Below are 121,896 nucleotides of genomic sequence, written 5' to 3'. Positions count from 1 at the left end.
TCCATAACTCTTTCTCTATCTCTTGTCGCAAATTTCTAATTAACTAAAATATATTATATATTTAATTATATTTTTAATTAAAAAAATTCAATTATAGTAAAACATTTTAGAATATAAATTTGAAACTAAATACTAGTTATCGAGATTATAGATCTATTCTCAATATCTATTCGTCCTTAATCCATTTTAGCAATATATTCCCGGTCTCTCTTTTCGCTTAGCTAATCAATATAAATATATATATATATATATATATATATATATATATTTAATTTATCATCTGTTTAAGCTTTCGAGTTGAATTAGTTTATAACATTATACATGCTAATGCAGAGTTATTTTTGTCATGGATTGCAAAATCTATGGCTAGATTGACAATCAAGGTTCTTATCTGTTACCACCTTAAAAGGTATTTAAAATCTTTGTCTTGTATTGCTAATGGTTGATGATCTAGTGATATATATTGGGTTTGATCTACACTCTAATAAATTTAAGATTCAGAACAAACTAAAATATTGAGTTACAAGGTCAATTTTTGAATTTAATTATATCAAATATAATATATCTTAGTTCTAAAATAAAGATAAATATTTATAAGATAGCTCGAAAAAGAAAAACCATTTTAGCTACCAAAGGTATAAGCTACATGGAAGACTGCTATGATCCAATCCATGGAGGACGAGTAAGAGTGAAGTGATGTGATATATTACTGTCTAAAATACACGCAACTGGCTTTATTCATCGTTCCAAGGAACACAAGGCCATACATATTATGAACATGGGCATCATCATGGTCACAGAACAAGTGCTTCTAGCTCGCATTGCACTCAGGAGGCAGTCCCTGTGGAAACCTCTTCGGATCAGTGCAGTAGTTATAGATCATGTAGTTCTTCTGAACCCACTTCAACCTGTTCATGGCATTCGAGTCCAGCTCCTGCCACATCCACGAGTTGCTGCCCATGGCGCAGGAGGAGGCCCCGGAGTTCCAGACACAACCATTGGCGGTGTAGTTCCTGTAGGACGCGGTGAATGGCGCCTTGGACCAGTCCGTCTTCACCAGCCCACCTCTGGTGGCCCAGTCGTCGGCGTCCCACAGGCTCGCGTAGGCCCTCATCGCTTGGCTCTTCGGGTACGGCACGCCGGCGGACTCTCTGTTCCTGAACTCTCTTATGGGTGTTCCGTCCACAGAGAAGCTGAAGCGTTGGAAGCAACAGAAACGTCATAGAAGATGAAGAGACGACGCAAGAAACTAAAGAAACGTTCTTGTCGGTGCAGCTTCACTCACACAATATGCCTAGGATTCCATAGGACAGAGTAGGTGTGGAAGTCCATGGTGGGATCGAACCAGAGGTAGAACTGCTGCTCTCTGTCCCCCTTCCCCTGGGTATACAAATTGGTGTGGACAACGTAAGGGTCTCCACTGAGGTTCCCCAGGAACTCAAAGTCGATCTCGTCGTGTGTGTTTCCTTGCGAAGATAACTGCAACACGAGGCTAAGGATTCAGTGCGTGGAAATATAGAATTGAACTCAAGTACAAGTTCAGGTTCTTGACATACGTAAAAGGTGGCCACCGTTCCGGCGGAGTCGCCGGGGACGAGCTTGAGCTGCATATCGAACTTGCCGTAGAGGTATTGATTCCTGGACTGGAATCCAGAGCCAGAATACTTGTCGAGGGAGAGCATGAGGAGCTGCCCGTCGTCGAGGATCTTGGCGCGGCCATCACCCCAAGTGATGTCTACGTCCTGATAGAAGTTACCAGCTAAAGCGATACTAGATAAACAGAGCGCCAAGAAGAAGCAAGCCGCAGTAGAAGCTCGAGAGGAGGCCATGGCTAAAGAGATCAGGCGATCGAGTACAATTCTTGGAGAAAGTTGGCTGCCTTGTCCCTATATGTAGGGAGGAGAAAACGAGGGACAAGGAAGATTCCCTGTGGGCCGGGGTTGTTCGTGACTAGATTGAGATGTCGTCTCCAGGAGTCAGCACGCCATGGAAACTTGCTTTCGTTTGACTTCAGGAGAAAGGAGAAGGGTGGTGTCGAGTGCACCGACGGCCAACACCACAAACACCATGGGATAGTTTTCGATCACCAACCCCGACCCACTATTGGGTTGTGGTCGGTGATGTGTCGTCTCCTGCGCCTCAAAAGGGATTTCGATGATGATGGTGATCATGATGATATCAAGCAATGAGAAGGAAAGTGGATTACGTCTCCATCTGCAGCTTAGTGCAGAAGCAACTATGCGGTCAAGGATAGCAACGGGCGGATCCATTCCATTGTTATCGGATGTAGATTGGTGTTGTCAGTGCATGTAAAGTACGAAACTTCCATTCAGCATTATGTGTATCTTTCGGTGTACGTGTCCAGTAGAATACATTGCTTACTGAAGCTTACACTCCGGAGGCAAGGCAGCCCCTCAGGGAACCTCTGGAGATCAGCACAGTAGTCGTATACCATATACTTCCTCTGCACCCATCTCAATCTCCAGAGTCATCCACACCCGCTGCTTGCTTGAAAAAATGAAAATGCTTTGATTTTTCTTAACAGAATAAAGAGATATTTCCTTATATAGTTGGGAAAATCTTATCTTCTATCGTGCCCCCGCAAAATGATACTCCTGATAAAGATATAAATCTTCGGTCACTGGCCGAAGACAAGTGCGAACGCATTTCTCACTGATACCATGAAGAAAAGAATAGAAGATAAAGAACATGTTCCCTCTCCTATTTATACAAATTAGGAGAAAGGATTTCCAAAATAGAGGATTTTACTCGTATAGTTAGGGAAATCTTATCTCCTATCAGACAAAACCGACGAACACATCCACTCGCAAGCGTTGGCTTTGAAGTTTCGGAAGGACGCAGTGAACGGCGCCTGAGTCCAGTTCGTCTTCACCAGCCCGCCCCTTGTGGCCCAGTCGTCGGCGTTCCATAGACTGGATGGAGTACAGCCTCATCGGTTGGTTCTTAGGGAACCCTACCCCTTTAGATTCGAGATTCTTGAAGTCTCTTATAGGAGTCCCGTCGACCGCGAGTCTGTCATGTATATCTGAGATTAAGTCATCGATTGCGTCGAAGTAGATTTATGTCAGAGCAAAGAAGGAGGTCTGCTGGGACTCACATTACGTGACGTGGATTCCATATGATGGAGTAGGTGTGGAAGTCCTTGGAGGGGTCAAACCATAGGTAGAACTGCTGCTCTCTGTTACCCTTTCCTTGCGTGAACACATTGGTGTGGACTATGTAGGGGTCGCCGGAGAGGTTGCCGAGGAACTCGAAGTCGATCTCATCGTGTGTCGGCCCTTGCGAAGCACTTATTGGTGAATCAGGCGCCTCCACTTAGATGGGTAAGGCTCTATGTGTGTATCAGCATATCTCTATGCCTGGTGAATCTCAAAGTTTTCATGTTAAAGAAACTAAATTCCTATCTATACATACTTTCACGAGTTTCATAGTGCTTTCTTTGATTGCTTTTCCTTTTAATCGCTAAAGAGTTCCAAGATAGAATCCATCAAGTTACCCAGTCCACAACTCAAACTTCTCATTGCAAGCCGAAACGAAAAGAGTTGCAGCATCAAATCATGAGAATAAGCTCGGTACAAGATTCAAGAGATACAAACTATTCAACGAGCCTCATGTTAAATTGTTCTGCTGCTTCAGATCCTATCAAAGGCTGTAAACAGTATGAGATCTTCTAAGCCCAACTAAAATAGTAGAAATGCCAAAACAAACACTGTTGATACCTTTAACTGATCTGCTACTTCAAATCCTATCGAAGGTCGTAAACAGTTTGTGAGCTTCTGCACCCCCCAAACTCAAAACAGTAGAAATGTCAAAACAAACACTGGAAATGGACACTGTTGATAAATTAATAAATGCAAGTTCCCATTATGATAGTATTAAACCACAAGAAACCTGAAAGACGCTTGTGAGCATGAGATTCATAGCTGTCATAACACTGTTTGTGTTGCAGAATGATGGTAATGGGAAATAGTGCATGCAGAATTAATCTGCACTGCAGAAGAAAACAGAAGAGATTCTTAAGCTCAGAGTCGTTTCTTGTTATAATGGGTAGATCCACTTCTAGTGCTCTTCGTTCCCTGATATCTTCTACGGTCTGGTGGCTTTTTTACCTTTCAGCACTGTTTCTTGCATCCAATTCGAAAGAACTACGTCTTGACCTCCTATCAATTGCCTTCTCGCTTGCCTCGGGTATAAAAATAATTTACAGAAACATACGTGCTGTGACACAGAGAAAGCACACCGGATATTATCAGTGGAACTAAGAAAACAGAGAACCTATGCTATCCACATTTGCAAACTACAGAAAAAGTACACTTCTTACAGAACACTCCAGAAATTGAACAACAGATATCTGGTGTCATCTATTCTGATATTGTGCTAGTCATCGATGTTCTTCATATACTCCTTTGAGAGTCTGGAATTTGTAATCAAGTGCTGTTCCTTGACGAGAGAATGCCCTGATTCAAGCAATGCCTCGACTGATTGCTGTGTCCAACGACAATACCAGTTGAACTTTTAAGTGAGCACACATATATTTATACCAAATGGAGTGCTCCAATAAAATAAAAGCAATGCAGAGACATGGTTCAAGATTTACATTAAATAAAGCAGTCTGCATGTACTTACAAAATTCAAGGAAATTGAACCCACATCTAAAAATGGTTTTAGTTAGTTTGGTTACTACGTGGTATTTTATTATCTTACCCATGGAACTGATGGACCCAAGATAGGAATCCCTGTCCCATGGAGTTACACAGCCTGACACCACTGGCAAATTAAATTCCTTGTCACCATCTTGACTCATATACCCACCTTCTTTTTGTTACACAATCTTAATCTCAGCCATGAACCTTAAGCAAGAACAAGAAGAGTCCTCACAGGGTTGGTGGAACCAGCTTGGGTAGGAAAACATGATGGATGTTGATGAATTCACAAAGAGACCAATGGAACTTCCTATTGATTAACTGGATGGAGTGGCCGAGAATCTCATAAGGGGGGTTGCTAAGATCATCTTCTACCACCATACATTGCAGCACGATGTAACTCAGGGTTTGATGGCTGTCAATGAAAAATGATACAGAGAAGGGATATGAGAAGCTAGGATTGGGAAGCAAATGATATTTGCTATATGGAAAGATCTGAAAAGTGGATTCAGACCACCCCTGATTCGGGGCACAAGGTGATCTGGAAATTATGAGGGTTGATGCGGTTTATTATGGGATACGAGATTAACACATGGCATATGGAGGATCAATCAAATACTATTACCAACACACCATGAACATTTCAATGAAATCCAACCCCTTGCTTCTCTGTTACCGTAGAGTCCCTACAAAATCTATCAAACCCAACTTAAAAATTAGCAAGGTGACAATCCTTACAACATCAATTAATTTCAATAAAATCTGACCCCTCGCCTACCTATGACTGTAGAGGCCCTACTAAATCGATTAAACCAGCTGTAATATCAGTTGGGCGATGAGCACTCTGGCCCTACAACATAAATTTGATTTCTTCAAAAGCTTAGTTCAGTCGTCTTTTTTTAATAACATCCATCAAAACTATTCTTATTATCATTATCATCAAAACTATTTTAATAACATCCATCCATAAAGTCGAGTCCGGTTCCGGATTCAATACTATTCTTATTATCATTATCATTTTCCTTCATCAGCAATATGCTCCATCTTTTCTCCACCTACTTCTATTCACTGAGGATAAGATATGTCAAAATCAACATATACCATCTATTCAAAAAGTGTTTATAATCATGCATCTTAAATCAGCTCATTCTATTTGTCCGATGACATGTCTATTATTTGCAGGTTACAAACTACAATAATATGCCAAAAGGAAGGAACAAAACAAAAAAGACATGGCATCTTCGATATTGCACAAGTATGGCCCCTACTTATCTCACCTCAGTAGTTGGATATTTGATTTTTTTTTAAATTTTGAATACACTCTTTCTTTATACCTCATATGAGCATGACTTGAACTAATATAAAACAAGAAGGGGGGATGAAATAAATTTTATATCAAAAAATTGCATTTATCAATTATCTTTTCTTAGATATCACTAAAGAAACATTTTATAATAGTATATTACATATTAAATATCATATAATCAAACATATTAAATAGCATAATTATATGATACAAATTCTGCTATAACAACAGGAAACATATATTAGGACTTTTTAAAAAAAAATGCAGAGGCATTAAGAATCTGGTAAAAAATTAACTATAACATATGCAATCAAGCTTAGATTCAAATCTTTGCCAATTTATATACTGTAACACATGCAATTGTAACACTATCATCTATCATCAAGTTCTAACCATATCCAAGTTTAACAAAAGCTACATTTATGATGGACCATCGTAAGCTTCCAACTTCAAAAAAAGGGAGGGGTGGGGGAGAGAGGGAGAGAGAGAGAGAGGGGAGCAGGAAAAAAAAATAAGACAATGAGAAAAAAAAGCTAAACAAGTCATCAACATTCATCGAGAGTTTAAAAACAGAAGAAAACAAAAAAGGTGGCGTCGTACCAATAACAAATGGTGCAGTTCAACATCAGTTACTTTATTGGGTGCTATGCTCAGTATTGAATAGAACGAGCAAAATAGCCAGGTCAGCATCACAATTGACCATCAAACTGTTCGTATAGATAAGTACAATAAGTTTAAAAAACTTGCCCTAAACCAATCTTATTTTACTGATGAATACACTATTATAACCAAGGTTCGTTGTACCGTACCGTATCAGCGTTTCGACCCAGACTCGGTATGGTACGGTACCAGTGTACCGGGTGGTATATCAGGGCATACCGAGCGGTACACCCTGGTGTACCGGATATTTTTTTATTTTTTTTCATATTGTAGCAGTGCTACAGTATAGTACTGTAGCACTGTAGCGGTACTGGGCGGTCCACGTACCGGTAACCTGTCGGACCGGTACGTATCGCCCGGTACGGGCGGTATGCTTCGGTACGACAGACCTTGATTATAACCAACGTTTTCATCCATATTGAACCATGCAATTAAACTAGATCAATCAGAAACTAGTTCTTTATTAGCAACCAGCAAAAGTAAAAACCATTGTTGATCTTGTGAAGTGGGGTTTGAACCTGTATTCTATCTAATCACTTTTACCCTGGTTAACAAAAAAAAATCAATTATATCTTAAATAAATAAATCGGATGAAAGCCTCTCACCCTAAGTAATAAACCCAAATAGTATTTACTATTTAGAAATAGAGATTATTTCCCAATGTCTTCTACCTGACAATTGTCTATAAAGCCATTTTCTCATAATAATTGGCCTAATGTACTCTTGCCATGGCAGGCATTGTAGCTTTTCAAAAAGGAGAGATATAGCCTTGTTGGCTTTCTCTATTTGGGTGCACAAGATGATGAATCTATATGTGAAGGGTTAATTTAATATAATGGGAGCTTGGCTTGATAAATAAATATAAATACACACACACACACACACACACATATATATATATATATATATATAGAGAGAGAGAGAGAGAGAGAGAGAGCAAAAAGATACTAAAATCTGAAAAGAAAATTCTGTTTTTGTCAATATGTTTAGTTGTCGACTAGAAGTAACTACTAACTTCTGTTGTACCAAATGAATTAAGCTACCAAGAAATTGGAATGATAATAGGTAACTAGGTAGTTCAAACACTAACCTTAGGAGGAACAAAAGTAGAAAGCTGCCCATCCTTCTTTCCTTTGAGAAGCTTTTCACCAAGTTTTTCATATCCACCGGTATCATTTACCCACTGTAATTTAATAGGAAATAGTAAAATGTATGCATTTTAGTAATGCAGAGATTACAAACAGTAAAGAATGGTAACAAATCAGACTCAAAAATGAGGAAAAAAATAGAAGATATTTAATCAGATTAATGTGGTAACCACATATTTAGTGGTTTTAGAAAGTATTGAATAAAAAATTAACTGATGCTAAAAAAACAGGCAATCACTTAGTTAATTACAGAAAAGCTTATCTGAAAACATGAAGCCTACTTTTTGCGTTATTTGATTCCATATTGAAGCAAAATGACCTTTACTAAATTAGTCAATACTGATATCCAGTTTTAACTTAGGACTTCCATAACAAATGCAATCTTGGAAACTAGAGAATCGATGAAAGAGCACCAGTGGTGGACCTTAGCAACTATGAATTTTCCTTTCACAATTTGTAATCAAGATGAATTTGAAACATGACCTTGCTCTAGGCGATTAGTTTTAGTATAAGCTCGAGAAACTTGAAAAAGAGTACATGAGAAAAAGCTTGATGTTAGGTTACAAAAGCATGACAAGTTTTTCTCTTTCCTTTTGCCTTTTAAGTTGGTAGGGCCCCTGATGCTGGGAACATGTGCATAACATAAGATGATGTTCCAAAGAATATTTTAACTTAAATTGGTCAAATTTATGGCTAGTGATGTGCGATGTTGCAAACTTAAATTAGTCAAATTTTAAAGTTCTTTCTGGTTAATTCTTTTAAGAATAACTGTAGCCAAGATTGAAGAAAGTTTGTGTTCGCATTTGCACCCCAGAACTCTCCAAACATTAAAAAAAAACAACATTTTAAATATGCGAGCAGTTCTTATTTTCTAAAGCAAAAGAAAATGATAGTGTCACAAATCATACTTTAATCTAGAATCCTAAATATTATCCACCCATGTTAATGCATCTGCCCATGCAATTGCTTACTCATTTATATATTGCTTAAATTACATTAAACTATGATATGACAATTCCACAATACACTTTCTATAAAGTGTAATTATACATGAATAGCTTTATAACATTTTAATTATCTTATAAAAATGTGGTTTATAGTAGGTAGGCAATACCGAATGATACCGCTTGGTACGGGCGGTATGTACCGGTCCGACGGCATACCGGTACGCGGACCGCCCGCTACCAGACGGAACAAAAAAAATAATAAAATAATATATATATACATATATTTATATTTATATATAAATATTTTAGAAAAAGACGACATTCAACGACGTCGCCGAGGCGACGCGACGTTGCCTTTTTCAGTTTATATATATATAAACGAGGCGACGTCGCCCCGCGTGGGGAAGGGAAAGGCGACATCGCCGAGGCGATGCGATGTCGCCTTTTAAATTAATTAATTATATATATATATATATATAAACGAGGCGACGTCACTTCGACGACGTCGCCGAGTTATATATATATATATATATATATATATATATATATATATATATATATATATATATATATATATATATATATATATATATATATATATATACCGCTCGGTATACAGTTTCGTACCGTACCAAGCGAACGTCGAAACTCAGGTACGGTACGAAATTGCAGACCGTCGGTTATGGTAGAAAATAATTGTAGATTCTCTCTACAATTATTGTAGATTCTCTCTCTTTTCTGAATCATTAAAAAAAATTCAAAGAACCTCACCAGCTGGGCACCTTCTATATTCCAGTCATATTGCCATCAATTGTTCATGCCTATCTTGATTAAGTTTGCCTCAAGTATACCTGCCTTCACATCAAAATTTTGTCTGTTGCTTATATGGTATGTTAGACATTAGTGTTGGTAGATACAATATTGTGACTGTATGCAACATACATGTATGACATGATAAGTCCTACTAAAAATTCATGCAAGATTGAGGTTTGCCCAAGGGTGTTTGTCCGGTTCCTCCAGCTCTGCAATCCTAATTCACTTTGCTTTTAGTTTTTTTGAGGATAGGATAGTTTACCCATCAAAACTGTCATTTTGTAATGTGTTTGTGCTGCAACAGTGGTCAGTCCATGTAAACTAGAACAACGTTCTACAAATCTGTGACCCTTGAAATCTATACAAACTGTTTCTATGTTCTAACCATTTCAAATGATCCTACGCTAAAAAGTTGCATCAGCAACCAAAACTAGAATTTGTATCACTTTTTCCTAGTTTACTAAATAAACATATCCTGTTGCAGAAGTTTGCATTCCTGCACATTTACGATGGATTGACACAAATCTTGATTTGATATGGGAGTTTACAGGGAAAAGAAACACAATGTTGTCAAATGTCCTGACTTAAAACACTGAAAAGTCTAATCTGTAACTATGTAAGAGGTAAATTTTGAAATTCCTCATCATTGAAAAGCTTGGTACATGACCCTGAGACAACACAAAATGTCGAGAACAAAACTTAGTTGGCTTCTTTATTTAGCTCATTTTGCTTTCAGTAATATATCTTCCAATTCTTACCTTAAAATGTTGATCTTACCAAAGTCAGTAACAAGCCAACAAGTGCAGGATTTCAACAGCAATATTTAAACATACTTAGGTCTATGATTTTATGCTAAAAATGTAACTAAAAGAGTTATATTGGCATCTAGTAAAGGAAAACAATAGAACTTTATTATAAACAAAGAACACCTGCAAGATTGACTGATCATAAGTCTTTGACCTAAGTGCCCCATAAAAATCCAATGCTGCAAAAGGAACAAAATGATTTGATTAACACACTTACTTTAGAAAACTAGAAGTAGATAAACATAAACAAAAAAAAAACCACAAAATGCAGAGCAAGTATTAGCTCAAAGCCAATTATGTATCTGAAGGACTCCTAAGTGCCAGGATTCTTTTGACGCAAATTGTGAAGATAAGATAATATTTCAACTTTTCAAACAAGTTTGGATCAATGCCCTGCAAAAGCTCAGACTGCATCATATATCATCCAAAATATTAGATTTTTCATATCTGCCCATTCAGAACTATACAAGCAATTATTGAACATTTGAAGAAATATGTCTCTGTATTTCTTTACACAAACAGAGACACACAGATACATACCCATATTTGACTTAAACCTTAAATGTGCATCATTTAAGTTTAAGCTCCTGCAATATTTAATATGTTAAAGCCCCATATATTTAAACAAATGCCAGTGTATAGCATGCCAAATAGAAACCTTTTCCAGAGACCATGGTGGTGGCAATAGTCTACTGGTATGCACTGAAGGATAAAAATAATAATGATCTTTAAAAAAAAAGAAATTATGAATCATATGAATCTTTCTTGACTAAAAAATGAATTCCGATATTTTTAAGGTACCTTTTATTCTAAGATTTCTTATAAGGACTATAGAAAAAGTAAAGGCAACTTAGAAATTAATAGCTAGAAAATTGACAGTGCCCCTCGTGCTTCAGAAATGCACTCATGCACTCACTTCCCACCACTTATGCTTGCATGACTCTAACACTGCTTATTGAGATATCTATGATTGGCTAGATATGGAAAGACATAATTATCCCGAAATAAACAGAAATAACCAGAGGAAATGATTGACAAACCCCAAATATGAAATTAGGATATAATGAATTTTTGTTCAAGGTTGATGTTCTTGCTGTTATAACCTTGCACTCATCACAACTAAGGAGGATCTAGATGTAGATACATCTTTGTTTAAAGCAGCAAGACAAGTCAAAGATATCCAAGTCTTAAGCACCATGCTTTCATTCAATCAAGTTAAGAACATCAAATTTCTGCCCTAGAGATGTAAAAAGTGTTTCTATCAAAGCTAGTCATTTCCCTTCATCCAGATTCTGCACAAGATGGGGAAATTCAAATTATAATTCCTAGCTGCATCAGATAATATAGCAATCAGCTATCCTTTTAGCTTCTAGGTTAATATCTCTTTAGCCTAATTTTTTCTTGGCCAGGTATTTACCAATTTTATACAATTGACATGAGATTGATAGACGCTTCAGGAGTTTATCCCATGAATTCTTCTACATTTCAAATTTTGCTTTATGGCAAATGATTAACTGAAAGTCAGTAGCCAAATGGATCATTTGAATTGATTTTCTCATACATATGTCATTTATAAAAACCAGTCTCAACTCTTGATGATGTATACCATGGATATATACTGAAGATAAAACATATAATGGATAATTCTGTAAATGTGTCTCAGTATTGTTGCTAGGTAAATGTAGTATGAACTCTATTTTGCCACAACTTCGACAAGAAAGATATTAAGAAAAATCAGAATAAAAATATGATGCTAACCTCTAAAACAAGCATAATAAGTAGAAATTGCTGTCACAAACTTCATAGGGAGATTCAGACAGTAATACTCTAGCACTAAGCAAATGCCTCAGGAAATCATGGTGCAATTATGCCAACGAAAATAAAGATGCAAGAAAGAAAGAGCATTACTAAAAAGAATTAAAGTGAGAAACAAAGAACATTGAGTCCCCACCTCTTCCAACCCAAAGAAAGAATAACAAAAAGATAAGACACATTTTTGCATTTCAGTGAAAATAGTTTCTGAGTGATAAATAAATGCAGAAACTCAGTGTCAAAGTGTTATCCTTGTTTTCTTTATTTTTTATTTTTAAGGTTGGTGAGCAACTACAGATACAAGTGGAGAAGTACCTTGGTTTGGAAATGTGTCTACAACTCTTATAACTTCATCACGGGTTATTCCATCCTTAGCATACATCTGGTGAACAATGTTAATTATATCTTCATGGTCTGGCTGCCTGTTTCAGCAGAATATATTCTGTATTGACATGTAACTAAAAGGCGCATAAAATATTCATATTGAATAGTATTTAGACAAAAGCAGTGATCCCAAAAGAGGTCCTAAGACTAGCAAGGAGGAGGAAACTGAATGAGCATCATATCTACAATGTTGGTACTTGGTAGCAAAAATTTGACTGTTTCCATAACTAAACAAACATAATAAGAGTTTAATCAGTTTATAATTTCAATAGAGAAAGCATCACAATGTGTATGGCCTATAAAGTACATGAGCTATGTCTGATAATCATAGCTAGCAGGTCTCAGGGGCTTTAAGATGCCTTTGGCATATAGCATTGTTCAAGAAACCAGGCAGACCAGTATATACCAGGCAACCAATACATGCCACCTGGTATATACCAGTCCACCCGTGGACCAGGACACAGATCGCCTGAAAAAGAGCAATCCAGTCCCCCCAACCCACCGGCATGGGTTGGATTTGGTACCTGAACCTGAAAACCTTGGTATATAGAAGATGCCTAGATGATTTCTTTATAGTTTCAATAAAGTTACAAAATTGTGATGGTGCATCCTAGCAAGTAATCAATATTTCCCTTGCGAAACCTTCCAAAACATTTTCCAGAGAATTTGCTGGCCATAACTCAACAAAGCATGTGCCACACACTGCAATTTGCCAGGAAACATACTGGGTACGTGTTATACTCGAATGCTAGTTCACGCAGTTGGAGCTAGTAGCCTAGTACATGCCTATACATACTTGCAGCATGGAGCAAATATTCAAGCATGTGCCAGGCCACACACAGCAAATACTTGCAGCATGCAGCCTATACATCCTTGGCGCTGTAAACAACAAACCTTTTTTTGGGATAAAGCAGCAGGGCTGCAATCTTATTTCATAAGAAAAGTGAAATAAAGTACAGGAAAAGAGAAAAGAAAAGATAAACAAGAAAATATGAAATAAAAATAATTATGAAAGGAAAACCATAAAAAGGTTGCCATAAATTCATCAATAATAATAATGATAATAATAATAATAATAATAAATCCCTTAGCACAGAGAGCCCTTAAAAAGCTGGCAAACCATAAAAGGTTATGCTTGATGTTGCAGGAGAGACCATCTGGGGCACCCTTGAACATTCTGTTATTCCTTTCCTTCCAAATAGCCTAGCATATCAAACATTAGCAGTATAAGACCATATCCAAAATGTCTCCAATTGGAAAGAAGGTAGAATGTCTCCATGAATTCCAGAATTAGAAATGGCGGAAGACATCCCAGATAGAAGAAGCCAAAGAGCAGCATAAAGAAGATGTGGTTGGTGGAATCCACCAAAGCATTAAAAGTTAATAGGAAGGGTGTTGGATCCATCTCTTCTTGCAAAGGAATTCTTCGTATCTTATCTTTTTCATAAGAGCCATGCAGAAAGTATTTGGCTTTTGGTGTACAAGTGGAGTTCCCAGAGAAATAATTTAACATCTCCCAAGTTGAAAAATCTATAAAAGGATATGACCTCGAATTTGAAGACCATCTCTTAGCGGTAGAATCCCATGTGAAATAATTTTCTCCTATCCCAAGAAAAGCTGGAGAGGGCTGAGGGCAAAGAGATAAGATTATAGTAGGTCTTGATGTTATAGGTTTCATGGAAGGCAAATCTCAAGATTACGGAAAAGATAGGTGAAGCAGGGAAAAGCAAGCTCCAATTGAAAATAGATGATGAGTTGCAGAAACATTTAGTGGCCATGATACCCTTGTAAATGAGAGCAAAGGACTCCTGAAATGATGGTCGCCTCAATGAGGCAGCCATCATCTGATGTTTTCAGGGCATAAGCACTTTTCAAAGAGGGATGACATCAAGTAAGGGATTTCCACCACTATTTTCCAAGAAGGGACTTGTAAAAGTCTGAAAGATCAATAACCCTTAAGAAGTAGCATATTACATAATCAAACCAAAATCATAGTAGTAGGAATGCTTGCTGACTCTAAATCAATATAAAACCCTAAAGCAGCTTCAAGTTGCTAACTTCTAATGAAACATGTTCCTTTAATGCAAGAAGAATATCTTAAAATGCAACAGAAATATTAACATCTCTTGTACACTTCTGTATCGTAGAAAGGTAGAAGAAATTAAAAGATAAATTTCATATGAGAGGAGGCACTTACCAGTAGAACTTCTCCATCCTTCCATCACGAATCAAAGGAGCATAGAGTGTAGAAAAATCATTGCCAGTTACAATAATAGGAACTCTATGCACAACATCTGATTCTCTCCACTTCTGTCCAATGCTTACTCTGGTAGGATTATCTGACAAGTTCATCAGGGTTCCAACAACTATTTGGTTGTTGACGGTCATTTGTGTGTTTCCTAGGTAGAAAGAAACAATAATGTCATTTAAGTGTTGTTAAACAATAGAATACAAGTAACGATACAAGTAATGATACAAGTAATGCCATTTCTATAAGCAAGCTGTAAGCTGACAGTTTATTATAAATTAAAACCTTTTGGACAAGCAGGTCACTCTGAAAACAAGAACCTCAGTTAGAACAACACATTTTGCACATCATAGCTAATAAATAAGATACCTTAATCTAATTTTATGTTATGAACTGACCAAATTCACAAACAAAAACAGATAAATGACTGACCAAATCTCCCCAGCCCAGCATCAATGTCATTAATCATCAAACAGCTCATTTTTCCCTGTTTATGTAAGAAACAAATCATTAAACAAGTATAATGAATTCTCTTGAAAGTTACAAACATCTCTCAGATAGAAAAATATGGAAATAGAAGATAGCAAAATATGATTCGCCTTACCAGTCGGTACCGACGTACCGACCAGCTGTCGGTACGGTATATACCAAAATGTGCTGAGTCATACCGAGCATACCGACACATAGCACATGGGGACGTACCAATATACCACCCATACCGGTCCCCTATCGGATCGGTATGTACCACCCGCACTAAGCGGTACGGCAAACCTTGAGTAAAATAAAGCAATTTCAACTAGACATTGTGAATACATGATATGAAACAGAAATTTCTACATTTAATATTAGTCAGTAGACAGTTCAAATTCTGTTCTATACCTGTAATATAAATATCCAGACTGTACATACAAGCTTCAGAAAAAAATCGATGGCTTTTGAGCATTTTATGGTAATAATTTAATTACCTAGCATAACTTAGTTCACTAAAGGGACCTCAACCATAATATAAGGGATGCACCAAATAGAGGGTGACAGTAAGGAAGAAATCAATTCAGCTTCTTTGTCCAGTATTCTACTGAAAGCCTAGGGTAATTTTGAATGAGATTAATCTCTGGATATGGTATATGTAAAAATTCCTAAACTGCAAAAATGAGTGAGAAACTAGAAAATATTACGTAAATGAAACAAAAACATAGAAGCAGTAAAAGTTTATAATGACTCTGACTTGGTTTTGAATCACTTGAGAAGCTGTTCTGTATCGGTCACGTATGAGCCTGCCTGGTTCTCCTGCAAAGAAAATGAACATCATTTATGGAAAAGCAATCATACATTTTTATAATAAAGACAAGTTTTAAACCTCAGATCCATTAAAAAATAAGTTATTTCTCAGTTCAAAAATTCTTATTTCAGAGAACTAATTTCAAAATAGCATACAATTAGGGCATATTGTTAGACTTATCTATTGGAACTTGAAACATATCTGGCCTACATTTTTAGATGGCATACACAAAAAAGAAAAGGACAAATCCAATCTACTGACTTCATATAACCACTTGGTTAGGAAAGGCATCATATAACATAATTATAATATAGAAATGATAATTAACATATGAAAAGGCTGCTTCACATAAGAAAAAGGGCAAATCCAGGCTACTGACTTCATATAACCATTTGATTAGGAAAGGCATCGTATAACAGAATTATAATACAGAAATGATAATTAACATATGAAAAGGCTGCTTACTGAGTTTGCATGAAGAAAAATATACTGCTTAGAATAAATTAAGAGAACAGTGATGCATGGTCACCTGCCCTCTCTGATTCTAGCTCACCAGCAGACATAATGACTGGTTCAATACCCATTGCACGAAAAATAAGTTCGGTTTGAAATGTTTTCCCTTGACCTTTTCCACCCCATATACCTAGAAAATTAAATGTTTGTATCAGAATTAACAAAGACAATAGCAGTAGCTGGCTAGCTGCATGTTCTCAACACAAGCAATTGATACCTTATGAGACAATAGAAAGGAACTTGTGACTTTGTGGTGTTAAACTTAAATAATCAACATCATAAAGTTAAGGATGGTCCACTACGTGAGGCTTCCACCATTATGGGATTAGAAAAAAAAGAGAAATAATGCATCTGGTTGCAACTGAACTGGAACAAAAGCCAAAGAAATATCATTGAAGTATGTTGACATGAAAATTCTTAGTAAAATAGAAGTATATGTTATTCAGAAATATTCAAGTAAATCCTGCAACAAAAAGATTTAAGAAAGAAGAATAAGATGAAGGTATGCAAAAATCCTTTATCGGATACTTGGGCTGCATTGACTTTGATAAGCTCTGAACATAATTATCAACTTTCAAATATTCAGATTTCCTAAATGAAATTTTAGACAGCAGAGGCATAAGACTAGCCCTCAAAGGCTTACTGGCGATTAAGATATACCATTTGATAAAGCTTTGTAAGCTCATAAACCAAGAGCTAAACACAACACACAATCTTATACAACTCCAGAGAAAATGTAAAAGAAGGGTTAATTTTATAATCTTAAATTTTAATTACACTTGGATGACAACTAAAACCAGATCATCCAAATGAAAGTCAAAACCCAGAAAAAGGCATACTGGCATAACACTACAAATAGAAAACAATACATTAGAATCGATACTTGCTATCCATGATTTCTCTTAGAACATACATTAATTCAAAGAGCAAAATGTAGTCTCATGCTGCTGAGTTATATTTCGGGTCAATACGAACTCTTTCAATGATGTCAACGATATACGCAACCAAAATTCAGAGGTGATGTGTTGAACACGATCAAAATCTAGATCCAAATCTAGCTTGCAAAAGTTGCAAGCTTGTGCAGATTTTCTCCTTTCTGTTTCTAATATAAGAATAGTCACAATCCACGGAACTTGCCTTGATGCTTATTCTAACATATTAAATAAGACACCTAGATCACCAACCCAGATAAACAAGCAGGCATCTTGTCACTATGAAATCTAAATTGTGTTTTAACAAATTACAAGTTAGGAAGTGGGTTTTGTCTAAGAAAATTTTAATTATTTTTGCACATGAAAGTTTTGTGAATATAAAATTTAATCAGTTTCCACACATGAAATTATACAACACAAAAAAAAGCTTTAACTTTTACCTAGTATTAAAGGAACCTTAACATTGAGTAGATGGGCAATGTAGTTCTTCACAATGTGGCAAGCTGCAAAAGATGAAAGACATTCATGAAAGACAAACTTAAAACCGGAACTGGTTATTTTGATGACAAAGTACCAAATACATCTGATAAAGGCAACAAATATAGAAAGTCTAATTATTTTTTAATTCAGGCTTATGTATTGAAATAATTAAATCCATGAATAACTCAACATTTAGTCAAATGAGAATACCAGAATTAATCATGAACCATTACGTGAATCACCCAAAAACTCAGTCACTGGAAAGATATCGAGAAACTAAGATCTTTTAAATGTCGATCACTAATATAATATACTTACCACAGCCATAACTTACTAGCATTATTTAACCCAAATGAGTAGGTAGGTTTCTGCAACTATCCTTGGATGGATCTGAAACATATGTCCCATCTTTTATATTCTTATTATGAGTTCTATAAAAGGAGACTATTAAAATACTCGAAATTGTTAGACTTAGATCATTATTAGCTTTCAACTAACTCTTTCCTACATAGCAGCTAAAAGACTGGCCACCATAAATAAAGAATTCTTTAGGCTTTTGAGTGCACATTGGTGTGTCCTTGTTCATTACACATGAAAGTTTCAGTTCTTGTGTCTTTTACAGAAAATAGCTTTTCGTTTGCTCCAATAAGATATATTTTCAAATGAAAGACTTTGCAAACCAAAAGAAGTCCTTATCATTTGTGCCTGGTCCACCAAGAGAAAAATGAGAACTTAGAAGTCAACAATTCTAAAAAGGTATACATGAAACTATCTATTTCCATTCTATACTAAAGGAATCCAACATACTCTGTCAGCATATGGCACATTGTCCATTCTATAAGAAAAGAATCCAACACACTCTGTCATCATTCTTCTTTGTTCGTTAATGTGCAGTATTGAAGCTTGAAAGCTTCTTTATTAATGTGATTGATGACTATACATCATCGCTTATCTATGTGCTACATTTTCTGTCATAAAGTGCAAGGACTTCACTAACAAAAATATTGAAACATAATCATTGATCTTGCTCATGGATAGCTGGAGTATCAACACATGTTCTTTTCCCCCAAAATCAGGCATTAAAAAATTCGTGATAGCAGTTAAATTCAAGATCTTAACAACAATGTCACAGCCCTTTGCATCTTTTACCAATATGGACATACAGCAAGCTGATAATTATAATAGGTGGCTTGCCTTTTGTTTCTTTAGATTTAATATGTTCAAAATAAGAATACAATTCATTTACTTCAATTGAGCTAACAGTTTGCTTTCTGGTTTCCAGAATAATACCTTGAATTGACAATGAAGTTGAGCAATCTTACAGGCTAATTTTATTCCTAGAGTCCTATGAAATTTTGTTTGTTCTGATTGCAAGAAATTGCAGTGATTATTTACAAGCGAATTGTACTAGTATTCTTAATACAGTGGCTGTAGTCAGTTGCTATTGAACAAGAAGGGAAAATGCCAGTAAATTTTCCAACACCCAAATGGAGACCATGAACTTTCAAAAAGAGAAAACTAGAAAAACCTTTTTTTCTTTCTCTTTTTTTTCTCCTCTTTCGACAAACATCCAGATAGTACTTTTCTTTCACTTCCAAACTAGAAGGCTAATACCACAATGACATATAGTACAGCATCCAATGAAAATTCCATCTCAATGTCTATTTTCATGAATTTATTCCAATTGCATTCTTTAACTCCAGCTGAAAAATAAATTGATTATGTCCTGAATAGTTTTCAAATCATCGCTACGTACTTAATTTGTTACAATTTTAAGAAGACAATTTAGTCATCTATGTAGTTGAACATAGAGACAAGTCAAAAGCATAGTTAAAATAGATAGAAAAATTCCTTAAAAGATAATAGTTCATATAAGTTTCTTGATTATAGCAAGATCATTAAAGTGGAGAGCTAGATATGTATAATCAGATCCTTTAGATCAAAAGGGAAAATTATCCAATACAGATGCAATGCTCTCTATATTTACAAATCTGAACATTGTGCAGTTAGAAAACAGCAATACAAAAAGTTAATGTTGCAAAAAAGAGTATACTAAGATGGATTTATGAGGTTACTAAAAGAATTAAGTAAGAAATTTACATACATGACTAACTGAGGCAGTTCTAACTTTCAATCAAGAATAAAAAGAAAGCAAACTATTTAAGATTGTCTTAATATGTTCAAAATGCATCGGAGTGAAGTGAGTCTATTCCAAATAGTGATGCATGGAGTACAAAAAAAGATAATACTTTAACTGGCACTATTATTGCGAGCATAACTCAATAACAAGAGAACATCTACGTAGATGACCCTAATATCAATAGGAACCAGAGTTCAGAAGTAGCACCAGTTTATAGTCATATCAATGGGAACCACTCGAGTTGTCTTGGTTTCAGTCATATCAATAGGAACTAGAGTTCAGAAGTAGTACTAGTTTATTGCCAAGACAACAATAGCCTCTTCTAAGGTTCCAAAAAATGGTCGAACCTAAAAAAAAGGCTATTGCCAATGCAGGTCGTCTTGGGGGGGTTAATTGACATAGCATTACCCATAAAAGCAAAGAGATGCCTTACCCCTAAAAGCAAAGAGATTATTTCCATGACTTGACCTTAGTCACCCAAAAAGTTGTAAAGGAGCAACCTTACCATCATACCAAGGCTTGTTGTCAACTTTCTATAATTTACCTAAATGATTTTAATTTCTGATCTAATCCTTAGAAGCTCAAAGTATAAGCACCCACCAAATATCAATTTTATTTACCAAGTATACATAATAAGCAGTGATTGCAAAAGGCGCTCGAGCGCTCGCCTAGGCGCTCGGGCGCTCGCCTAGGCGCTCGGGCGAGGCGAGGCGAGGCCCGAGCGCCTCGCTAATGTCCCAGGCGGCGCGCTTCAAACAGGCGCCGCCTGGGCGCTCGCCCGAGCCCAGGCGCTGGGCGCTTCGGGAGAGCGCTTGGGTAAACCAAGGCGACCGAACCAAAATTTTAGGTCTGGTTCGGTCCTGGTTCGGTTGTTAGTTGGTTCAATCGAACCAACTAAACCGATATAACTCCAACCCTAACCCTAACCCTAACCCAACACTAACCTGCTGCCGCTGCCGCTCTCGATCCTGATCCCGATCCCGATCGCGATCTCGTCGCTCGCTGCCGCTGCTCGCCGCTGTCGCTGCTCGCGCCTCCCGCGAGCCTTCCCGCTGCTCGCGCCTCCCGCGAGCCCTCTCGTTGCTCGCGCCTCTTGCGAGCCCTCCCGCTGCTCGTGCCTCCCGCGAGCCCTCTCGCTGCTCGCGTCTCCTGCGAGCCCTCCCGCGAGTCTTCCCGCTGCTCGCGCCTCCCTCGAGCCCTCCCGCTGCTCGCGCCTCCCGCGAGCCCTCTCGCCTCCTGCGAGCCCTCCCGCGAGCCTTCCCGCTGCTCGCGCCTCCCTCGAGGCCTCCCGCTGCTCGCGCCTTCCGCTCCCTTTCTCTTTCCCGCTGCCGCTGCCGCTGCCACCGCTCGCCGCTGCTGCTGCTGTCGCTGCCGTCGCTCGCCGCCGCCGCTCGCCGCTGCTGCCGTCGCCGCTCGCCGCTGCTTCCTCGTTTCTCCGTCAGCAGGTTTATACTATTAATGTGATTATATTTATTAATTATATTATATATTTTTATATTTTTATTTAAAATTTTAAATAATTATATTTATTAATTATATTTTATATTTTTATATTTTAGCGCCTCGCTTCGCTCGGGCGAGCGCCTGGGCAAGCGCCTAGCGCCTCGGGCGTTTTTGGACCTTGGCGCCTTTTGGCGCCTAGCGCTTTTTAAATCACTGATAATAAGACCTTGGTTTTCTAGTGCAATACTAACCATATTTCTGCAAACCAACTCCTTTACTATCAAGCAATAGAAGGAAAAGATGAACCACTTGAAAAAAAGTTCAATTTACCAAAATAATGGGAAATAAGATAAGATGCATTCTTACTTTCATATCCTACTGAACTAGAAGTGTCATTCTAAAACAGAAAGGAACAAAGCATCAATCAAATAGGCAAAAATGCTTAAAGGCAATATTTTTTTCATGAAAAGTAAACAAAAAAAAACTTCTTCTTGTATTTTAATTCAAAAAAAAATTGCAAGTGTCTAGAAGTACATGATACAAGGAAATAGTCCAACTGCTCCTTTTTTTTTCCGCAGAGTGACGCCTCATTAAATTTCAAGAAAGGCAAAGTCATGGCAAAGTTTCATAGAGCTTACCAACTTTGTCCTGTAGAATAGGACAACGCACTGTCAAGTGTAGTGTTCAAATTTTAAAAATTGAAAGAAATATCAAAAATGACATTATTGGTAAGAGATATGCCATACTAAAATTGTGCAAAGAAAATGAAAAGCAAGAGCAAACTTTAAGTATTTCAAGAAATAAATGGCACAAGTATGCTTAACTTTTCAATTCAACATAACAGCATTAAAGAAAGCAACAGCATAGACATAGATTCCTTGATATGTGCAAGCTTAAGAGTGACTTAGCTTGATAGCTTGTATACTAGATAAAAGTGACAAAATTATAGGCTCATACTGCCACACATGCTAGATAACTTTTACATGATACCGCTGACAATATATTCGAATTTGATTTTATATGTCATGGATCTTTAGTTGTGACAACATCTACTTTTTTTTTTTTTTATGTTTATACCGTATCAAACAACCTAGTGCAACGAAATTAAAGAACAGGTACGGAGTCAGAAATGGAGACCAACCAAGAAGGCAGGTGCTATGTAGTAATCGCCCTGGAGGTACTCGAACGACCTCGTTGCCTTCTGCCTGTAATCAAAGACGATATCCGCTGCGAAAACCAATCAAGCAAGTAACATCGAATCAGTAGAAACAATCTGAAACCAAATCCAAAAGAAAGAGAAGGAACAAAGACGGCGATCATCGGACAGAGGGACGCACAGTCCTTTCCAAGGAAGTTCCCCACGAAGAGGTCGTCGATCACGCCCTGCCGAGCGCCGACGGCGATGTTCATATTGTCGGCCTCCTGGCCGAGGCGGTAGAGGTAGTCTTTCCCCTCCGAATCCTTGGACTCCCAGGACGACTGCTCCGAGATCCTCTTCGCCTCATCGGGGCGGGAGGAGCATTGGAGGCGGGTGGAGTAAGACGTCCACCGCCGCCTCTTCTCGCAGTTCACGGGGTTAAGGATAGGAATAGGGATCGAAGGCGAGGAGAAGGGGAGGAGGGCAGAGTGGAAGCTGCTGACGACCGCCATACGATATGGATGGAGGAGAAGGCCGTCCCTTTTTATTTATAACCCTCGAAAAATATACACGAAAACGGATTTCTTTCCCCCTTTTTTTTTGCTCCAATTATTTGATTTCATTCGACCGTTGGAATCGGTTTCCGGTTCGCCTTAGGTGCACGTGCAAGATTGTTCTGATTGCGTTTTGCATTTTGTAGCAGTTGTTGGCACGGGTAAAACACGTGGAGGAATGGCGGGTTTGTCTTCGACGGTTGGAATGGCGGGTATGATGTCATTATAACAGATTAATTAAGAGGGTAAATAAGAGCAGACAGTGATCATTATTGCTCGAATAATATTTACAATAAAAAGTAAAATGATATGATTTATGTCTTAAAAACATCAAATTTATCTTCGAAAGTCTTTCACATGCAGACCAATCAATTATTATTTGCTCACAAGTGCCAAAAACACAAAACTGGGGAAAAAACAATGCACATAAGTGAACAACCACAACAACAACAACAACAAGACAACAGTAGCAAAACATACTCTTCTCTCTTCTTGCTCTATGAGATCATCCACAACGAACTTTGTCCTGTCTATCTATGCATAAGACTCATGGAGGCTGGTGGAAACATTTCGGCTTTGTCTTGTTGGAAGCATAAATCAACCAACTGTTTCACGAATACTTCGGACTTTCTTTCACGTCAAGCGGCGGTCATGTTCAGAGCTTTTGGTTTTGCAAATATCAGCACATAGACCCTTCATGGACAACTGTAACCTTCGTTTCTGGATTCATTCAGCAAGCAAAATGCCGGTCAGACAACTTCCGAAGATTAGAACACTACAAAGATATGTTGGAGGAGTCATCAACGGGGAAGAAAGACGATATATGTTGCTAACAGCTACTACATATATCTGATATAAATGCAAGAAACAAGTCTTGCGAAAACAGAATAAAATGCCTCTAATGCTAGGGATGAAATCAATCATCCTTCAAGCTTTTTGATCAGGTTAGATACAACCAGAAAGAATTTCATATGAAGGACCAAGCATTCCAGAACACATTAAAAGAATAGATTGATATATCTGTACAAACTCCGAGTACTTAAGATGATGGCAATTGAAGCTGAGGACCAAGGTTAATAATTAACAAAAAAATATTGTTGTACTACACCTAGAGCTATGCATGGCAGAAGTATCTTAGATTAATAGATAACGACACTACCAAAACTAAAATAAAGTTCAAAATTCAAGCTAGCTTTATGAACTTTTCAATGTCCATCTCTACATCTGATGCTTCGATTTCTACATCTTGGAGGACCCCTCACCCAAAACACAACTGGTGGGCATTACTTGAGTTCCATTTTGCTAATATCTGAACCGCCAAAAATATTGCTAATCATCTTAGTATCACCATCTTCTTGGCATGAGAAAAGACCATCTATTTTGCTACTATTTTCATGCTTCATTTGCCTCTTGTCAATATTGAAAAGCACATTTAGACATATCTGGACAACATTCATAGCTGAAGTGGAACACAATGAGCATGTTTTGAATAATTTTTTTCTTGTGCAAACAATGAGAAACACAATGTCTAAGGCTATGATGTTCAGATAATCTTGCCTTACCAGCAGAGTATACTATACTTATCAAAATTATGCATATTCAGTATAGATCATAGACATGATGCTTAAATTTGTTCCATTTTCCCCTTATTTTCTAACCTCTTTTTTCAGTTTACAGGTCTTTCTGATGGTTTCTAATTTGTTTTCTACCGGCACAATCTTCCAATATATGTCCAGGTTGAACCAATCTACTAGCAGGACATCCTATTTTCCAATCACGATCAAAATCTCATTGAATTTAGGAGAATCACTAACAATGCAACCATTAAATAGCATGCTAAGAGATTTGTAGGTTTCTATTAAACATTCATGCTCAATTACAAGGTCACCCTGATTAAATTAGTGTAACTTTACTGTTTCTGAGAAAATAATAAGCATCTTAAACATGATTTAATCTCAAGAATCAACTTCTTTTGCAGCTAGGTGGCAACAGTATGCCATGCTTATGGTCTAGGAATGACATATGCCAGCCTTTGCAGATTTTGTAATTTAATTAAGTTGCTGCACCTGAGTCTGAGACTCTCAGCTACTCATTCTTATCTGAAAACTCTTACTGATGTTCTAGAAGTTGCTAAAGAAGTCAAATTCAGTTTGTTCTTAGTGTCAAAGAGTCTATAAGCTCTCAAAACCCTTTAAGAATCTTATGTTGCATGTTACAAGAAGTTGGAAACAAGCTCAAATCACCTTGCCAAAGTAAGAAGTTATCATTCAACAAACAGATCTTGTTGTTTAAAGTTTTCTCAAGGAGGGAAGTACATCAGATATAACTAAACAGACTGAACACAATATGCAATTATGTATTTAAAAACAGCAAGTACAATACAGAACCAAGATGTGTTTTATTAAACCAAAAACATGTACAATCCCGCAGGTGTTACAATACGATGTTGTGTGTCTCTCATTTCCAACTCCACATATTGAGCAGTATTTAAGACTATATTATATCTCCTGTTGCCCCAATCTCAACTCACCCATTCCCTCTGTGACGTTAAGAGGGTCATTTGACAAGCCCACAAAAGAAACATTTGACAGTTTCCCAAGTACATGAGAGAGCGTAAAATGAAACATGAAAAAGAAAAGATAATTAATGAGACTCTTGCCTGCCACACCTAAAAGATAGAATGGTATACATCATGCATCACTGGTAATGTCAAGAGAGTATATAAAACATAAACATCTATGTGACAGAAGCTTCCAATATCAATGTCTTGATAAGTCAACTATGAAGTGCATCTAGGATGTCAGTTTAATCAGTATTGGAGGCACCTGAAAACACCCTAAATATCAGAAGTGAATTAGACAGAGGCATAAATCTCTGCATCACACAATAGAACCTATTTAACACTTCTGAAGTATGATTTAAGTTTTGCAAGAACAGTCTAACTGTTTTTGAATCTAGGATGCCAGGCAGTAAGTCCAAATAGCAGGTCCACTGATAAGGTGACAGGAAAGGCAAAGGATCCATAGGATTTACATCCTACTCAAAAGGGTGCATACCACATACCTCGGTAGTAAATGAGAATAAAATTAGAAACAAAAATCCAAAAGAAGGGCAGCGAAGTGCGCTACTCATATAAAGGTACTTGTCAGACCACCACAATGGCAAACCCTACAAATAGACAAATGCATATGCTCATATACCAAAATACCATAAAGAGTTACTCGTCAGACAACAATTATGCAAGCTACATGGACAGACAAATACAAATACTCACACACCATGGTGTATACAATAACACTGAGGAAGCTAGATAACCTTGTTGGATATGACAAGGATGACCTAGCAAGATCCTCTAATTGTTGTCATTCTATGTGCACAGAGAAGCAAACTGTAAGCTAGAAATAATTCACACGTTAAGTCAGATGTTGAGGAAGGTGCCTCAGAATTTCTACCAATTGTATTGGAAAAGCTCCAAGGGAATTTACAGTATAAGATAAATGATATTATACAATAGCGCAATGGAAGAATTGTAAAGGTCTGAATTGGAAAAAGGAAAAAAAAAAAGACACTTGCTGGAGCTTCCTTAAATGCATGCCATTGGAAAAAAATTTATCCATCAAATTATTTGCTACAGGTAAATTAGTTGCTTTTTTCTGAAGTAATTTGCCACATAGTTCTTTAGACTCCACTTCATATTCCATCATTGTATCAAAATATGAAACAATTTGTTAAATTTTAAATCTAAAAGTTTTTTTAAAGTAGTAATTCAGATAATACATAGCAAATAAGAGAAATGGTCATTATGCTCACAAAATACTACAGTATAATTACACCCACCAAAGGTGACCACAAGGAATAAGTGTAATAGGAATCAGAGACACAGTTACATTGAACAATATTCCTATGGGCCACCAAACAATTAGAAGTCAAATTTATAAATAAAAAGACCCAGAAAATGATATTTCAAAATGAGCAGAAAGTTAACCGATTGATAGTACATAGATCTAAACTTGAAAACTTACAGAAGTGATTGTATAAGATACAGAAGAAATCATGCAGAATTTTCCTCAATCTCCATGATGCAAATTGCATTACAGCTTGAGACTCTGGTGGTGATACTGTGAGAAAGAGGCCACCTCCTTAAATATGCTTACATATAATAAGTGAGACAAACAGGATGGTTTCTTTCCTTTGGACAGGCTGATATAAGGATTTTTAATTGTTTGAGATGATCCTTAGCATGATCTTACAGAATCCTTCTAGGCTGATCCTGGAAGAAGCTTACAAGGGACATCTTTTAACCAAGAAGCTCAAATAGGTTTCTCACAATCCCAAATAGACTGGTGCTCAACAGCAGAGCCCATCCAAGTGCCAAAGGTTCCTGCAAACCAGCAATGGTTTCATACTTTCTACTATTCCTCAAATGAGCGAACATATATTTTCTCAAGCAGCATGGGCCAATCCTCCCCAAGTTGCTGTGGCTTTACCTCCATTGCTACCTTAAAATCTTGCATACTCAACACATGCGTGCCTTCCAAACCAACATTACCATGCATTTGGCTTCCTACACAAATACCATTCTCAGGTTGTGCAAAAGGAAGGAGATTGGAAAATGGCTGCTTTGTTGATTCATGCCTTGTTCTTACTCCTACTAGCTCAATGCATGAACCAATCAACCGCTTCAAGTACACATCCAACCCATTGTTCAGCAAGTTGGCACAGTCCATTGTCACTCCTTCCAAGCCCAGTGCTTTTGCTATTTTTTCCATTCGTTTTTTCAATACCTCAGTATGATACAGTTCACTAGAATCATAACTCCTATGAAACCTATCAATGTTAGCACTACCTGATGATAATGGCGTTCTTGCCCCGCCAACACTTGCTGAACAGAAAGGAATTCCAAGTGGAGCCTGAAGAGGACCTTTAAGGGAAGCCATTTTATTCCAGTGTTCTATGTCCTCCCTTTGGTCTACAGAAACTACTTCAGCAAGAACTGGGCTATGTACGGCACCCTGGTCGTGCACAGGTGTTTCATCTATCCTTGCTCTCTTTGTTGGCTGCTTGTGAGGCCCACACTGTTGTTGTTGTATTAATTTCTGCAAGTCACTTGAGTTCAGATCATCATGCTGACCTAAAACTGCTGTGTTATATGGTATCGATGACAGCTGAGCAGACACTTGTGCCCTCCCATTTGGTCCAAGGGGACTGGGGCAGTCTTTAACCCGGTGATTATCGGTCCTACTCCTGATCTTGTGGGGCAACCTCGGCAAGACATCACCATTCAACACAATTCCAGTTGGCATTTGGGCAAATTTGTCATGATGAACAGGTGGTGGAACTTTAGCCCTTGAGGCATTCTGAAGGATAGAACTGATGAGTTGATTGTGGAAGGGGAGATTCTCATGGCCGAGTGTCAAAATGCAGAGTTTGCTAAACTCACGCTTGCTCAGCTTCTGCGACAGCAAATCGTTCAGATAGCTGAAGTAGCGCTGTGCTCGCTCCTGGCCGAGACGCTTGGTTATCAGGGATTTAAGGTCACCAAGGTTAGTCCGGGAATGCTTCATAATTGGCGGCAGCGGCGGCTGCGGCTGCAGCATTGGCGGCTGTGGCATCTCTCAATGAATACTTGTCATCGAATCAACCACCAAATTAAGAAGATTAAACCATCCTCTGCCACTCTATGATTTAGTCATGAGTAGGGTTTGCACCTTCTTCTTGATAGAACATGAGCTATACAAAGCGGCCAACTCATCAGCAACAGCAATGCAGGCGGAAATCTCATCTTCCACAACCAAAACCCTCAATCAAAGAAAGATCGAGAAACCGCAGCCGCAGAGATGAAAACTTGAAACCGGAGTTCTTGCATAGAGAAGCCAAAAACCCTAAAGCACAGGATCAAGATCCATTTAGCAGCAGCCATCTCGGAAAGCTTTCATTGCGCACCGGAACACCAAGAAATAACCAGGCAGCGATCCGCTCCCCTGCCTGCGGTCAGAGGACCCACAACTGATCGAAGCGGATTTCAACGGGTTTCCCGCCCGGATCAAAGCGAGATAAGTAGAGAAAGAAGAAGACGAATGGAGAAAAGAAAGTAATCCGTGCGAGGACGATGACGAGGATGAGGAAAGAAAAAGAGAAGGAGAAAATTGAAGCTGACCTCTTCCCGAGCTCGGAACACTAGCGGACGTCGCCTCGATTCAGCCGGCGGCGCATGTAGCTCCGGTTCTCCTCGTCCTCCTCCTCCTCCTCCTCTCTCTCTCTCTCTCTCTCTCTCTCTCTACCCCTCTCAAGCGCTTTTGCTCGTCTTCTCTTTGCTTCGCTCTCCACGTCTTCTTCTTCTTCTTCTTCTTCTTCTTCTACTCCTTCGCTATCCTCGAGGTGAATCGGGTAGATCAAGCAGGAAAAAAAAAATCTCTTTTTTCTTTTCTTCTCTCTTCGACTCACCTCTCGCTCCCGCGGCTATTTTTCTTTTCTTTTTCGCTATTTTTTTTCCCTTTGCTCGATCGATTTTGGGACTTCGGCAAACATATGGGTGTTGTTTGGTTGCTTGGATATACAGGACATGCTCATTTGACGCCACAACTTACCGCTGTATTATTAGAGGCACCATTGGGGCCCGGAAGATGAACCGTAGGAAAGAGAAGAGCCGTGGTGAGAGTGAGGGTAGGAATGTTTTGTGGGCGGAGGTGAGATAGTTGAATGAGCATACCACCATATATGATTGATGGAGGGCGAGTTTGACCCAGTTGGTTGACCGGAGGCTAAAGCAGAGCCTTCTTGGGTTTGGTTGGGTTGGCGAGCCACCCGAGTGTGAAAAGGTCGGGCTTACAAGTCATAAGTCAAAAGTCAACGCCTCGGACTTGAGAGTCGCGATACAAATACCAATTTGAATTCCGATACAAATTAACATTTATTTCTACCTCTAATATTGATTCCTATTTAAACATTTTTAATATCTTAGCCTTATTCTTTAACCATTAAGAAATATATCTCCCATAAAATTAATAGGACGCTCCCGTACGACTCCGATCCCATCACCTCTTCTTTTACCATACCGGTTCCTCGAGCGGCACTGAATCACCCTCGGAAAGAATCATGGGTGACGTTGTCTCATACAGTCGTGACAAATCAGATCATCCATGAAATCTTCGAGGATGGTCGGTCCAGATAAGTTGTTGTATCCAGACTGATTCACCCTTGAAAAATAATCAGGGTGACGTCGTCTCCTACGTTCCTGAAACTCCACATCATCCGGAATAGGTTCCAGGGGTGGTTCGGTCCAGCTAACTTTCTCCTTCCGGGGTACGCTCGTCAATTTCAGCCCTCCGTCAGGAAATATACTTTTCGGAGTTACCTTCGGAATCCACCGACTATGATTTATGTGACCCGAAGCGGGCCCGTGCTGGCCCCATTTTTGTCTCCAATAAAAAGGTAGATAGGGCGTGGGGTACGATTGATCTGGTTAGAGAAGATGTTGCTCTTCGTGAACGGAAGGGGTCCCGCATGAGTTGGTATTCTTTAAGACGGCGGCAGGTTCTTCCTTCGGATTTGGATACCTTGCGACCTAAGGCTCTTTCCCCTTTAAATACTGTAGCTCGAGCACGAATTGGCTCTCAGAACCCGCAACGATCAAGATACCTCAGATCAACTTTTCATCGTTTCGTCGGAGCGGATCGAAGGACCTTCGGTACCTTTCCTTCCTGCTTGGGTCTTCTCGTAGTTGTCGTGGATCTGTGATTTCATGTGTACGCTGAACCTAATGAAGCCAAGATTGAGTCTTCATGGATTTCTGTGATGATGTTTCTTCTCTTCCTTTTGCTAATTTAGTATTTAGGGAAGATTTTGAGGGCTACTGATCTGTAAATTGTTGTAGGGTGAAGTTGGCCTCAAAATTTCGTGTTTTTTTTTCCCGTGTTTGAAATGTCATTAGCGTAAGTTCAGTTTATCAAATTACCCGGGAGTCGCTGATTTTGGCGGGGAGATCGGTTGATTTAGTGGAATTTATTGCGAAAGGGTTTGATTTGCTGTTTCAGTGGGAACTCCATTTATGGTAGAAGTGCTCGTTCACTTATTATTACCATCCCTTGGTGTGAAAATATATCAACAGGCGCTCCGGTACCCAATATTTTGGCGATATGTTGCAGGATGTCGTATTGTATCATTTGGATAACCTCGGGTACTAAAGAATTGGACTTGGTCGATAAAGAACTAGACTTGGTTGGTTTCAATTGATATAGCCTAATAGTTGGTCCATGAGTTGTCTACTATCTCTATCTTATAAATAGTGAGTAATTCATCGCCAATCTTCACATTCGATTTTCCTTGCAATTGGAATGGTTCAGTTGGTATGATGGCTAGTGGAAGTGTATATATGACTTCAGTCATAACAAGTATCCATCTGATCCAAGCACAAAAGTAAATTCCAAAATGTGCTGCCAGTCAAGAGAATTCTACAAGCAACTCTAGTGAATATGACAGTATATTTTCTTTAGTAAAGAAAAACTTAATGTTGCATGATGAAATCAATCCCCACTAGCACATGCAGTTTCTAGATGTATCAGTTGATAATATGATCATGCAGCATACATGGTTTTTCTGAATCAATGAAGCCTGGTTTGAGGCTGAGATTGTAAAAGAATGGGTTGATGATGAAAATAATGTTTGATTGAAATAATTTTGCTTTTCTAGATGGGACGTGTAGAACAATCAATACATGACTAATTTCATTGAAATTATATCAATCACAAATATTTCTCTTGATGTTTAGGTTCGATTGGGTTATTTTTCGTCATCTTGTTGACTCAAATGAGGATCTGACCTGGGCCTTTTCTTGTGTTCATGCATTCAATGTCTGAGGATTTGAGGTGCCAGCAGCTCTGGCCTCTTAAAATCTATGATCGCCTGGTACCAGACCCATTTCAATGATCTAGTTAGACCGGTACATACCGGATAGTATTAGTGTATCATGTGTCGGTATACCGGTACATACCAATGTTCAGGAAAGGAAGAAATCGAAGAAGAAGAAGGGTTGGTGTAGAAAGAGGAAGGAGGAAAGAGGAAGGAGGAAGGAGAAAGGAAGAAGGATGAAGAGGAGATGGTGGAGCAATAGGAGGAAGAAGTAGGAGGAAGAGGAAGGAGGAGTAAGAGGAAGAGGAAGAGGATAAGAAGCATAAGCGACTAGGGCAAAGTCAGTGCGCAGTGGTGGTGTGCAGTGAGGTCTCAACATGCGTGGGGAGCGGAGGTCGCGTTAAGGATAGGTTGTGATGTGCAACATGCGTGAGAAGCGGCCGCGGTGTGCGTTTGAAGCGATCAGGGTTAGAAAAGTTTCCTGTTTATATGAGTGTGCTGGACCGTCCGAAACAAGAGAGGTCCATGTATCATTGACTCGTGGACTGGTACATGCCACCTGTTTTGTACTGGTCCGAGCAAAACCATTCTATGCTCAAAATACTGAGAGTAAACATCTAAAATGGGCTTGGAGGGTCTCCTTTGATGCTCAAGTCAGAGTCAGATTTGGAGTCTGGGAGAGCTAAGGAGTTTGAATGCTAAGGATGTCTATTTACCTGCATTGGAGGCCCCCTTTTATAATAAAACTTCAGTGATTGATTGATTGTACAATCAGTCTGTCCCTATTATGGTGGATGACAGACTGATTGTATGAAGTAGGGCAGGAGTCTCGACTACTCTGGTTATGAAGTGGTGGCAGTCATGGGTTAGTATTAGCGTGAATGAGGGAGGTTTCTGTGAGTCTGGCGGTGGTAGTGGTGGCGGTTACAAGTAGTATGTTGGGAGAGTGGTGAGTCCTTTTCAACAACATGCCAACTACATAGCACATAAACACTAGTTAACCAAGGGGATTTTATGACAAAACCTTTCCTTATTGATGTTTTCCTATAACACTCAAATTTTGTCATTGTTCATAGCTTTGGAAGTTGCTTGTGGCACATGTATATTCTGAGCAAGGAGAGACTTAGTCAGTCTCCTATTGGTTTCAGGATGGTTGAAATGAGCGCATACAGGAGAGAATAGTATGTCTCATTCAGCAGTCGCATGAGCACCTTGTAGAGAGCACAAGCAAGCAATAAATGATACAAGAAAATTGCCAATATATATTAGTCTACGCCAATATCATTAATTAGTGCAACAGAGTCCTCTATAACCTTGATAGTTGGGCTGGTAACATTCCTGAAGTTGGATTTATTTCTCTTTCAATATAGACCATGAACAGATCATGTTGATGTGAAAGATGCTTTCTCAATCTCCTTCCATTTTGGTTGATTTCCACCCAACCATTACCAACCTCATTTGTAACCCAGGTTCTACAATCATAGTTCAGTCGGGGATTAGGTCAGGTTGAGTCATAGGCAAATAATGAGCATCCCAATTTGGGTATGAGATTCAGTAGTCCAACATAGCCTGCCTGGCTTTCATCCCTATATGCATCAAGTAAAAATGCAGGGCAAATCATGCCATGTTTGAGGCAAATAAAAGTGCAGTTTAGAATAAAGATCGTTCGTGACCTATGTTAATTAATGTCATTCGATAGCTAAACTAGCAAAACCCTTCTTTTGCTGTTTCTGAAATTCCATTATTAAGTTATGAGCATTCCATTTAGCATTTCTGCATTCAAAATATATTCTTTTGTTAAGAAGGTTACTCAACTCAGTATACCATAATATTATTATTATTTGTTTGGAGTAATTACTTTGTTCTCGAAGAAGTATATTTTAGTTAATTGTTCAATAAACTACTTTGATCTTTAAAAGAAAAAACTGCATCAAGAGTGGGTGTTGTTTACTTGATTCACTAGTACAGAGGACTGCGGCTGATTTTTTAGATTTAATTTTCTGAATGATTATGTTTAACTCACAAAACTATGCATTTGTTGTATGCATGGTGAATTGCTGTCATGGATTCTTGTGGAAAACGTGGACCTATGGTCTGCATTGAAGTACTCTTGTATCCAATTGATTTAGAATATTTTTGTTGAATGATTATCTCCAAGATTTATGTTTCTTTTTATAAATGAGGTTGTTCAAAAAGAAAGCTTTCTTACGAGATCCAGTATCGATCATTGAAAAGTAGATGCTTTCAATCAAGGATACCATCATAATCTAGACGAGAGCTCACATTTTCTTGAAGCAAAGGGAGACATACCAATGCCATCCACTTGTGTGCTTCTACTGTTAAATTTGTTGCAGTAAGAATGAGCAAAAAACTGTAGAAGAGATCAGCCACTAATTCTTGTTTGGAGACAATATGGAATACATACTAGAAGGCATTTGATGCGGTCAATTTTAGTCATTCTATTTAGTTAGATCACAAATTGACTATCCGATGTGCTAATCGCCTGAGAGCTCAATGCTCCAATCGTTAAAGTTCTAAACTGTCAAGATAATAAAATTGATCATGGGCAATGTGCTTGATGGGATCCTCCTTCAACACCCAAGTCAGAGTTTGATTTGGAGAAATAATTGAAAAATTAATCGAGGATAATCTCTTTTTCTACTGGGCCTCCTCAATGGTTGTTCAACCACTAGGAGTAGTCTGTTCTAAGATTGTGGTGGTTGTTGGAATCAAGGTTTGCAATTTCGTACTATACTGAAGTATCAACTTAGCTCTGTACGGTACAGTACGACTTTTTCTCCCCGCACGGATGAGGAGAAGTCGCCAACGACGGCGAGGCCTCGTCGCCTCAGACGAGGAGGAGACGACATCTCATTTGCGGTGTCCAGCGAGGGTGGGCGGCGACGAATCGGGATCGTTGACGGAGAGCGGCGTCGGATCTCCAAGTTCTCCTTTTTCTTCCCCCTCTTCTTCCTTCTCTCTCAACTAATATTGCCCGGTAGCGAGCGGCGACGGTCGAAATCGACCGTTACCGATCGATTTTGAGCGGTAATGGGGAGGAAACAACCCCAATCGATGGTACCATCCGGTAGCGGGCGATCCGCGTACCGGTCTACTGGCGGACCGGTACATATCGCCCTACCGGGTGGTATCATTTGAAATTAAAATCCTTGGTTGGAATCACCAATACCTGATTGATTGAGGTAAGTGACATCTATTCCTGCTATTGCATTAGTGTGTGAAATTGTCAATGATGTGTCATATGGTGTTGGTATTGGTTGGTTGGTTGGAAGTGCCCATATGCATCCCATCATCATTAATGTTTATTGCAATGGTAATGTGGCCATCAAGTTTTCACTTTGATGGGACCATTATAGCCTTTGGATCTGCATCTTCTCTAGCAAGGTGCTCATATAGTTGTAGTATCTTTGTCATAGGGATTTTGAGCTTGAGCTGGTTCATCTAGAGGTGAACTCTTTTTGTCTTTGCATGCTTTTACCATTTAATCTTTGAACTAGAATGTTTGTTTGAAACTTCATCTTGGGAGTTTTAGTTTGAACATAACAAAAGGCATTTTGGGGTATTTTGTGGGAGGGTCATAGAGAATGATGTGTTTTTCTTAGTTTCACTCGAGGTTTAAAATATTGTATGTAGGGATCGATACCAAATGATATTTACTGGCCCAGGCCTGATCCTACATACGGATCAGCTCTTATTAAGCATTTTATCAATTTATTATATATTAAGCATACCAGCCATAAAGTATGAATACTGCAAACCAACTGACTTTTTTCTTTTCATTCTTAACTAAAATGCTCTCATTTATTTCCTAAACCATCTACCCTTATTAGGAAATTTAATGAATTAGGGTTTCCTATCTTAATACCCTAAATAAGGTATTATTTATTTTTAATTAAATTAAGAACGAAAATACAAAGCCCTCCTTTTTTCCTATTTATACATGGTGACTCCTCTCCTTTTCATCCACCTTGGTTGGGGAAAGAGTTCAATCACAGGAAAGGCTTGTGAGAGTTTTTGGCTTTAGGTAGGTTCATAATTATATTTTGTTTTTCTTGATTTTATTAGATAGTATATAGGGATTTCAGATATTATGGATAATCTTTTTTATTAAAATTATTATTGATACCTACATGCTAAACCTAATGGTAGATTGTTTATGAATTTAAGTAGAATACATAATTAGAATTCCAAAGACCCATGCTTGTGTGGTTGTTAAACTTTGTGCATGTGATTTGTATTTTCTGAAATTAATATGATTTGATAGTTTATTCATCCTTGCAAATTTAATTTTAGAAAATAATATTGATGAATTGATTTAAATTTTTGTATCTATTTCATCAATTAATTATGTACAAAAAAATATTGAATTTAATCTGAATTTATTAGTAATTAATCATTATTTGTTCCTTGAAAAAAAAGAGAAAAAGATAAAAATAGGATTCAAGGTCTGATTGGACCAAATCTGCACAGCGGAGCTTGGTGTGGCCTAGCACGGTGCGGATTGTGGCTCGGTGCATTCCAGCAATTGGCCAAATCGGGCTGAACCTATATTAGACTGGTTGGGGCCTATTAAGCTCGGTTCAGTTATATTGGATTTAATTCTGGCCAGTTCAGTCTAATAGCGAACTGGTTCAAACCAATAGAGCCCTTGTTCATGGCAAATCAGATCGACTCTGATCATTTGAGCCTTGGTTCATGCAAAATCAAATTGGTTCAAACCAATTGACTCAGGTCATACCATATCTTCAAACTAATTGAGCCCCTAGGATGTGTTGAAAAATCGAAATAAACCAATTGAAAAATCCAAAAATCGATTTTTGGATAACCTGCATGAACCGACCGGGTTACATAAAATGGATCTGGTTTTATAATATAAAAAATATTTAAATATCCTTAACTTTATTATTTGTTTAAGGGGGTATTTATGTCAGTCATGAAATTAGGGTCAACGTGACAATTAAATTAGGGTTAGCCTTAAAATATCAAGATGATACTCTCAATCTTGATGACTTGGATTTTAATGATGATGAAGAAATTAAAATTGCTAATTTTATGAGGAAATAAAAATAATACACAGCTTTCATTATCAACAACTATTACAAAGAAAAGAGATGTTAAGAACAAACAAGTATCTTTGAACTATTTGCCTTTTGCTTTATCATACTTAGAGGAAGAAATATGATGAATTAAATGCTATAGTTCTCCAACTTTGTCATGCTATACTGCTTAAATGCTGTATTTATTTTCTACAGGTAAGTGAAGTCATTTAAATAGCTGTGATGGCAGCAAGAACCATTAGAAGGCGGCTCCATCATGGAGATATTGACGGGAAGAGAAATGAGTATTCAGACTCATCAGGATTTGATGCCCTAAATGAACCTTTGCTTGGGAATAACAACCATGGAGGCCACTATAACTATAAGGTAATTCTTGTAAAAAAATTTATGCCCTAAATGAACCTTTGCTTGAGAATAACCGCCATGCAGGCCACTATAACTATAAAGTAATTCTTGTAAAAATTTCTAACCTATGGTAGTGCATGAATATAAATCGGATGACAAATTCCTATTGTTAGCTTTTATGCTTAACAAGTTATTTATATTTTGAAGGGATGTGATGATGGAGGTGAACAAGATTGGGATGACAAAAAGAAGGAAATAAACCTTCACTGGACACGTCTTTTCGCCAATTTGATTGCTCAATGGTCTCAGTGGTTAGGTATTGCCTTTGATATGCCCATCAGTAGCATTTGCCTGTTTATATTAGGTCTCTAGCAAACCGATGTTTCAATTATGTTGTTTTCATGCATGATCCATGGTATATGTTTTTATTAATATAGCTGGAACTTATTTAGCATTTATTGTTTAACTAAATATTTGTCAGATTCTGTAATAAATATTTTTGTTAAATTTATGACAATTGTTTTATTTAATTTTGTCAATGTGATTGAGTCATGTATTTATCATGAGCGGTCACTAGAATGCCTTTATGGCATGCAAGAAAAGAAGATTTGAGCAGTATATGCTTCTAAATTGTATTATGAAAGAATAATTAAAAGTATCACCAGTTACCAGTGATTAAGAGGCTTGCCAAGTCAATTAGCCGTAGTGCAAAAATGATAAACAAGAGCCAACTAGGCTTTAGCAAAACGGTCAATATCCCTCCTCAGTTAGAAGAGGTTCTTAAGTGTCTTTGGAAGGCATTTCCTAGGTACATGGTATGGACAATTCTACCTGGATGAAGTCCAAATTCTTTTAAAAGAAATAAGCATGATAAAATTTTACATGTTATTCTAAAATTTTATCAACATTGAGATGTGTGTTGAACACGGAAAGAGTGGGAGGTCAAAGACCAAAATAACCCAAAAATGGAATCTTTCCATCTCTTTGCTTTGGAAACAAGGAAATGAAGTGTGGCTCCTCCATTTCTGCATTTTAATGGTCTTTGTTTTTCGGAGACTCTTTTGTCCATGTGTTAGGAATTTTAATATTCTTGAATCAGATCATTTTTTTTCTGGATAAAGATAAACTTCATGTTGTCTTTTCATATCATCTTCTTCACATAACATCTTGTGATGAAGCCTCGAGATGATATTTTTCTGCAAACACAATTACTCAAATGTTATGGAAAATATTAAACTAGAATGCTGAGTATCGGAAAAGCATGTGCATTTTTGTGGTTGAAATGCACAAACTGCAAACTACATACATCTTGCTTTGTGATGTTTGACAAAAAATTAATGAGCAAACTTTAATAATCACTTACAAGCTGGAAAGTTGTCTGTCAAATTTTGAGATATCGTCTCTGCAATGCATGTGGATCTTTTCCTCTTTTTCAAATAAGAAATCGAAGCTTCTTTATAGAGTTAATGGAATGAATACTCATGTGGACAGTCAAAAAATTGGGCTTCAGAAACTTCTATTTGATGTTATGCAAACCTGAAGCCCCTTTTACCTTAAGTATTTTGTGCTCATGGTTTTCAACCATATGTGTGTGTCCATTGTATCCAAGTTAACATATTTGACATCTATGTATGCTACCCGAAAATAATCAGCTTATATTTCATGAAGTCTTCTGGATTCTTTGGAATAGTATCTATTTTTATTTTTGTTTTCCCCATCTTAATCTTCACGTACCTAATTTGTGCAGTTTATGCCACTGGTATTTATTTTCTTGCAGCAAATATTATCCTTGGCTCTGGGTCGGTTTTAGGAAGGTTCTTACCTATCTCTTCCATCGCTTCAAATGAACAAGATGACCCAATTTGTCTTTGTCCCTTGCAGGTAAAGTGAAGACCTTTTTTTTTTGTTAATTTTGTGGAATCTTTATTAGATTAACTGGTTAATGGAGAGCATTCATTTGTCTTAGCATCATTAAAATTCATGTTAGTTGACATCTCTTATATTTTTATAGTATTTTGAAACTTAGAATCGGTTTGATGTATGTTAAACGTTGATTTGTGTTGGGTAATTTGTGTAGTTGTTTGTGCACAAGGTCCTGGACATAGTATCACTCAAGGTTTCAAATATTGGTCAGACCAGTTTATCGGTCCAATCAAGGACCTGGACCGGACCATATTTCTTGCTACCAGTCATTATTCACTTTTTAATTTTTTTCAGTGCTGCCAGTATACCTGTATCCTACCAGTCTGAGAAGGTCTCAAAACCAGTACAGGACCAACATTTTAAACCTTAATGTTACCATTGTTGTTTGAGATTGTCACTGTTGCATCATTGCCATGCATTATTCCAATCCACAAGAACCACAGTTATATCAATAAGATAAACAGTCTATACTTTGTTGGGTGGCATTGAGTTTTTTTTCCCAACTCTTATCGTGTGCAATAGCTTCAGATATTCCTTGTGCCTCGCTGTACCTGCTGCGGTCAGCATTACAGATCTTTCCCATGTCATATGCACTTGCATGACAACTTTAAGTGGTATATGTGTAATATTTTTGAATAAAAAATTAATTGATCTTTTTTCTTGAATTTTTTGCACTTCTCATTTTTAACACCGTCTCCCTATGCAAAAATTCTCCACCACATCTATAAGTTTCAAAATTTGGTGGGGGAACGAAAGAAAAGACATGCATGCAAAATGGCTCTTCTTTCCACCTCTTCTAATTTTCATATGCAAGCTCTTGTGAACCTTGGATATGGTAATGTTTTCTTCTGTATGAAGGAAAAAGTTGGCACAGCATCCATTAACTATTACGCCATACTTCCTTTGCTTTTGCCCTGCAGAAGTTAGTAATGGCTTTCTAATTCTTGTTCCCTGCATTTCTTTTGTACCCTATCCTGCAGGAAGAACGTTACAGAAATTTGCGGCTGAGGGTGGAGGTCCAGTTTGATGGTTCTCGAATGGATCATCAAGTATGTACTGCTTGCATTTGCCTGTGATTCTCTGTACTTTTGGCCATATATGGAGACCATTTTTACCTTTTTGGTGTCCTTATGATTTTCTGTATTCTTTATCAGAACTCTCATCATGGAGCAAACGTGATTTGAAATCACCGAAAGCTAACATAGAATTATGCTGCAGGATGCCCTGAAACAGCTATGGCGTCTAGCCTATCCTGATCGAGAAATTCCTCCTCTTAAATCTGAATTATGGAAGGAAATGGGTTGGCAAGGGTGTGACCCATCAACAGATTTCAGGTAGTGTGGAACCAAGTAATTGAAGTGCTTATGTTCAGATTACCTTGAGAATATAAAATTGAAGTGCTTGACAGTCATAATGCTTAAATCTTTTCTCAGGGGTGGTGGATATATATCATTGGAAAACCTCATCTTTTTTGCCAAAAACTACCCGGTAGCTAACTTTTGACTGATATTATGTTTCGAGATGTAATAGTCACTTATCTTTTGTCATATTGTCAAATCCATCCAGCATATATCTCAAACCTTTGGTTATTTGATGCAGAATTCATTCCAAACTCTGTTGCACAAAACAGAAGGTAGAAGGGCTGATTGGGAATATCCTTTTGCCGTAGCCGGTGTTAATATATCATTCATGTTGATACAGATGCTAGACTTGCAATCAGGTAACTTATGAACTATTTTCTGGGAGCAGCTAATGATTGACCTAGGTATTAACGCTGCCTGTCTATTCTTTCAGTCTTGCCATCTTCTAAAGCAGGAGTTCGGTTCCTGGAACTGCTTGGGGAAGATGAAAAAGCATTTGATAACCTCTACTGCATAGCTTTTCGCATGCTGGATGCTCAGTGGCTCGCAAAGCGTGCATCTTATATGGAGTTTAATGTAATTGCCAGTCTCTCTTTCTGTCTCTATTGGATACTGATCCACTGTGATTTTTGCCTTCTGATTCCCGTTGTCTTATTTTGCTCCAGGAGGTTTTGAAGTCTACAAGAAATCAGTTGGAGCGTGAACTTGCCTTGGAAGACATCACCTGTGTAAAGGACTTGCCGGCTTACAACATGTTGATGTGATGGTCTTTCCCTCAAATTGTTTCTCTCTTTGGGGTTATTCTCTATGGCAATGCAACATTGAACGATGACCATCCTTCTGGTAACCTCTGAAATGTATATAGCAAAGACTAATGCAAATAAGATAATGGTGCCGATTACAAGGATGAGCTCTTTTCATCTTTCGTTGTATCCAAAATGTCATCCCTTTTTAACTAAAACATGTGCACCAATGTATTCAGAAGCATCAGCAAGACTAAACTGTTTATAATGATTTCTTTGCGACATGTTCTGTTTGGGGATAAAAGTCACTACTGTGCACATGATTGTTGTCTGTAAAGCTTAACATGAATTGATTGAGAGATATCAAGTCTGGAATTACAGCATTACTAGAGGAGATTTAGACAATAAACCATGTCTCAAAGCAGTAGTTTTATTGCTTTAGGAAATACAATCAAGCAGCCAATTGGGATCAACCGTGGACTGTAACAGCATTTCCATGAAGCCATCAGCTATGCGATGCGGTGCTTCTAAACCGTGTAATGCTGTTGGATGGAGTCGATGTCAAGCCCCTTCAACTTGACCACTGATTCCACATGACCTTTGAGAGTGTGCAGCTCTCTCAGCCTGGCAAAGCAACCAAGAAGCGCAAGATCAAGATCAATTCCTCTTGTTCGTTGGCTTCTATTCACAGATATGATAGCAGCTGATGGCACATTACCTCGCGATCTCAGCTCGTCGTTTGGCCTTCTCAGCGATCTCGGAGAGCTCGCGGTAGCTGCTCTTGTCGGAGAATAGGTTTGTCGTCTCAGGAGGCTGGAGGCCGTGCAGTGTTCGCTGAGCGATTGCCCACTGAGCTTCCCTCTCCTCTCTTCCATAATCCTTCTTCGTGGTGAAGGCAGTCTGACACAGCAAACAGATTAGCAGCAATCGACGAGATGATCATAAACCTGATATAGGTGAGGGATGAGCTCTACCCTCCGCTCAAACAGGGAGTCCCAGGCCTTTCCACTTAGAATGTAGCGTATCGAGAACTTAATCCAGTCGAGTGGGATGAAGGTGATGAAGCTGTAGAGCCATATGATTCCCGCCCATCCCCACCCACAGCCTTTGATCTTTGCAAAGCCCCAGTTGGCGTAAACAGCTATCAGAGTCGCAACCTGGTGATTCAAAATGATGATGATTCTGTCATGATTCTTGATCGCCACGAAGAACTTGTCCGGAGGGAATTGGGGAGACGTACCAGTTGAGCTACCACAAAGGCACCGCACAGTAGATGTCCGGGGCGTTCGAGGAAGGACCAACTGCGAGAGCGGGTGACAAAGATGAGGGCCTGGCTGATGATGCTGACTTGCAGGTACAGAGCCGTCATCATCTCGTGGTCTCTCTCTCTCAGCGATCGAACATGGAACTTATCCTGCATCATCAACACCCATGGTGCAGTCATGGAGGAAACCTCGTTGTAACAGTCACACTGTGCCACGAATCAACATACCGAGAAGAAGTCGGTCTCTTTCATGGCCCAGAAGAAGAGGACAGTCATCAAGGCCAAGTAAGTCCCCAGCACGATGCCGGTGGCAAATATCTCTTTCAGCTTCCAACTGTCCGGCAATGGAGATGGCTTCACACGGTCTTTGGAGATCGTCATGATGGTTCCTATTTCTCAATCACGGATTCAGATTAGAAGCTATGAGTTGCAGACGTAAAAGTACATAGATTTTAGCAGGTGAGAGTGGTCACCGTCATTGAGTATGGCAATGATCAGAACCATGAAGGGGGAGAAGTCGAATTTCCATATCAGCGCAATAAGCATGAAACCAAGCTGCGGAGGTTTGAAGTGAAAGCTTTTAGCGGAATCGAAAATTCCTACTTTTGAGATCATCCAAAACACTGGTTTAGAACTTACTACGATACGAATGGTAATCGAAACAGCGTAGATCTGTCAGTGTGCAGAGAATGAGGAGGATACTATATTAGCCAGCTGAAACCGAAACACGAGTCGAAGGAATGGATGAATTGATCTTACCGTATAGTTCTTCATCCTCTGGAAGATGGCTCTGCTGGTGAGAACTGCACTGATGATGACACTGAGGCCAGGTTCAGTAAGAACGATGTCGGAAGCACTTCTTGCTGCATCCGTGGCATCAGAAACCGCGATACCTATGTCAGCCTTCTTCAGGGCCGGAGCATCGTTCACGCCGTCTCCTGTCATCCCACATATGTGCTTCCTTTCTTGCAACTTCCTCACGATTTCGTACTTGTGCTCTGTTCCAAGGAACACCCCCACATGACACTGCTACGGTGCTGCAGAGATCACTAGTAGTGGTTTGGAGTGCATGCGGCAGGAGCTAACCTGGGAAAACTCCTGCAAATCCATCAGCCTTCTCGATCAATTCGTCCACCGGAAGTGCAGCGAGCGTCTCATCATTGTGCTGCCCGAGCAGTGAAGAGGAAGGATACATGTTGGTGCCCATCCCAAGCCTTCGCCCTGTCTCCTTCGCTATCGCTAGTTGATCACCTGAAGAGCACACGAATCTTTCAGTCGAAGGTAAGCGTGGGGATCATGGTGCTTGAGAGATGGAGAGCAAACGAGTCAAAGTACCAGTGATCATCTTCACGTTGACGCCGAGGTCGAGAGCCTTCCGAATGGTCTCGGCGCTGTCATGCCTCGGGGGATCGAAGAGAGGCAGTAAGCCGACGAATTGCCATGGGCCACCATGACTCTCTCTGCTCCTCTCAGGAACTTCCTGCGACATAAGCATGATAATTGATGCAAGGAACAAGGAGAATGCGGTCGTAGCAAGAGAAGTCACAGACCTGTCTTGCCACGCCCAACGATCGAAGCCCGCGTTCTGCGAACTTGTCGATCACCGTGTGAACTCTTTTCCGGATGTCCTCCTTGCAGTTGCAGAGGTTCATGATCTGCATCGGTTGACCACACAAAGTCAGCAAACCATTCATGAACTCGGCTCGAAGTAGATTCAGGTGACAGAGTAGGACCTGCTCAGGAGCGCCTTTGCTGACACGATTCCAATTGCCGTCCTCATCAACGTAAGTCAGCGCTGTTCTCTTGTCAACAGGATTGAAGGGAAAGAAGTGCACTTCCCGGATTCCTGCTCTTGCCTGTGAAGCACCAAGAGATGAACTTGTGTTATGCGTTCAGGTGATATCCATAGTTCCAAGTAGGTGAAGAAAGCTGCTGTACCTCCTTTGGGTCTGAAAGCATGCCGACCATGGCAGCATCGATGGCGTCCTGATTCTCCGTCCTCGACGCTCTCGCGGCCAGTAAGACCACGTGATCTTTATCGACACCTTTCGCGAACACTTCGATCAGGCTTTTGTCGACGCTGAGCTTGTTGAGGGTGAGCGTGCCGGTTTTGTCGCTGCAGAGGACATCCATTCCAGCCATTTCCTCGATGGCAGTCATCCTCTTTGTGATGGCGCCTTGTTGGGACAGCTTATGCGACCCGATGGCCATGGTGACGGACAAGACGGTGGGCATGGCGATCGGAATTCCTCCGATCAGGAGGACCAACAGGTTGTCGATCCCATCCCGGTACGACCTGTGCTGGATCGGGTACATGACGATGATCTCGATGACGATGCCGATCGCGATGGAGCAGATGCAGAAGTTTCCGATGGATGTCAGGACCTTTTGGAAGTGGCCGACCTGGTTGGTGCTGTCCACCAGGTGAGCTGCCTTGCCGAAGAAGGAGTGCACGCCGGTGGCAATGACGACGGCCTCAATCTCGCCTTGCTTGCAAGTTGAACCGGAGTACACCTCGTCCCCGGGATTCTTCGTGACGGGGAGGGATTCTCCGGTGAGAGCAGACTGATCGATCTTCAACGGGTCTCCCTCGAGCAGGCGCGCGTCGGCCGGGATGATATCTCCCAGTTTGATGCTGATGATGTCTCCGGGCACCAGAATTGCGGCGTCCTGCTCGCACCAGGTGCCATCTCTGAGCACCTAAAGCCAAGAACCAGGTGCGGTGACCGTAAGAAACAGGATTCATCTTCCAAGGATCTCAATCTCGAGGCTTCTTCAGCCACCTCTGACCTTTGTTTTCGGAGCCAGACGAGCCATGAGAGCAGCGGCGGCGTTCCCGGCGTTGTTCTCTTCGATGAAGGATATGGTGGAGTTGATGACCAGCAGAATGACAATTCCGACGAAGTCTTCCCAGTCCGGGGGCTTCCCTCCACCGTTGGCGAGGGCAATGGCCATGATGGCAGCCATCTCCATGACCCATGAGAGGGGGTTCCACATGAACCCGAGAAACTTGAGGACTTTGCTTTCCTGTTACAGCCACATCCATCGAGCACTTGGATAAGCAACGAGCAGGTAACAGAGCAAGGTGAAATCACGAGCTTTTATCTAAAAAAAGGACCTTCTTCTCTTCGAGCTTGTTTTGCCCAAAGATCTGAATCCGGTTGGCTCCCTCCTCCGACGTCAGACCCTCTTTGGTACATTGGAGCTGCTCGAACACTTCTTCTATGGGAATTCTTTCCTGTGAAAGTCACACACTAGCAGAGTCAGACACCACCGAGCTGCAACTCCTTCGAAACAATCTGCTAAGAAGCTGCTGAGTGTAGCGAAAACAGCAGAGAAAGAGCAAGAGCAGGGGACAATCACAAAGAAGACGGTATCCGTTTAAGATCCGATTTAAAAGGGCCGGAAGAGATGGAAAAAAAAGAGTACCAATGACCATTTTCTTAGACTCAGAAGCTGCTTCTAAGCTCGAATGATTACAAGAAAGTGGTTCGACCACAGTCTCTTCTTGTTTGCTCGAGGAACAAAGAACAGGACACATGTTTCTTCTTTTTCTTATAGTTTACCGCATTAGTTGCAAGCACATAAAATGAAACCTGGCGCGAGTCAACTCTGTAGCTATTACTCCGAGAAGAATCGAAGAAAGTCGGCATGGATGAAGAGGAAAGCACGAGAAAACCATGACGAAGCAGATGCAGCAACAAGAAGGAGCAAAGTTAGCAGCAGCAGTGTTCGTGGTGGTGGCGACTCAATTACCAGATCAACAGCCTCGTTCCTGAGGTCCTCCAAGCTGGAAGCTTTGTCTCCGCCCATTTCCTCACCTCACCGCTCACGACCAATCGGTTCCAACAGGAGAGAGAGAGAGAGAGAATATAGGCTGCTCGAGACCTTTCCAAGCCACCATTTGTGTCGAGCACCGCCTCTTATACCCGAAAACGCAGCCTCGCCTCGGCCACCAGCGAAAAGATTGATCTCGCCTCGCCTCGCCTCGAGTCTGTTGTGTAAACCGGGGTCGACGCAGCCGGCCTCAGATATCCTTTGCGCACCTGTAGATCGCACGCGGGGACGTTACGCCTGTTGGTTTTGGTAATAGATAAAAGACTTGTGTAAGAGGACGACCGCGCAATCGCAAACTCGTATCACGTGCGGGTCCCTTTGTTTGACGAGTTTTAATACTCTTCTTGCTTGTGGAGACAGTGCTGACTTGTCGTCTCCTGACAAGGCGGGTAGGATATATATGATCACAATATGTGACTTAATTGTCTTATTTGAAGGAAAAAAAATTGTATATATTTGACTTTTTCAAAGATGGGCCCCCCACATCTTGTGTTTTTTATTGATATAAATTATTTCAAATAGTGAATTATTGTTGATGTATGTCCCATGATCTTTAAATTTATATCTTTTTATTCTAAGCTTCGACGGGCCTACTTTGACGAGCATGTATTATCTTAGATCTTGCGACAACAACATATTTAAGGTCATTATATTCATTTGACAAGTCATCATTTGTCGTTATTGATGGATGGTTGATAAAAAATTTATAATTAATTATTAGTTTTGATGGGTCCATATAATTTTATCCATTACGATGGTGACTCGTTCTTGTAACATCTTGATTCTTTTACTTTTCGATCAATGTGAAACTATATATATTTAATATAAAACTAATCTTATTTATCTTTTATTTAAATAAATTTAATTAGTTTATGAGTTATCTTGCATATCATAAGTTGTCATATGACAACATATTGAATATTCTGATTTAGTTTCCTAATTTACTTTGGAAGAAAAATTTAAAATAAAATTTAAAAAATTTAAATTATGATTGTGATTGAAGGCTTCAAAACCTAGTGGAAGATTTTATCAAGATTTATCTTTACAAGGATGAAAGCATATCAATCAAGAATATTATTATCTTCTTCTTCTTCGAAGAGAAAATCAAATTATATATTTAATTTAATATAATTATAAAATATTCACATTTATATATTTTTTTCTTAACTTGTACTTACCCTACATAAAGGGACTTAGAACACTAGAGATGAATCATTGAATTTTTATTTTTCTCTCTTTCTATCTTTTTATTATGAGAAAGAAATCTGTTGATGCATAATCAATATTATCCATCTCTTAATTAAATAATTTTGATTAGTTTAGGAGTTATTTTGTATATTATAAATTACCACATTATAATATACTGTATAATTCTAATATAGTTTCTAAGTTTAAGAAGAAAATATAAAAAGAACTTAAGAAAAATCAAACTATGATTGTGATCGACGAAGATTCTAAATCCTCATGAAAGATTTTATGAAAATTGATCTTAACAAGCATATTAATTGAGAATATTATCTTTTTGAAAGAAAGATCAAATCATATATTTGATTTGATATAATTATAATTTTTTTACTTTTTATATTTCCTTATACTTAGCTTATAAAAAGGGGTTTGAATATTGTAATAATTAAAGATGAATCAATCAATCATGTTCTTTTTGAGTTGTGGGAGGTCAATAGTTACTTTTTCCATTATTGATAGAAGATAAGATTTTTTCGAGAAAATCTCTCTAATCTGTTGAGAAAAATCATCCTTCCTAATCTGTATAAATAAAAGAGATACATATTAATGTATTCAAACTAAAGTTTCTTCAATAAAACTTTTCAATAATTGTTCTTATCTTTTATTCTTTCCATCAATTATATCATCCATGTGTGAAATGTGCAAAATTATAAGACCTTATACGAATTCGTTCCTTGAGCTAAAATGAGTTTGATAATTATATCAATTTTTAATTATCTTATAGTTATTATCCTTTTTTTTCTCTTTTTTTATCTGTCATAAAAAAAGCTCAAGTGTCTTTAATGACAAATAAAAGAACAAAAATATTTCCATCTTTTTTAAGATACAAACAATATCGACCCAATGGAGAGTTAACTATTTAATTTTAATATGACCGATCTATCTGTTGACCAAGAAGATAGAGGTTGAAGAACATGTTGACTTTTCCTCTTACCCACAGTCTGTGGCATTATAGTAACGGAGGAGAGGTTCAAGCAAAATAAAACCAAATCACTGTCTTGAGATGATCTGACAGTGAGATGGGTGAGATTTCTGTTGACTCTAAAGCATCGACACAATCAAATCCAGCTGATGATGTCTGAGGAGATCAATGAAAAAGGCTTTTCTATTGTTTAAGTGTTTTTTTTTTTCTTTTTTTTGCTTTTATTTTCTCAGAAAAAAATCGTATAAAAAAATAACGCTAGATTAAAAGGATGTTTTCGCAAGCAAATCGTATGAACTGGATATATATTGTTTGTTTAATTGATGAAAGTGAAAGAGAAGTTTATGTCTCCATGATTGAATCTGAAATCTGTGAGTAAAAAATGTTAGTGCACATGATAAGGTTCACAATGTAATCTTTAGTCCCCGAAGAATTTGAATCTTGGCAATCAATTACGATAGAGTGACAAATTAATGTTGCCTTCATATATATAAATTGCTCTTCCACATATAAAATTGTGTATGATTGGAGACTTATAATCTTGTGGCTAATTGGTGCAGGTCCAACCGGACTTCCTATATGTGGTCATGGAAAGATTTGGACAAGGTTATAAGCCAAAGTCAAAAAAGAAAACAGAGAGAGAGAGAGAGAGAGAGAGAGTGCAATAATAACAACTGTACTCATTGTCATCAAATGCTGTTTCTTGCATTCATGCAAACATTGTTAGCAGAAGATTTATCATTGTAATGAATGGTCATCCACTATGCTATGCTTTCTCTTTCATGCCACCACTAATTTCAAATTAAAAAAATAATATGAGAAGGTTTATCTGACACAAATTCTGATGCCAAATGTAAATAGTCAACAGAGGAGTTGAGGATCAACAACTAATCCTGTAAATTTATATATTATAATCAAGAAGATAGTAGCGTAGATGAAGCGTAATTACATTTTGATTTGTTGACTTCGATTGGACTTGAAATGTTTATAAGGGATGATAGATTGATCTAAGTCAACGCATGACCTCAAGTTCTTTTCTAGTGCAGCTAATATACACCAGATAAATCAAAGCACGAGTTAGCTGACATGACCTCAAGTTCCTTCGTCTTTTTCTCTCTATGGATCGCGCAGATTCCACCAAGTTTCCATTCACTAGTTGTAGATAGATAGGTTTGTGAAGTTGGGAACACTATCGAAAATGATATTTAGCAAATCCACAGTGTGGTGGTTGACAACGTACCAAAGAGTGAACCAAAGTCTAACGCTATCCCTTATCTTTCATACATACTCGGAAAAACCCTAGCAACATTTACTTTGTTGAATGCGTGGGGCAGTCAACGCAAGAGAGAAGTTGGTCTTACTTGGTGTCCCAATTACTTGTTGAAAGGCATGGGTGCCTTTGTATTCTGAGAGTGTGTCATGTTGCAGATACAGAATAAAAAGAAAACCTCTTGTTTTTTTTCCTTTAATCAAATTATAAATATCAGTTGTTAAGAATACATCCTACGATGATCTGGGAAAACAGATGACGACCATATTTAAGGGTTCATCAATTCTTCTGATGAAGAACAAAATAAGAAAAAAAAATTAGGTCAAACATGTCCTCAAACCTAGAAAATGCTTTTGCTCTTGCAAATGACATGCATCCATGCTACATTTATCGGTTTCCAGGTCATGGAGTTGAATCCAGAGGTCCTCCAAGTCTGCAAGGCAAACAAGTCTCCTGGCGTCGGCAGTGGCAGTGGCCATCATGGCCTGTAGATATGATTTCTCCCATGTAATGTAATGTAATGTAATGTAATGAATCAGGACTTCTCTTTGTTCTTATCCACCCACCAAACCCTACATCGTTGGAGGACATCAAGATGTTCTACTGCAGAAGACTGCATACATAGAATGACTAATTATTAATGCTGCCAGGCAGCAAAACAAGGTCTTGGTTTGCGAGATCAACCTGCTGCAACCTCCACATAAATACCAGCCAATCTGTCGGCTCTTTCTTATTGGAGCTCCCATGAAGCACTGGTGGATTCCTCTCTGAGAGAACAATATATTTAGCATCAATCATTAATCCACTTGTCTCTCAGAATATTTTAAGCATGCATACTTACAATTCATTTACATCATGGTAGATGCTGAAGAAGATTTTTTTGCTTTCATGATATCATACGCTTACTGCATTTTGGTCGAATTTACACACAGAAGTCAACACATTCTATAGTTTCTTTTTCCACAAAGAATATGAAGTATCTCATCTGGCACTGTATTATAGGAGATTGATTAAGATTGGGCAGCCACTAGATTTTGTGGGTTATGGCTTTCACAAGTCGTCAGACCATAAAAAATATGTTTGACACGTTGTCGCATGCATGCATGCTTCGTTCAGGAAAAGGATGCTCGATCACTGTCGACACATATGCACCAATTACCCCTTAGAGAGAGAGAGAGATAGAGCATCGAATCTGACATGGGAGGCGGACTAATATCTTCAGGTGATCAGCTAAAATATCAATGCACTTTCTTCTCATTTTTCATGTTTTGGACAAATAACAGCACATATTCAAGAATATCTTAAAGACAATACCACTTGTGCACTTCATTCTAGAATCAGCAGGACAAGACAAATTATAGGAGAAGTAGGTAAACTACATTAGATTCATCTCAAGATAGAGTGGCATCAGTAGAACACCCAGCCTGCTTCTTTCATTGAGTTTGGCCTTTCATGTCAGAGGATTAGCACCACTTCGTACTCCATCAATCCACCTTCGAATAGATATTTCCATGACGGTAGCCATCGACAAGCTCTATCTTGACCGCTGACATGCCGTTTGGATTCGGGTAGAACGATGTGCAGATGATGCCAACACTATCCGTGGATTTCTGCATCGATTACATTTGACTGTTTGTGCCACAAGTTCTCTATACTTTCTTCGTCGCTATAATTTATATTGACATCTGCATCATCCATGAAATGCAACATGTATTTTTTCTTGCTTTTCGAGTCATTCCCTAGACTTTATGCATTCATTATTTTGGAATCATTCGATTTACTCCAAAAGACAAACATGGATTTCTCCAAGTTTTAGCATGGAAAATAGCAAATTTTGTCCAAGTATCCAAGAACAAAGTTACCCAAATTGTCACTAATATTAATATTCAGACAACACTATTTAACATGATAACATCACGATGATACCTTTCTCTTTTATATTTATATATATAGTTTTTAAGGTTACGTATGTGAGCTACAAATGAGTCATGTATAGTCGAGAAAATTACCTAACCACATCTGGAAACATTTTTATTACTCTTGATTCGAAAGCAAGGGATGATTATATATTGACATGACGCGCGACTATTCATAAAATTAATATGGATTAAACGAGTATCATTGTCAGATGCGAGTTTTCGCCAGCTAATGCATCTTCCTTGTAATATAGATTAGAAATGTTTACCAAATACCAATAGATTAACATGACCAATGCATCGAGCCAGCACAGTGGCAGGTGATGTAGAACATGCACTGGCCTCTCGCTTGAGTAATGTCGATGGGCATGTTTGTGACAGATGGTCAAGTCAGGCAGGTTAATTCCATTGTAAGAACCCTAATCCCAAAGTGAACAAGTTAGATTTATTTTTGAGAAGAAATAGAGGTAATCGAAACGAATTGACAAGAGATATGCTTCTGCTCGTCTGCTCTGATTGACCTTTCCACCACTCCTGCGGATTACAATGAGCTCAACAAGAAAAAGGTAGTATTTGATGTAGATTAAAACTCCCTGACATCGGGGAAAGTTAGACATGCAGGCTTCGAAATTTAAAGAAGGATTATGATGCTATTGATTGATCACAGAGAGGCCATTTGATCATGTGAAGGGGGAAGAAATCTTGTTTTGACATGGAATTGGAAATCTTCTTCACGTTGCATTATTCCTTTGACTTCCTTTCGATCATACTAGTTAGATAAGAAACTAGCTGGAATGCACCACAACATTTCTGAAGTCAAATTATTTTGCCCAAGATGATCTCATATTTATCAGCTAAAGTGCATTGTCGAACTTCAAGTTTGAGATACGAATGGCTAAAGTCAAGTGGAAGTGTATATCTTTGGAGGCGTGGAGTCGAACAAATGAACTCCACCTTGTTCTTAGCATACATGAGCTTCACTGTGGTACACACAAATCCTTTGTTTGTCTTGGAGAACAAGTGACTCTTCTCCGGTGCACTTATAAGGAAATCACTGCATAAAAGAAATCATGCTTTTTGTAAGATTGATCATGAGGATTCACCATCCTTTATTTTGAAATATGCTAAAATATTCTTAGTTTACATCCAAAGTTATTCAAATTGAACTCTTAAATTTTATAATAAGATTGATCACTAAGCTTATGGTAAGAATTTGAATAAGGTTAGCAATAATTGTAATTTTGTTAAAAACCACACTACTCGATCTAATGGTGGATTCATTGGGCCCTCTTGACCTAAAAGAAAGAATGGCTCACCTCATCTCATCTCTCGGACAATGCCAAGGGGACATCATTCTCTGATGTATAAACCCACCCACCACTATATTGGAACGAACCTCTTAGAGAGAGCAGAACCTTATCTTGCATTGTTCTTGTACTTACACAACACAGTAGGCAGGCAGTGGTCATCATTTAGAACAGGTTGAATAAATAATAAATAAAATAATAATATATATGTACATATATTTCAAGTGAGTACTTGTAATTAATTGTTAAGTTAAATTGGATGTCAGATTTATATGCGTTATTGGATGTATTTATATTTAAAGGTCTCTTCTCGGGTCGAAGAAACAAGGAAAAAGAATAATATCTTAAAAATAGACGGTCCAGATCAAACGCCAGGCCCGATTCGTGACACGACAGGACGCACACGAGGCATCAGCTAAATTGAAATCCAACACCTCGTATCTATCTCGTATTTACCTAAAAGCCATGTGCCTAACTGACAAAGCCAACCTGCTAAGTGGTATTGTCGATATTTCATTCAATGCTAGACCTGTTATATTGTGTTAATAAGCCAGTAAATCCGCCGACCGGCCCTTCGTCGACACACGTTTTACCTGCACGTATGATCGATGCACCTTGCGGGACCCAAGTCATGTCGTTCGATGGCTAACCGAGAAACAGGTACGAAAAGTATTTTACGACAGTGGTCTCCACTTTGCGTGGCACGCAGACAGAGCATAGAAGCTTGCAAGAGGAGGGAAGGAAAGGGGGAGAGAAAGCGGAGCATCGGATGCCGTTCAGTTCAAAAGCTGGGATGCCTCTACTCCAATAATGGCGACGGCTCCAGCGTCCCTACGGGCTCCTCGTCCTCCTCGCCTGTAGCCCTAACCGTAGCCCCACAAATCTCCCTCCCATCTCCTCGCCGCCGGGCCCTCCCTCCTTCTCTCGCTCCTCTTCTTCATCCTCCACCGCGATGCCGCGAGAGGCCCCGCCGCCGCCGCCAGTGATCGGTAAGGCCGGGAGGTACACCGTGTTCATCACCCCGCCGCGCGCCCCCAAACCCTCCGATGCTCCGAGCGTGAATCCGCAGGCCGCCAGCCCTGTAAAGGTGGCTCCTTTGCCGCGGAAGGCTACCCCTTCGCCACCACCTCCGCCTCCGGTGCAGGTTCCACCCATGCAGTTCGAGAAGCCGTCGACCAAGTCATCGGGATCCGTGTTCGGGTTCCTCTGGGACGCCATCGCCAAAGTCCAAGATGGTACCTTCTCTGAGATTTTAGCTTCTTGTTTCTGAGGGTATTTGCTGGTCTTTCTTCTGAGCTTGGTGGGATCGAGGTTTGATTCCTTCGTTTCTGGTTTCTAGCGCATTCCAGCCTCGATGAGTACTTGGCGGACTGGTTCGGGTTGAACCAGTCCAAGTATCAGTGGGCGTTGAACGATTACTACGAGAACAACGGAAAGGTTGGTGACATTTTCCGATCCTTTCGGTGTTGTCGGGCTTCCTTTCTCTTTGATTACATTCTTCAGCTTGGATTAGGCTGAAATTTTTCTTCTTATACTTCTGAATTCCAGCTTGCAATTGGTTCCTTATTTGTTTAGGCTTCGATGGTTCTGTTTGCACTTGGATTTCAAGAAGAGTGGCATTTCCTTCTGAAGTGTCAAAGTTAAACGACGTTAGCTTGAAAAGATATTTGTGCAGAGCAAGAGATCGGAAAAACAAGTATATAATTTTGACTTGTCATGTTGTGTTTTGGCAAAAACTCGCAGTAGGATACTCACAAGAATCTTAGTTGTAAATAAATGGGACTTCTAGACGCATGTTTATTATATATGAACGTATTCTTTCCTTACCTTCCTTGCCTGAGTTTGACGATGATGGCAAGAAGGTTGGAGAGTGGGTGGATGGATTGGGTGGGTTGACTTTGGTTGTCTGTTTTAAGGACTGGTAAAAAACTTTGGCGCCAATTAAAGTATAGTTTTGGGTGTAATTAGCAATGTTTATTTAAGTGGAGAAAAGTGTTAGAAAAGGGCTGGTTTGAGTTGATAGGAAAATTTGAACTTTTATGGTCATATTAAGATATGTTCTGCTGACAATTGAACTGTGTATCCCTTTATTCTGCTTTAAGCTATTCTTTGATTTGTGTTGAATGAATTTGCTTTCTGCATATTAGAAATTTGAGGGTGAAAATGAAAAGCTTAGGAGACTCGTAGAGTCTTTTTGTTTGCATAGCAAACAAAGCTGCAACAAAGTGATTACTTTAGAATCAGAACTTATGACTCTTTTCATCACAAACATTGACTGATGTAGATTGATAGTGAATTGTGGTTGTTTGGTCATTAGAAAGGCTATCTGATGGCGAAATTCTCTGTTGTGAAATAAGATAACAATGTTATAAGGTGCCAAACACATCAGATGAGCATCTCCTGAGCATAAAATGGAAGCAGAATACCCACCTTTTTTAAGATCATGTTCTCAACTTTTTGATGTATTAATTGTTTTTTTATTAAAGGCATCCCATGAATTAAAATGCAAGTTGTTGTCTCCCATTGTTTAGCCCAATGGTTGTGACATGTCTCCCTTGTTGATTGTTCGTCTTTGATCCCATATATGTGCTTAGGTGTGCCATTTAAAAATAAATGCAAGTTGATTTTTCACAAATTATTAACTGCAGGAGAAGGAAAGTGGTAAAGGTGGTAAACCAAAGGATCTTGTTAGCAAAGAGCAAGCTCTCTGATAGGTTAATAAATAGGTAAGCTCATGTCTCCATTTCTTTCATTCTGTTGATTCCTTATGAATCTATTTTGTCCATCTTCATTGCAGCAACCCTTTTCCAACATTGTGTGGAGATTATGAAAACAAAGGCATATCTCATCAAATGCCTTCTGTACGTCTGAGGTTGATTTTATGCATGTCTGCTAATGACTAACGGGTGTTGCAGTATAATGTCATCAAGCTGATTATGTATATGGGAGCCAACCAAAGAGGCTTAGGTTTACAGCAAATGCATGTGCCACCAGTTCAAAATTTTCACCTGTTAAGCATGCTTGCTTTTGCTCTTTGTAAACCAGTATCGAAGTCGTCTTGTAAAAGCATTATGTTGTAAAGCATAATGCTTTACCCACGTCCTTGTAAATGTATGGAAGTTGTTCGCATGTCAAACTTACTTTATTAATGTCTATGTCGCTTTCCGTTAGTTTACTATTATCATCTGGTTCATTCTTCTGGAGTTTCAAGCATGGTGGTTCTTTCACGTAGATCAGCATTAACAATTAATCAGGAAGCAATAGGGGTTTGACTGCCAGCTACTGCTGTTTCAGTTGCATCGTTCCATTGTGAAGAATGGCTGGTGTAAAATCTTTAATGTCAAGAGGCCCATTTTTTGATCTAAGGGTATCTAACGATTCTTTCAGTTTATAGTAAGTGGCAAATTCTTCCGATAGTTCTGCATTATATTGGATATCTGCAAACTCTTTCAGCTTTGTGAACTCAGTTGTTCATGTTCTAGTGTTATGCCTTTATATGTCATTTTCTTTGAGTTTCTAGCACTGTATTGGATATGTACAAACTCTTTCAGCTTTATGAATATCCAATAAACATTAGCTAATAATTCATGTGTTCCAGCAGCTACATTGGTGATTAATAAAATCAATGAAATCAGAAGGCAGTTCTTTCGGCATGAGTTTGACAAAGAAAGAGGTGGCCAGTTTCTTGCCAATTGAAGAGCTTGGTAGTCAGTTTCTATTAGTATCTTGAGACCAAAAGTTTATGTTCAATTGTCACAGATGATATGTTCCTTAGAGAATTCACTCACAATAACATGAAATAGAAATAAATCCTGCATCTTCAATGTAAAAAGAAGAAAATGTAGACAACATTCAATGTGTAAGGGAATTTGTGTGATGAACACTCATGATGTTGCTGGTGCTACTTGTATTGTGCATGACTTTTGCTTTCAAAATGTTCTATATAAAAGTGGAGTGGACAATCTTTTAGTTGAAGATTGGTCAGTGTGATGTGTGTTCATACTTTAGTCTTCTTCTATGGTATGTACGATCTAGGAATGCTGATACAAAACTAATGCTGCCAGCTTTTGCAGGTTATGTTTGTCTTCTTGTATGCAGTTCTTTAGGGCCTTTCATGATTTCATCTGCTCTTCCTTTATTGTCTTAAAAATAAGGATATTGATTAAAATTGAAAGCCAGATAGCTTTCCTATAGCTTAAATTAGGCTTGGTTTTAGCTCATCCCAACTCTAATTTAGTTCCAACAGGAATCAGAATCGATTCGATTCCTTGAAAATTGGAATCAAAATCAGTTCAAAGAAATGCACCATTGGATCACCAGAAATCTACTGATCATTCGTTTGTTACAAATATTATTCACAAATGATGTTACTTATCCCAAAAGATTGGGAGGTAAAACCTTTCTAAGCTCACTGGTGTGTGTGAATCACATGAATTCTTGCAATACATTGGGATTCAGAGGAAAGAAGAAACAGAGTAAGGAAGAAAGCAAATCGGAACAATTAGATGAGAAGAGAACACACTACGATCTACTGCTGCCTGTGACACTTCCTCTGCTGTTTGAGCCTTCCACTGCCCCAAAACTCCATGGACTTTGGCTCGAAGCACTTGAGGAAGGCATGGCGATGATCTCTTCTTCCTCTTCCAGCATCCTTACGACACTGTTCATCGAAGGTCTGCTTTCAGGGTGGTGCTGCACACACAGCAGTGCCACTCTGCACATCGTCCTGGCCTTGTCCTGGTACTTGTACTCCACTCCAGAATCCGCAATCACGCTCTCCAGATCTCCTTGCTCATGCTTCTGCCATGCCCATCTGGGGTACCACTCCTGTCTCTCCCCTCGCCGGACGTCGAGGTTTCTCCTCCTCCCCAGGATCTCGAACAGAACCATCCCAAAGCTGTACACGTCGCACTTGTGAGTCACCGGCATTGGCATCCACAGCTCCGGGGCAGCGTATCCCGGCGTCCCCCTGGCTCCGGTCAGCGTGACGGGGATGTCGCCACGGTCGCACAGTTTGGCCAACCCGAGGTCGGAGACCCTCGGGGTGAAGTCCGCGTCGAGAAGTATGTTTCCAGGCTTGATGTCGTAGTGCACTACCGACCGCTCGTGCTCCTCGTGCAGGTATCGGATCGCCTTGGCCGCCCCAATTGCGATCTCCCGTAGCTTTCCCCACTCGATCCTGTCGTTGTGGTTGAACAGGTACTGATCCAGCGACCCCTTCTCCATGTACTCGTAGACCAATGCTTTGGTTATCTTGTCGAAGCAGAATCCGTAGAGCCTCACCAGATTGGCATGGGAAGTTCTGCAGATGGTGCCGATTTCCGCCATGAACTGCTCCTCAGTTCTCTTATCCGAGGTCGTGGTTCCATGGAGGACCTTCACCGCCACCTTCACTCCATTGGGGAACCGACCTCTGTAGACCACTCCGAAACCTCCTGAGCCAAGTTTCTCTGCGTAGTTATTGGTGAAGTGCACCAGATGATGAGGGGTAAACCTCACGGGCCTCTCCTTCTCGATGTCTTCAAGGAACTTGTAGATGGGCTCCATGTCTACGGTCACGTCCTTCCTCAAGGTAGAGCCATGGGAACTAGTTGCGCTGACGGTGGGTAGTTGCTCTTCTGCAGAGACCGACTGCTGTTTGGTTTTCTCCACACATTTTATGATTAGAATAGCTATGACAATGAGTGCTGCTCCTCCTGCGATTATGCCGGCTGCAAAATTCGAAGGCAATGTCGATAGTGCGAGAAATCAACAGTGGAAGGTTGGCATGAACTGTAGCAATTGTTGGCTTACTGGTGGCAAGAACAGTGACCGCAGGAGAGACTTTGTTGTAGGTTGATGAGTCCGAAGTCGACATCTGACCTGATCAAGTGATACCAAAGTCAAGAGAGGACAGGCACGTATGAGAAGATCTCTTAATCTTAATCTTGTTGTTTTAGTCCTTTCAAATTCTTCATGGTTTGTGACCGAATTGATCTAAGCAATGACATGAACTCATTTTGCTCATCTTTTCAGCTAAGCTATATTGATCTTCCTCTCGCTCAACCAATCTCAAACACCAAGAACCAAAACCATCATGCAGTGTGGATGCTTGACTTTAAGACCTCAATTGTTTTAGGTTCTTTAAATGAAAGTTTCAAATCAAATCCATCAACTTAGTTCCTGAATTTGGCTGATAACTAAAATTGGATGGTGTGCTGATGAACTCGAAGCATGACAAATTAGCCAGTTGGAATCTCTGTTTTTGTTGGTTGACTAGAAAGACTGCTTCACTCGGAAGAGAACAAGAAGGATTCACCGAAAGCATGGTTGAAGGGTGACTACTCTGTAGCAATATGTTCTCATAAACTGTATCTATGAGCCCTGTCAAGAAATTTCTCACATCAATGTACCAGAAAACAATTTTGGTCAACTAGATAGCCAAAAGGGCCTTGAACAGTGGTGCACTGTGATCAAGGCTCTACAAAATTTTTGTTCCATATACATTTATTTAGGAATTGATGCCCCAACAGCAGCTGTTCTAACTTTTCCTCTGGTAAATTTAGCCTATAAATTTTCTACTTGAAGAGGATTAACAATTGGAATCTAAATCCCAAATGAAAAAGGGAAAAGACCCATCATCTCTTGGATGAACAGCATGGCACAGAAACCTATTCTACAAGAAGAGGGAGAAAAGAAGATCGTACTTACCTCTTCTTTGTGCCGTCTTCTTCTTCCTCAGAGATGCGTACGCAGATGCCAGAGCTCATGGAAGAAGAAGAGGAAGCATTCAACAGGAGTCGTAGGCATTGTTTGGGATTAGTTGAGACGTGCAAACATAGACGAGACCATCTCACAGCTGGACACTACGTACGGACTTGTATGGATGGGAGGAGCACTCCGAAGTCAACCGTTCCTTTCCCGAAGCCAAAAGCTTGCATCGAAACGTACTATACGGATCGTATAGGAGTTTGCTGCCGTCCTCTTTCGTGGGACGGGCAGAACAATAGGAAGTCACGGAAGCAGTGCCTCTTGGGCGATAGAATAATAGGGTCGAAAGCTGCGAGGTATCAGCTCTCGTGGCAAATCACATGGTTTCTGACCGTCTCCACACACAGAAAATCATCGCGCACTTCATCAAACTCGTAGGCAATTTTTGTAGGTTGTGCATCCATCCTGAAAGATCAACCACATAAAAAAATGGCTCGAGGATCGGCATTTCTCCATCAGATTTGTTAGATTAATCGTGTTTTGCACGTCTTTGAGAGGAGTAATTCACCGGACGTCCTCTGAAATGGATGCCTCACCTGTTGCTTTCCCATTCCTTTTCCTTCTCTCGATGGCTCGGTGAAAGCAATTCTATTAAGATATGAACAAGTAACAGGTGGCTTTTGACTTTTCTCGCTAACGAAAGGAGTTGGGAAGAGATACACGGAACGTACGGCACTGTGCTCTTCTGACAATTAGGCCATGGATTGCGAAGATATCTGGCACGAGATCCATAGTGCAATCTCTTCTGCAACCAAACTCCATTTGACTTGTTTAGTTGTTTTCTTAACGAAAACATCTATATTGCTTCAAGGATCGAGTGCAGAAGGCTGAGCGTGCCGATCATCCGTAGCGTACAAAAAGTGGAAACTATGGGATCGATAAAAAAAAAGCAACAGCTTTGAAACCAAATTAAATTATGATGGTTCTTGAAACGATGATTGTGATAGTGATATTGGCTTCGTTGCTACAAGTGATGATGGCCCCATCCGAAAGTTGAAGACCCTGCTGTGGCTTTGCCTCTTCAGCCATGGAGTCTCATCGATGCATGGCAGGCAGCAGGCAGCGGGCTGAAAAGGTCATCACTGCACTACTCATGCTGATAGTAAAGATCATGTGCAGAGGACCACCGTGTGTCTCGGTCACGAAAGCAGCAGTGACACTTCACCAGCCCCCGGGGGAAGGAGCGTGACGACGCGCATTACGGCCGGGAGAGGACACCAGAGAGTGAGAGGCATCGCCCGATGCGTCGACGCGCGGAGGCGCTCGTCCACAGCTTTTGCCGTGCGTATCTTCAGCTCTTCCCTTCCCCGTGCTTGTGGCTGTCCCTTTACAGATAATAGTAATAGTTGCAGTGTAGCGGTAATGATGGTGACAATGATAAGGACATTGTAACGTTGGTAATATAACCAAAGTTATGCCGATGATAATAGTAGCGATGGTGTCAGTGACGGCAACATCAAAGATATAGTACTGCCAATGTCCCGATGATGAAGGGAGGGAGATTGAGGATTTTCCCTCTATCTCCCTCCCTTCATCTATTAAGATGTTCTCTCTCTCCCTTCATGTTCCCTCTCCTATTTATACAAATTAGGAGGAAGGATTTTCCTAACAGAATAGAGGATTTTCCTCAATAGAATGAGAAATTTCCTCATATAGTTAGGAAAATCTTATCTTCTATCATGCCCCCGCAAGATGGTACTCCTGACAAGGATACCAATCTTGGATCGATGCAAAGAATTGTTTACAAGCGAGAGGCTTCATGAGTAAGATAAGTGTAGATCGCTGCTGCTGCTGTGATTGCTGTTGCTGTGATGGCACAGGCGTTCCCTTCATTCTCCTTAAGTCTGCCGAATGTTGACAGATCAGCGAAGACTACCGCGACCACGGAGCCTCTTAGGAATGCAACGGCGTTGGTCGCTGGCCGAAGGGTGAAGCTTCACTTTTCTCGGCGACGTTGGTCGCTGGCCGAAGGCAAGAGCGAAGCTTCGCTTTTCTCAACGATGTTGGTCGTGGTTGTGATTACGACGGCTGCGACGATAGAGAAGAAATCTACAGTAATGTTGCAGTGATGCTACTACAGCAAAGGAGGAAACTGCAACAGAGGAGGAAGCTGTAGCAGAAGAGGAAGGAAAATAGCTACAACGAGGAAGAAAGGTGGGGCAGAGTTATTGTTCGCCTAGGAGGAAAGATTTGTCGCACCAATGATGAATTAGCAGCGAGAAGAGAGTTTGCTCTAGGCAAGATAAGAACAATAATTGAAGAAGCTTTATTGTAAAAATGAAATAGCTTTAGCTTGAATCTATTAACATGTTCCCTCTCCTATTTATACAAATAATTAGGAGGAAGGATTTCCCTAACAGAATAGAGGATTTTCCTCACCAGAATAAGAAATTTCCTCATATAGTTAGGAAAATCTTATCTTCTATCAATAGCAACGGCAGTTATGGTTTAAGTGTAATATAATTTTTAAGATGGCAAATGAATTAGACAAATAGCATATATGCGGACGACAGAAAAAAGATAGCAAAAAAAATAAATTTAAAAGTACAAAAATAAGAATATATATATATATATATATATATATATATATATATATATATATATATATATATATATATATATATATATATATATATATATATATATATATATATATAGACACACGCACACAAAGACACCAAGTACGAAGCACCAAATAGGAAGCACAATGACATGCAGGAAACAGCTTAAACATCAAACAGTAGTAGCACAATCGGAACCAGCACAGCAGCGGCTACACCACCACCAGGCTTTCTTAACACCATGCAGACTTAGTGATCGACCTCTAGCGGGGACGACGTCGGCATGATCACCATCCGATATACACCTGTGTGTGTATATCTTATGCATCACGCACCTCGAAGACGTTCCTGCACTTGACCACAATGTCGTACATGTGCACGGACGTGAACCGGGAGAAGTCCCGGGGCACGGAGATGAGGTGCACCGAGGAGCGCTTGTGGAACTGGATCAGGTCGGGAGTGCTCGGGTACCGCTCCCATCCCAGCTCCGCCAGCTCGCTCTCCAGCATCGCCAGCGAGGTCACCACCTCGTCGGTGGGGAGGTGGACCAGAACCTTACGACGGAGACCGCCGCCGGGCTCGCCGCCGCTCGGGTTCTCCACACGCCGCAGGACGCCGTTCTTGAACACCCACACACCCGACATCTGCGAGCCCTGGCTGTGCCTTGATCGCGGGAGGTGGAAGGGGGAGCGGGAATTGGGATGGAGTAGGGGGGGGTGGGAAAAGGCGGCGGGGAGGCCGAGTTCTATACTGCGGGCCTGTGTGGCTATGACCGTTCGTGGAGGAAGGATACTGTGTGGAGCCAGCTCGGAGGCGTTGCAGGCATTGCTGCCTCCATCCCTCTGTCATTAGATTCGGTGTTCCACCTTGCCACCGTGAAGTGCTACTGCTGACGCATCCACATGATCTTCCGACACGAATTATTAGGAGGGGGAAATGGACCTTTTGCAGTAGACGCGACTGGTGAGATCTCCCTCGCTGCCACCAACAGTGAGCAGCTATTCGATGGCCAGCTTATCTTATCTCATTAATAATGATGTACTTGAGTGAGAGAGAGAGAGAGAGAGAGATGGATAAGAAAACGGACCACATGCACATGCGGATGCAGGGAGCTCGTCAGGAATGGCTACAGTGCACGAGCCATGCACGTGGAAGGCATTCTGTACGTGCAATTGATTTCGTCTCTCAATACCCATCAATAATAATTTGAGCCTATCATAAAAATATTATAGATAAGGAAAGCATTAATATATATATATATTTATTTATTTATTTATTTGATTTTTATAAGAGAAGAGAAATATCTATGGAATGGGGGTGGCGGTCACAAAGTAACAAAGGCCCCAATTAGCACGTGGGAAAAAGTGGCTTTTATTTTATTGTAAGTTCTCCATCTCAGCGGAAAGCCAACGCCAGTTTCGGTGGGCCCCATGTGCCCTTTCTACACCATCACCATCGCCATCGATGGCCGGGCGGGCGGAGGAGCCCACCGGGTCGCGCTTGTGTCGCCTCGTCGCCCGGCCGTCGCGCCCCCTTCGCTAGTATTCCGATGCATCTGTGATCATCCATGCATGAGCATCAAAACGAAAGAAATTAAAAATATACGTATAGATGCGTATTCGATTCTTGATTTTACCTGTCGTGATTTGTGGAAATACGATCCAACTCACAGTTTTGTTCTGATCTACATAGTGTGTTCACTGCATAATAATATATTAGGAAGATAGAGTGGTCGGGCCTGACTTCACTTTCTCAACTGCAATTGGTGGCTGCATTGATTTCGAAACTTAAAATGATTTGATTAGCCAGAAGAGATGACAAAACATAATTATAACTATTGTAACCATAAGGACTTGTAGCATAAATCTATGGGTCATAGACACCACATTCACAACATTCTCAATAGTCTAATATGCTCGATTATGAGACGGAGTAGGCAGGAGGGGAGTCTGCTTCCCGGCATTGTTGGGGTCTGCTTCCATGAGCTTCTTGGCTGCTAAGCTTCCATTTTCATCAGAGCACAACTGTCCAAAGGATAAAAGTGGAAGATACATAGTATTGCTAACAATCCGATGGGACTGCTACTTTTTCCAGTGAAAGCAGCTGCTTGATATCATTTCTTAACATCTCTAAGAACCTCTTGGAAGCCACTTCGTTCTGCTCATCTTCATCAACATATCCGTGATCGTCCTAGTCCAAGTGACCACAATTTACCAGTTAATCTTGTAGGATGACCGTTGCTCCCTCCTCAAATCTTCATTCTGTATATAAAACCGGTCATCATCATATCCCAGGATATGGTGTTCCTTCTAGGCATGTGTACGAGAAGAGATCGAGACCTGCTTTCTCGAGCCTTCGATTCAGTTCATGACAAGATGCCATCACCTTACAGGAAGCCGCATTCCAGCCCGGCATCCTATCAAAGATAGCAGGAGCCCCGTCAACTCTCAACAAGGCGAGGTCAGGATGCTGTTCCAGGACAGCACGTTCAGCTCTGGAACAGTTCATGGGCCGGGCCCATGTACTACTCGGGCATTCGTTCGAAGAGCTCCTCGGGTTCCTCGACACCATCTCTGAACGGACGTGGCCGAAGAGCTAGGCGGTCCAGGTAACAACGCTCTTCCAGGCGACCGAGTCCTCGAGGAGCATGCCACGCTTTACGTAGCAAGAGAGCATCGCGGTCTAGAAGGTGACTTCCTTGCGGATAAGAACTTGTTGCTGCGGTGGCGAGAATAAGGTAAGCCTCCGCCTACAGTGCGAAAGAGATCGGCGAGATCAGGCGACGAGGGGATTCCCGACACGAAGTTGAGCGGATAAAGAACTTCGCGGGTAAGATTTTACTCAATTCTCTAATTATTGGAGGGTGGCCCATCCGGGACCCACTTCTGGGGCCACCAGTGTCAGTTGGCAGAATGTCGGTAGGTGAGAATGGCGAGAGGTTGATGGATATATATTTTATTCGTATAAATATCTAATCGGCCGCGGCCAATGAATGTCATGGTTTACACATGACATAGATGAATTCTTTTTCTTGATCATAGATCCTTAGCTTATTATGTTATCCGATTTTTATTATTATTATTATTATTATTATTATTATTATTATTATTATTATTATTATTATTATTATTATGAAAAAGTGAGTCGACGGATTTTAATACTAAGAGCTTATGGTTTGACCGATTGTTGTCAAAGATTGAGATCGGATGAAGTTTAGGTTAAGCAAAATGAAGTCGTCGAGAAGAAATATGAATCGACCTCTATTATTAAAAGTTGTTTTTTTTAAACATTTTATATTGGATGGATTGATATATACATACATATGATGTATTTGTTTTCGGAACTCTTGGATTCTTGATTAGGGTGAGGGTGAGGGGAAGACTTCAGCGTCGAGTGACAAGATTGAGTAGGGCCAAAATGGGTTGGTTGATGCACGATGAATCATTTTTGTGGAGTAGGAATCTTGAATCATCAGTAAAACAAAGAAAAACAAGTGATTATTCCACGTTGCAATGGATGTGCATAATATTCAAGACCATGGTGTCTCTCTCACACCCGACGTGTGTGGTGATGATATAACGAAAAGAAAAATACAAGAAACATTAATTTTGGCACACAGTAGAAGACGATCGAGTGAGAGTAAATTATCTGACGATTTAGAGAGAGAGAGATATATATATAGAGGCTTCTCGTCTATGGATAATCTCAACGGTGCTGAAGACGGTTCCCGTCCCATTCTTCTTCTTCTTCTTCTTAACATGTATTCTCTCTCCAACCCCACACCGGACGCCCCACCAAAAACAAAGAACATCGTGGTACCAATGGAATTGCCCTCTCGTGTCCATCCAACAATCTCCTCTTTTATTTTTTGTTTGTGGTACAGTCTTCTTCTCTCCACATGTCGTCGTAATTTGCTGACTTGATTGGAGTAAATCTTTGTGGACTTGTGTTGTTGCGAGTTTTCTTCCCTTTCTTTTGCTTTCTTCGGTGTTATAGTCGATGAAATAATAATGTGAGGATCATCTACTTACTACTACTGCTGATAGTTAACGATGTCTCTGTCGGAATTGTTGTATGCGCCGCCCACGGCCTCATCATCGGGGGTCCTTTTCCGACGCTCCAGAAGAAGGATGGAAGGAAAGGATGCGTGCGTGTCGTTCATAAGATGGCGTCGCAGCTGATGGGGATATAAACAGGAATAACCTTTGTATAGGAACAAATACTAGAAGACCAAAATACGCAGCGGAATAAAATGGAAACACAATCAAACAGAACACCAAGATATACGTGGAAAACCCCTTCAATGTGAAGGGTAAAAACCACGGGGCAAACTAGAGATAATCCACTATGAGAATAATGAATATACAAATCTCAATCTCTTGCCCAAAACCCAAGCAACAACCACAAGAGAATAATTGGGATACAAGGATCACGTTACTGCCCACAATATCTAAAACCTCCCAAGTAGATTTGATCTAACCTGAGATGAGAACACTGCTAGATGATTGTGAACAGTCTCTCTGCGTTGTCCTTGTCTTCTTCCCTTTCTTTCTCTTCCTCTTCTGCCTTGTTCTCCTTCTTCTCTTTGGAATCTCGTCGCTACAAAGATCTGCCTCGTTGCTGCCTTTTTATAGCTTTAATCTGCCTCTAAAACGCAGCCACCACACCCCCCTAATATTAATTAGGGTTAGGTTAAGAGGGGGTGTGAGCTGTGGGCTGATAAAGCCCACATGGGCTGAATATGGGCCATCAGCCCAACAACCTCCCCCTTCAGCCCATAAGGGAGGCTGTCCCATGACTCCTCAATGTGAAGCCATACCGACCAACTGTCGGCATATCTCCTGTCTTTCTTTTGTTAAGGTCTTCGTCAACATGTCTGCTCCGTTGTCATCTGTATGAATTTTCTGAAGCTGCAACTGCTTCTCTTCAAATACATTTCGAATCCAGTGGTATCTGACATCTATATGCTTTGACTTGGAATGAAACATTGGGTTCTTACACAAATGGATGGCACTCTGGCTGTCACAATGCACCACATAATTTTCCTGTTTCAGCCCCAATTCTTGTAAGAATTCTTTCATCCATAACATTTCTTTGCATACCTCTGTAGCAGCAATATATTCTGCTTATGTGGTGGAGAGAGCAATACACCTTTGTAACCTGGATTGCCATGACACAGCTCCCCCTGCAAAAGTAAGTACATAACCTGAAGTAGACATCCTCGTATCTATATCTCTTGCCATATCTGCATCTGTGTAACCTGTTAACGCAGGTGGTCCACCTCCAAAGCTTAAACAAACCTTAGAGCTCCCTCTGAGATATCTAAAAATCCACTTCACTGCTGCCCAGTGCTCTTTGCCTGGATTTGCAAGAAATCTGCTAGTAACACCCACTGCATATGCGATGTCCGGCCTCGTACATACCATTGCATACATTAAACTTTCAACTGCTGAAGCATAAGGAACCTTTTGCATTTTCTCCTTCTCCTCATCACTTGACGGACTCTGTTCTGAGCACAACTTGAAGTGACCTGCAAGAGGAGAACCAACTGGCTTAGCATTGCTCATACTAAATCTTTCCAATACCTTCTCGATGTATTTCTCCTGTGACAACCAAATCTTCTTGTTTTTCCTGTCACGAGAAATCTGCATGCCTAGTATTTGCTTTGCTGGCCCCATGTCCTTCATTGCAAAAGACTCACTCAGTTCCTTCTTCAACCTGTCAATTTTAGACATATCTTTTCCAAGAATAAGTATGTCATCAACATAAAGTAAGAGAATAATAAAATTCTCACCAAACCATTTGATGTACACACAATGATCTGAAGCCGTTCTTTTGTATCCATTTTCTGTCATAAATGAATCAAACTTTCTGTACCACTGTCTTGGAGCTTGCTTTAGCCCATACAAGCTCTTCTTCAACTTGCAGACAAAATTATCTTTACCTTTGACTTTGAAGCCTTCTGGTTGCTCCATATAAATTTCCTCCTCCAAATCACCATGAAGGAAAGCTGTCTTCACATCTAACTGCTCAACCTCCAAGTCCTGGCTAGCAGCAATACCAAGAGCAACACGAATAGAAGACATTTTAACAACAGGAGAAAATATATCTTCAAAGTCAATACCTTTCTTTTGACCAAAGCCTTTCACAACCAATCTAGCTTTGTACTTTGGTTGAGAACAATATTCTTGAGTCTTCAACCTAAAAACCCACTTGTTCTTCAAAGCCTTCATTCCATTTGGTAGCAGCACCAAATCATAAGTGTGGTTCTTCTGAAGAGCATCCATCTCTTCCTGCATAGCAACTAACCACTTCTCTTTCTGCTCACTCTCAACTGCTTCTTGGTAACTCTCTGGTTCACCTGCATCAGTAAGCATCACATACTCATCTGTAGAGTATCTTTTGGAAGGTTGACGTTGTCTAGAAGATCTTCTCAATTGAGGTTCTGCGGGAACTTGCTCTCATACTTCTTCTTGCTCAACATGTCCTGCAGGTAAATCAATATCAGGCTCTACACTATTTTCCTGCACATCTCCCCCATCACCCTGATATACTGGAGGAATAACTGGGTCACAATCTGCTAATCCTTCTACAGAAGTCTTGGCTGGTGCCTTCTTCTTCAAATCCTCAAAGGTTTGATCCTCAAAGAAGACCACATCTCTACTCCTGAACACCTTCTGCTTTTCTGGATCCCAAAGCCTGTAACCAAACTGATCATGTGAGTAACCAAGAAAAATACATTCTTTAGACTTACCATCTAGCTTGGACCTCTCATTATCTGGAACATGTGCAAATGCACGACAACCAAACACTCTCAAATGCATGTAGGAAACATCTTTCCCTGACCATACATGCTCTGCAACATCACCATCTAGGGCTGTACATGGTGATAAGTTGATCACATCAACTGCAGTCCTCAAAGCCTCATCCCAAAACCTTTTGGGTAGCTTGGCCTGTGAAAGCATACATCTGATCTTTTCCATGATGGTGCGGTTCATCCTCTCTGCAATTGCATTATGCTGAGGTGTACCAGGAACTGTCATCTCATGTTGGATCCCATGCGACCTGCAATAGTCATTAAACAATCCCATATACTCACCACCATTATCTGATCTTATGCATTTCAATTTCCTTTCTGTCTCCCTTTCAACCCTGGCATGAAACTCTTTGAAGACATTAATAACCTGATATTTGGTCTTCAAAGCATAAGCCCAAACTTTCCTGGAAAAATCATCTATAAAAGTGACAAAATAAAGTGCACCACTTATACCAAGAATATCAACAGATCCACCAGGAGTTTTTGTCCTCAAAGGACCACATACATCTGTATAAACACGGTCTAAGGCATGCATTTTTCTAGACAAAGCAGCACTAGCAAATGAAACTCTATGTTGTTTACCAGCCAAACAATCAATACAATGGTTCAGATGTATACCTCTGAGATCTGGTAATACCTCTCTCTTGGAAAGAGCTTGCAGCCCCTTCTCGCTCATGTGTCCCAATCGTCTATGCCACAACTCCATACTAAAGTCTTTCTCTGTAGCATTTAACTGCTCACCATAAGCTTTAGCCTGCAACCTGTACAAAGTATGACATTTCTTTCCATTAGCTATAACAAGAGAACCCTTACTGAGCTTCCATTGCCCTCTGTGAAATCTGCTTTCATACTCTTCATCATCTAGTATTCCAACTGAAATTAAATTTAGCCTCAAGTCAACCACATGCCTCACATCCTTAAGTACCAACTTACAGCCAAGGTTGGTCTTTAAATGGATATCACCCATGCCAATGATGTCTGTTGTGCCATAGTTGCCCATCTTGACAACACCAAAGTTTCCAGACCTGTATGTAGCAAAAAACTCCCTCCGTGGTGTAGCATGATAAGAAGCACCTGTGTCAATCACCCACTCAAGATCCTGACACACACAAGAAAAAATATCATCAGAAGGAGACAAAATCAAATAATCACCACCTTGCACTGTAGCTGTAGTATTATCCTTTGACTCTGTAGACTCCACTTCTTTTCCCTTTTTCTTGTTCTTCTTAGGTTGCTTACATTGGTTCTTGTAATGTCCTTTCTCACCACAGTTATAGCAAACAATATCTTTTCTTGATCTTGACTTGCTCCTACCCATACGTGAACTGCTTCTAGACTTTGACCTTCCTCTGTTCTCTGAGATAAGTGCCTGTGAATCATTCTGAGATGTTGCCGAACTTTTTCTTCTCAACTCCTCATTCAACAAACTGCTTGTTACTTGACTCATAGTGACAATACCATCTGGCGCAGAATTACTAAGGGAAACCACCAGTGTCTCCCAACTTTCTGGTAATGAACTGAGAAGTAACAATGCCTGCAACTCATCATCAAGAGACATTCTCATAGAGGATAACTGGTTAGTAATACTCTGCATTTCATTCAAATGCTCAGCAATAGAAGCACCCTCTCTATATTTTAGGTTCATAAGTTTTCTGATCAAAAAAGCTTTGTTGCCAGCTGTTTTTCTTTCATAGAGACTTTCCAATTTTTTCCAAAGAGAATATGCAGAAATTTCAGTAGAAACATGGTGAAATACACTATCATCAAGCCACTGTCTAATAAATCCAATTGTTTTTCGATCTAACCTCTTCCACTCATCATCTATCATAGTTGTAGGTTTTGCACTATCCCCTTGCAAAGGTCCATACAAATCTTTGCAATACAAGAGATCTTCCATTCTTGGTTTCCATATCATCCAATTATTTCCATTCAAACTAATCATGCGAGAAATATTACTGGCCTCCATGTTCAAATACAAAAATTAAATCACCAAAACCCCGCTCTGATACCAGTTGATGGGGATATAAACAGGAATAACTTTTGTATAGGAACAAATACTAGAAGACCAAAATACGCAGCGGAATAAAATGGAAACACAATCAAACAGAACACCAAGATATACGTGGAAAACCCCTTCAATGTGAAGGGTAAAAACCACGGGGCAAACTAGAGATAATCCACTATGAGAATAATGAATATACAAATCTCAATCTCTTGCCCAAAACCCAAGCAACAACCACAAGAGAATAACTGGGATACAAGGATCACGTTACTGCCCACAATATCTAAAACCTCCCAAGTAATCACAGCAAGAGCCTACTGTAGATTTGATCTAACCTGAGATGAGAACACTGCTAGATGATTGTGAACAGTCTCTCTGCGTTGTCCTTGTCTTCTTCCCTTTCTTTCTCTTCTGCCTTGTTCTCCTTCTTCTCTTTGGAATCTCGTCGCTACAAAGATCTGCCTCGTTGCTGCCTTTTTATAGCTTTAATCTGCCTCTAAAACGCAGCCACCATACCCCCCTAATATTAATTAGGGTTAGGTTAAGAGGGGGTGTGAGCTGTGGGCTGAATATGGGCCATCAGCCCAACAGCAGCCACAGAAAGCTGGGCCCCACTACTTCATCCACGAGCTCAATTGGCGTGGCCCTCGTCGCCCCCGACCCGAGTGGCTCTCGTGCCGCCGGAGACACTTGAGGTGACGTTGCCCAAGACATACGATGGATGTGCATGACTCCGTCCACCGAGCCATCCGAACCATACGGTGTGGGAATGATATCTGATAAGGTTAGTGCTCTACTGCAGGGATTTATACGTACCCTTCCTTTTTCATGCGAGAATCATTTAGGAAACATGTGCTGATTTGTCTTCCTTCCCGAATGAAAAGATGATAGATAGCATGTAGCTTTCGTCAAGAACCACAAAGTGATGCAGAAGCTCAAATGCGTGAGGGGTGTGAACCTTAGATTTTTGTTCCAACAGGTGGCTTTTTGTGAGGAGAAGATTTGGGCCGTGCATGCATGCTTGGATTCTGAACAGTGGATGTGATGGCACATATGTTACGTATCTATTTGGTCACATGCACTTTCTTCCAGGAGAGAGAGATGGGACGAAATGAAGGAGGGAATCGAGGGGGGACCGAGTGAAGAAGCGATAGAGGAGAAGGAGACAGCGGGAGAGAAGGCATGTCACCTTTTCCTGCACCAAATAATGGTGAAGGCCATTAGCCCACGTACCGACACGACGCGGAGCTCCGGTGCAGCCATAAATAGGGGGTGATCTCTTCTCCCACTCCCCCCATCTCCCCTTCCGCTTCCACACGTTGATCTCTTCTCTCCTGTTCCTGTCTCCTTCGCTCGATCATTTCTCTTGCCACGCCTTGTTTAATTTCCCTTTCTCCCTTTTCCTCCTCATTTCAAGCTGAGATACTTTCTGTACTCATTCATCTTAAAGGGATAACCACACACACATTTCCTTGTTCATCCGCTCCTCTCTCTCTCTCCATGGAAGTGGAATTAGAGGCCTATGATCTTAACCTGGAGCTAGCACTGCAGCCGATGTCTCCGCCTGAGCCACAACGGTTCTTCTCCTGCCACTACTGCAACAGGAAGTTCTACAGCTCACAAGCGCTGGGCGGCCACCAGAACGCTCACAAGCTGGAGAGAAGCCTTGCGAAAAGGAGAAGGGAGATGCCCACCGCAGTCGGCCCGCATGCCGGCATGAGTCTTGCGGGAGTTGGTGATGGCTCGGCCTTTGGCCGGCATAGCATGGTGGAGTTCATGAAAGAACACTACTCCCGCCATGATGTCGGTCTCGGAAAGGTGACGACCGTAGCTTGGAGGGAGACCACCGAGCAGAAATGGTGGGGGTTTTACGGACCTTTGGAGGACAAAGGCAAGACTGCGGAGGAGATAGACTTGTCGCTGAAACTATGAATCCTACTCGCAGCTTTTTCCGTCTTCTGCTTCTGCTCTAAATCGACAGGTCCACAAGAGTTCTCGAGCTGGGTTTTCTCATGTCCTTGGACGTCTACGAGTACCATAATATGCTCTCTTTCTCTCAGTAAATGGATATTCTTGCAGTGTCAATGGTTTGATAGCAATGATTAGAGTCCTTTTGCATAGACAATGTAGATTCCTAGTACCAAAACAATTCTCAAATCTTTGCTACATTACAACTTTTCATACTGTCACTAGCAGTGCAAAGAACTACATCTCCCATGATCACAACCTGCTGTAGCTTCCGATCAGCTAAACACCCCACTCCTGTTGGTTGATCTGGATAAGTGATGAAGTTGCCTGCGGAGGTATCCAACCAATTATGGGTTGTCATGTCAGTACATTTCCTCTCTCTCTCTCTCTCTCTCTTCACTCAAGATTGCAGGCGATTTACACCATTTGTGCTTCAACTCTGGCAGCATGTGTTAATTAAAACTGTGCATATTGTCTCCTGGTTTGGTTCCTTGGGTATCCAACCAATCATGGATTGTCATGTCAGGACATTTGTTAGCTCTCTGTCTCTCTCTTCAATCAAGATTGCAGGCAAAACACTCTCGTCCTACAACGATGCTGCAATAAAAAGAAAGAAAGCTTACACAAAAGTCTCTTTGCTTTTTCCAACTCTAGTCATTTGGCAACTAAAGCAGGCAAATACCAAAACATCAGGCACATCCAATAGTGTAGGCTGTCCTAGCACAAAAAAGAAATGGCAGGTCAATTTGGACGAAGGTTCTTTGCATATGATGAGAGTACATTAAATTGACTAGGCAAAGCTCAAACTGAAATCAAAGAGCAAATTAAATTCATTCTCTATCAGTCAGTGGTTTATTTCATCCATAACATACCTACAATGGCTGGAGCATGAATTCTTCCTCCTCTAATTGGGATGACATCAACAATTAATGGGAGTGTGCATCCGCTCAACTATCCTACTAACAGTATCTCGAGTCATCACCAGTGTGTCATGCAACAAGATGCTATAGACATTCAGGCCCTGCATGCACATGAAAATATGAATAGATATAAAGACTTGAATCAACCAAATGAAACCAAACTCCAGTTCACCAATTGTGCAGTTGATCATGATTGCAATATTCACTTGTATGAACCCATGTGGACTTGCAATTGATGGCAACACTTTCACATAATGCAAGTTTCTTGTTGCCAACTTCAGCTGGTCATCTATAGGACCACCATCCACCAATAGAACCTTCTGTGTTTTCCATCTGGGCAACATGATTTACAATATTCTTTGTTTTGACTGGCTAGGGACTGCCAAATCCTCGAAAACTATAAGCTGTTTAGTATACCCAGTAGGATTGTTCCTCGTCAGAAAATACAGGTAATATATATAAGAAGCAACATGAAAGCAGCTAATATATTATTTAAAACGGATGCAAGTTGTCTAATATATTCGGTAAAAAACAACCCTGCATATATGGCCATGAATCTTCTAAACAGGAACAGTGAGTTTAGCTTAATTTGCAGTAAATGCAGTGTGGGTATTTCAAATCCATAATATCAAAGAAATCTTGCAATTATTGGAAATTTTAGTCTAACACCATACAGGAATAGCAATGAGCTAAAGGAAAAAGGATCAAAAGGATTAACCAGAAATTCATCATATAGATCCAAAATAGGAAAAGAATAAAACCATTAAAAGTTCAGAAGATTAAAATGTAAGAATGGAGGGAAGAAAAGCAAGACAAGACTAACCTTGCCTTCGGCTGTTCAAGCTGACAATGCAATTTTCAATCCTAATCGTCGAACCTTCTTTTGCAGCTTAATTGCATGACTTCGTGGCTTGGGCCCATGCATGGTGGCACCATGCCTAAACTGTTAATGTGCACTTGGTTAGATTATTCCTATTAGAAAGGACAAAGATAGCAGATAGGTTTGCGTCAAGCCTGATACAGCAGATGCTAAAGGTTTTAGTAACCTGAGGTCCACGCAAAGTCCCATGTCATGCTCTTCCAGTTCCCTTTTGCCTGTACGGTTTCTTACCTGTCCCACTTACTTCTCTAATAGTTTTCGTCGGGTGTGTACCCTGATATAAATAATATATGATGATGTGAAACAAAAATGGTCCAATAAATTAGTCCTAAACAGAAAACTAAAGACAACCAATATGGATGTCTCAGTTTTGATAATACAGGCCATGCTGCAAATCTTTATATTCAATATGTGCATGCTTCAACTCGCTATTGACAAAAAATATACATTTGCATGAAAAACACAAAAACAAAACAGAGACACTTCTGCAGGTTAGAAATTTAAAAGGCTTATCAGAAAATATATGCAAATTTGTGAACTGACCAAAGTACCATGTTCGCCTTACCGGTTTGTACTGATATACCGACCAGTCATTGGTACAGTATATACAAACATACTGACATATTATACAGTGGAGTGTACTGACAGATTAGTATGTACCGTCCATCCTGATCCCCTATCAAACCGGTATGTACCATCCATACCGAGCGATATGTCATGCTATGACGAACCTTACATTGTACTATTCTTCCCGATTTACATAAACAATTTCCTCTCATTAGACAAAACATCTAGTATCCAGTAAAGATTCAACCGCAATAATAAAAAAAGGGAACGAACGATCTTACAAGAGTGATCCATTTACAAGCAAATGAGCATCATGCCATATAAGGATTCAGTAAAGTGCAATTTATTTTCATTTTTATTAATAGATTTATACGCGTCCTCCATCGTTCATAATACATATCTAGCATGTAAACTTGTAACTTGCTAGTATTCTCATGATTGAGCCTCATCCAAATATAGATGGTTCTAAGAGTATATAACATGGATGCTTCAGTAATGAGAATAGCATACTCAGCAAATGCATTCTGAACTAATAACCAAAGAAATGGGTGTTAAACATGAAATATGTGAAATAGGCATCACAAAACATAACTTCCATAACATGGATCTGCAACTTAACTATTGGATTGATATTGCTCAGATAACAACACTAGAATGCCCAAAACAAAGATGTGCATCTGGTGTATAGTTGTATTCCCCATAATTTACGAGACCAAAAAATAAGACTAGCTTGCTTTATTGATATTGACCAGTTTGAAAGCAACATGGGAGAAAAAGACCAATAAGCATTCAGACTGACAGTACATTAGAGGCAGGATCAATTGAGATTAGATAAAGAAAAGCTATCTGAGTGACTCGAGCATGTCAAACGAAGATATTTTAAGACCAGGTAACAAAAATTGATACAAACTAAGTCATGGACTCCAGAGAATTTGACCTAAAGCATTTGCAGAAGTAAATAACAACCTTGAATTATTTGCAGGTAGTACCCTTAAAATCCACCCAACCAACCAGCCTGAGAGTAGATCATAAAGGTTTATTTAGTTTGTTGCATTATTGTAAATCAAATGCCAATAGAAAAAGATAATTTGATCAACAAAATGTCATCAAAAAGTGAAATTTTCATATTCCAAATTAAATCCACAACAATCATGTCCTGGGATGAGAAATACTATGTATATTAAATAATGATATCAAGACCGATCAGCAATCTAATGTGCAACTAATTTAGAAGCATGAGTACTGTAGATTACCTGTTGTCGTTTAGCAAGCTGCCACCTTACAACACGGTGGATAATATCCTTTCTAATCGGCACATCAAAAACATCCCCAGCCAAAACCATGAAGCCATTATCCTCACCATGAAAATTTGTCACCCTAGTAACTAGGTCTGCGTATTGCCCTACAGGACAAACACATTCACAGGAGATGAAAAACAGAAGATTAATGAAAAAAAAAAATCTTCTTTAACTATTGAAGCACTTCTAGATCAAAATATTATGCATACTAATGCTAATAGGTGGCAGAGAATCAAAAAGCAATTGAAATCCCAATGGAAGATTCACTACGTGTAAAATGATCTGACATAGATAATTACAAGTGACTGGTTGCTGATTATAAAGGACATGATCACTATCTGGGGAACATGTCCAGAAGTAGGAGACATCACCAAAGCCATCGTGACACAGCTACCCACAAAAGAATATAACTTGCTTCATGAGCAACCAGAGTCATTTGGATGGAGTGAAGTGGGGCAAAGAGGACAGCTGGAGAGAAGAGAAGTGAACATTCTCCATTTAGAAGCAAAAGTAGGAGGAAAATTAGAAAGAAGTGAGGAGAATCCAATTCTCTCCCAGAACCTTTTTTCTACTCTTCAGAATTAGCGAAATTGGATAGGAATGGAGAGAAACGGTAATCTAAACAACTTCTCTTTTCTCCTGCATCTTCTATCCTCTTCTCTCCATTAGTTTTTATGTTTAATATCAGCAAAAAAATTCTCTCTGACTTTACCTTGTAGCTTAGACACCGCCTATTATCTACATTAAGGATTCAATGAATAGCTATGTTTCCAAAATATATATTAATCAAGACTAAGTCATCAGTAAGCATCATATGCAACTTAGCCGCTATTACATGCAGCAAAATCACGATGGAAGAAAAATGATGTGCAAATACTACCAAAAAAAAAAAAAAGCGATAACAATGCAGCAAAATGGACACTGCAACAAAACAAGTTGACGACAAAAAATACGATATGATCAGCAATAAGCATAAGAAAAGGCACTTCCCCAAATAATAGCTACCTATATCACGATCCGGCCTAAGCACAGTCGTAGTAGTCGTTAGCAGCTCCGGTGGGATTACACCTGCACTTTCTTGAGACTCGAGGGTGGTAAAACCTCTACATGTAGTGGAAAGCAAACCTCCCTGCTAAACACACGAATTGATTTCATAAATAATGACAAAAAAAACCATCTAAACAGAAACTATCGTAACCTTAAGGAACGAGGGACCGATTTGAGCAGCAGAAATGGGCGAATGAATCACCGAGGAAACTTCGAGACTGCCGCAGATTCCCCGATACCCTGGCAAGATTCCACATTTTTTATTCTACACACTGTTCCTAGCGGGAAGGTTGAAGCCCCGGCAGCGGCGAAGCTCCGAGGAAGGCGGTGGTGCTGAATCCCTAGTGCGGTGGACTTGCTCTTCGTGTCGCAAAAATTAGGGCCCGGAGTTGGTCAATAGCGGGTTTGTGGTCATGCAACCCGTTTACAAGACCGGGTTATTCTTCAGGCGGGGCGCAAACGGACTCACAGTCCAGCCTGTCGCCCAATAAGACACTGACATAACGGTGGCCACTTGTCCATGCTTTGAGGCAGAGTGTCCTTTGATAAAAGTTATTTTTGTATCGTGAAATCTATTGCAGCAATTGAGCATATTTTGGTAATAAGATTGGATTTGTTGATTGATTTCTCACTTGAGTTGATTGTAGAGGGTTTGTTTTACCTACGTCATGGCGAAGACAAGAAATTAAATATATTCATGATATTTTAATAAAGTAGTTGATTGTTTATAGTCGAATGAAAATTTGTCTAATTATTCACGAGTATAATAAAGAATGGATGTGACCAAAATGATAGCATGTTAATCCATGATCTCGATAAGAATTATCTGTTTTAGACGGAAAACGTACCCATATGATTTTATCCCTTTAGATCTCATAAACTCTAAAAAAAATATCTTTGAAAGTAAAGATGACCCAACGGACTTACAAACTCTTGGTTCTTCTACTCCTAAATCAATCGATATAGAACTCAATATCCTCATCAAGTTCAATGTAGATTATGCACACGATTCGATGCACCAACACGAGTACATACATACAGTATATACCACGTACCCAGGAAGTGGTAGAAAATAAAGTGAGGAGAAAGTTACGGAAAGAAGAATTTTTTGTTAGAAGAAGCTGAACTGTCAAAGAAACACAAGCATTTTTCTATCAGAATATACACCTGCAAACTAAGAATGATGATATTATACCAAAGCAACGAATCAATTTGCTATGAGAAAATATATATCTGAAAACTGAAGGAGCACAACATCATCGTCACCTGACAACCCACTCCATAATAGGTTCTTGGCGCATTCGAGTATGTGGGGAGCTTCATGCCTAATCACCACATGAGTATATGGTGAATCTCACTCTTAAGGAACTAGAACAACCAACACTTTGTCTTGACCAAAGATGATATATCAGTCTACATCAGTAAATTTCAGGCATAAACAGGAAAAAATAGCAAAAATTATGAAATTAGAAATGCATACACGAAAAAGTAAAATAAAATATCTTTGTTTGTTCCTTTGATGCTAAAGCTGCGGCGAGTCAAGAATGCCAAAGACGGCAAATCGATTTCTCGGTCGATATAAACTTCATGCTTGTCCCGAAAATTCAAGCGCGAGTCCTGCGACAAGAAAACATCATCGAATAAAACTGGACTGCTTTCAGCATCCATCTCTGGGATGAGTCATTTCATTTGAGTGCACAGAGGTTAAGTTGATGCAGACATAATGACAGATAACTATTCAAATATGTAAGATTTTGTGATTCACAACTACAACGCCAAGTGGGTCAAGCTCAAAACTCCCCCCAAAAAAGACTTATCTTGGGTTAAAATATTAGGCAATCTGGTGCTAGATTGACAATGATATGATGGTAATAAGAGAAAGATGAGAATAACGAGGGCCTACCAGCATCCAAAGAGTAGATATTTATCCTACTGCTCCCAGATTAAAAACTCTATCATGCACAAAATCTCCTTTTGATAAATAGTTGATAATTAAAAGTGCGAAAGAGAGGTACATATTCATCTCTAGTCATTATCCTCTTAAAATGTACCAAGAAACACCTCATGACATAAACAAACATATTACAAGACGTCATATCGGAGATTTGATCAGGAAAGTGAGTTATTACAATAAAGAAAAAAAAATCATACAAACTAAAGCACAACATATAAAATTCCACTAAAATAATAACATTGTAAAATAATTATACTTCCAATGAAGGAAGTATAATTATGCAAGATCCTAAAGCATCAGTTAAAAAAAAAATTATAAGGCAACATGCTCCCCATGCCATACATGCATAAGAAAATCCAGCTTTCTTTTCGAATTGTCATTTGCATGACTAGCAAAACAAATTATAGGCACTAGTAATTTCCATTAAACTTCTAGTTGTACATTCATGCAATACCACCCTTCCCACACACAAAAAAAGCAGCTCATCGTGGAAGCTAATCTATTTTCAAATTAAAAAAATTATCCTACCCTTAGTCCATACCCTTATTTGTTAGTTAAAAAATTATTGAATTGATGCTCGTGTCAAGGAAATGGATTTAGTACATCAAAAACCACACAGTGATACTAAGTTTGCACTTTATATGTGGTGTTGAAACCATATACGAGCTCGGTAAAATTTCACTTCATCGAAATTCCAAGACATGGAAACCATGGTTTTGTATACTGTGCAGATCGGTACACAACACCAGTATTTTCCAGTCTGCGTATAACTTCCCTTGTGCTGCATAAACAAATTCCTAGATATGATTCAAAGATTCTCGTAAAGAGTTGTAAATCCTCATAATATTTTTAAATAAAGCATAACAAGATTGCATGTTCCATCAAAATTGGAGATCAAGAAGATGGAATCGGCAGCCAGTTCCTTCCTACGTAAGGGGATATGTTCTTTCACATGGGTGATATCTTTCATTGAAAACTAATTTTTGAAGCGAGATAATTTATTAACCTGTTACCATGACCACTTAAACATACTAGCAACTAGAAAACTAGGGTTAGAAGATAGCCTGTTGGACCAAGACGCCTTACCGACTGAGACCATGACTGAAGAATAAGTTCATATTGGATGCCCAATTGAAAGAATATCAGCAATAAAGATCATCTTACTAAAGCTACCAAATTCAAAAAAGGATCAATTTAAGAATCTGAAGATACAAACATTATGAAACACAACAGAGAATATCTAAATCCTTTTATAAAAAAAGAAGTATTATGACCTAAAAAAATCCATAACAAGCAACTCAGATTGACGACACAGACGGATTATCATCAATTTACCTAGCCCGAACCGACGATGATGTTGTTGATCGGGATAAAGATCAGCTTCACGAAGAAGCCAACGAATCCCATCACCACGAAACCGATCGCCGTGCGGATCGCCACCTTCGTGAACTCTACAGACTCAAACGGGTCACAACCAATCAAAATCAATAGAAAGAGCAACATCTACTGCATACAAAAAAAAAAAAAAAAACCAAATCTTGCAGATCGTAACTCACCCTTGCGATCGGGCTTGTGGCATCTCTTGACGAGGCGGACACTGTCTTTTGCGAATTCCCTCAGAGGATCTACGACGGAATCCAAGGCATCCATTCGCGGGATCAGAGAAGGTCGCGGATCGAAAAACCTAAAACTAGATCAAGAGATCGAGAGAGAGAGAGAGAGAGAGAGAGAGAGGAAGACAAGGAGATGATCGAAAAACGGTTTAAGAAAGCTCTCTGTTTAATCGGAGCCGTCCATTCTAATGGATCCACGATACGGCGAATTCTCCCCCAAAAAAACAAACTACTATTTTTGAAATTTTTTCACTAAGTATTCCCTACTTTAAAAAATAATTTATTTTTGATAAATAATTATTTTCCTTTACCCTATCGGACCTCTCGCGTGAACCCTGCTAACCTTGCACTTGCACGAGAAAGGAAGGACACGAGGGTTGTTGTCGGACATTATCGGTCTTGCCTCTCTGTGCGTTAATCATAGTCCTTACGCGAGAAAGGATGTGATACAAGAGTCGTTGCTATCTTCATGAATCCTATTGCCCTTATCAAACTTATCATCTTCGTGCTTTCTTTTTTTTTTACGTGAGAACTATGTTGATCTGGGATAAGATGACTATATAGAATATAACGATAATGAATTCGATAGAGACATGAACGAAGGCTCTATGCCAATTTTTCAAAGTAGGAGTGAAAAAATTTCAAAAGTATGGGCTTTTAGGGGAATTCATCTTCGCGTTATAGTTTTCTCGTTGTTCACAAAATAATATATTTACCCTACAGATTGTTAGTAAATACATGTACATTCCCTCGAATGCTTGTATCGTTTACATATCAGCATTGCTATGAGAGAAACTCTAATTAAATACTTATGTGTTTGCCAATAATCAATGTGTACTGCAGAAACATCAAAGAAGACATCATTTTGAAGGACTATGGATACTCAAACAATTATTTATTTGACATATTGAGAATATAAAATGAGCTATAACAAGAGAACAAAAGGAGCAATGAACACACACACCAACTCCTTTTAGTAGATTCCATCTCAATGTACGACTACTGCATTGACTCTCACTAAGACAACAGGCAAGCCAGTATACTCCAAGCCATGGCTCTTCCTGCACTCATAGTAGAACACTGTGTACACAGCCATTGAATACAGGTCCCACAGAGCATCTGCCGCTGCGACGATGTATACGATCGCCATCGGTGCCTCCGTCGGCTGAGGCGGCCCCGATGCCATCATGACAGCCGCAAATGCTCCGTAGATCGCCACCTTGACGGCCAACAGCATGAGGGTGAGAACAATCCCTCGCTTCTTATTGCCTATGTAGAGCTCTACCGACCACGAGAGTGCGCCGATCCCCCACGTCTCCTCCACCGCAGCGATCACCAGACTCATCGACCACCGGGTCAACAGGTAAAGATACAGAAGAAGCAAGAGGCCTGCTAGGCTCAGGCCAAAGCTGAAGGCAGCGCTGGAACCATCGGAGACCAATTTTGCGGTGCCAACGCCAAGCGAAGACAGGAGCCCGAGGCCGGCGGTGAGGAGGACTACGTAGAGCCTGGTGATCATGGTCTGGTACCAACGGCGAGCGATCCGGAGGAAGAGATCTTTAGGCGTTATGTTCCTGTTACTGTAAGCCATAGCAAAGGTGTAGAGAGTGGCCAGGACAAGGAACAAGGAGGAGAAGAAGAAGAAAAGCGTGATCGAAGTTGCTAGCCCAGCAAAATCCCTGAGGTCTCTCTCTATGTCGAGGAGGAGGTCGGGAGGACGGTGGTTTGTTTCCTCAAGGAGGATTGAGATCTTGGAAACCAAGTCAAGGGGGATGGGTGCGATGGAGAAGTAGCAGAAGAAGAGGAGGGAGGAGGAGAGGAGGGAGAGGAGGAGGATGGGAAAGAAGAGTTGACCAGACTTGATGGGGAGGTGAAGCGACTCCCAAAGGATTTGGAGGACGCCAAGGGGATCAGACGAGGCTGCCATGGCTTTGGAGTTGAAGCCCATGGTGATGCGCAGTGAGCGATCTTGCGGTTCTCCGGGTTGAGATATGACAAGAAAGAGGGAGGAGGACTTGTGGTCTTCTTCGTCAAGAAGTCGGAGAGACTCCAATAGTTGTTGGCTGTGATGACACAGAGAGAGAGAGAGAGAGAGAGAGAGAGAGAGAGAGAGAAAGGTGACATCCACAATGAGTGGGTAAGGGCCATTTAAACAATGGAATAACAAAGTAATCCATCCACCTGCACAACACTATTTGCAGTAGAGGTTCCGAATACTTGGAGAAGATAGATAGAGCTTTCAAGAACAGCTTACAGCTTCAACTTATCATCACAGGACAATGGAAATTCCATAAAGAAGAAAGATTAAACTTTGCTTATACATCACAATTCCAAACATTATAGGCCCGATTTAAAAGATTTCCAAATTGATATCCATAATCTATACTGTCCACACCATAAATATGTGATGATATGGCTTTTCCTTGGATCCATTGCACACACTACCCATTACCCAGCAGATAACCTGCCTTGATCTATGCTGTCAAGCATGCTTTCAGGAATGTTGTTGAAGATCTTCTAAGATGGATTTTTATTAGAAACAAGGAATTCATTCTCACATGTGTGCAGTAGATTGCAAATTACATCAGAGATTACTCACTCTTTTCAAGTACTGATATGAAGATGGAAAATAATCAACGTGTTCCTGCATTCTGAGAACACCTGCTAGTTCTTATTAGGTGTAGTTCTTTCCTGCTGAGAGTTGAAGAGAGCATCAGCATGTGGTTTATGGTGGTGAGCCATTTCTTGTACTGCACATAGTCATCAGTTTTGAGCTCGATCTTCCCTTGGCTTGTTTGCATACCAATGCAATACGATCCATCTGCTTCCTTCTTAGGCTCTTCAAGGGGGTTTGTATCCAATTCATATACAACACCTGATTAGATGGAAATTGACACTGTAATGAGACTACAATCTCTGGTTTTTTTTTGGTTTGGAGACATTTAACTTACTTTCTTTCGCAGTGGAGAAGACCATGAGAGCATTTGTCTTCTTGATTCTTAGGACAACCTTCGCATCCCTGTTTAAGATGGCTGAGACTGATCTCAACCTGCATTTACCTGATCAAAATCATGAAGAGAGTAACTATTTAAGCAAAAATAATGCATAGTGGGTATGGAATTTGGTAGATATGATCAAAATGTGCAGTGCATGTTAGAACATGCCATTTACCATCTTCTGTTGCAACAAGGATCTCATCCCCCTTGGCAAGTGATGCTCTGCACCTCCCGAGGTCAAAGCCAAAGTCATCGCAAAGAAGTGCTGGTGAACTCCCCTTTGTTTTCTGCCTCTGACCTTGTCTTCCTCTTAGTGTGGCTGCACCCTTCATTGCTGAAACACGTAGAGAGATTGTTAACAGGTTGCAGAAGCTAACAGTTGTCGAGCAGATCAGGATCAGCGCTACTGAGTGGTGGTACATGTCGCTGCAGCAGCTGTGAGAGTAAAGATGTTGGCTGCATCTGTAGCAGTTGCCGCTGCATCGATGGCTGAGGAGATCTGCTCGCGCTTGGCACCCGCGGCTTCTGCAACCTGTGCACACTGAGCTGCAACCAAGGCAGCGGCGGACGCGACCGCCGTGTCTCTCAAAGACTTGTGTTGATTAGCTTCCAAGTTTTCTGCTGCAATGGCTGCGAGTGCGGCTGCCACTCCTGCAACCGATATGGCTGCGTGCACTTCTGCTCTCTGCAGCCGTTCTTCTTCCTTCCGCTTCTGCTTCATTTCCTTCAACCACTTCCTTATTGAGATCTCCTTCCAGGGTATAATGTTCTTGGAGAACTGCCAAAGGAAAACTTCTTGGGTTCTTTGTTCCACAAACATTGCAAACTTGTTGCAGAATCATGTCCTAATGCATTTGCTTCGAACAATAACTTCCAACAAAAAATTCAGCTATATTCCAAGTTGAAAGATGAGGAAGAAGGATGTACCCATTTCTTTCTCATGCAGAGATCATAGTCCAGTTCTGGGTGAATTGCCTTCTGCAGCCATATCCATGACTGGAGAGAACGAACAACATCTGATCAGTACAAAAGGAGTTTAATTTCCATATCGTAAATTTATCGATTTTCTGCACCTTCAGATCATCAAATTTCAGTTGCGAAGTCGACCTGAGATCTCCTTCATCCACTATTAAGCTCATATCGCTCTTCTGCAGCTGCACAGGGCTTTCCTTGTCGTAATTCGTATGACAGGTTTTATCAACAATGGGAAGATGAACGGATCTACTCACCATCTTATCATTCTCAAATGCCACAATCTGTCTCTCTTCGAACGCGTTCGGGCAATCACCGACCGATGGCTGGAAGACCTGGATGGCCGAGTTGCACCATGCATGAGAAAGAAGATCCATCTGTTGACGGGAGCCCATCGTTTCCACATCTGCATCCATTCAACCGAGCAGGGTCTACCTTGGGCAACGGATTGAGTTCTATCTACTAATATATACACCGAAGGAGTAGATCTACAAGACATTGATGATTCCCTCCGCCAATAGAGTATTTATGCATCTCTGAAAGAACCAGGTTCTTCACATGATCAGCACCACAATTATACTACCAAGGAATTAGCTGTGGCACCCTTTAAGTAAAGATCACAGGAAATTATTACCCAGGAAAAGGGAGACATGCAGTGTGCAGATTTATCTTTTAGAATGAGATTAAAGATGGAATGGATCATTGCCACCACCCATTCTTGAGCAGAGGGAAGGAATCGATTGGGGACCTCATAGTCTAAACATATCAAAAGGGATTCATGAATCATAGCTTCAACCATTAAAAAGATTTGTGGCAATAAGGGAGAAGGAGATGTTTCTGAACTTTCTGCCATGATGGCCGAAGGTGCAGTCGACCCCTTCCATGGAAGATGATTCTTTATGCAAAACTGCTACATGTATAATGAGATGCATCCTTCTTTGTTCATTGGTTGAGTTGAGAAACAACAGACACCGAATCCAGCTGCTCCATCATATTTCTGCATTGTATCCACTCTGTCAAAACTTTGGAAAATTAAGATTGGCTACTGCTTAGGTTTGAATGTTTCAGCCTTCAAATTCCAGCTTAGAAAACAAGCATAAATGTAGCAGAAAGGTGCCTTTAGACCATTCCTGAACCTTCTCAAACCAGAATATTGACCTAATCCTCTAAAAGAAGATTCTTCAATCATGCTCTGATGTGTGCATAGCTTCAGCTTTCTTGTTGGTTATAGTTGATACTGAATTGATGGTCATGTATTCGAGCTCACTTTGTTAGTGTCTTCTGCACTGGAGAAATGGGCAAGAATGCTGAGTTCTACACCTGTGCTAAGCAAATCTCAACATTCTGACTTAAACTAAAGCTGGATTGGATCCAATTCAAGCCCAGTGTTACTCTCTGTGGTGTTTCAGGTTGATCAGTTGCTATAGTGATGATCCTTGATCCCTATCAGAAGCACAAAATTCTCTATTATAGTAGTAGTAGAATGATGAGAGTTGGTTGAGTAACCTTGATGTCTAGTTTTGAGAACCTTCTCTGCGTCTCTTTGCTAAAAGAAAGAGTAAGCTTCTTGACCTTAAGACACTAAAGCTGGAGCTTTAGTTTACTTTTGGTGTTCTTTAAATCTGTGTTCCTTAAAGGGAAAGCATAGGATCTGTGCAACTTAATCATGATCTAATGGCAGCCTTAGTTCTTAAATGATGTCTAAACTAATATTGTCACCTAACAATTGGTAAGGGATGATAAGGAACTACATTGATGTAAAGATTGGGACTCCTTGCAATGCTGTAAAAAAGGCCAAAATAGGGATCTGATATCACTATGTTAAGATTGAAGCTTCAACAAAAATGTTATTGACAAAGCTCATATTTAGTTGTGAAGCTGTACTAATATAGTTATGCTGACAAAGATGCCTTTATATTACTGTCATAATCATAGTCACAAGTTCCTGTTTAAGAATAAATCACAATGATCCTGACATTGATGTTTCGAAATTAACGAAAAAAATTGATTTGGCAAAAGGACTGTATTACAATACCAAGACAAATAACTGTTAAATAAAAGAGATAAGTCACTAAAATATATATATTTTTATGCTAATAATGAGAGTGGAAGATGAAATATAGAAAATAAATTAAAATTCAGTTTTGAAACTTCACATTCCTAAGTGGATGAATCCCTTTTGCTTATTCTTGGACTTAATTGTTCTCAAGTCATTTGAATTCTCATTTCTCTCTGAGTTAATATTTTATTATCAATTCATTAGCTAAGAATTCCATATCATATAACATATTAGGAGTATATTATGTTTATCTGAATTCGACTTGATGCAAAAGCTGATCAATTAATTTTGTTGAGCATAAACCATGCTTAGGCTCAACATAAATGATAGTAGATCCATCAAACCACTATTAATCTATTCAAATCTTCTATGTAGAGTTAGGATCACTTGAATGCTGATCTTGTTTTTTGTGTGGTTAGTAATAAAATGAAGTCATCATGAAACTAAGCAGCTGCTATTCTCCAGCCTAGTGATGCTTCAGCCTTCAACCCACATAGAAAGACTTCAAATTCAATAGCTTCTATTGCAACTTCCCTAAGAACATCAACTCGAACATGCTTACATAATAGACCAAAATGCATATATACCGATATGCAAAATAATGAAATATACCATCAAAATCATTTTTTGCATTCTCTTGCATTTATAATTCAAAAAAGGTTTGTGTTTTTGAGAAGAATATATTTAGGTGGACGCAGCTTTGAGGAGGGATAAAATGAGGTTAAATTATTTAAGATGGGTGAACCATGTATGTACTATGAGTATGAGGTCTATAGATATTATCATCGGAATGGATAAGATAATAAATTTTAGTGGTATGAGAAAATTTGTAACTTAATAAGATTTTACTAGAAACTATAAACATAAAGATTTAAATATCTTCTAATTCAACTAAAGATATTGCTTTTTTACTTAATTCAATCATGATAAATAAAAAATTATAGTCGATCCCCGATAATTGGAACATCATGGCTTGATATTGTTATCGTTTTGCAACTGGATTTCTAGCCAAACTTTTAATTGAACAAACCAACAGAGAAATAAATGGAATTTACTCATGCCTCAACTTCAATGCTTGAAGTGATGGGAGATGATGATTTAGGCAACCTTAGTGCAAATTTTTCATAACACTAACCCAGCAATCCACTGCCAATAGACTTTACAGATATACAAATGATACAAAGGACCAAATTATGTAACATCAGCATACTTTTTGGCATGAATGGTCCTAATAAGTGATACTGCTCCTGTGTCTTGGAGTAGATCTCATCAATCCTGTGCTTGGAGACATTTCAACAGTTCCTCTGCCACCATGCCACCTCATATTCCAACTCAAGAATTTAAATGCTGAGCTGATATCAACTACTAGATAATATAATATTAACAAATAAAATAATAAGAAATATTTCATGAGTTATAAGTTCCATTGCAGATACATTGTTGGACCAATCAATTACTTCAGTGGCAGCTGAAGTCTGATCTGCTACATGGTATGCTTTTATTGGTGGAATCATGTGGGTTGGAAGAAGGCTTAGGGTGCATGACTTTTAATGATCCTCACATGATGCCTACCTTTCCCAGTTGTGCAACATTCCTGCAGTTGGCCATTAAATTGGCAAATCCATGACAGAGTTATCCCCTACAATTCTGCACACTGTAGGACGATCACAAGCAGAGACATGAGATGGGATCTACAAGGGAACAGCCCTGTGGAGAGTTGGATGGTGAGGCATTGATCACAGAGTCATGTGGCTCAGTGGGACAGCCATAATGGATCACAATCTTAATACTAAACTCCCAACTACCACAACAGGAATTCTGGAACTTTGATAGCTTAGGGATAGTGACACCCACATGAACCTCTTTTCTCTTGGCAATCTTATATTTATAGACACACCTAACACAGCCCTTCTCATCTCATGCATCAGTGTAGGCATTTAATTGGAGAAGTAAATCCCCAACAACTTGTGCACTCTGCCAATCTTCAGGTTTAATCTGGTAAAAACAGGTCTCATCAGAGCATTTAGGTAAAAGGAATTTATGAGCAAATGCACAGAAACAAAGTGATACAATCTAACCAAATATTAGAATGACTTAAGTCATCATTGATTTCAAAATTTTAACATGATATCAGAGTTAAGAGTTCAAAAAAATAAATACAGTGTGGCTGAAAAAACAAAGTCTAATCATAAATATTTATGTATTAGATAAATAAAAAAACTAAGAAAATAGTTTCACATTACACATATTTAAAAATATAAATAGTATATATTATATTGAATTGATGTCTAATATAATATACATTAACTTGATCAATTTGTCTCTGACTCATCAAATCTATCAATTTCAACAGGATATTCAGAATCCAATCCTTCACCCATTTAGGTTAGCTTATACAGTGCAAAGATGTTCAATGCAGAAAAATGAATTGACATTGATTGGCCACTGGCATGATTCGCTTCCCTCTACTAACATGTGAAGAATTATTTCTCTTTCATTTCTGATCTTTAAATGTGACCATTTAACCCCCCCAGTCAAAACCTCAAGTGGTTGTCATTCATTTACAAAAATGCAATTATGTACATTTACAAACACATAAATCTCATAGTTGAACAAATACCTCTGTGGAATATGGCTATGATGAATACCTATCTCAGACATTTTAGGATCTTTACAATTCAGACAATAAATATAAAGGAATATTCTGAATGACTTCAGACATTTGTCTTCAAGTCTACCAACAGTCATCCTCATGTCAAGGAAGAGCCCATGTTCCTATCTATTAATCTTGAATAGCCTTCCTGCATTGTATTGAATGCTGGAGTTAGTCCCCTGCAATTTCCATCAACTCAGTAGAGCTAGTAAAATGTTTGACTACTATGCTGATCCCTTATCCTAAAGCCAAAATAGAAAGTCCAGTCCCCTGATTTGAGGCTTTGGAAAAAATGGATATTGCTTGTTTTTAGGAAAGGAGCTAAATATAAGTAGATCCACACAATAATTTCAGAAAAGTTAATTCAACGGTGGTCGTTTATTCTAAGCTTTTTTCTTAACCCAACCGGCACATTAATGATGTGCCAATCTGAATGAAACCAAAATAAAAACCAGAAATTAACCAACTATGAATTTCTGATAAGCTTATGAGCCAAATTCTTTGGAACGGCTAACATAATTCCAAACACAATGTAACAGGGAAAAAAAGAAGAAGAAAATATTAGAAGAATTAACATGGATGAGAAGATAAACTTGACTGATGGATAGGTATATATAACTGAAAACTATATATTGCTTTTATATGCACTTTTCTTTTTTGTCCTGTCAACTTTATCATAAATTTCCATGTCTATTGTTCAACCATTAGCCAACTGTTCTTCAAAAATGGACCCAATAATAAAATTTTCACTAAAACCTAAACAACAGTAAAGTAAATTTCAGTAGAGTTGCCTTTTCAAATATGGAAGGAGGGGAAGTAAACTCACAGGGAATGGAGAGAATTATAGACAAGAAAACTTGAACTTTCCAGCAAAGATAAGTAAAATGGTCATATTTATGGTTATTAAAATGACCCAAGTGCACAAGACTCGGGCTAATGCAAGGTCTAGGAAAAGTTAATGTCCACAATCTTACTTCTGAGAACTTGAAATATTATTTCCATGATTCCAAATACTTGTAGCTATCTAGGATAATTTCAAGTACACTCTGCACCATCTGCAATTATTACTTGATCGGATTTGCATTGCATAAGATAGAGTTTTCATTGATTGGAACCACATGCCTGCCTCATGCCTATTTAAATCCTTCCAACTCTGTGAGATCTCAATACTTTCTCTTGTATTTCTCAGGTCTTAGCAATGCAAAGAGAGCCCTCACCTTCTATGAGGAGAAAAGGGATGGTACCCTTGAGGAAGAAGAAATCCCATGAAGGTTTGGTGCTAAAGAAACTTGGGAAGCTCAAGAGAATTGTCCCAGGAAGCAAGAATGTTGGATTAGAGGTACTGCTTCAGAGGACTGCCAACTATATCTACTTTCTAGAGTTGCAAGTAATTGTTCTTAGGAGTATGTCAGACCTTTGATGTTGTTAACTGTGAATTCTTACAGTTGACCTCTGCATTCAAAATCTGTGATGGTTGGAAATAAGATTAAGTTTTACATCTGTTGGAGCCTTCCAATGTCTTGTATCATGAAAGAAAATTAATAATTTGTCCTCTATTTCTTTAGATATTTTAAGGTCTTCCATTTCTTATGATCTCCACAGTTTATTTCTTTATCACTTGAAAAATATTAAACAATGGAAGAAGGTGCTTTTTTAGACTTGCAGTTGAATTTCCACAGGAAAGCAGAACTGTGAGCATAATGGTCCAAAAGATACTATGTCAGAGAAAGAGACTATGATAAAAGAAATCCCATTTAAAATCATCACATACAAATAACAAGAGCCCACTGACAAGTAATCAGATTAACCAAAGCAATATAATTATTTGATTCATAGTAAAATGCTCTTTTGCAAGGCTTGCATGAACATTCCTTCTCTTTTTCACAACAGCTTGTCAGATATCTCAAGTATTGAGGATGTAAAAGACAAACAAAATGAACTGCCATTCTTATTATGATTCTTTTGAACAACCAACATGCCATCATTTAAAATTATGACACTTCATTTTGGCTCAATGCAAAAAAAAGAATAATCTTTCCCATAAACAATTTGAAGAATCATTTAAATCCACAATCTCCTACTTTACAACTCTATATTATCTTGAAAATGATAGAGAAGAACAGACATTTTGGTATGAAATGATAGAGAAGCCATGTTTGAATGATATCTCCAGTGAAGTGTATGAGGGATCAAATGATTTCAGTTAGGGCATTGAATCCTCGATACGACGATCAACCCAACAAAAATGGGACTCTTGTGGGCCAAAGATTCGGGAAAATAAGATTATGTAGGTAAATATAAATAATAATTTGTCGAGATTCATTAAGCTATTTAGTACAGATATAGATGGTGTGATTAATGGAATTCTTATAAGATTTGGTCTTACATAAAATAGTAATTAGTGCACTAATGTTAACTTAGTTAAGCTTTTAAAGTCAATCATTAGGCTTAAAGAAATCAAGTTATTTGTATTTTCTTTCTCTTTAAAGTCAAATAAATGAGATTAAAGATTGATGGCAAAATCATAAGCAATCTTTAGCATGAGATGGTCTCACTCTTTTAGAAGCAGCAGCAAACATGGTGAGCGAGCAGCAGTCCAAGCAGACACGGCTCAGCAGTCGATCCCACATCGCCTGGTATCCTCTGGCATTGATCACGAACGGGTCGATCCTCACCCACAGCAACGAGAAGATGGAAGCCAAATGACGACGATGGTGGGCATCATGTTCTGTCTGCCCATGAGCCGTTTGAGGAACGGGTAGAGGTGGACGATCACCCAGAAGGTGAAGAAGAGCTACCCGAACAGCGGCCCCCATGGCTGGTACCCGTTGTTGATGGCGTTGGAGATCAGCACGGTGGTGAAGGTGTAGAGCTCCCCGAACTCCTCGTCATCGGTCGCCTTGGACGTGACGGTGAAGTTTGTGTCTACGAGGCCAGAACTTTCAGCAGGCCTTGGATGACCGCAAAGAGATGAGCCGAGATGCCGCCGATGACCCAGAACTGCTCGTTCCTCCACCACTCCTCGATGCTGACTCCGCTCCGCCGCAGCTCCAGGATGCCGGTGGCGAAGATGGAGATGAAGAGTGCGATGAAGAAGAGGCTCAGAGGCAGATGGCGGGGAGGGTGCGGTAGGCCAGGAGAGGGAGGGAGGTGAAGGGGTAGATGGTGGTGTTAACGTAAGCGAAGCACTGAGAACTCTGATGTCGCAGAAGAAGGGACAAGAAATCACCTGCGTCTGCTGCTGCAGGCTCATTTGCTCCGCTCTTGGAATGCTTCATCTTCTTGCGGCGTCCGAAGCAGTGGCAGCAATCGCAGCTCATCATCTTCGGACGCTTGGGGCCCTTGGGAGGGTTGTAGTAGCCATAGAGAGCTTGCAGCCGGAAGACGCATCCGGTCCCAACGTACACCGGTCCTTGGATGCCATCGAGGCCTTTCATGTTGATCTGAGGAAACGCAGAACGGTTGCAGTCACTAGCAGTAGCTTGCTGGTGATACCTCTAGCAATTTGGAAACGCCGCATCATACGTCGAAGTAGACTGTGTTCCTGTTCGCGTATCGGCCATGCTTGTCGACGCCATCAAACCTATGCGGGAACTGCACGTAGCGGACTCTTCTTCCGGTCTGGGGGTCCATCGGGAAGCACATCGCCTCTCGAACGGCCTTACCGTTGTTTATGTAGTGGTCGCAGTCGAGGTTGAGCATGAAGGGCGCGTTGGTGAGGACTGCAGAGACGCGGATCTGCCGATTGCAGGTTCTTAATCCGAGTTAGAAGACCAAAATGTGGTGGTAAGGGATCCAAGAACAAGATATGGATCACCAGAGGATTCATGGCACCGGCCTTCTTGCGATGCTGGAATCCCGGCCGCTTCTCACGGGTGACGTAAACGAGGCGAGGGAGCTCATTTCCCTCGGTGTCATGCCCTCCGCTGTGGCCCAAGAAGACCTGGATCATGCCCGGATGATCACGGGTGTTGTTTCCAGGCCATGGCGTGCCATCTTGCATGATCCAACCTTCAGGGGGAACCTTCATGGCTTTCTCCACCAATCCAAATCTGAAACTCCTCACTCACCTGAGTTGCATTAACACGAGAATCAAATTGCATTACAAAAATCAATATTTCGTGGATACGTAATTGAGGAGTTTTAGCTTACCGGACGAGAACGAGCGCTCGTTATGATAGGTGGGATTTGAGGAGGATTGCTCTCGTCATCCTCGGGTCCTCTGCCGTAGTTCATCTTCCCACGGAGCATCGCCTCCGTGATGTGCTTGTTTAGCTGAGGCTGCTGCTGCTGCTGCTGCATCATGCTTTGCTCTTCTTCAACCTTGAATTCGTGTTCGATGTCATCTACATCTTCTTCGTCCTCGTCTCCCTCCACTTTCGGGCTCCCTTCCTCGCATGTCAAGAACCTCGTCAACTTTTTGCTTCACAAAACATCATGATTTCGCGTTCCAGATGACAAAAACTAGTTCCTCCTACTTGATCTATAACCAGTTTCAAGATTTGTGTGATCAGTTGAGATGTTTCTATCCACTACATAGAAACAGAGCAAGAGTGCAATGGCTGGTTCCATTTTCTTCGAGATGAAAGCAGTCTTGGGCCTTCAAATTTCAACCGGAAGCACTTCAACTTCCAGATTAGAAGCAAGTGATTAGATCTACATCTCACAATTCCAATAGAGAATATCTCAAATCATCCTCAAAGTCACGTAAACTGGCGCACCTCTGAGCCGCTTGTAGCGAGTCTTGCACTGCGGGCAAAGTTGCGTCCCTTCTCGCCGCTCATACTCGTAGCAGGGCCGGCGAACCGGGAAACCGCACTCGTTGCACGGCAAAGCGAGCGGTGGTGAGTCTTCGGCTCGGGTCTCACTCCCACATCTAATGTCTTGGTGGCCGGGTGTTAGTTGGCTGCAGAGTCGCCATTGCCGCCAAGTGAAGCCATGTCTGTGTTCACTCAACCACCACCCTGCCCTTGTGATCCTAAGTGAAGCGTTTGCCTTCAACCTTTTGCATTGCACTGATTGTTCTCAAAAAAGAGGGAGAAAACATGCAAGATGACTTCTTTGATGTCCCCATGCAATTTGATTCAAGGCGACATAACATCCAAAGACTCTTCACACAACATCCAAACGCACATGAGATATGGGAATGTGAGATTGATACAAACCATCCAAAGACAGTCAAATATTACTCATGCAAATAAGAGATTAATCTAAATATGATTCCTGGGAAAACCCAACTATCTGTAGCACAAGTCATGAGAAAAATGACAAGTTACAATGTAATTGCAAAGTTCAGAGCCCATGAAAAACTTGTCCAATTCAATTCGAATTTGATTTATAAGGTTAGATTAGCTTTATAAAGTTAATGAATCAGTTATTTCATCAATTTGGACCCGTCCATCTTCTTCTCTGATACATTTTAGTAGAATATGAAGAGCGGCACAACTTGGTATTGAACACGACAAATCCTCGATTTCCATCACACCAAGAGAGGACCAATTCTTTATATGGATTTCTTCAAGCATCTTGAAGAAAGATGACCAGGAAATAACAGTAAACCAGAAGGTGCATTCCTCATGTCAAAAGTTCCCGTCCCCCATACGGCATCTGTGATCAGATTGTTATCTACTGAACTGAGAGAAGCATCTTATCAACCTGTCTTGGCTCCAGCATCTTACATTTAGAAGCAAATATACACGACCGCTGCTTGTCGATAGGTAAGTCCTATGACAGTGCATCCTTCACCACCTGCAACAATTGTATCAAGCAACAACACCAAAAGCCAATTAACTACAAACTTATAGTTGACCGACGAGAGCGAGATTATTGATTCTGCAGAAATATCAAGAAACCTTCTCTAGAGATGACGTTGCAAGTTTCGATTCGCATGCAAAGTGACTGAACTGAAGATTTCACGAAATTCTCTCTCAAACTACTTGCAATATTCAAAATTTTTCTAGATCTAACTGCAAATGTTAAATAAATAATTATAGTGAGGTTTGCACATTTCCTATTGAGAACTTGTAAATCCATTTCATCTTAGTGAAAATCTGGAACATCATTTCAAATATTAAAAGAAGCAGAGTGATTTTTCTTCACAACTCCTGGTTATATCACTGTATGATTCTATCATCATCATGATAGCACAAACATAAATCGCTTCATTATAACCAGATATAGCTAAAAGGAATTATTAATTTTGTGTGTGGACTACTGCAGAAGGCATGGAAACTGACCTTTCTCACCCATGAAAATGGATAAGACTTCAAAGCTACACGATCTTGCTATAAAATTTTGCCCTGACCAACCCTGTTTGAGTTCCTCCCGATGTCTACAAATTGCTAACTCAATATCATTTTGCCTCCTTCATTCATTTAATGTCTATACAATTTCACCATTTTCAGGAAATCTTTCTCCAACTGAAACTTCTCTGTTTCTGCAATTGATAATAGACTTCATCATTAAATAAAAATAATAATAATAATACTATTGATGCCCATAAATAAATTAAAGGGCAGATGATAGCAATACCATTAAAGAGACCTGATTCAGATTTATCAGTGGAGAAGCGCAATTGCTTGTATTTGCAGCTTCCTTTACTCGGTAGCTCTTATCTTGAGTAGACACTTTCCCTGAGATGAACATATACGACGATTGTGCGAAGCAGAGGGATGAGGGTGGGTTTTGTGAGACTGCTTCTTAAATTGATACTGAGATGGATTTACTGACAAAGACTCTATCAGAGAATTACTTGCATTTGCTGCTTCCAATACTTTGTATTTCTTTCCTCTGGTAGATACTCCATTTGGAAGAGGCAAATTCACTGATTGCGAAATACAAACTGATGGGGATGCCGTTGGACGAGATTGCTTCTTTATTCTAAATGGGATTTCCTGAGATGGATATTCTGATAATGACTCTTGTTTTCTTCGCAAGAACCTACCATATCCAATTCAAGGGATGTAACGAATTTTAAAGTACAAAATATATAGATGATACATGTTGAAAAACCTGAGTGAATCAAATTTGAGGGAAGGAGCATTACCTGACTTCAGTCAAGAGCTGCAGTTTTTTTTGTCTTGTCTCCTGCAGTTTCTTCTTCTTTGCTTCAGTTTCCTGAAGAAATTAGAAAAGTTGGTAAACCTAATATTTGTTCAACTGGGACAAAATCCCAATTAAGTTAAAATAATGACATAAAGGTTAAGTTTAGACCTCTTCAATTATGCAAATTTTGTTTTCTTTCCAACTAAAAAACCTAAAAGCTGTAGAAACATAAAGGTCTTGACCCAAGATTCTGAACAAATTTGGCAAAATTGTAGAACCATCATAACTAGATCTTCGAAATAAATGGTCAGAAACCATAAAATCAAGAAAAGAATTTCCATGTTCTAGAACACTAAATCAATAAAAATCTAAAATTGGTCACGCACAGGGAATAAAACAATATGGAAAAAGAAAAAAGAAAAGAAAAACCTTACATCCGTAGAGACAACAAAATAAGAAAAGCCATGGGTCTCCAAAATCAGGATAACACCACAACCCACATCAACTAACATCTAGAGAAGACAGATCCCACAAATAATGTACATGAAAAAGAATAATAGTTGTAGAGAGCACATCTAACCTCGAGCAACTCCATATGATCTTGCAGGAGGGATCGGTATTTGAATCTTTGCCTGACATCATCCCTGAAGGGGGAACAAGTAGCAGATGGCGATGGTTCCTTGCGAACCTTTCTCGTCTTCTTCATCATTCTCACCTCCATCGACAGATGAAAACAAATAGGAAAGAAGAGAAAGGGGGAGGAGATAAAGAAAAGTGGGTGGGTTACAAGGCAACACCCAGAACGGAAACAGGCCTATTCACCAAGAAGAGGTCATAAAGAAAACAGATGGGAACAGAGACATATTGTGAAACTGGAGAAATAAAGGTGGATGGAGAGGAAGAGAGAGAGAGAGAGAGAGAGAGAGAGAACAGGGGGGGGAGGAGGAAGGGGGAGGTTCCTTCCCCTGTTACACCGTCCATGTGGAAGGTCTGACCAGGACAAAACCCAATGAGTCCCATGCCAATTGGAAACAGGAGAGAATACCAACTCTCTCTCTCTCTCTCTCTCTCTCTCTCTGGGCTGCAGGGGGGCATTTCAGGAATGGGATGATGGTGTCGGCAAGAGAAGGGTTGCACTCATCGTTTCCTCTGCTCACCTCTTTCCTCTCCTCTAATCTCTCTCCACCCCTCCCCTTCCGTTTCTCCTCGCATTAGAACCGTAACGTGAGATGCAATGGTCTGGTCTCCTTGGCTTGGAAGGTTGAGGCTGGTGCCTCTACTAGATGAGAGGGAGAAGGGGGCATGGCATGGCATGGCTGAGGTGAAAGCACAGACGATTAAATGAGACTCCTGTTCCTCTGATCTTGCATCAGTTGCCCGTTAACTACTCCTCCCAGTTTACAGGCGGACCACCAACCAACCTATCTTCTCTTAAATAACAACCCTCCTCTTCTTTGCCTGTAAGACAGACAATACATCATCAACCTAAGACATTATTTTTCGCTACTCTCGCACATGGAATTTGCTCTTAATTACATCAAACTCGCACGGCCACACCAGATAAAGACAGGTGAGAGTGAGAGGATCTAACAGTTGTTAGCCTTGTGGCATGGTAGGAGAAAAGAGACCCATGAAACATATGAGTGAGAGGGAGGATGAACAATCTATTAGCCACAGACAAAGCAGGAGAGAAAGAGACTGTTGTTACAATACAAATTGCTAACGACTGTGTCTATTAGCAGCCAAGTGTATCATAGTTTCTTCTCCAGAAGAGTGGCAGTTGACTGTGTCAAGTCAAGCTACGAGCAATCCAGAAAAATGGAGTATTTTACTCTTCTTTGCCGTTTGCACAGGTTACTCAGGCCAAGAATACACTAAAAGATCAAGACAACTCAAGAATACACTAAAAGACCAAGACAACCAGTGAGTGATGACCAAATCAATTGCTCAACACTTTGACGTATTCCTCCTATTGTTGTAGAACATACTGTCCAAGTATACAGACTAAAACAACACAACAACACACGAATTATACCAGAGATCTGATATATACAACCTACACACGGTTTTTCATAGAAGGATTTATGATTACACAACTGCTTAGCAAGCAACTTATAACCAAACAATATTGCTTCGTCTTTGGGTGAGCTTTAGAAACTCCAGCAAGGAGATGTGTCATATAGCAAGAAGAGGTTCTGATCAAATTGAGTTTGTATTTCTAATTCCATTAATCCTAAAAGGAACCTGTAAGACAGCAAGAGTAGCAAAACACCTTCTAAGGTGACGCCAGTTATAATTATCTGGACGCTTCTATCTCGGAGAAAACTTCCTGTATTGATCAGGTCAACTTCAGTATCAAGTATCCATGACACAAATCATGATGTTAATGCCTTCCAACTTCAGACTTCCTCTTATGAAGCATCAGACCTTGAAACCCTCTGCACGAAGGCATTGTAGATGAGCTTGGATCCATTTTTGGCATGCAGCCTCTCCATGCTCCACAATGCATTCGTCTCTCAGCTTCTTTGTGTCTGGGCAGGCACAGCAGATCTTCTTCTTTGGCTTTGTATCATCAGGTGTCGGCCCTGCTGCAGCAAGACCTTGTCTAATAGGAGGATCTGGAGACTTTGCTTGCAGACGCATTCCTGTTTCTGTATTGCCCATTTAACCCAATTTGTAGATGCCAGAAAGCCTTTAAGAAACAATAGTTATTGTTGGAAATAGTAATACTAAACAGCTGGCACCACATAACAGAGTCTGGTAAAACATCAATATATGCATATATATTCTAAGAAAAAATAACACTAAAATAAGTTGACATTTTCCCCAATGTGGTACATAGTTGTAATCCATAACTTGTAGTTTCCTGGGAGGAACACCTACCTGATAAATCTTGTAAATGATCGACTAAAAATAGCATCATCCCAGCAGTGTGGTGCTCATTGATTGTCACATAGCAATGCTGAAACTGATACTTTTCCGTGCCTTGCCATATGTTATTGGGGAAGACTTGTCTATCTGAATCAAGGTCATAAAAGATCATGAAATCAACAAACAGGTCCAGAATGGGATAAAGGTTTAACTGTTCATATGGGTTTCGCTTAGACTGCATCCAATTGGATGCCTTTACTTCCCTTCAGAGGGACAAAAGCCAAGACATCCATGCTGATGTAACATGATACCTGAAAAGTCTCGTCCAGAAAGAAAGCATAATATCATGTCATACACCAAATGGGACAAATGACTAATTAACTTGATGGGCTTATATCATGACCACAACCAAGAATTGATTCTTTTTTTTTAATCAATGGCAGAAAATGCTTAAACCTAAGTTAATTGTCATAGATACATGTAAGCCTATAAAGCAACTCAAATCTCCTCTCTCGTCTAATATGGTAATAAAATGGAATTGCATATATCATCCAAAAAGAATGTAATTCTGTCACCACATTTCCTCTGGCATAAGATGCAGAGGCAATGATTTTAGGCATGCTATTATATCCATATTCTTGCATATTAATCAAAACCAAGACATGAAGACAGTAAACCTTCTGATCTAGAAACACCCTGGTACATTATAGAAATACATTTTGCAATCAAGGGTACACTAGCAATTTTGTCTAACACAAAAACTTTAGATATTATATAAGGGGACTCGAACAACGGGAAGACCGAACCACAGGTTCTCAAGGAAACAATAAAGATTTGACTTGCCAACCAGTATCAAGTATGCCAGATGACTTTTTCTCGCAGATGCTTATGCCAGATTGAAAAGTCAATTCCTGATGTGCAGTTATGCAAACTTATGAAGAGATGCTAAAAATGGGAACTAATCAAAACTAGGTAAGGTTTAGGGGATCAATTAGCAAAATTTGAAGCCTGTAGACCCAATTGAAATCCCCTAGAGTTCATGGACGCTTTGTAATTTACTGGTTTTCTCAATTAATGTATTTGGGGAACTCGAAATAAATTTTGAACCCCAAGCCCCAATTTTTCACCCATGTGAATTTATAATCTGTTATAAGATTATAACCAAAACATATGATCCAAAAGCAAGTGAACAAGACCTGATAGAAGACCAAGTGAAAGAACTCATCAAACCCGTTCATTCCCCAGAATCGACATGATAGAAGACAGAGAAACAATCTAATCCGCTGCATTTCTTGCAGAAACTACTACAAGAAACGGTGGTCTCTTCTAGTTCAGCACCACCACATGGTAAAACCCAAATCGGCAAACCCTAAACTACAACATCTTTTGGACAAAACGAAACGATTTAGGATCTACAAAGAAAAAATCACAGAGAGGATAAGCATACGGAAATCGAAGCGAGATAAGACGACATCTAATTCGGAGGATCGGAGACGAGGGATCGTACGTGACTCCCTTCTGCTTCCGTTGGGTTATCGAGCCTCCTTGCGCCGAAGCAAAAACTCCGAGGTGTACATCTGCTTCGGGAAGTTTAATGGTCTTCCCACAACCGTCCATCCCGACCCCTTCCCATCCCAACCGTTTCTGATCACCTCCTTGCCGAGGGACTTGTGCCGAACACAAGTTGGACCCGGTTCAATGAACCGGAATCGAACCGGTTCAAACTTGTTAATGTCTCCACTATTTAGGATTAATTATATAGAGCCTTTGTTCCCATTAAACTTAGAGAAACATATACTTTGTTAAAAATATTAAATAATTTAAAAGTTAAATATGTTAAAATTAAAAAATAAAAAAATATAGTAATAAATCTTGATAGAATCATAAGGTCGATTTTGATCTCAAATCTCGTTTTCATCACTTAGGGTGAGGCGTCGATGAAGCAATGACGTGCCGGTTGATTTAACTTTGTAATAATTATCTAGATCGAAATAGGTTTTAAGTATAATTGGGTTGGAATTGAACCAACTCAATTAGGATCCAATTTTGGGTTGTGCTAAACCAAGTGAAAGGCTCAAACAATGACCCAACTGGAGGAACCATTGATGAAACAATCATTGAGACTGGTTCAGGCTGTGGTACCGCTAGTCTGGGCGATGATACCATCCAAACATGGTCTCCCAAGCGATGGTACCATTAAACTGGGCGATGTTAGTGTTATAAGTGGTGGTACCGTCAGTACCCCGAAAACCAAGGATGAGATATTTTTAGGCTCCAAGTTTGAATCCACTTGAGGCCTATAAATACCTCTCTTATCTCTGGCTAACAAACATAAGAATTGAAGCAAAAAAGTATAAAAACGTTATTGTAATCTTATGAGAACTCCTCTTAAGCTATTAGTATTAGTGAAGTTTAAGAGAGGAAATAGTAGGGATGGGGTGTAAAGGTTCTCTCCTGCACCTATCAAAAGGAGAATCAAGTGTAAAATGATAGTTGAGCTTCGCTCGTTAAAAAAAGATCGGTAGTGAAAACCGATAGCCTCGAGCAAAGAGGAATCGGGAGTGGATGTAGGTCACGACGATCAAACCATTATAAAAATCTAGTTTGTATTTACTTCTTACTATTTATAAACTGAATTCTTATTTTTACTATATTTCGGTATACTTTGAAAGTGAAGCATTTCCGATATCGATTTTTATCGAATAAAATTTTTTTAAATCGATGATTTTATCTACACTAATTGACGCTCATACTTATCACACTATCATCATTAGCCTGAGTATTCCAAGAAGAAATAAGCTCATAGTTATCACACTATCATCAGCAAACAGTCAAATCATGGACTTTGTTTTCACTAGTTCTCAGACAGATACTATTAGTACAAGAGGTGGAGAGAGAATGAGAGTTAGTCCTGAGATGACATATAATATTCGAGTAATATCTAGCTGTCATAAATCAATATTTATTTTTCATAGCTCGAGGACAAACAAAGAGCAAGTAATTAATGCTCGAATGTCAACGGGATCCCATCAAGATTACATGGGAGTAATTAACATTCATCGCCAACATCTCTGCGATCAAAAGAACAAAATTGCATTAAATAACATATCATGTCTGGGTCAGCGACTTGAGAGGCTGAGCCCTGATACATGTGTCATCAACACCACTCCTCTGGCATTTCCGCTGCTTCAGCTTACTTTATGCACTGAGGAGCCTTTGTCTTCTTCTTCTTCTTCTTCCCCTTTTGACCACAGAGAGGAGACTGCGCAAAGCTATGGTGAAAAGAAACCCACGGTGGCCGCAGCATCTCCTCCTCTGCCTCCTTGACTTGTGGGAGGATAATTAAACCTATCCAAATCTTTTGGAGATGTATGCTGTTGCTACGTGTTAATGCTCTGCACATCTGCACTTAAGTCAAAAGGGACCACCACCACATCTTACCAGCATCATTAACCATGATGGTCACCATCATTATTGTCATTGAACATTGGATTAGAGTTGAAAGTCTAATTAATCTTTGCAGTTTATGAGTCATTGTCACTCCAGACTTGGCCAGGTTTTAGCTTAATATTCTAACAACACCACTCTCTCTCTCTCTCTCTCTCTCTCTCTCTACAAATAGATCCATCTTCTACTATTTAGCTTGTTATAATTATTTGTATTAGGCAAAGTTATATATGCATTCTTCTAAAATTAATATTTCTTCATATTTCTTCCTCTAAATTATATTCTTTCAAAGTTGAGATATGGATGTTAATGTGATTTATCACCGTCCATCAAGTTAGAACTATTAATACATTCAATACACTTTAAAATTATGATGCGATGGATTTTAATAATACTTAGATCAAACCGATTATGTTCAAACCTAAATAAAATTGCGATTGTCTCAAAAACTTGATCGAATATCAATTTACATAAAGATCAAGATCGGATGCGATACTCGACGTAGTCTCTTTTTTTTTTTTTTTTTCGTGCTAACTATGTCACCACATGTTGATTCATAATTGGATCAATATTTATAATATTAATTTATTATGATGCCAAAAATATTTAAAGTGTTATAAATATATGATATTCTATATACATTATTTTACTCATATAAGTTAACATGAATTATAATTAGAAGCCGTTTGCTAAGTGTTTTGATGGATGTCAGTCCAATTTAAATGCATTTTCCAATTTAAATCAGCAATTACTTCAATTGTGGGGGGTTGGAATTAGGGTATTTTGAATGCAGTTTGGGAGCCAGTAATTTTTCTGTTATTAGGATTACTGATAGAAAAGCAAAACACACATATCATTTAATTCATTTGATGGTCACATACGAATTTTGAAAACAAAAAAATCCTAGTTTTAGGTTTTTTTTTTACAAAGTGTTCCAAGTTTAAAAAAATTTTACAAAACACCGGTGGATACATAAAAAATTATTTTACTCACGTAACTTTCAAAAATTTTCATCGCAACCCTTGCCCTAACTGAGCCAATTTTCGTTACGATCGATTATAGCCCTCGTATGAAGGCATAGATAATCGAGAGAGAGGAGGGTATAACCTGTGTTATCAGCTCATATGTAAAGGCACATGCAACCAAAGGAGGGGATGTGACCAGCGTTATCAACCCATGCACAAAGGGCACAAATAGTCCCGGGGGGGGGGGGTGAACACACAAAGATGAAAGTGACCAAGGGATGGGAGGAGAGTGACCAGCATTACTTGCTAGCCCGCGCGTAGATACATATACGACTAGATGAGAGGAGGGTGGCAGCCAACAAAGACACTAATAAGTCACGATAGATTAATAAGAGCTAGCGAGTGAGGCTACCAAGCATAGAGAAACCAGACATAAAGCGTAGTGAGGTGATCGACAAGCAGATGAGTGACCTATTAGTGTTCACCCCCACCCCCCCCCCGGGTGAGGGGGGGGGTGAACACACAAAGATGAAAGTGGCCAAGGGATGGGAGGAGAGTAACCAGCATTACTTGCTAGCCCGCGCGTAGATACATATACGACTAGATGAGAGGAGGGTGGTTACCAACAAAGACACTAATAGGTCACGATAGATTAATGAGAGCTAGCGAGTGAGGCTACCAAGCATGGAGAAATCAGTCATAAAGCGTAGTAAGGTGATCGACAAGCAGATGAGCGACTAGGTGAGCAAAAACACAACAGACAATGATTAATAAAAATAAAATAATAATTTATGAAAAAAGGGTGCTTTTTAAAAAAAAAATTAAGAGAAAAACCAAAAGTTGAGTGTTTTTTTTGGGGGGAAAATTCACCCAATGAAGATTAGTTGTATTTTTATTTATTCTCAAATATTTTTAACCCATAAAAAGTTTTATTTAAGCCCCCAATTTGAACTATAAATAGGCGGAACCGCTTCCTCCTTTTCCCCGATCAAGACACGGAGCAAAAGCAGGGGAAAGAGAGGTCTCCTCCTCCCGCAGTAGTCCGTCATCGGAGCCCTCACCAAAACCTCAATTGAAATCTTAGATTCGCCCGCGAAGGCGATGCAGCACGGCAGCAGAGAAGTGCGAGGAGGTATGGCAGCCTCCGCCTCCGCGCAGATGGCTCTCCACGACGACCACGGCTCGCAGCAGATCCAAAACCCCGGCTTGCACGATGACTTCTTCGATCAGATGCTGTCGGGCCTCCCCTCCGCTTGGACCGACCTCGGGAACCCCAAGTCCCCCTGGGACGCCTCCGCTGCGCAGAAGCTCTTCCGGATCGACCTCGCCGGGAAGCAGCCGGACGAGTCGCAGCCGGAGGCCGCCGCGGAGGGGCTGCGCTACGCTTCTTACGAGGAGGCGACGATGCTGGCGTCTCGGCTCTCGCAGAGCCAGGGTAGCGGCGGGAGCTCGCCGACGGGGGAGGCGATGATGCTCCAGCTTAACAACCACCACATCCTCCCGGCGGTGGGGCGGTCACAGACGGCCGTCGGGGGCGGTGTCGGAGAATCGGGCCTTCTTCCCCTGCCTCTGACTCTCGGCAGCGGCGGTGCGGCGGATCCTCGCATCATCGTGGAAACACCTCGAGACGAAATGGACCGTCCTTACAAATCCCCAGATCACAACGTAAGCTTCTTCCGATTGCTCTCTCCACCGAAATGTAGTCTTTCCTACTAAAAAACCCCATCTTGTTCCCATTCTAAGGGGGGCGAAGAGCTCTACAACGGGCTCGGGGGATCGATTCGCGCGGCTCAAGCGGCAACCGGGCAGCACTTCCATCATCCCCAGGTTAATCTAAAACCCTAACTTTGTCACAAATTTCCACCAAAAGTCTGGTTTTTCTTTTCCTTTTCACAACAATGAAAAGCTGAACCGGCAGCAGGGCGCATCAATGTCATCGCAGAGCTACGGCGGAGCAGCGGCGTCGGCTGGAGTTGGGCAGGGCCCGGCGGCATCGGCGTCGTCCGGCGGTGGCACACCGCCGCAGAAGCAGAAGGTGAGGGCGCGGAGAGGGCAAGCCACGGATCCCCACAGCATCGCCGAAAGAGTATGGCTTTATTTTCCGGTTCCTTCTTTTTCCGTCTACTGATTAATGCTCCGCTGTGGTTTCATCTCGTAGTCTCTTCTTTTCTTCTGTGTATGATGTGTCTTCTGTATGCGTGTGTGCAGCTTCGCAGGGAGAGGATCGCAGAGAGGATGAAGGCACTGCAAGAATTGGTGCCCAACGCTAATAAGGTTCTCTTTTCTCTCATCTGTCTCACTATGCAGAGATGATGTGCGTCTACAGATTCCATATATTCTGATGAACTGTGTGTCACCTTAAAAATATCGAATCTGCGGCATCATATTAATATATATAGATAGCAATGTGGAGAGCACTAAGAGATAAAATAATGATGTGTGGGAACAAAGACTAACGGGATAATTGGAATGAGAAGCACCAAACGTGTGGAGGAAATAATTTAACACTTTTGCCATCGTATTGCGGCGGTCGTTAACATTGTGTTAGTTGGCAACGGCAGACGGATAAGGCTTCGATGCTGGATGAGATCATCGACTACGTTAAATTTCTGCAGCTCCAAGTCAAAGTAAAAATCTCTGCCTCTTACTTCTCTCACTCTCTCTCTCTCTTAATTTATGTTCATTATCATTAGACTAACAAAGTAGATTACATTATCCTCCCCTCTTATTTTGCCTAATGATGTTGCTTTGGACAACAACATATTTGGGTACAAGACATTACTCTCTCTCTCTCTCTCTCTTGACTGTGTACGTGTAATTATGTATCAGGTTCTGAGCATGAGCCGGTTAGGCGGAGCAGCGGCGGTCGCCCCTCTCGTGGCTGATATATCCACTGAGGTAACTCTCTCTTTCTCTCACTGATGTATAAAGGTTGAAAGAATGCGTGTATTGATGGCCATATTCGTTGTGGCGATGATGGCCATGTTCATGTGCATGCAGGGTCCGGGAGGACGTGCAGGAGCCAACGGCGCGGCGGCTGGTAACAACGACAGCCTGACGGTGACGGAGCACCGGGTGGCGAAGATGATGGAGGAGGACATGGGCTCGGCGATGCAGTACCTCCAGGGCAAGGGCCTCTGCCTCATGCCCATCTCCCTCGCCTCCGCCATCTCATCCGCCGCCTGCCGCCCATCCGCCGGTGGCCTGGTCCCGGCCCCACCTCCTGCCACCACCAGCGCCGCGGCCGCCGCCGAGTCCCCGTCGTCGCCCAGCGCGTCGGCGCTGACGGTGCAATCCGCCGCGGCCGACACGACCGCTCCGAAGCGGTGACGAAGTCTTTTGCTTTTGACGTGGAAATGCGTCGAGCGAACAGTCTAATAAAGTAGTAAATCCCACAAGCTTTCTGCTATTATGCTCATCTTTTATATCGTGTGCATCAGCTGCTTTCGCCCTTTTGTTGTTTCCTCCATCGTATCGAGTCCAGTTTTCAGATCAATAAAATGTGTCCTTCCAAATGTAGATGTGAATTTAATCGGGCAGACAAAATAATAGCATTGGTGCAATAATACTACTACACGACTAATAAATCGTGATGCCTTCATTAAATGTAATATTTGTATAAATAAATAAATAATGAACTCTATGCAAGAAAGATGATGATATCTTTAAAGATCAAGTGAACAAAAAAAAAAAAAAACAGTATTATTTATTATTTTTAACAGTTTCCTACATCTTTTATCTCTTTTTACACCATTATTACTAATTTACTTGTCTCATTTAACCTTTATAGTATTTATAAATTTAATTCAAAAAAATATTTATGAGTCTTTCTTAATGTAATCTTATTATAGAGCTACAGTTAATTATTTATGATTAGAAATATATATTTGTAAACATATATTTTGTCGATATTTCTTCATTTTTTTTTTATCTTTGATTGACTCATTATTTCTTTATGACTAGACTAAATTCCGATCTAGCAAGGCACATGTTGTTACATCTTAAGAACTAAGATGTACCCTTTAAAAAAAAAAAAGGAAAAGAAGAAAAAAAAAAAAAATGTCTCCTCACAAGACAGTTCCTTCGTGACGTTTTGTGTTGGTTGGTAGGAACGAAGTTGAGAAGATAATAAAACAAAGATGAGAGGGCCTTCTTCCATGGTAGAGGATCGTGTTAACAGAATTAGATGGGTAGCTAACAAGAGGCGAGTAAGCCGATGTGCGGCCCACGAAGAGGGCAGTGATGATATGATTCCCTTTGTTCGCACGTCTTGCCTCGTTTTCTTTCTTATTCAGCATTGTCTCCGTCGGATGAAATGGAGAATTTGACCCCCTTCACTCCCCTTTCTTTAATCCGTGGGATGGAGGCGATGGCCTCAGAGCCGATTCTTTAGTCTTTTCTTCGTTTCAGCAAGTGGGTTCAAAGGCCTCACGATGACGGAGGCAATAGAGGCAACAGGAGAGAAAGATGCAGATGACATGCATGACGACACAAAAAGCAAGGGACCGAGGAATGGACAAAAGGAAAGAGAAACGACGAGTGAGGAAGAGCACTGCATAGAGACAACAAAACCTCATAAAGACGATGGGCACGACAACCAAACAACACCGACCGACGGGACAAAAGCACCGAGCAAGAAAGAGAAGGGACGAACATTTACATGATTAAATGAGAAAAACAAAACATGAGACGCTACGCTTTATGAAAAACAAAAACCAAAAAAAGAGAGAAATCACCCCCCCTTTTTTTTCATACACATATGGCCCTATAAAATATGAAAAAAAGAACATCACTAATTAATGTTAATTAGTGCATTATACGATTGTAATTAACAGTCAAGACTTATTAAATTCAACTACTCTTGGTATTAGTATTAACCGTCAGCATTACACGATTATAATTCAAGGAGCAGTAATAATGTAAAGAGTCTGGATTTTAGAGATGCAATTACACACTTTGAAGAGGGATCAATTTGACAGGAGCACATATGCAAGAAAAACCTTTAAACCAAGCAAAGAGCCCTTTCTCCAATAATGCAATCTTTTATATGGCAAACCTTCACGGTTGGACCTGAAAATATTAATCTTTTACCACAAGATCGAGATGTGATTGACCAACAACGATAAGAGGAAATAGAATAAGCAATGAACTAACTAGCTAATACCAAAAACGGAACTCACTACTACAACAGGGAGAAGATGGCTTTATTAAGTAACTCGTACATTCTTGAATAAATGTTTTAGCTCAAGACGTGTAATTAGCATCTCATTGGAGATGGCATGCGATTCCTCGATCCCTCCCATGTTTCCATTTCGACTCCGTGACTTGATAAGTGGCCTTCCTGACTTGGTAGTGGCCTGGAAACAGATGGTTGATGCAAGATGTAACAATTCGATCTAAAAAGGTTTTATAATGAAGATACTAAAGATGAAAGTGAACACTTGTGCCACATAAAAGACCAATGTGATGATTCATATACATATGCGCCTCATTTTTATAAAAAGGAATTGTGTCACCTACTGCAAAGAGAGCAAACCTCAAGTGCGGCAGTAGGCACAGGAGACAGGCCACACTACAACCATCATTGAATAATAATCAGTTATTTGAAAAACACTAGACGCCAAGGTCCCAAAACACCCGAGGCGCTCGGCCGAACGAAGTGGGATGCTCTGAAATATTAAAAATATAAAAATATATAATATAATTAAAAATATAATGATATTAAATTAAAAATATACTGTTAACAGTATATTACTAAAGTTAGAGGAGGAGAAAAGAATATTCTCTGAAATATTAAAATATAAAAAATATATAATATAATTAAAAATATAATTATTTAAATTAAAATATGATATTAAATTAAAAATATACTGTTAACAATATATTACTTAAAGTTAGAGCAGGGAGAAAAAAATATTAACAATAACAGAGGGAGATAGCGACGGCGGCGAAGGATTAGTTTAAGATAGTTGCCGCAGCACTGCGAACGACAGCAGCGACAATGGAGGAAGCTGTGGATAGCAACAACGACAACAAGGGAAGCAACAAATAATAGCAATGACAGTGGTGGAAGCTGCCGATAGCAACAGCGTCAACGGCGAAAGTTGCGGACAACAACAACGGTAGCGACGGAAGCTCCAGAGGTTGTCCGTCGGTGGCGGAGGAACCTGCGGGCCTCTCCCTCAACAGTGGAAGGAAGCGACAGTAGAAGGAAGCTACGGGTGCCATCGGACTCGTTCGTCGACAACAAAGGAAGGTATAGTCCGCTGCATCTGCGAAGAAGGTAGCAGTAGAACACGTCGACGGTGGATGCAGAAGCAACGCTAGGGTTCCTCGGGGTCGCACGGGCATGAAGCGTGGCTTTTGAGGTAAGAAACTACGAACCGAACCGGTAAGGCTGGTTCGGTTTGCCTAATTGAATCAGACGCTTCAGACGCCTACGTTTGGGCGAGCGCCCTGGCGACGCCTCATTGAAGTGCGCTGCCTGTTGCACACCCGAGGCGCTTGGGCCTCGCCTCGCCTTGCTCGAGCGCTTAGGCAAGCACCCGAGAGGCTATTTAAATCACTGATAATAAAACAATCAAATCTGTATATAACTAGTACCGAAGCTAGTAATGTGAAGCAAGTTCTGTCTTGCGGGCTATAAACAACAATAGCCTGATGAAATAAATACCTTTGGGTGTTTTCTTGTCTTGGAACTGAAAAATAGTGAACTAACAACATCATTGATAAATGGCATTCGATCACTATGAGGCAGACGAAATAGAAGGATAACACAAGCAAGAGAAAGGAACTTGATTCATTACATGACCTTGAACTTTGTAATCTCTCGCTCACTCTACAACCATAGTAATATCGTCTAATCCTAATTTTGGCAGTAAATTTGCCCAATTTGATACCAAGTAGGTATAACTGCTTAGAAATGCAAGCTTGAGGGAAAAGATTTCACTAGTCAAACAAAGAAAAGAGGTTACATACAAGCCGAAAGAGGAGGGGGAGGGGGAGACAATGATGAAGAGAGTAATCTTCTCACTTCACTATTTTATTGGAATAAAATAAAATGAAACACAAGCATGCATTCTGATCACAGACAACTAATGATACAATGATTAGAAGAAAAAAGGCAAGTGGTCCTGAAAAGGAAACTCGTATACCTTGACTTCAGATAAGAGAATTTACAGCACGAAAATTTTTAGTCTTCAGATAAAGAAAATTTATGTATCACACCTGTAAAAAAATCAGTTGTTGACCCAAACTCTAATTTAAAATCTTGCTAAACTTGTTCTAAGTTTCCTACATGCTTTCCTTTATTCAATTTTGTATTGGTGAAGCAGTTTCCTAGCTTTTACCAACTGTAAAATACATGTAAAAATCCTTCCTTCTGTTAGTCATTTTCTTTTGCATTGTGTATAAATATGCCAACATTTAACATTGTCACTTTTTTATATTTTGAGGGTTATTGCTTGCAGGTCATGAATTTTGTTTGGTAATTCTTCAGTTCTGAAATATTTTGCAGTTTTGTAGTTACGTCAATTACAGACTAAAGTAACATTTGGCTCATTAATATAGCTAGTGGACTTGCATATTCATCGAAGATAACAATTTTAGATATAAGACCAGACATTAAACATTAAAGGTTTTTTTTTTCCTTTCAGAAGGAATTGTAAACCTGAGCATGAAATTGTGGACACTTAAAGGAGAATAAAGGATTACTTATTAAAAAAATCAAACTCACCAGAAGAGCAGACTATCAAACAACCATGATATTAGTTGGGATTATCAGACAATCTCATAAGGGATCTCCACCTTGAAAATACATCATTCCTTCATTTCTTCTGCACTATCTTTCTCTTACTTGCTCTAACCGACCTGAAACTGATTCTTGATTTTCTCGCTGTCCATGATTGTTCATGCTCTTTCAGCTTCTCCAGAGCTTTTTTGTATGACAATGAAGACATTAAGTTTTAAGTGCAATCATCAGTAACATTAATGTACAGATGATGGTGGGTAAATGAGTCTTACCAGTAGAATAAAGAGGACGAAGGCTTTCTACAGAGTCAGTAGGTAAAGAATGGAAAATACAGGAATTATTGTCAGCCTTCTCAAGCAACTTGTTGAAGCGCTTAACCTGAAACATAACAAACAGAAAGTGTAAACAACAGTTATGTGAAACGATATCTGCAGCAAAAGAATATTTGCATGAACATAACAAGGCAAAAGTGAAACAGAAGCTTCAGGCTTCAGACTAAGAAACATAATTTTCCTCCAAGAAGTATGGTTTCTATACACTGAGTTCAGCATCATGGCACAAGTGAGTCCTGCATGATGAATCTCATGCTTTACTAGTTTGCAACAGAACTCAGTATTTAAAGGAATCAATGTTAGCACATATTCCTTCCACCATCAGACATATCCAAACCCAATGAAAGATTGCTTAGCAGTTTGACATTAGCATTCTAATGGTAATCTTCATTCCTTCCACTATCATATATAAGCTCACCCAATGAAAGGTTTACAGTTTGTCATTAACAATCTGATCAACGTAAACGATTTGATATATAAATTGAATGGATCATAGTTTAATCCATTAGCACAGCCTTATAGGTAGTAAAAAATCATCATAAATCATTTCTTATGTTCGCTCGAATCTCTTAACAAATAAAAGAAATTTATCACTATTCCACAAGATTTTTATATCACAGTTTAATCCATCAAGCAAACCTTATAAGAGGCTAAAATCATGGAAAACCATTTTCTATGTTCACTTGGCTTCCTCACTGGACAGACATAAGCCTTCATTAGCTAATTAGTGCCCAATGACATTGGTATGAATTTCTATTATCATAGCAAAAGCAACTTGATTGATCGACGTTAAGAGTCAGCAACTGATGTTCCATATACAAGTCAAACGACGCAAACAACATTCAGTAAGAGATACAACAAAGCCACACAAAAATTTAATTCATGTGAAAACCAGAAAATTAAAATTTTCTTACATGATAGGTTATTTTTATGAGTAGAGTACATTGCACTGCAGTTGCTGTCAACGTAAAATCAAATGTTTCACTGATACAGGAAAAAACTGGTGGCCTATCAATTTCTTTTTGACAGGTTGCTACTAAATAACAACTCATATAGCAAATACTTATAAAAATTAATCAAAGAAGTTTGACGTGTGGTCAAAAGATCTCATTACCTCATCTTTTCTCATTAATGTAAAGCAACGGCCAGATTGACCTGCCCTTGCAGTGCGACCTGCTCGATGAATATATGTCTTAACAAAAGCTGGCATATCATAATTTACGACATTTCTAATTCCTTCAACATCCATTCCTCGTGTCATTGCATCTGTTGCAATGAGCACTTGTGTTTTTCCTTCCCTGAAGGCCTTCAGTTTCTTGCTGCAATACAGACATTCTCCATCACTAATGACAAATAACACGGTTTGGCAGAAGTGCCAAAAATATAAATAATGCAGTTACAACTTACAACAGTGAATCCGTTGTAAGTTTTTTAATGAGACTGAGCTACACATGAAGATTACAAGTGCACAGATGGACCTTACAAACTGAGGATCTGATTCTTTGGTTTGTGGTTTTAAGAGACCAGACAAACTCAACCAACTGCTACAGTCATTTATTATCAGAATATAATCCATCCTCACACAGATTAGTGTTCTGTCATTTTTCATATTTAAAAAATGTAAATATTGCCTTGTCACTGAACCAAAGCACAATACGAGCACCTCTGATTAAGATAAGGTGGACATTTGTCCATTCCTAGCATGAAATTAGTAAATATGCAAATGACCTTCTTTCAAAAGTTAATTATGTACAGCTGTGATATATGTTACAATGTCCAAGTTGAAAATCAAGGAATCTTAACCTGGAAATTGATATAGGTGATTTACCTTCGTACAGGCTGACACTGACGACGTGAATATTCACTGATTTTAAATGGTAATTCACCAAAGAATTTTAGTAATGTGCTTAGCCTGTGAGTTGACTCGACTGATGATGTAAAAACTATTGACTTCTCCGCTCCCAAAGTTTGCAGAAGACCAACCAAGTAGAGTGGCTTCAGTTTCGATCTGCAAACCTGCATATATTCACACCCCAAGTAAGAAAAGATAAGGCAGGTCCATTTATCAAAGAAATGCTTATCCAGCAATAACTACATTTAATAGTTAGATGGCTGTTTTCTTCTTTTAATATATATATCTAATGCTTGTGAAAAATGTTTTCAATCTTAAAGGTAGGAAAAATTAATTTCATGGTAGAACAATATGTATATAAATCAAAGAAATGTCAGCTGTGACATAATTCTAATTTTTTCATAGGTAACCTAGTTGCATGTTCAAAGACTTGATCTATCTAGTCATAAATCTTTGCAAAGTAAATACCAGCTTAAACGATTCCAGTCTTTTAGGTAGTTTGTAGCGCTTATCACCACTTGTCAGCAATAAAGGATGATGTAAATCGAGTTGAGAAATCTTGCTAGGATCTTGAGTCAGTGTAGCAGATAGAATCATCTTTACAAGCCTTGGGTAAACTTTACCTTTAAAACCCTTTTCAACACCACTGCACAAAAGCAATGCAGAATGTAGCAAGAAACATTTGACAAAATCTTTGAAGACTGAAAATAATATACATTGAAGGAAGCACCAGGGATATCTAAGCTCATAAAGGTGATATAATAGAGCTGAAATCAGGTTGGTGAATAATACATAAAGTATAACAAAGAAAGAGATAGAATTACCATCTTCTAATAGTGGTCAATGAACCAGGAATAACATGAATGCTCATTGCATGACCTGTTTGATCATTTGACTGAGTAAGCTGAATCACATTTGGCAACCAGGACTGATATGCCTCTCTAAGCAATCTATCTGTTTCATCAACTACCTGAAAGTACCAGGCAGTTAAATGCTCAGTAGAAACTGCTTGTAAAAGAATGTTATAAAACTACTGAGATTTCTTCTAAAGATTAGTTTGAAAAATGTAATTCAACTTACTGGTTAATCATGCAACCTGAAGTTGCATTAGACCAATAAAGAAATAAGATAGGGTGACAAGAAATAGGAATGTATGCTGTCTATCAATTTACTGATTTCGCAAAAAATATTTACATACTTTGAGAGAAAGCAACAATTTCTACAGTACACTCATATTGGATAATCCAGATGACATTCTGAGCCATAAGCTTCCAGATAATATAACTCAGAAAAGGTACTGACAGTTCAAAATCAGAGTGTATGCTAAAGAAAGAAGTGTGGAAGAAGAAACAAGTCTGTACAAAATAGGTTTAACATAAATTGTCACCACTCAGTGATATCAACTAAGGATACCTTGATGCTTATTTATAAAAATCAATTGGGAAATAAGGACTTAAATTCAAGCTTATCGTGAAGTTGACTTGAATTAGAACATCTCATTGATTCCTGAGGATACTAGTGAGTGAATTAGCTTGAAGAACAAGTGTAGGCCACATTTCTAACTATTATTTGGAGAAACCTAGATATATCAGGAAACATTGTAAGAACCCAGTTACTAGGAGATGGTAATAGTAAATGTAACAGTCAAAGAAAATGTTATCCAAATATATATTTGTTCATTTACCAGATAACATAGATGTTCCAGACTAAAACCCTTTGTCATGTTAATATGATCCATTAGCCTTCCTGGAGTAGCCACCAATATGTCGACTGCAGTCTGTAGCTCCATGTATACATCTTCTGGATCAAAAGGGGAACATGATCCAAGCTTAGGTCTCTCAATGAGCTCCGAAATTTCATCTGCAATTGATGACTGCCCAACTGCTAAGCCAACACGTAAACCCACAGTAGGTGCAATGGCAGAAAACACCTCTTTAACCTGAACCATAAGATACTTAAATTTATAAATGAACCAAATTATGTGGCAAAGATAACTGAATTCTGTAAATCTTTAAAATATATGCTGAACTAAACAAAATAGTCACACACTATGGATTAGCAATCTACCAAATCAACCAATTGAACAACCACTCTTATCAAAAGTTTGGATAGATGTACTGAATGATTAGAGTAAACAGTAGCAATTCAATTTTTCCCAAAACAGATAACATATGCTTGCCTCATGGACTATCTGTTAGTAATGCCCGAGACCTATTAAGCAATTCCCAAGACCCTAATTATATGCTGATCATCCTGAAAAATTCAACAGTTTATTTTCAATATGCTGGCCACCACAGATTTATATATTATGCCTTCGAAATCTTTGCACTAGAATTTAGAAAAGTACAACATTAAGCTAATGTCCTCTTTCTAACAAATTAAATAACCCTACAAATCACATAATCAGCTCAAATCCAGTCTACACTACCAAATTGATTTGGGCTGAGCTGCTTCTATAGATTGTGTGATTGGATATAGATCCACAGTTCCAATATAAAAACAATATGAGACAATTATTATACAGCAAAAAAGAATTAATCTATGTTAGCACAACAATAAAATATTCAATGGCTTAGATGTCTATCTGGTAATCCATCATCTAGTGGCAATGGGGAGCTTCAGTGTTAGAAAAGGGAAGCATGCCGTATCATATCTACCTAGACACAGCAGGATATAAAACAATTTAAATTATATCCCTGAATGCCTTCTAGTGTAGTTTGAACTCATTTGCAAGGAATTTTTTATGGATAATACATTTTAGCAGCAAAATGCTATTATAATTTGGCTGTCATCTCCCAGAACCTCCAGCAGTTTCTCTAAACTTTGAAATGATTTATGAATATAAAATGCTATACTATAAACCAGAAAGTAATCAATACATATGTTAAACAATTGTTCCTCATAAAGAACAAATAGTTGGCAGAGAGATATCAAACTCAGCAACTGAAGAGTTACCATCAGCCAAACCACTAGATACAATTACGGACGATATCAAAGCTATTTTGTCATTTTCTTTTAATCGATACCCATTACATCAAAAGGGTAAAGAAGTTCTTAGAAATGTATCCTAGCCCCCCTTATTCTCTTTTAGATTAAGTCATTTCATAAAATTTGAAAAAGTGCATACACATGCACACCTGCAATTATGTGCTTATGTTACACAGAGATGCAAGCATGCATAGTTCAAACTAACTTATGCACATTTATTAAGCTTTATCAATAGTTTTGTGCATAATTGGAAAGATATGGTAAACATTTTTTCATGAATATTGGAGAAGACAATGTTAGCTTAAACTTCATTTCATATTAAATATTTTTCTGCATTGTTAAATTTTTTTAAACAATGGAGACATGTTATTATTGTGTTGATGTCATAATCCACCCACTACAGAATTTGTGATGTACAAGCAGGAAAACTTGAGCTGTCTAATCAAGATCCAGCAAGATTCCCTACATCTTATGTAGTAGAGCATCACTGCCATCTGAAATATGATACATACAGCAATTATGAATAGGAATGGCAGAAGGTCAAGTTTTTCTGGCACCTGCACCTACACAACCTGTTAAAGCCAGATTTGGTATCCGCTAATTGGACTTGGGACGGATGAAGTAGAGAACAAGTATTCGAGTCGGATTCAAGATGAGGTTGGGCACTGGAGTAGTTACTTGGGTTTGGGAACTAGTGAAAATTGGCAGGTATATATCGTCACTGTTCCCAAATGGCAAAGGACCAAGCTTTTCTTTGGGGGGATGGGGAGGGACGTGAGGGGGTACCACACGCCTATCCAACTTGTCTATGCTCGATTAAGACACCCATTAATCAGGTTTGGAAAGGATACAGCTACAAGAAATAGGTATCAGAGAGGTTTGAGTGACCCAGATAAATAGTTAGATTCGGGAATATGAAGGCAGCAATTGTAAAAATAGCATTCGCTTATTTCTGGCAGAACATTAACCTGTCTAAATATCTGGTCCCCATAATAGGGAAGACTACAGCACAGTTTATGGGATTTTTTATGCCCAAAAATATGAAAGAAGACCATATTATACTTTGTTTGCGTAAAAGAACCTCGAGTATTGTGATTTTCCCTATAAAAAAAGATGGGGTTCAGTTCATTAGTAAACTGCAAACGCCAAACTCTTGGAATTACTTAAAACGTAGGATGTCATGATCTCTCCAGGACTTGAGAACTTGTCCCTTGTATCAATTCAATTTATAGCATCAACTAAAGAGCAAATAGTCAATAGAAGAATGGCAACAAAAAAGCATGTCAAAATTGAATTAAAAAACTAATTCATCACAAACCTGTAAGGCCAAGTCCCGAGTAGGTAAAACTACCAAAGCACGCAAACATCTTATCTTCCTATGCGCAAGCATTTGTACAATTGGTAAAGCATAAGCAAGTGTCTTGCCACTCCCTGTCGGAGAGTTTACACAAATGTCTCGCTCAAATGCACCAGGTCCAATTGTTTCCTGCCAAACTGCTACTTGGACAGGAAAAAGTGATTGTATACCCATTTTCTGCAAAGCCTCCTTCAATCTAGGAGGAGAAAAATAAATATTCATGAATAATGAAATAGCAAACACAAAATTTGTTTTGTTAAGTCATGTAAACAAATTTAGTTCAAGCATTAATCAAGACACCGATGGTCTCTTGCACACTATACTCAACAAATTTAGAAGAAATCTTATGGCACGCTATAAAGAATCAGTAGGAACTCTTTAAGCATAGAAATATTTATGGATCTGTTGTATCCACATATGCACAAAAATCTCAAGTGTCTATTGTTTCATGGTATGTAATACAAACATAAAATTAAAGATATTTGGGCAAAGAGAATCGTGCACTATGATCATTAATCAATTTGTGTTAATGATCCTATCATAAATTAAGGCTCAGCAATGGAATCCCATTATGGGTAAGAAAATTTTGTCGATCCTTAGGCTAACCTGTGTGCACTGCAATACATGGCATCCAGGAAATGGCATGTTAGTCACATTGGTAAGAAGTAAACATAACTTTGAGGTAATGAGTAAGGATCCATTGTTCCCAAGTCAAATTCCTTCTTTAAATTAAAATTTGTGAGGTCCGCAGGCCATAGGGAACTACTCCTTGCGTAGGCCAACACCAATTATGTCATTTTTTGGAACCCAACCTTACACATCACAAGCTACCACAACTTGAGGGTCTATTGTGGTACAAATGGGAAATGGCTTAAAGATCCCATGTTGATGGAGCATTAAAGAAATTTATAATTTGTAAGCAAGGATCCACCTTTCCCCCTTCCTAAATTTGATTTCTTTTCAAGAATGAAACTATGATCCAAGTGAACAATAGCTCACATGTAACGCAATGCAAATCGTCGGCCACATCAGACATCAATATGCTTTAACATACAATCAGCATCATTTACCGCTTGCTCACATTATTGATCCACTTAAGAGTGGGATAACTTCCAAGATCAGAAACAGATTAAAACCAATAACCTATCTGCTTAAAGGGATTGACAGCACACACATACTGTTTTCTTTCATGTGGTTGAATTCAGTGTCGATCCCAAATCAAAGTAGGATTCTCTTCTCCAATTTCAGTTGTAGTTCTCATCATCTTAATCTCTTAGATCACTACCCTCGGCTGTATTATGCTTCTATATCTCAAAATTGTTGAAAGTGCTTCATGACATGCACTACGCCAACTTCAGAAGAGCAGCTAAGTTCCTCATGAAATGGCCTCGAGACTGTCGTAGCTATTTTGTAGGGACGAAGCAAACAATGTACCGAAACTATAGCAGCAGGAGATACGAGAGAGCACGAACCTTGGATCAAGGGATGGGAGGAAACCGAGAGGGCGCTCCTCGAATTGGTCGATGTCAACGGGGTTTCTCATCCACGGTAGGTGGGGAACACGCTTCACCTTCTGCGAGTCGTTCCCCATCTCCTGCCTCCTTCCTCCTGCTCCCTTAGAAGAAACACCGGAGAAGGCGGAGAGAGACGAAGGAAAGGCAAGAAGCGGCGGAGGAGGTGAAACGAAGGAAGAAACCAGGCGAGGGTTTTGTGGCAGATGGTGGAGGTCGTGGGAAAGGAGAAACGGCGGTTTTTACTTTTATCGGATCGGGTTCCGTCGGATCTAAATTTGAACCCGCTACACGCACCATATTTGGCGACTTGTGGGCCATTGTAGTTCCGATCCTAAGGCGGGTAAGTGAAATGGGTAAGCATCAGACAGACAGGTAGGAAATTTGTTTGGTTTTTATTTATTGGGCATCTTTTTACCTTATTTTAAGGGAATAAATTGTTTATTAAAAATATTTTCAAAAGAAAAAAAAAATACTTTTATTAAAAATATTTTCAAATTAAAATATTTTTATTAAAAATATTTTCAAATAAAAAATATTTTTATTAAAAATATTTTCAAATAAAAATTATTTTATTAAAAAATATTTTCAAAATAAAAAAGTGCGGCTTGGTATAACGTTAACCGACGGAAACTGTTGTGCTTATCAGCATCAAGATGAGCAGATTGGGTTTCGCTTTCTCGATCTTTCTTCTTGCTAATCGTTTCATTGTGTTTAACCAATTATTATTATTATTGTTCTTATTGTTTTGGCATAAATGTTTTATAGGATTTTTACCGTGACGTGATGTTGGTGGAAACTAAAACATGACCTTTCCTTTCATAATGATCTAGAAAACCTTTTTTTTCTATCAGTACGGTATTGTATTGGAGTTGAGATGGATTCTGTAAACTTGATGAGAGCAGAATCTCCAGTTCAGCCACCTTAACTTGCATTCCTTCCCGAGGAAAAAGAAGGAACCACTCGAGCCTATATGTACTGATCAAAGCCTCTCTCGTCTCTTCCAGCAAAACAGTAGCTAAATGACTGCATCCTAATTCTCGGTCATCATTCAAATTTCAAAGTCTGGGGAAGGTCAATCATGAAAGATTAATCATTCTAAAAGCATGCCTCCATCGACTCAACATGCATCAGAATTCAACGTTCCGCGTTACACTGGTCTTCCACGTGAATGCACCACTGCACAGCTTCGTTTACCAGTCATGCAGTAGTTGGCAAGTCCTCGGTTCAGTTCACCATTCCTCTCTCTCTCTCTCTCTCTCTCTCTCTCTCTCTCTCTGAGAAGAAGGTATCTTGATCATCAGCATAGATTCGTTCTGCGGAGATGACCTGAGAAGGTAAATTTGTACAAGTTAGTAGCGTGAAAGGTCGAATCTTCCGTATGTTATGAGCTCTTG

The 121,896-nt window shown here is 39.7% G+C and overlaps 15 protein-coding genes and 2 pseudogenes across 26 annotated transcripts; 4 read left to right on the top strand and 13 right to left on the bottom strand.

The window, feature by feature from the left end:
* Window positions 1-683: 683 nt before the first annotated feature.
* On the bottom strand, window positions 684-1,869 carry LOC103969688 (xyloglucan endotransglucosylase protein 7). The gene is made up of 3 exons (XM_009383314.3): window positions 1,557-1,869; window positions 1,286-1,479; window positions 684-1,193 (listed from the first exon to the last, which is right to left on the bottom strand). Exons 1-3 carry the CDS (start codon window positions 1,827-1,829, stop codon window positions 812-814), a joined length of 849 nt encoding a protein of 282 aa, XP_009381589.2. The 5' UTR covers window positions 1,830-1,869; the 3' UTR covers window positions 684-811.
* A 1,973-nt stretch (window positions 1,870-3,842) lies between these two features.
* Window positions 3,843-23,240, bottom strand: LOC103970007 (ribulose bisphosphate carboxylase/oxygenase activase, chloroplastic). The gene is made up of 13 exons (XM_009383631.3): window positions 22,913-23,240; window positions 22,717-22,802; window positions 22,214-22,223; window positions 17,953-18,015; window positions 16,597-16,710; window positions 16,014-16,075; window positions 15,221-15,275; window positions 14,738-14,939; window positions 12,472-12,578; window positions 10,468-10,523; window positions 7,721-7,813; window positions 4,343-4,506; window positions 3,843-4,239 (listed from the first exon to the last, which is right to left on the bottom strand). The coding sequence occupies exons 1-12, from the start codon at window positions 23,223-23,225 to the stop codon at window positions 4,399-4,401; spliced, it is 1,269 nt and encodes a 422-aa protein (XP_009381906.3). The 5' UTR covers window positions 23,226-23,240; the 3' UTR covers window positions 3,843-4,239; window positions 4,343-4,398.
* Window positions 23,241-23,560: 320 nt separating this feature from the next.
* On the bottom strand, window positions 23,561-29,925 carry LOC135594716 (uncharacterized). Of its 3 annotated transcripts, none has more exons than XM_065085184.1 (3): window positions 29,425-29,925; window positions 27,290-29,273; window positions 23,561-23,987 (listed from the first exon to the last, which is right to left on the bottom strand). In XM_065085184.1, exon 2 carries the CDS (start codon window positions 28,877-28,879, stop codon window positions 27,680-27,682), a length of 1,200 nt encoding a protein of 399 aa, XP_064941256.1. In that variant the 5' UTR covers window positions 28,880-29,273; window positions 29,425-29,925; the 3' UTR covers window positions 23,561-23,987; window positions 27,290-27,679. The 3 variants fall into 3 exon arrangements, with proteins under 3 accessions (XP_064941256.1, XP_064941255.1, XP_064941254.1); XM_065085183.1 differs by having other exon boundaries at window positions 27,290-29,252; XM_065085182.1 differs by having other exon boundaries at window positions 27,290-29,925.
* An 873-nt stretch (window positions 29,926-30,798) lies between these two features.
* LOC103969685 (uncharacterized) lies at window positions 30,799-41,848 on the top strand. Its single transcript, XM_009383309.3, has 10 exons — window positions 30,799-30,954; window positions 37,388-37,558; window positions 37,745-37,853; window positions 39,315-39,418; window positions 40,441-40,509; window positions 40,679-40,794; window positions 40,894-40,948; window positions 41,060-41,180; window positions 41,255-41,397; window positions 41,487-41,848. The coding sequence occupies exons 2-10, from the start codon at window positions 37,415-37,417 to the stop codon at window positions 41,583-41,585; spliced, it is 960 nt and encodes a 319-aa protein (XP_009381584.2). The 5' UTR covers window positions 30,799-30,954; window positions 37,388-37,414; the 3' UTR covers window positions 41,586-41,848.
* A 128-nt stretch (window positions 41,849-41,976) lies between these two features.
* On the bottom strand, window positions 41,977-46,846 carry LOC103969684 (plasma membrane ATPase). The gene is made up of 16 exons (XM_009383308.3): window positions 46,585-46,846; window positions 45,947-46,066; window positions 45,619-45,855; window positions 44,767-45,528; window positions 44,562-44,684; window positions 44,379-44,483; window positions 44,164-44,308; window positions 43,915-44,079; window positions 43,588-43,826; window positions 43,468-43,500; window positions 43,302-43,383; window positions 43,057-43,217; window positions 42,805-42,978; window positions 42,539-42,721; window positions 42,283-42,464; window positions 41,977-42,188 (listed from the first exon to the last, which is right to left on the bottom strand). The coding sequence occupies exons 1-16, from the start codon at window positions 46,639-46,641 to the stop codon at window positions 42,092-42,094; spliced, it is 2,865 nt and encodes a 954-aa protein (XP_009381583.2). The 5' UTR covers window positions 46,642-46,846; the 3' UTR covers window positions 41,977-42,091.
* A 7,187-nt stretch (window positions 46,847-54,033) lies between these two features.
* LOC135594715 (anther-specific proline-rich protein APG-like) lies at window positions 54,034-57,300 on the top strand. Of its 3 annotated transcripts, none has more exons than XM_065085180.1 (4): window positions 54,034-54,560; window positions 54,665-54,762; window positions 55,974-56,051; window positions 56,927-57,300. In XM_065085180.1, the coding sequence occupies exons 1-3, from the start codon at window positions 54,278-54,280 to the stop codon at window positions 56,034-56,036; spliced, it is 444 nt and encodes a 147-aa protein (XP_064941252.1). In that variant the 5' UTR covers window positions 54,034-54,277; the 3' UTR covers window positions 56,037-56,051; window positions 56,927-57,300. The 3 variants fall into 3 exon arrangements, with proteins under 3 accessions (XP_064941252.1, XP_064941251.1, XP_064941250.1); XM_065085179.1 differs by having other exon boundaries at window positions 56,924-57,300; XM_065085178.1 differs by lacking the exon at window positions 56,927-57,300 and adding an exon at window positions 56,123-56,495.
* A 333-nt stretch (window positions 57,301-57,633) lies between these two features.
* On the bottom strand, window positions 57,634-60,471 carry LOC135594713 (rust resistance kinase Lr10-like). The gene is made up of 3 exons (XM_065085175.1): window positions 60,016-60,471; window positions 59,119-59,187; window positions 57,634-59,036 (listed from the first exon to the last, which is right to left on the bottom strand). Exons 2-3 carry the CDS (start codon window positions 59,180-59,182, stop codon window positions 57,847-57,849), a joined length of 1,254 nt encoding a protein of 417 aa, XP_064941247.1. The 5' UTR covers window positions 59,183-59,187; window positions 60,016-60,471; the 3' UTR covers window positions 57,634-57,846.
* Window positions 60,472-62,827: 2,356 nt separating this feature from the next.
* On the bottom strand, window positions 62,828-63,609 carry LOC135594714 (flowering-promoting factor 1-like protein 3). Its single transcript, XM_065085177.1, has one exon. It carries the CDS (start codon window positions 63,278-63,280, stop codon window positions 62,957-62,959), a length of 324 nt encoding a protein of 107 aa, XP_064941249.1. The 5' UTR covers window positions 63,281-63,609; the 3' UTR covers window positions 62,828-62,956.
* Window positions 63,610-72,955: 9,346 nt separating this feature from the next.
* Window positions 72,956-73,387, top strand: LOC103969680 (zinc finger protein 4-like). Its single transcript, XM_009383303.3, has one exon. It carries the CDS (start codon window positions 72,956-72,958, stop codon window positions 73,385-73,387), a length of 432 nt encoding a protein of 143 aa, XP_009381578.1.
* Window positions 73,388-73,525: 138 nt separating this feature from the next.
* On the bottom strand, window positions 73,526-79,803 carry LOC103970006 (uncharacterized; annotated as a pseudogene).
* Window positions 79,505-81,822, bottom strand: LOC135594712 (protein transport protein Sec61 subunit gamma). The gene is made up of 3 exons (XM_065085174.1): window positions 81,646-81,822; window positions 81,425-81,540; window positions 79,505-79,752 (listed from the first exon to the last, which is right to left on the bottom strand). Exons 1-2 carry the CDS (start codon window positions 81,737-81,739, stop codon window positions 81,425-81,427), a joined length of 210 nt encoding a protein of 69 aa, XP_064941246.1. The 5' UTR covers window positions 81,740-81,822; the 3' UTR covers window positions 79,505-79,752.
* An 868-nt stretch (window positions 81,823-82,690) lies between these two features.
* Window positions 82,691-83,650, bottom strand: LOC135594855 (uncharacterized). The gene has a single exon (XM_065085364.1). The coding sequence runs from the start codon at window positions 83,648-83,650 to the stop codon at window positions 82,691-82,693; it is 960 nt and encodes a 319-aa protein (XP_064941436.1).
* Window positions 83,651-84,229: 579 nt separating this feature from the next.
* On the bottom strand, window positions 84,230-86,353 carry LOC103969677 (VAN3-binding protein). 2 transcript variants are annotated; one of them, XM_065085173.1, is made up of 8 exons: window positions 86,305-86,353; window positions 85,928-86,206; window positions 85,772-85,852; window positions 85,626-85,694; window positions 85,119-85,476; window positions 84,874-85,032; window positions 84,654-84,761; window positions 84,230-84,577 (listed from the first exon to the last, which is right to left on the bottom strand). In XM_065085173.1, the coding sequence occupies exons 2-8, from the start codon at window positions 86,084-86,086 to the stop codon at window positions 84,336-84,338; spliced, it is 1,176 nt and encodes a 391-aa protein (XP_064941245.1). In that variant the 5' UTR covers window positions 86,087-86,206; window positions 86,305-86,353; the 3' UTR covers window positions 84,230-84,335. The 2 variants fall into 2 exon arrangements, with proteins under 2 accessions (XP_064941245.1, XP_009381574.2); XM_009383299.3 differs by lacking the exon at window positions 86,305-86,353 and having other exon boundaries at window positions 85,928-86,238.
* Window positions 86,354-92,993: 6,640 nt separating this feature from the next.
* Window positions 92,994-94,385, bottom strand: LOC135594854 (cellulose synthase A catalytic subunit 9 [UDP-forming]-like; annotated as a pseudogene).
* A 1,195-nt stretch (window positions 94,386-95,580) lies between these two features.
* LOC135594710 (uncharacterized) lies at window positions 95,581-101,920 on the bottom strand. Of its 3 annotated transcripts, none has more exons than XM_065085171.1 (8): window positions 101,805-101,920; window positions 100,310-100,444; window positions 98,007-100,118; window positions 97,428-97,498; window positions 97,134-97,321; window positions 96,914-97,014; window positions 96,619-96,818; window positions 95,581-96,130 (listed from the first exon to the last, which is right to left on the bottom strand). In XM_065085171.1, the coding sequence occupies exons 3-7, from the start codon at window positions 98,145-98,147 to the stop codon at window positions 96,783-96,785; spliced, it is 537 nt and encodes a 178-aa protein (XP_064941243.1). In that variant the 5' UTR covers window positions 98,148-100,118; window positions 100,310-100,444; window positions 101,805-101,920; the 3' UTR covers window positions 95,581-96,130; window positions 96,619-96,782. The 3 variants fall into 3 exon arrangements, 2 of the variants coding, with proteins under 2 accessions (XP_064941243.1, XP_064941244.1); XM_065085172.1 differs by having other exon boundaries at window positions 96,926-97,014; XR_010480210.1 differs by having other exon boundaries at window positions 96,926-97,321; window positions 98,007-100,077; window positions 100,310-100,608; window positions 101,745-101,883.
* Window positions 101,921-105,685: 3,765 nt separating this feature from the next.
* LOC135595095 (bHLH transcription factor RHL1-like) lies at window positions 105,686-108,224 on the top strand. 3 transcript variants are annotated; one of them, XM_065085617.1, is made up of 7 exons: window positions 105,686-106,374; window positions 106,453-106,536; window positions 106,652-106,795; window positions 106,918-106,983; window positions 107,271-107,336; window positions 107,539-107,607; window positions 107,710-108,224. In XM_065085617.1, the coding sequence occupies exons 1-7, from the start codon at window positions 105,811-105,813 to the stop codon at window positions 108,037-108,039; spliced, it is 1,323 nt and encodes a 440-aa protein (XP_064941689.1). In that variant the 5' UTR covers window positions 105,686-105,810; the 3' UTR covers window positions 108,040-108,224. The 3 variants fall into 3 exon arrangements, with proteins under 3 accessions (XP_064941689.1, XP_064941688.1, XP_064941687.1); XM_065085616.1 differs by having other exon boundaries at window positions 106,631-106,795; XM_065085615.1 differs by having other exon boundaries at window positions 106,628-106,795.
* A 1,473-nt stretch (window positions 108,225-109,697) lies between these two features.
* LOC135581306 (DEAD-box ATP-dependent RNA helicase 1-like) lies at window positions 109,698-120,718 on the bottom strand. 3 transcript variants are annotated; one of them, XM_065085169.1, is made up of 11 exons: window positions 120,461-120,718; window positions 118,950-119,184; window positions 116,328-116,582; window positions 115,468-115,613; window positions 115,112-115,289; window positions 114,620-114,807; window positions 113,906-114,110; window positions 112,732-112,837; window positions 112,445-112,642; window positions 109,932-110,066; window positions 109,698-109,779 (listed from the first exon to the last, which is right to left on the bottom strand). In XM_065085169.1, exons 1-9 carry the CDS (start codon window positions 120,577-120,579, stop codon window positions 112,536-112,538), a joined length of 1,539 nt encoding a protein of 512 aa, XP_064941241.1. In that variant the 5' UTR covers window positions 120,580-120,718; the 3' UTR covers window positions 109,698-109,779; window positions 109,932-110,066; window positions 112,445-112,535. The 3 variants fall into 3 exon arrangements, with proteins under 3 accessions (XP_064941241.1, XP_064941240.1, XP_064941242.1); XM_065085168.1 differs by having other exon boundaries at window positions 109,698-110,066; XM_065085170.1 differs by lacking the exon at window positions 109,932-110,066.
* Between the last annotated feature and the right edge of the window lie 1,178 nt (window positions 120,719-121,896).

The sequence above is a fragment of the Musa acuminata genome, chromosome BXJ1-10, assembly GCF_036884655.1.
Source record: "Musa acuminata AAA Group cultivar baxijiao chromosome BXJ1-10, Cavendish_Baxijiao_AAA, whole genome shotgun sequence".
NCBI lineage: Eukaryota > Viridiplantae > Streptophyta > Magnoliopsida > Zingiberales > Musaceae > Musa > Musa acuminata.
The sequence above is the reverse complement of the archived record's forward strand: the minus strand, read 5'-3'. Positions and strand labels throughout refer to the sequence as shown.

What these genes read in the sequence shown, in the direction of transcription:
- LOC103969688 (XM_009383314.3), bottom strand. Translation starts at nt 1,829, where the DNA reads ATGGCCTCCTCTCGAGCTTCTACTGCGGCTTGCTTCTTCTTGGCGCTC. An exon ending in GAACGGTGGCCACCTTTTAC is followed by an intron (nt 1,480 to 1,556) that starts GTATGTCAAGAA and finishes CTCGTGTTGCAG; the next exon opens with TTATCTTCGCAAGGAAACAC. An exon ending in TGGAATCCTAGGCATATTGT is followed by an intron (nt 1,194 to 1,285) that starts GTGAGTGAAGCT and finishes CCAACGCTTCAG; the next exon opens with CTTCTCTGTGGACGGAACAC.
- LOC103970007 (XM_009383631.3), bottom strand. Translation starts at nt 23,225, where the DNA reads ATGGCGGTCGTCAGCAGCTTCCACTCTGCCCTCCTCCCCTTCTCCTCG. An exon ending in ATGATCAGTCAATCTTGCAG is followed by an intron (nt 7,814 to 10,467) that starts GTGTTCTTTGTT and finishes ATTAAATTACAG; the next exon opens with TGGGTAAATGATACCGGTGG. An exon ending in CTACTTTTGTTCCTCCTAAG is followed by an intron (nt 4,507 to 7,720) that starts GTTAGTGTTTGA and finishes CGTTGGACACAG; the next exon opens with CAATCAGTCGAGGCATTGCT.
- LOC135594716 (XM_065085182.1), bottom strand. Translation starts at nt 28,879, where the DNA reads ATGCCACAGCCGCCAATGCTGCAGCCGCAGCCGCCGCTGCCGCCAATT.
- LOC103969685 (XM_009383309.3), top strand. Translation starts at nt 37,415, where the DNA reads ATGGCAGCAAGAACCATTAGAAGGCGGCTCCATCATGGAGATATTGAC. An exon ending in GAGGCCACTATAACTATAAG is followed by an intron (nt 37,559 to 37,744) that starts GTAATTCTTGTA and finishes TATATTTTGAAG; the next exon opens with GGATGTGATGATGGAGGTGA. An exon ending in GTTCTCGAATGGATCATCAA is followed by an intron (nt 40,510 to 40,678) that starts GTATGTACTGCT and finishes ATTATGCTGCAG; the next exon opens with GATGCCCTGAAACAGCTATG.
- LOC103969684 (XM_009383308.3), bottom strand. Translation starts at nt 46,641, where the DNA reads ATGGGCGGAGACAAAGCTTCCAGCTTGGAGGACCTCAGGAACGAGGCT. An exon ending in ACAAGCTCGAAGAGAAGAAG is followed by an intron (nt 45,856 to 45,946) that starts GTCCTTTTTTTA and finishes TGGCTGTAACAG; the next exon opens with GAAAGCAAAGTCCTCAAGTT. An exon ending in AGAGGATGAAGAACTATACG is followed by an intron (nt 43,501 to 43,587) that starts GTAAGATCAATT and finishes GCACACTGACAG; the next exon opens with ATCTACGCTGTTTCGATTAC.
- LOC135594715 (XM_065085180.1), top strand. Translation starts at nt 54,278, where the DNA reads ATGCCGCGAGAGGCCCCGCCGCCGCCGCCAGTGATCGGTAAGGCCGGG. An exon ending in CATCGCCAAAGTCCAAGATG is followed by an intron (nt 54,561 to 54,664) that starts GTACCTTCTCTG and finishes TCTGGTTTCTAG; the next exon opens with CGCATTCCAGCCTCGATGAG. An exon ending in ACTACGAGAACAACGGAAAG is followed by an intron (nt 54,763 to 55,973) that starts GTTGGTGACATT and finishes TATTAACTGCAG; the next exon opens with GAGAAGGAAAGTGGTAAAGG.
- LOC135594713 (XM_065085175.1), bottom strand. Translation starts at nt 59,182, where the DNA reads ATGTCGACTTCGGACTCATCAACCTACAACAAAGTCTCTCCTGCGGTC. An exon ending in GGTCACTGTTCTTGCCACCA is followed by an intron (nt 59,037 to 59,118) that starts GTAAGCCAACAA and finishes CGAATTTTGCAG; the next exon opens with CCGGCATAATCGCAGGAGGA.
- LOC135594714 (XM_065085177.1), bottom strand. Translation starts at nt 63,280, where the DNA reads ATGTCGGGTGTGTGGGTGTTCAAGAACGGCGTCCTGCGGCGTGTGGAG.
- LOC103969680 (XM_009383303.3), top strand. Translation starts at nt 72,956, where the DNA reads ATGGAAGTGGAATTAGAGGCCTATGATCTTAACCTGGAGCTAGCACTG.
- LOC135594712 (XM_065085174.1), bottom strand. Translation starts at nt 81,739, where the DNA reads ATGGATGCCTTGGATTCCGTCGTAGATCCTCTGAGGGAATTCGCAAAA. An exon ending in CCACAAGCCCGATCGCAAGG is followed by an intron (nt 81,541 to 81,645) that starts GTGAGTTACGAT and finishes TTGAGTCTGTAG; the next exon opens with AGTTCACGAAGGTGGCGATC.
- LOC135594855 (XM_065085364.1), bottom strand. Translation starts at nt 83,650, where the DNA reads ATGGGCTTCAACTCCAAAGCCATGGCAGCCTCGTCTGATCCCCTTGGC.
- LOC103969677 (XM_065085173.1), bottom strand. Translation starts at nt 86,086, where the DNA reads ATGGATGCAGATGTGGAAACGATGGGCTCCCGTCAACAGATGGATCTT. An exon ending in TGAAATTTGATGATCTGAAG is followed by an intron (nt 85,695 to 85,771) that starts GTGCAGAAAATC and finishes CGTTCTCTCCAG; the next exon opens with TCATGGATATGGCTGCAGAA. An exon ending in CCTTGTTGCAACAGAAGATG is followed by an intron (nt 84,762 to 84,873) that starts GTAAATGGCATG and finishes GATTTTGATCAG; the next exon opens with GTAAATGCAGGTTGAGATCA.
- LOC135594710 (XM_065085171.1), bottom strand. Translation starts at nt 98,147, where the DNA reads ATGGAGGTGAGAATGATGAAGAAGACGAGAAAGGTTCGCAAGGAACCA. An exon ending in ATTGGAAGCAGCAAATGCAA is followed by an intron (nt 97,015 to 97,133) that starts GTAATTCTCTGA and finishes TGTTCATCTCAG; the next exon opens with GGAAAGTGTCTACTCAAGAT. An exon ending in TGAATCAGGTCTCTTTAATG is followed by an intron (nt 96,819 to 96,913) that starts GTATTGCTATCA and finishes TATCAATTGCAG; the next exon opens with AAACAGAGAAGTTTCAGTTG.
- LOC135595095 (XM_065085615.1), top strand. Translation starts at nt 105,811, where the DNA reads ATGCAGCACGGCAGCAGAGAAGTGCGAGGAGGTATGGCAGCCTCCGCC. An exon ending in AGCACTTCCATCATCCCCAG is followed by an intron (nt 106,537 to 106,627) that starts GTTAATCTAAAA and finishes CTGAACCGGCAG; the next exon opens with CAGGGCGCATCAATGTCATC. An exon ending in TGGCTGATATATCCACTGAG is followed by an intron (nt 107,608 to 107,709) that starts GTAACTCTCTCT and finishes ATGTGCATGCAG; the next exon opens with GGTCCGGGAGGACGTGCAGG.
- LOC135581306 (XM_065085168.1), bottom strand. Translation starts at nt 120,579, where the DNA reads ATGGGGAACGACTCGCAGAAGGTGAAGCGTGTTCCCCACCTACCGTGG. An exon ending in CTCCCATCCCTTGATCCAAG is followed by an intron (nt 119,185 to 120,460) that starts GTTCGTGCTCTC and finishes TTCTCCTCCTAG; the next exon opens with ATTGAAGGAGGCTTTGCAGA. An exon ending in CAGTGTCAGCCTGTACGAAG is followed by an intron (nt 114,111 to 114,619) that starts GTAAATCACCTA and finishes TCTGTATTGCAG; the next exon opens with CAAGAAACTGAAGGCCTTCA.